General features: G+C 40.4%; 1 protein-coding gene across 3 annotated transcripts; it reads left to right on the top strand.

Moving 5' to 3' along the window:
- The first annotated feature begins 28,033 nt into the window (after positions 1–28,033).
- On the top strand, positions 28,034–135,829 carry MCTP2 (multiple C2 and transmembrane domain containing 2). 3 transcript variants are annotated; one of them, XM_052808485.1, is made up of 23 exons: positions 28,034–28,140; positions 28,842–29,478; positions 34,237–34,299; positions 35,447–35,555; positions 47,226–47,368; positions 48,164–48,240; positions 49,425–49,536; positions 51,514–51,549; positions 60,077–60,241; positions 62,065–62,195; positions 68,885–69,071; positions 69,952–70,045; positions 73,810–73,912; positions 76,306–76,408; positions 85,516–85,617; positions 86,343–86,417; positions 87,218–87,337; positions 110,930–111,052; positions 113,914–113,955; positions 124,964–125,073; positions 127,451–127,560; positions 129,898–129,995; positions 132,283–135,829. In XM_052808485.1, exons 2-23 carry the CDS (start codon positions 29,005–29,007, stop codon positions 132,349–132,351), a joined length of 2,646 nt encoding a protein of 881 aa, XP_052664445.1. In that variant the 5' UTR covers positions 28,034–28,140; positions 28,842–29,004; the 3' UTR covers positions 132,352–135,829. The 3 variants fall into 3 exon arrangements, with proteins under 3 accessions (XP_052664445.1, XP_052664444.1, XP_052664446.1); XM_052808484.1 differs by having other exon boundaries at positions 28,048–28,144; XM_052808486.1 differs by lacking the exons at positions 28,034–28,140; positions 28,842–29,478; positions 34,237–34,299; ... (3 more) ...; positions 49,425–49,536; positions 51,514–51,549 and having other exon boundaries at positions 60,138–60,241; positions 62,130–62,195.
- Positions 135,830–144,179: the final 8,350 nt, after the last annotated feature.

Here is a 144,179-nt window from a genome sequence, read left to right as displayed (position 1 = left end):
TATGAAATAGATCTAGATTGGTCCTAAGGTACCATGAGGGTGTTTTGTGGCACCTGGAATAGCAAGTAAAAGTTGTGGACATCCTTCTGGATTGATCAACTGTAGCAGGGTTGCCTGTGACTGTAAAGCTGAGTCATGATGATCTACCTTCTTTCCTAAACTAAATTTTAAGGTGTTTCCTGGTGGTGCAGACAAGAACTTGTACGTTTTCAGAAAACAAATACCTGTTTCCTCTACCTAATACCTATCCCCTTTCTCCCCGCAGTACCCTATCTAACTTTACAGGTTACTCGCATGTTTTCAAGGTCAGAGACTGGAAGGATTCCCAGTTTGCTCCACTTACACACCACTGTAATTATAACTTCACACTTGGCCTTCAGCGGAATTAAGAGCCTCATCTCTTGGAAAGGAATATGCATAGGAAAACAAATAAAAGCACTTACCAGCTGGTGCCTGGTGAATTACACTGTTTGATATTCAAGGATATTGCGAGTAAGTACTTGATTGGTATTTATGTGGATGTTTGACTGGCACCATTTGACCCTTTCTAGCACTATATTCAGACATATATATGCTAGTGTAGTTTCTGTCTTGCCATGTGAAAAAGATGTTTAAGCTCTCATGATCTTTCCTTTTCCCTCTAGGTACTTGTACTCTTCTTGCCAGCAAATGGTCTGGGTTGGTTCCCCTCTTTCTTGATCCCACAGAATTGCTTTCTTTGGTCCTTTTCTTGTAAAACATAGGTGGAGTCAGTTTACAGCAACAGCTGGCTGCCAGAAATGCCTTGATTGCAGTGTGATTCCAGCAAGGAGATGTGGTGTGATTTGCCTGGCTGCTGTCAGCTCTTAACCTCCTGTGTTACTGCTGGACAACTCTCCCTCTTTCTGTTTATCCCCTCTATCCTCCTCCTCTCCCATCACCCAGCAAGTGGCTTTAAAAATTGTATGTGAAGGTTAAAAGGAAAGAAAGAATGCTTTGGTCTTCTCCTCTTGCTGTAAGAGGTGTCATGTCACAACTTCCTTCACTAGTTGCTAGATCACAGCTTGCAACATGGAAATGCTGATTGTGTTGAAAGAAAGTTTTAAAAGTTAACATGGGGGAATACTTTTTCCCAGAACCATGGGATATTTGGGGCTCTGGTTTCTACTGAACCTGACAAACAATGGAATCATCTTCAGTTGTCTCTAGGATTTAGTAAAAATAAGACACTTTGGTGCTAAGGCTACACTGTGATAGTCTGCATTGCAGGGAGTTAATATGCTTTACAAAGCAAACAGTACAACAGCATACTTGTACTACAGCGTTGAAACTTCTGTATGTTGTCCTCTAATGGTCATGGAGTGAGTTGAGAATTTGTACTTGCCTAAGCAGCAGCAGCACAGCTTTTGTGAAGGGATTGCTGGCAAATTTCTCTTGCCAAATCTGGAAAATGCTTATGTACCTACAAATGTTCAGAGGAGTTAAGAAGCAAGTATTTTTCTACAGAATCCTGGTTTTTGAAGCACCAAATCTCTTCTAATTTGGTCATCTAATCTTTCTCGGATACTAAATTATTTGCATCAATTTGAGATTCATAAAGAAAATGAACAACAAGATGCTTAAGTGATACATGACGTTGGAACATCTTACCATGCGATTTATAGAAATGCCATAAAAGTACATGTATTATGCTAAGCATTAGAAAGCCCTTTAAAATACCCACACTCAACAGGTTGTTTTTCTTTTCCTGTTTTCTTTTGCTGTATCTTAGCTCTAGATATTGAGGATGGTAAGTGTACAGACATAAGAATCTGTTTTGGTAATTCTGTACCATAACCTTTTATTCATATCCCTATGCAAAGCAGAATATGCTTTTATTCCCAACTTATGGATGCTTGCATATCTCTTATCAGCAGTGCTGAAGCAGGATGTATAAAGCACCTGGCTGTCATCTCCGGCTGTTACCTAGAAACATCACACTCAACTTTTAGTGCTCTTTCTCCCCTCTCACCCACCTAGTCCTTGGGTAAATAATTTATATTAAAAACCTTAAGAGTAACCTGTTGGGTTTACTGAGGGGGCAGGGAGCAAGCTCTAAATACTTTTGTGTATATATATTCATTTTGTATGAGCCTCAAACTGCTGAGACAAGAATAAGGCATTTTTTTAAGGCTGCAGTACCATAAATCTCTAGACCGGCACTTGTAGTTTATAGGGGCTGAGTGGCTTTGGTGATCCTCCATAAACAACTCGGACATGTGGAAGATGAATTTTAATGAGTGCTCTCAAAGCTAAGTGCTACCTCTCACTTCTACAGCTCAAATTCACCCATTTTTTTACTTCTGTTATATTGGAGGCTGTTCTGTGCTTTTTTTTTTTCCTAATTATCTATACTCAAGCTGGATTGTCAAACCCAGAGGAAAGGGAATATAGTTGTGTATGCAGAGGTGGGGTTTTCACCTGGCCTTGCTAGAGCAAGGGTTTAAGCTCTCAGTCAGAACACCTGGGCTTTTAAAGAGAAGGGATTAGCATCTTGTGCTCAGGGATTGTTTCATTTACTTTTGCCTGTGCAAAAGGCTTTTGTTTCATGTCCTGTCTGCAAAATGTTCATCCTTGTTCTAGGAAAGGCTCCAAAGTAAATTAGAGCAGCCTCGGGGGCTGTTTTAAATCATAGCAGCTGAGGCCTTACCCCAGCACTTCATGCTCCACCCTGTGCCTCTTCCACCAACACACTCTACAGTAACCTCAGATCTTCACCTTTTCACGGAGAAAACTCTTTGCTTTGGAGCACTAGTAGGTTTTCCTATGCTGGGAAATCATCGTATCTGCTTTACAATAAGCAAAGAGAATGAGAAATGGAGCCCAGTAGCTTTGCTGGAAAATGGGCGTTCATCAGTTACTGTAATTTGGCATTACTGTTTATATTCTGAAGCACATAAACTGATGAAGTAGGAAAAACACAGCTAGAATAATTGCTCCTGGCTATTGTCCTTTCAGATGCAAACTTAACCATTCCTGAAGCTGCTGAGGACAATTTCCCTGAACTTCCAGCATTGTGCAATCAACCATATGCCTTCTCTGGGACTTCCACTTTCCTTAGCTCTGACAAATATCGGTCTCTGACAGAGGCAGGGCAGGGAAATTGATGGATCAGTGGAGTGATCCAGTACCAACAAATCCATAGTTACAAAAATAGGCAGTTATTCTTATAATTTCCTTGCTCTGACACAATTTCCTGCCCTCCTGTTAGGCTGTTCTGAAGATCGCCTGGGTGACAGATCTGCTTTGAAGACTGTCAAACCCCTCTGCGAAGTACTACTCCTGTTAGAAATAGCTGTCTTGAAGAACAATGGCTGGGAGCAGGGTGAGAAGCCCTGCGATGTTAACAGCCTTTGATCACACTTGGCATGTATCCAACCAGTGCCTGCTGTGGGCACTGCTTGTTTTTAACATTTCTGATCATATTGCACTAAAGCAGAGGACCTGTGCTTTGCTTGATGAGTTTTATCATATCTCCTACAGATTTAGTGATCTCCAGCCTTCCTGGAGCAGCTCAGAACAGGAGAGGGACGTGGGGACCACAGAGATGTGCCTATATGAGCTAGTTAGGACATGACTGCAGCAGATGAGGGAGGAAGGTGAACTAGTTTAATTAATAGGGTTCTGCTAGTGCAGTTTATTTTGACAGAAGAGGATTAATGAGATTTCACAGCTGCAGCTCTGCTGACAGATCTGTGTGTGATAATGTCTGGCACAGCGTGGTAGTGAGCAGATGGAATTGGTAACCTCTTTGGCAAGTACAGCTGTCCTTGGCATAGGAAGCATGGTAGCCTTTAATACTCCCATCAAGACCCTTAGGGATCTATGTGCTAATGGCTCTAAGGGTGTATGTCACAGTTGGCCTAGCTTTGCAGACTGGTCACCTTTAGCTTGTCATCATGAAACCTTGTTAAGCTTAGTTATGGTATTTCTGAGCTCACCTTTGGTCACTTCTCGGTCTTAAAAGACTAAATAGTCTATGGGTCAGTGTTTTTTTTTAAGAAAGGAGTCTTTCTATTTGCTTATGGGATGACACTTGGAGAGCATCACTAAGTGAGGGTCTAAGTAGACTTGTGGCCATGTCTACATATAAACAATTGTTCTGGTCCAGGACCCTTAATATTGCATAATTCATTCAACATCTCGAAGTATGTGCAAGACTAATATCCCTCAGAGTCAACAGTTCTAGTTAGTCTGATTAAACAATGTACTGGAAATATGTATTATTAACATGGAGTCTGCTGTGCTCCCAGTTTTAGACTTTGGATTTAGACTTAGTGAGATTTTTGTACTACAGTGAAGTGATAAGTGCTGTAACAAAAAACATTAACAGTAGTAGAAATGAAAGCAAGTAGCTATTTTTCCTCATTCAAGTCAGTTATGAGGAATGTAAACCTTGCTTCTTTGCTATCAATGAACACAGTTGAAAACTCTCTTGTGTTAAAACTTCCTGTATGTGTAACTTTTCCTTCCTTCAGCTATCCCAGATTGTAATTTAGGAGCAAATACCAGTTCCAACAGATGTGGTGCAAGGTGGGAAAGTAATCTCTTGAACGTGCACTTTTTGGAAAATAGGCATAAAGAAAAAATACCTTACTTGGTAGATTCTGGAACAGAGTTCAACTCTTAAATTCATGTCCCTGTTCTGTAGATCCAGGACTTGTCTAGAGCACACTGTATTACTCTTCTAGTTTGTGTTTGCATGCTCTTCCCGTGAGGATCACTTTGTGAGAAAGCCAGGATAATCTGCTTTTAAGAACTCTATACATGAAGGAACAGGGAGAGGATATTCAGGGGAAGTTTTAAAAAAATATAGAAATACTTTTTTTTTTTTTTCATTTTTCCATCCCTGTGTTTCTTTATAACTTACTTGCATTGTTCAGAGTCTCTGTAGCTTATGTTTTCTGTTGCTGGAGTTCATCTTCAAACACTTTAAAGGAACAGAAAGGGAAGAATATGAAGAAAAGCATGGCTCCAAAGAGCAAAGATTCTCTGACTTGAGTAGATGTGTTCAAATCATCACACTGGGGATGTTTCTCAGTGCCATAGGTTACAGGAGAAGTCAATTTGAAGATTTAAAGAGAAGTTAGCTAGGCAAGAGATTGCTGTAGGGTGAAAAAAGATCTTTCTTAGCATGTCGCTGGCCAGAGCCCTTGGCATTCTCTGTCACAGTAAAATTAATATTGTGTCAGTGGTTAAGTTTTAACCTGTATTACCTTTTGGTTTAATGTTTAAAGTTGACAAAGAGGAATACTATGTGCAAAGCAGTTTAGCTGGTGTCAAAGCAAAAGTGGGTTAAATATAGGAGATGCAAACTTGTGGCTCTGGGCTTCTCCTGTGTTTGGAGCTCAGCAGGAGCTGGCGCTTCCTTCCTTTTCCCATGGCAAGATCTCACCATTGCCTGAAGCACCTTCTGAGCAGCTGAAAGGGATAGGGAAGCAGTGAGGCTGCCAGCCTCACCTATTTCAAGGACCAAATGCCTCACTGCAGGGCTGGAAGCTGAAAACTCCAGGGACCCAGTTTTCCCTGTTCAAGAAGTATGAACAGAAAAACGAAACCAAAGTCAGTCACTCATCTTTTCCTTCCCTACCAAACACTTTGGTGTTACGGGAAGGATGAAAATTTCATATTCTATTCCTGACTGTCACTGATTTCCTATCTAACCTTGAGCCAACCATAAAACAAAAACTTAGCTTGTATTAGTAATTTTTATGACAATACTTCTGAGATGTATGAGGATGAATTTATTAATGCTGGTAAATTTCTTGGATATTCTTGGATAGAATTCCTTATTCAACTCCCTGAGCAGGTTTTTGTTCTAGAAGTTGTCAGCTGCTCTCAGGAGCACAGAGATCCACTGCACATCTCTGCACTACTTCTGGGATGAATCAAAAGCTGAATTTTCAAATGTTCTTAAAGTTCATTACTTGCACAAAAACCAGTCCTCTGCACTGCTGCTCAATGAATTGTGTCAGGAAAATGACTACATAGACACTAAATTATAAGGTCTGTCACAAAATGCAGCCTGCTTAAATAGTTTTTAAGAGCTATTAATAAATCCTGAGCGGCTGAAACAATTGTCTTGCATCTTCATTCTTTCTCACCAGGTATAGCTGATCAAAATGTAATCAGTGCTGAATGGCTTGAAATGGTTGAGTTGCACACAAACATGGGCACGTGATTGAAAAAGAAGAGGAAACTTGAGGTTGTGATGGTTTCATTTCTTTGAAGTTTAAGCTCAGGTTTCACTATGCGGCATTTCCGCTGTTCAGACAAAAAATGGTCAGTGACATTTCAGAGAAGAGACTCCAGCTCTAAACAATATATAACATATTTTTAGCCTACAAGGTGAATCATAATGATGTTAAATGGGATAAAAATACGTGTTTTTTCAGGGTAATCTGCTGGAGTTGAAAGTGAGTAGTCAAACCATAACTAATTATCATCATTCATGTCTTAATCCCAGACTGCTGACATGCTTAAATCTCCTAAGGTCTTCACTACATTTATTTGTACAGTTGCACAGAATGACTTGAACCTTGCAGCCACCTTGGTTTGTATTCTGGGAATGGCTTAATGCTCACAGCCCTGGAGAACAAGCAGAGCCTTGGTCCTGCTCTGAATTCTGCCTGTAAACCAGGTACTCAGCTGCAAGGAAAATGAGCTGCATCTTCGAGACCTGTAATTATCTGTGTTGGGGGTCATCAGGACTCCTGGGACCCAATTGTCCAACTTTGGAATAAAAGAAATAAAACACAACACTTAGCTCTTGCAAGAGATTTCACCTTGGGTTTTTGAAAAGCCTTTATCAGTTGCATACCTGAGGGTTTGTACCCTAGGCTAACAAATGTCAAAAGCAATCTATTAAGCAAACTTCTGTAAACAAGTCAGTAAAGTTGGTGGTGAATAGGTGGGTGGAAACAGAATTGCTCAGAATCACGATAAGGGGGTCTTCAAAGCTTCTGGTGGTGTTTCCAGTGAACACCTTCTACCTGTAGGTCAGATAAGAGAAGTGAGGAGCAATCACTCAAATACTTTTTATTTGACTGAGCTCCAAAGACTTGTGTTACTAGATACCCTTTCTCCTGACCTCATAGGCAGGTCTGTGCATGGAAGGACTGTTTTCTTCTGTGATTTGGTCTCCTTATGCCCTGTACCCTCAAGTCTCTTCCTCATAACCCTGAAGATGTGCTGCTGGAAACAGGCTATGCAGAGGGGTGGGCTGGTTACTGATGCTTCACTTGTTGCATCTCTGAAGGGCTGCAGCTGAACCTGTGATTAGGAATGCAGCTAAAAGCAATATCGTAAGCAGCTTCACATTGATCCACATTGGCCAGGTTTTGATAAAGGCTGATGAGGTCATTTTTTTCTTTCAGAAGTCCGACTACAGGGAAAAAAATCAGGGCAAATGAGAAAAGTTGCATTTTTTTCTTTGCTGAGGAGACAGCTTTTCTTTCCCTTATGAGAAAGGGAATGTCCCTTATGACATTCACACAAAAGATGAGTAGGATTTGATAATGTCAGCTGTGGTTCTCAATTATGTATTTTTCTCTTTTCTTCTCTCCAAGGAACTGATAATGCCATACTTAAAATCTAGAAGAACATTTGTGTTCATGAAGGGAAGGTGTACAGTGGTTCTTTGTGAGTATTCCTGGAAAGGTAATAAGGAATCTTGTTTAGATATACACACTTAAATTTTTCCTGTTGAAATGTTTTTGGTTGCTGTGTTTTTAGCTGTGCATTTGTGTTTTGATGGTGTGTTTTACAGTGGAATTTAATTAGTACTTACCTCTTAGTCCCATACTTAATGAGTTAATGTTATAATAATGAATATCTTGGCTCTTGATGGCTTCAGAGTGCATTTGATGCATTCATAAGATATCCTCACATTGGCTCTCCTCATGTTTTACATTGATATTTTGTTGGCCTCACCAGGGTTTTGGTGGTATTTCCAAAGTGTCGTGTCCCCTCCTCTTTTCCCCTCAGCCTGCCAGCGATGTAAAGTTATTCCCCGGAGGATCTGCCTGGTAATGTCCTCCCTTTCTTTTCTTGGTCAGCAGTGAAGTAGCAAAGAGCTTTGACATTCAGCATGCTGTGGCCTCAGATAGCGTCCCACCACTGTCCTCGCAGTGGCTCTCACCAAATTTTGGCTCATTTCTCCCATTGCTTCGCTTTCATTCATGCGGTGAGGATTTTCTTTGCAATTGTTGTGGTCCACTTTAGAAAGTGTGAGGCATGCTTTCGCTTCTGAAAAAAGTCAGTACACAGCAGGGAATGTTTAGTTAGCTGAGAAATGCCTCCAATAAGTCATCAAATTTGAGGTCTGACCATAGCACACGATCTCTCTCCATATTATAGGGGTTTTTTTTCAGACATACTATACCCATATAGTGTAGTAAACTGTCTACAGGAATTGTTAAGGCTTTTTTTTTTTTTTGAATAAGTATAATAAGCACTAGCACTTGTTTAAAAATATGAAGAGTTAACATGAATACTAGTAAATAGGTGTATTGTTTCAAGTATAGGATAAAGAAGGGACAAGCTCTCAATAGTTCTGGTTTCTTGTCTATTTGCTACAATTGGGTGTTCTGGGAAAAAATTTTTTAGATTACTGTGAATATATCAAAGAGAGGAAAGAGGACCGTGAATAGATCAAACAAGGAAAGCATCTACAGGAGCTGAAGAGTAGCAATGAGTCACCATATCCACTGGCCTTCACAGGCACTAGAAACCAGATGTGACTTCTCACTCTGAATATCAAATTGCAGTGGTGTATCTTCAGTGAACAAGCAAAACCAACACTTACAGAACACGTTTTTTTCAGCTCTGTTGGCACCTCCTTAATAATCTTTTTACTCTAGTCCCATCGTTCTGCTATTTTCCCAACATGGCACACAGTGAACGTGTACTGGTTTTCCACCTGTTGCATATGCACTGTTGAAGGAGAAATGTAAGCAGTGACATGGTCCTGGTGGGATAAAACACAAAGGCCAGGTATAGTCCTGGTAACTGGCACGTTCCAAGGCAGCTGCAACAGTTATCACCAAAGACACCTTAATATTTATGCAGAACTTAATACAGTTACATGATGTCCAAGAGAAGAAAATTTCTCAAGCTAATCTTTTTAAGAGTCTGTATTTGGGTAGTCGTGTAAGAGTTATTTGTCTTTTTATCGCCACTAACTCATGGCAAGCTTTTCTCATTTTGATGGATACTGGGTACAAGAATTTAATTTGTGTATCTCTGTCTTCCTCCTGTTGCATCCAAGGAGCACTGTTACATTTTATTTTGGCAGACACACACAAGCTACTTTTTTTGCTACTCCAAAAATCAGCAGCCTTCTTTATTAGAGTGCCCTTGGGCATGTTTACAGTTTTTTCTCTCTTGGCTGTAGTCTTTGACAAAACACGAACAGAACTATTTTTGATACACATTTTGTGCGATCACAGAACTAACAGAAAAGTATTTTAAAGACTATGTTGTTCTTGTTCCAAACTCGCCTAATTATCTGAATCTGATAGCTTTCTTGGTTTAGATGGAAGGGTGACAAAAATATTAGTGGCACAAGTTTTCTTTCTTCTCTGTTTTCAGTTTAGGTGGTTGATTAGTTTTCCATTCTCGGCCAAATTCCCCTTAAATTTTTGATTCCACGAGTTGGGTAGAACTGGCCTGCTCAGCATTTAGCAAAACCTTGGAAAGTTACATGCACTCTAGGAGTAGCTGTGTACTTGATATAATATTGACCACAGTAACTGATGTTCTCATTGAGGCTGTGCTGGAACATTAGGATTCGGCCAATCAAACATGACCTTTAAGTCAGGAGGCAAAATAAAGCTTTGACAATTTTTTTTTCCCCTGATCCTGTAAAATTGTTTACGTGTCCAAGCAATAATCTTACTGATGCGTAGCTCCTTGCTCCTGATCTTGTGGATCCATGTGGGACTGTGCATATATGTGAATTCCTCCTCTCCAGATTTGATTGAAAGAATTGGAGTAATGGCTTTTATAATGTTTTCCCCATGTTTTTATCCAGGGGTTAGTGGAATGATTCTTTGCACTATGATAAACCCTTACCACATGTGCATGACAATTTCTATTTTGCAATGGCATAACATGATTGCACCACCAAGTTTCAGTAGATGATATGAGGTTAGTGTCACTATGCCAGCTATGGTCTTAAATAATGTGCAATTTCTGTTGATGAGAATGATAGGCATGGAACGTAAATAAATTCCATCACTAAGCTTCCCCCGCCCCCCATTGCTCTGCACCTCATATAGTGATACCACACTCAACTGGGGTTAGACATCACAGGCGGGAGTGGTGGTGACGCGTGACGTGTGTGCGACCCAGAGCGCTCCAGAGACGAGCTGGTGTTGAAGGGGCTGCTGGGTAGCGTTTGCCTGTCTGTGTTGTGGCAAACTCATGAAGAAACACGTGTGGGACCTCGTTTCAGCTGCAGATGTGCTAGGTAAGCAAGTCATCTTACCCAATCCTGCCTCAGTTGCCTTGCCTGAAATGCACCGCTGTGGTATTTGGCTCCCTTGTTAGGCACCTGGAGATGCAGCCAAGAAAAATTGTTACGTGGCAGTGCTGCTGTTGATTTTTATTTCCCTTTGCCTGTAGTCATTCCCGGAGTTTCCTTTCCAGCTCCACCCTTGCCCAGGGCTCTCCAGAGGAGTGCTGCCAGCCCCCCCGCCCTCTGCTGCCGGGGCCTCCTTTGGGACAAAACCCTCCGGGCTTTGGATTTGGTCGGGGGATGCCCCGGGGGGGGAGTAGTGGGGGGGGGGGCGGGACGGGACGGGGAGGGGGTAAAGGTCTGGGCGGGGATGCTCCGAGGGAACTGGCCCGGCGCTGGGGCTGGAGGACCGGGGGGGGGTGCTGCTCCGAGGCGGGCTGCCCTGAGGGAACGGTCTGGAGGGGATGCTCGGGCGGTGGGCGGGCTGCGGTAAGCCCCGAAGGTTCCGGGGGAGGCGCCGGCGGCGGCACCGCCCCGGGAGGCGCGCGGTGACAGCCGCACGTGCCCGCCCCGGGACCGCGTTTGCCGACCGAGGGCGGCGGCGGCGGGATCTCCGCGGGCTCGGGCTCGGCCCGGCGGCCAGGTAACCCCGCTGCGCCGGGTGCCCGCCCGCGCTCCGCCGCGGTGCCCCCGGACTTCGCTTCCCCGGGTCGGGATCCCCCCTCGGCTGGCGGGGGCTGCGGCTGGGCTCCTCTTCCCCTAATTACCGCCTGCTTCGGTGCTGAGCACGGCCTGTCGTGTTGCTTGAAATACAGAGCGAATGCACTTTAAAAGAAGAGCCTCGGCCGGTCGTAGGAGTGAGGGGTTTATGTGTTTTGTTCTTTTTTCTTTCCTCGGGAGATTTGGTGGATTTTGCCTGTTCTGTGGCAGCTAAATTGCTATCGCTGTTTGTACTTCCCCAGGTACCCACGAGAGCGAACTTTGTAATGGGAGGCTCGAGGTTAGTCCACGCTTTGCTTTGCTTTCTGTGTATTGCTTTAGTGATGCTGCACGAGATACCTGGACCTTGCGTGAATACTGTTTTTTTTGTTTTTTTTTTTTTATCTCTATGAGAAAATTATGCTGGAAAAATTCTCTCCTTTCCCAGCTAACTTTCAGTGGACTGATTCATCCCTATGTATGCTTGTGTCCTGAAATTGGTTATTGACTTTAGTTAAAGAAATAAGCTGCTTAATAATCCCTAAAATAAAAACAAACAAACAACAAAAAAACCACTCATACAAGTACATCAATGTAGCAAGGTTGCTTTAAGGGTACCTTTGAGGGAAATTTAAGACGTAAGGTATAGTTTAAAAAAAAAAAAAACAAAACAACAAACCAAACCTGTCCATGTGCTCATAATGAGAAATAATGTAACTTTTCAGTGATGTTAGCATAGCACAACTATGGCAACTGGTAAGAGACCAGTTGGTGCCCTTAGTTTTATGACAGTCTGTTGTTCAAAGCATGCTGGAAGCTGAATTACTACTAAGTGGCATTAAGAAAATAGAAATTCTCACCTGGATATTTTTGTATAAATTTTGCATGATTAAGCTGTAGAATTTGTCATATATCTTGTAGTGATTTTGATTCATTCTGTTGAGCAGGTAGATTTAGCTGTTGGGATGAATGGATGTATTTGAGTAATAATAGTAATAATCTTATTTGTTTGATTTCTTGCTGCTGTTCAATACTATCATAAAATAGCTTATCGTAAAGCAAATAGGCTTTCATATGATGTAGTCTGAAGATGGATTCAGTATGTGTAGTTTTGCTTTGGCAGTAGCTGTGTGAAGAACAATTTGAAGAAAACAGTGCAGAGAGGAAATTTTCAATTTTTTTTTCTTAAAAATTTTTGGCACGTTCATTTTTTTTCATAGGGATGGTAAATATTGTGCTGTTAAGAAATGCTTAACTTTGATTATATTAAAGAAGCTACAGAATAGTTTGTAGATGTGTGTATTTAAGGTGTCGATTAAGAAACAAGGGCATGAGGAGGGGCACTGCTGTCATTGGCAGCGGTGGAAGGTGGGTGTCTAAATGGCATGTGGGTTCCTGTAATCATCCCCTCTTTGGTCAGTGCATAAGACCATAACAGAGGGCTAGAAGTGTTGCTTATCATGTCATTTGAGATAATTACTACTATAACTGGCTCAACTTCACTGCAAGTTTTATTTCCCAGTGGCTTTTGCATTTAGTAATATAAGTAGCTGCTTTCTGACTGACTACACTGATGAAATTCCTCTTACTTGAACAGATAATTATTCAAAATGTACCTGCTCAGGCAAGAAATGCTCCTGAAGAGAATAGTGGTTGTGCTTTGAATGTTGAAGTCACTGGGAATTGGGGCTGCCCATGATGAAGCTGGGGCTGGGCTGTGTGTGTGGCTGGGTGGTCTTGGGACAAGGGATAAACCTCACCCCAGAAGCTTCTTGGTTCCTCTCACTGAGATTTCCAGGCAACATTGAGTGTCTGCTGCTGCTGCTTTAGTCTATGTTGTGCTGATGTGCCCACCTCATCTCTAAAACTGATTTCTTATTGATACCTGAAGGTTGCCATGAGGCCTCCACCAGTGGGCATGAAATTTATGCAGGATACCTGTAACAGCTTGTGCTGTCACTTTGTTATGAGAATCTTAGGTTTTATCCCTTTTGGTCACTCACTCCTATAACCATGAACTGATTTTAGTACGGGGCTTTGAATTTCAGCCTCCCATGGTACAGAGAGGTGGGGTCTCCTGTCATCTCCATGCTGGTTGGGGTCCCTCTGCCTGGGCAGCAGCCTGCTGGTGTGGGAGAGAGGGAAGCTTTACCTTAGCAGAGGAGAGCAAAGCATGCTGAATATGCTCTGCATTTCCTCTGTGCCATTTCCATTCTTGAGTGGAAAATTGCTCCTGATTTCCTCAGATTTGGAGGATTTACATTGGCACCCTTCCCACATTCCCGTTTTACTTCCAGTTGTATTTATTAGATAACACACTCGCATAGAAGCTTGTTTATAAGCAAAAGGAATGTTTTTCCTCAAGCTATTCCTACTAAAGTTAAGCAGTTAAATGTTCTTTGGTTTCTGGGGGGGCTGTTTCTCAAGACTAAATTGGTCTTTGCAGGGTCATGAGGCTGTCAGAGACATGAGCACCTCAAACTCTGATTTCAAAGTGAGTATCAGCATAACAGCTGTACCTGAGCGCACCTCTATTTTCTAAGCTGTTGATACTATAAAATCAAATCACAGAAGCAGAGGGGATATTCATATTTAGGCAATTTGTGTGTCGCAATATCAAGGCTTTCTTTCTATATTCCACGTAAGGATTAACTCCCCATTGCCTTCTGCGTGAGGGTCCTAATGGTGACTGAGAATAAGACAAACTGGGCCAAGTCTCCCATGTTTGATTAAATGACTGATCGCCTTATTATATGCCTGGCAATTTCTCCCTTGAAGAAATTAGTTTGGGTGTAACTACAGGTTTACCAGCATTGCCACAGAGTGGGGTGATCACTGTGTGGGCAGACGGTTTTGGTCCAATTTAGGGATCAGTAATAAGGAAGCCTTGTTAATGGAGACTTTGCTTCTGCTACATGTGCTCCATCTTCCCTGGATCTTGGGTATCTTGGGAGTAGTAAGGCACCACGGATGTGCGGTCTGTCTGTTCTGCCCTGAGGATTCCACTTCCTAAAGCAAACTCTGCTTTTGCCACCTGGATTGCAGCACGCCTTGCTGTGCTGGGTAAATACCTGCACGCGTGTAACTTTATTTGTACTGACTCTTCACGTAGCTGCTCCGGACTGATATAAAGGAGGCTCTCGCTATAATTTTTAAAAGTATTTAGGAATTAGTAGTTCTCTTATTTATCAAAAAAATGCAGTCCTTTAAAAAAAGCTGCACAACCAATCTTAGGTGATTTTAAAACCCTTTAACCTGTTCTTTCAACTTAAAAAATATTTGGTTAGTTCCACCTAATGATAAGACTGTGGAAAATAAGATGGTAATTAACTTTTCTTGAAACATTCCTAGATGGTTTTGGATTTTGATTGTTTTGCACTACATCATATATTCAGACAAATCAGTTATCTCAGAAAAAATAAGATTTTTATATGCCTGTTGTGTGTGCCAGTTAAGATGTTTGGATGGTAAAACATTAACTAGGCTCCTTGAACGATCTGTGCTTTTCAATTGAGAGAGGATAATGCAGAAGTGGGCAAAATCCGAGTGATACAGAGTAAACAGAGAACAATTACTCATCATTTCACATAACTCAAGATTTCAGAGGTGAGGATCAATGCGCAAAACTTTTTTTTCTGCGGTACTTTTCAATAAAAGGAGATACCATTTCACACAAGCCCAATTTATCTATGGAGCTCATTACCACAGTGTCTTCCTGTTGCTTAAGATATAAATGAGTTTTAAAAGTTGTTAGGCAAATTAGTAGAGAAGTAGTACATTAGGACTGTTAATCACAAAGATGCAGGTACAATTTCTATATGAACAGCCTGTAAATCACAGATTCCTGGAAACTAGGAGCTTATTTTACAGACAGAATCACTATATAATTTCATGACCTTGTATACTTCCCCTGAGCATCTGCTTTTGGTCAGAGTTAGAGGCAGCTTATTGGGCTAAATCTATACTTGGAGTGATGCAGTTCACTTATATGCTGTATGTGATGAAAATGTGGATTTATTTAAATTTTTTTTTTTTTTTTAAATCACTACTACTTTGTCTAAAACAGTTCCAGGCAGGTGAACATTAGATGTAACTTCAGTTTTCACGCTTAGGGAAAAACTGCAGTAAATAGTGTGGTTAATGCTATATTTTCTTAAGTTTTGATTAACTGGCTATTTGTAACCTTCTGGTAAGAATGCAGACTGATCTGACATTTTCCAAGGCTATGCTACTGCTGCAAAGCTTCGTTGTTTTATCACTTGTGAAATAATTAGATTATTGTGTGAAAGTCTGGGCAATGCTATGATTTCAGGTTTGATTTCTATTTTCTTAACTTTATACTGCTTTTGTTTTTTCTTTGTTATCGTCACATAAGCAGTCTGCTGACCTTTAGGTATTTTTTTTTAACCTTTGTTTTTGACACTTCCAGTGCCTCCTGTTAAACCCTGCAGCAGGGCTGATGGTGACAAATTGTGTGTGTCCGCGCTTTCCCATTGACTTTAGCTGCTGCCTAAGGGAAGCGGACCCTTGAGCTGGGAGTCTTCAAGGCTGTTTATGGAGTTAGAGCTGGAACGTTCCCAGTTTGGTCATGTAGGTGTCCACCCCCGCTGCCACCAGAGAAGACCCTTCTGTGGGTAGGTAGGATGTGTAGCGTGACCACCGTTGGTCTTACAGGAGAGCATCTCGGTAATGCTTTCTGGTGGTCCCTAATTAAAACTAGTTAGCTTGATTGCTTGCTTCTGGTTTCTTGGTTTAGTGTATGGTGAGAGTTGGAAGGAAGTGACCCTGAGGGTGACTTTTCTGCCTGCTGTGGTGGGTGTCTGTTTCATATGTATTTACACAGATGCTCCTTTGCTAGCTTGTTTTCACTTTCCCACAAAAACAACTTGTTAAAATACAAGCAAAATAGTAATGTAGGTTTTGAGATCTTTGTTTTGTTTTGTTGGCCTTTTGGAATGAGGAAAAAAAAAAAAAAGGGATATCTTATTCATATCCTTCCTTTCTGGGAAGTACTTGTACTCTTGACAATTCTTCCTGTTGCCCACTCCTAAGAACTACATTTGTAGTTTGCAAAGTAAATTTTGCTTTACTGGAAACTTTGTTTGGGCAGGCTTCATTGTTTTGGAAATTCTTGGAATTGTATAGCTTTGCTGCCTTAAGATCAGAGATAAGAGCTAATTTGGAAATAAAAGATTACTAGGTCCGTGTACCACCATAAATTAAGATGCAGAAGCAGCTCTGTTGTCTTGTCAAGATTTACAAGTGTGTTCTTTCATTCTTTGCTACTAAATAGATAAGCCCTGGTCTAGAAGTAAGTTCTAGCCAGGATAGGGTGTATAATCCATATTGCTTGATAATCTCTTAATGGAGATGAATGGAAATGAGATGGCCATACTAATTTATTTGAGCAGGCATTCGTCTTTGTTGCCATTGATGTGGAGGTGGCGATGATCTGGAGCTGTCAGCAAGGATGGGGCAGATTCTCTTAGCTCATTATCATGGCTGTGAAATTTATTTTTAAAAGCCTGGCTCATTTGGCTTTGAGAAGGGACTGTGGAGCTCAGTTCTTTGAAATTTTATTGGATACAAGTTCCCCTTAAAGTAAAATCCTATTGAACCTAATGGTTTTGACAATTTCAAATAAAAATATCCAAATTAATAAAGTAACATAACTCAGCTCCTTGTTGCTGCTTCCCTGGGTTTCAAGTGGAATGTTTTTTGCTGTCTTCCCTCATGGGAAACATCTGCAGAACCAAATGGCAAATCATTAATGCTCATTCAATAGCAGGCTTTGTTCCTGGTTTCTTGTACTTGGAAACAATTAACTGTAGAGTTTTGTTTTGTCTTGTTTTTCTTTTTGAATGCAAACATGTAATTCCAGTTATATATTCTAGTGGATTTCATAGAACTCCTGCTATTTGGAATTGATTGTAATTATTTCAGAATATACGCTCCCTTACCAAATTCAGATGGTGGTAATTGTGATAGTACCTTTGTGGTTGGGGTGTGATTTTTTTTTTTTTTTTTTTTTTAATTTAATGTATAAGTGGCTGAATTATGTTTAACTTTGTAAAACTATAATTTAGGACACAAAGCTCATTACTAGCTAGGGGAAGATATTTGAGTTTTGAAATGCAGCCTGTTTCCTCCAGGTCAGGAAGGTTTCTGGTTCCTAACATCCACCAAACAACTTTGAATGCCTCATAGAAACATTTAGCAAAAAATCTGTCCAGCAAAGGAAAGCTGAAGAAGATCAAGCATTCACCTACTTAGGCGCAAAAGTTGTCAGAACCAGAAAACCTCCTAATCTATTTAACTGACAGTGGGCAGTTTGTGTTTCAGGGCACTTGCTGAATTACTGACTCTTTCCATACCTGCTAGACACAGGTAACTGGAATGTAGATAGCTCTTAAATCCCTTAAACATTACTACATCTTAAAAGGTTTTTATTGACACCTGTTGCAAAAAGTTTGGTTTTGAGCTCTAAGTGGTTTTAATCCATGAACAAGTACAGGAGATTGTAGAGTTATGATAGCTGAATTAAAATGCCTTTTAGTTAGCATCCACCAGAACTAAACATCCATGATTAATAAACTCTGCACTTTGTTAATTATGGGCTAAATGGTCATAACTTAGGGACTTAAAACTTAGTTTGAGAATATGTGAATGGGGCATGATTACGACGAGCATAGTGGTCAGTTGGATCTGTTCTGAACTATCCTGCCTGGAGCTATGTATGCATGAAAGGACAATTAAAAACAAAAAAACCCACCCCATTGTGGTAACAGCGTACAAATGAGCAGCCAGTGCAGTTGGGCAGCATGAGAAAGGAGCTGTAGATATGCTTAAGGGAAGGTATTTAAGGTTTAGCAAACTTTACCCCACCCTACCTATGGCAAATTTACCCTGGATGAATCAGGACTAAAGTGTTTTTAAGGACTATGTAATGTGTCTGCAGTTTTTTACAATAAAAGTAGCTTGATTTGCGCAGAAGTTAATGTCTTCGTGGGTCCACCACTTGGATGTAGCATGCCAGGAGCTCTCTGTTTGGACCTAGGATTTGTGTTCTTTAGTCTGATGCAACTGAAATGGGATAAAATCCAGCAAACTCTGGGTCTAAATGGAGAATCTCTTGGATTATACTTAAAATACTTTTATGTTGAGGTTTGGGTGTCTCATGCCAACAGATAAGGTAATCACCCCATTATTTGATGGTGTACAGTGGGGATGAATAAGGCTTTTAAAGGTGCCTGCAAGTTCTGCCATGAATCGCTGGTCCATAACAGCATTCCTCAAAGTGTGGGGTGTTTCCTTCTTCCCTCTTCTCCCAAAACGCATTTAAGGGAGATGCGAATGAGTAATATGTTGTGCTGAAGATGCTGAAGTGAGGCAGGCATTGGGATCGAGCACCACTGTGTGATACACGTGTCAGCCCTGACTTTGGGACAGTAGCTCCAGTGACTGGTTCTGTGCAATGTGGTGATGGCCATACTGGGTGAGATCAAAGGTCCATGTCCCCAGGACCTGATCTCTGACAGTCACTGACAGGGCATGCAGTCAGAACAGTGTAATATCAAAGAAGCCCTTACTTGTGGCCCAGAGAGGACAGAATATTTTGGAAAATTCTGGATTAGAAACAGAAAGCACTGGAGAAAATTGTCCATGACACCAGATCAAGTGACCAGAACACCAGTGTAATGCCAGCGAGCCGAACTCCTACATAAAAGCTGCCTGTAAATACAGTAAGGACAAAGATGTGCAAAATGAAAGCTACAGAGCAGGTTTGTCATATAAACCAAATATCTCAGAATTGCTGAAAGTGAATTTAAAATTCACTTCATCAAGTGCAAGTAGAAGAGGTGTCATCCTAACTCAGCAGTGCCAATATTTCTGTTTTGGGGAGCTTTTCTGATTAGATTACTTCCAGGAATGCACCAGAATTAATAAACCCAGGCTTTTCGATAGAGTTGAGGTTCTCTGAACTTCTGCAGGTAAAATCCTGAGCAGGTCACTTAATATTGTAGCAAATTCTTATATTTTAATTTTTGACCCTTTTATTCAAACTTAAAATAGTTCCTGGAATCATAGTTTCTGGTTTTCTTGATAATGATGTCAGTATTTAGGGGCTTCAGCTTTAGCAAACTGAAACCCCAGGGTTAAGACTTGGGAAGTGCCAAAGTGTAACTGCCAGTGAACACGAGTTAAATTTGTCAACTTTATCTGACTTCTCAATGAGAAAATAATGCTGTAACAAAACCCGGAGACAAGGTGAATATTTCTAGTGCCAGGAGGCTGAAAACTCAAATGGTGTGTGGAAAGATAAACCTCAAAGCTGGTTCTCTTCTGTGAGAAATGACTGGCATTTAGACACGTGCTGGCATGCACTTAGTCTCTACAATTGGAAAAAAAAAGTTTAAAGGAGTCTTGAGGTTTATTCTGCCATTTGCATACTGAACATTTTACTGTCATGACTTCAGGGGAGCAATGCGACTGGTTTTAGTTGTATGTATTGGCTTCTTCATGTTTAAATTACTAAATTATTGTCCAGCATGAAATTTTTTCCCCAGAATCATAGTTATGAATAAGGATGAAGCTCCTTTAGTCCAGGAGAAAGGTATATTGATGCATTTACTTGCTTTTCTGTGTGTAACAGAAACTTGCTAATGCAAGTTTTACCCCGAAGTCAGGCTTTTAAGCAAGAGAAGTTTTCTTGGTATTAGTAACTAGTTTGTATGTATCTCTTTTTGCATTGTTTGTTATCAGACTAGGTGTTTTGCTGCTTAACTTTGTGAAGTTAGCAGTATAACTTACAGCTTACTAGCTAAACTACTGTCATCTGTAAAAGCATAGCTTATTGCTGATTGTTAAAATTTCTCCTAAAATTGCCTTTTTCTCCCCTTTCTGTAGCAGGTATACCATACCCTTATTGCCATTTAGCCAGTACAAAAACATGGCTTTTAAAGATCTTTATTTTCAGTTGTTGTTCCCTAGTAATTATCTGCTCCTGCTTCAGTATTTTTCTGTGTCTTATCTCAGGATCCTTTGTAACTGAATTTTGGAGTAGCTGAGGGTCCATGAAGCCCACTAAAATGTTAAAGTATTTTGAAAAAAATTATGTGGGGGAGCTTTGTGCTAAAGATACTGTGCTTGTAATATGGGTGTAAGTGTGCAATAGTTCTGCATACTCACAGTTGATTTCTTTAAGATTTAGGAAATACTGTGTGTCTTCCAGCAATACTCCCCTAGAAAAACACACCAGTGACAAGGGGTTTTTTGTCTCCCTGTAAATAAACACTTGTTTAGCAGTTACAGCCTGGAGGTCAGAGACAGGTTCATTGTGGCTATGAGTAAGTGCCTTCTGAGGCTAAGGATCTGATGACTGCTTTGAATGCTAAGTATTTGTTTTATTCTTCATTTAAAGTCCCCTGTGCTTCTCCCAGGGTTTCTGTTTCACTTGTGGTTGTGGTCTCTGTCCATCGTCAGTCTGTGTGCTGTTAACTAGGTACAAGTTAGTTGCACTGATGATTGTGTGATAGTGCAGGAGATGGCACTGAAACCCTCAAACATTTGGCTTCACCAGGAGCTTCCTAAGGGCTTTGTATGTGGGTTTTCCAGTCTCCCTTTCAGCTTTCTCAGTGGCAACGCACAACAGCGGGCATATAAGTGCAGTGATTCTCTGTGAGGAGGCTTGTAGTTCTTGCAGAAAATGAGGGCTATTACTGGTGCAATTCCCTTATTCAGTGATGCGCTACAACACACCAACCTCTATTTTCTTTAGGGGCTGTTGCCTTCAGCCTCCTACCTTTGTGAATTAAGAGACTGTAAAAACACTGGCTCATTTTATCTACAGATATACCCAAACAGTGTGGAGATGTTAAATGTGAAAGGGCGCGTAATCTCACAGGTCAATACAGATTCAAAGTAATCTTGACTCTCCTGTGTACCTAACTTTCACCGTGAGCTCTGGCCTCGGCAAGTGCCACGTTGCTGTTGGGAAGAGGAACATGCTGCTGTAGTAAGGAAGCAAAAGGGCAAACTGACAGCTTGCTTAGTGCAGGCTTTTGTCCTGTTCAAGTTAGCATCAGGCTATTTCCATGGATTGAAATTGTTCTGTTTAGGCCAGGTTGGTAAATTGTTGTTTAATAGAGAATCATGCAGATCTTTTAATAGATCTTTCCTCTATTGTCACTGAGTTTTGAAAAGTAGTGTGACAGTAATAGTAGTTATTTAGGGAGCAACACTGGCACATGCACAAGTAATTTGCATATAAACACAGATTTCTTTTATGTAAATATGTGACTTAAGTGCTAGTAAAAGGCAGCGGCTGATTTGGCGTCCAGCGGAAATGAGTCTCTAATTTCCTTCCTACGTTTGTTTTCCCTGAGAGTTATGAAAAGGGATGATCTATTTCTGTGCACCTCTTGTTGTAAAAATACACCTTTTGTTATGAAAGAGGTGAACAAGGGCTTGAAGGAGAGAGTGAGGAGGAAGGAGGCTGCAGGGCTGGATTCCCACCAGAGCTCCTCCGGATGGGCCCTAGCTCCTTCAACACATGGGTCCTGATCTTGTTTGGCTCCTCACGTGAGCCCTAATAAACCTCTAATTTTTCTCTTTATTTTAGAGCTCTCATTATCTCACTTACTCTCTCTTACTCTGCTTGTACCTACGTCTCTCCTTCTTGCTGCTCATAAGCTTTCCCTCTTTCTCTGCAGGTGCCCTGCTCTAGGGCAGGCACCTTTCCCAGGGATCACCCGATGCAATTGGGAACAATGAGGCAAATTAAAAAACAGATATAGTCAATGGTAAAGAAATCTCCCAACTGCTGGTATGATCTCAGCACGTGGCACGGTATCTTCCAAGGGCAGGATCTGTCACTCTAAGATCTTTCTTGGAGTCTAGTTTGACGTGCACATCGTCCCCTGCGGTACAGGGCTGCAGGAAGCAGATCTTCATGCATAGGTGTCCCCGGAGGGATCTGGTGCTCGGCAGGTGTGATTGCACTGTAAAGATCGTATTTGATTGACCAACTTGGTACAGTCCTATGAATTAGATGGAAAAGATTGAAGGGGTCTTCCGGCTTGCACAGGTACAATTACAAGCTACAGTATTTCGAAGGCAGCTGAAAGGGTGGAAGGAATTTGTGAAATATTTTTGTAAAAACACACCCAAACACTTCCTCCTTCATTTCCCCCATATGTACTCATCATTTTTCTTCTGCTTTAGAATAGATAGAAACAAACTGAAAGGAATACTTTTATAAGCTGGAGGCAGGTGCAGGTTTTTTTCAGTAACTTTCACTATCAGATGCTATTTTAAGATGCTTGTAGCAGCTGGTCGTTCTGTTACTTCTCATGGTTACTGTCTGCTCAGAAATGTTGAGAAAAAAGCTCTCCAGATTGTGCAAAAGACTCTCTAAGGAGTTAAAGCATCCCTGTTCCTCTCGTGTGATAAGTGGAGGAAGATGTGTGCTCGTTTCATGTGTTTGTGAAAGATGGAGCTCATCACATTTGAGCCAATTAAAAAACGAAAAGCCAAGTGTGGGATCTAAAAACCCAGGGATCTGTAAAAAACGCCCCCAAAACAACAAACCCAAAACCTTAAAAAAAAAAAAAAAAAAAAAAAAAAAAAGGCTGTCTTAGGGTGCCTGTATTATCTGCATATAATAAACATGCTTTTCTTAAGCTTTGTATTTACCCTAGATAGTATTTGTGATCTTCTGCAAGGACTGTATATTTCTTACAGCTTACATCAAGAAAACAAGGCTGGTTTCTTTTGGTCGTCTTATTTCAATTCAAGCATTGAAGCATACAAAATTGTCTTTTATGAAGCACTTGTACTAGTTTGGTTGACAACAACAGGTCAAGGTTTTATTTTATTTTATATTTAAGTTTAGCATCCCGCTATGCTGTGCAAATGAGTCTGTAACAATAGAGCAATAGAGGAACAGGATCTGTATCAACAGACTGGCATCATTTGAAGCCCTACAGGGAAGCCTAAGCTCAAATGCAATGGCAAGATTTGGAAGCTGGCCAAGACATGACCCTGCTTTTGCAGCAAGTCGGCTATGCAATGGAGATGTTAGCTACACTTCAGCAGTGCGCTCCCTTTGATGCTTGTTAGTACTAAAAATAAGTCTAACACTGATTTCCCCGGGCTAATTAGCCTGTGCAGAATCAGATTGAGATTAGACTTTTTCTGGTGCCTTATGAAACTTAAGTTCAGGTATTTACCATATGCTGTAAGACACAGCTCCAGGAAGAAAAGGCTGTCTTAGTATCTCAGTATTGTGATGTATGCAGCATCTAATTCACTGTCCCTTGTTAGCTTCTGTGATCATACCCAGGGAGGAATGGTCTCAGGCCCACTTAGGTCAGCCTTTTGTTTTGGACTTGTTCTTTCCTCTAAGGAAGGGCAACGCTTGAGGGTGTTGATAATCCAAGGGACGTCCTGTTCCTGGTAAGGTACTCCCTTTTCTTTTAAATGTTTTAGATACCATATATGAGTGTAACTGGTGCTGGGTTTGGAATGCTCCAGGAGAAACTGGTAACTCTGAACAAAGGTTTACTTTATTTGGGGGATATTCTCTTATCTCTGTGGCTGTTGATGCTTACTATAAAGCTACTGCATTTCCAGATAAGGTACTGAAATAAGCCATTGCAAAGAAGGAAGTGTAGGTTTCTTTTTCTAAAGTAATTCCACTCTTAGTAATGATTCTTATTTGACTGTGTTCTAGAAACAGTGATGAGAAAAGCCTGGAGTACTTAGTATGATCTGTTGTAGAAATAACCACCCAGCACATACAGTTGTTATTTAGCCAGCTGAGAGCTGTTTCCCTGATATTTTCCTTTTTCTCCCAGGGGAGGAATGGTTTAATTTATGGCTCTTAGGGCCAGAGGGTGGAATTAATAGCAAAAAGCTAGAAGGGTGTGAAAAGAGGATCCCAGTCCCTTTCCCCCCTGTTCCCTTACCTCCTCTTTGATGTCAGCCTCGTTTCTCAGTGCACTGAATTCAGAAATTGTAAATCTAAAGGGGTTATACTCTTATTATAACTTTCAATAGCCAAATACTATGCTGCATAGCAGAAGTGTAATTAGCTTTGCTTGTAACTTGTACAATGTCTCATGCGTTAGGTTTTCAGCCAGTGAATCTGTGCCAGGCAGGCAGAGATTGGGGTAAATATCCTATGCCAGAACAGCCAGAATCAATAAAGGTTTTACAATGAGGGAGTTTCATTAATTCCTTCCAGTTGGAACCTATGTTAAGATGTATGCAAGCGAGGAACTTCTTCCTAACAGCCTCTAATGCACGTTAGTATTTTCAGCTACGATGGGTTTAAATGTTGGCTAGCATTTAGTTGTAGTTGAAAACATACTGACTGAATCGGCCATTACGAAGATGGATGGCATGCAAACTGACCCAATGTTTTCACCTTAATTGGATAAGCAAATTGAGTACAATGATTACTAGATTTATGAAAGTTGTAATAGCAGTGGTGGTGTGCTCATTTGCATTTTTACCTTCTTGCTGGCTTTGAGGATGCTTCTTGAAAGCATTAGCAGGGAGCGTTTCAGGGGTGCTTCAGTGAGCATTATGCACTTCGGAGTGTGCAGGGAATGGTTACTTAGTGAAGAAAGACAATATATTCCATAACTTCCAATATGTAAATCAATTTGGTTTTGTTTGGCAGTTTAGTTATATTGGGCACTTTCATAATGTTTTCAGAGTGTCTTGCAGTATTTCTCACTTGCGGCTTTTCTGGCTTCCTGACAAGACAGTAAGTGAAGTAGAATTGCAGAATGATTTCTCTAGGCTTTTGATGGCATTTGAAATATCTCTTATAGCCACCTGCTAGAACATCTTAAAAAAAAAAAAAAAATTTAGCTCTAAATATTATAACAAATTAAGGGAGTAAGTAGGGAGTGTTATAGTGAGAGAAACAAAAGCACATAAAAAACCCAAAAAAAATCCCAAGGACCATAATTAGAAGGTGCTTAAGGGAGGATAAAATGCTAGAAATACTTGTTACATCAGTCAGTCGGTGAGCTGTGACCAACTTTTCTGTCACTAATCCTTTCCGTCTTGCCCCAATTGCCCCCCAAAGAGGAAGAGACGGCAAAAGAGAAGGATATAATAAAAATGACAGGTGCAATCAAAAGTGGTCTCTGAAGTAAGAGATTAAACTATACGGATTCTTCTGAGCATCTGAGATTTAGCAGTATATTAAAGAGAAGGCTGAAGAAGATAAGAAAAAAAAAAGTCTTTTTAACCTAATACATAAGAACAAGGAGCCATTCAGTTAAATTAAAAACAACAAAGTTAAAATTGATAACAGGAAAAGTTTCTCTTTGAATGATTACTGTTTGCAGATTTTTGCTACAAAGTGCCAATGATGCAGGGAAAGAATAAAGAGGCCAAGCTTAGACCCAGAATTTGGCAAAGTACCCTTTCCCTGTGGTTGCTTAGGGAGTATTCGGTGATACAGTTGGCACCGAACTTCTGAGTCTGTGGAAGGAAGAGGGGAAAACTTCTGGCCTGTGGAGGATAAGGAGCATATGAACAACGTGTTGGTACCGAGAACACACTTTTTTACAAGCATGGGAGAATTTCTCTCTCTTTAAAATTATGTGTTTCTATTGCTGTTGCTCAGTATGGAAAAGAAAAGCAGGAAAAAATTGATGTAGGAAGAAGGAACAGTTGTGCATGTGAATACATGCTGGTGTGGCGTGGGTGTACCCCAGGAAGCCTGGCACCCCTGGCTCCAGCACTGCGTGGGGGACAGTGTGGTCCACATCCGTGATCTTCCAGTGACCTCTCTGGGGGACAGATTTCTGGTCATCTGGTGCTGATGTGTGTGTTTTCTGCTTGAACTCGGGACGTGAAAAAAGTACCAGTCTGTTGATGGCTGATGTCGGAGTGCATTTGCCCATCAGACTGTATTTACCCTTTTCTCAGATTAGAACAGATTGTGTATTTATTTTTATTTGTATATTATAGCCATCATTTGGATTAATTTGTTTGTAAATACAATATTTATAAAAGGAAAGTTATAGCTGCAGCAGGAGTGTGGGTGTAAAGGTTCAGAGGTGGAGTATGGCCAAACTCCTTAGCAATCCAGGGATGGCTTGTTTCTTCTGTTCTTCTGTGGCCTCAGTTCAGGCAACCCAGTGCTCCCTAGGCAGCAAATATCGCCACCATGTTGCACCAGCATGGGAGCTGGAGTGGAAGCTGCTAGGCAGCAGGCAGCTGGAGCCATCCCTGTTGTCTTAACCAAAACCCAGAAACTTTTCCCCCGTTTTTTTTCTTGTTTTTTTTTTTTTGTTGTTTTTTCCTTCCACCATGGTTCTGCCTGGCTTGAGGAGGACTCTGCTCAATTTGGGGTTAAATGCAAGCAGGACTCAGGTACGGTATGGTCCCTGCGCCATCCTTGCTGAATGGGCATTTCTGTTCAGCAACTGAGGGAATGTAACTGGAAAAAGCATTCAACTGGGGGAAAGTAACTGGAAAAACCTACAGGAACAAGTCTGCTGCTAGGAAACAAAATCTCAAAGCAAACAAAACTGACAGCAGTGGGTCGTGAAAATGAGAGGGGTGGAGAATAACAGGAAGGGAATAGGAAGCAGTAAGAGCCTTGGGAAGTGGATGCTGAGCTGGGTCCTGCCTTTATTTACAATGTCTTTATTTCAGCAGGTTTCTACGCATGTAGGCAAGCAAAGCAGAGAGCACTGGCAGTAGGTGAGTTGTTTAAATGAGTCCCAATAGTGTGTTTCATAACGTGTTTAGCCTAATAATTTCTGTTATTGGCATGTGATGTAACACTACCAAGGAGGCCTGTGGCTGCATTGTCAAGTTTTTATTTAAAGAGGGAAGAACCTAAGTGAAAGCTGTCAGCCAACAAGAACAAATTCAGCCATGTCTCTGGTGAGCTTGCACAGGGTGTCAGGTGCTGCTCCAACACAGGCATCCCTGCAGCTCCAGTCAAATGTGTTAGGGTAGGCATTTATTTCTTTCCTCCTCCCCCCTGTAAATCTGATCATCTTGCTCTTCACCCCAAGTTCAGTGAGAAAAGAAAGCCCTTCCATGCCTTTGTGTGCCTCAAATCTCCCTCTGGGAGGTTCGGAAAATTGTTTTTGCTTCTCAGTGATGCTGTGAAGGAAAAAAATAACCTCAGTTTGTCCATGTGCGCTTTGATACTGGGTCTGACTTCTGGAGGTGAAAATACTGTGTTAAGCTGATATGTCTATACTAGTGTACCTACCTATTTGGGCAAAATTTGTTACTGCCTTGTGAATGCATGTAATGCCATTAAAGCTTATTATGTTTTGTATGGAATATAACGATGCTGATATTAATCATGTATATACCAATATAAATGGGGGGGAGGATTGTGCAGCTTTAGTTACGTAGTAATACAGTTAAAGCATGTCTTGTAGATGCCTGAACACTCTGTAAGTATGGTGGGGTTAGTCATAAAATTATTTAAATAAGTTAAGTAACTGGCTATACAACCTCATTCAAATTATTGAATGTAAGAGTAGATTTCTTTGGAAGGAGACAGTGATTTCTCTATCTGGATTCATCCAACAGTTGTATTTCTATTGCCTGTTCTGGCATTTTCCCTAGTGACCAGGAAAACAGTGGGATAAGTAATTTTTGATCAACTATCCAATTGTTATAACGTAAATACACTGTGAATTTTGGAAGCAGCAGTCCATGTAGTTAACAGTATATATTTCTAAGGATATAGGTATATACTGTAACCTCTGTGTGTGTCTTTGGCACTGTAAAGGAATAAATCTGCAGGTTTCATCAGCTTTTTTCTTAATGAGTTTTGGTGATGATTTGACTATCTCTGCCTCACAGAATAAGGATGGTTGCTCAGCTGTTAACCACGAAAGACGCTGTCCGTGAGGGTATTCCTGTGCACAGAGTTGTCTGTTCGACCGCTCCCTTACGATGCAGATACAGTAGGTGATTTTGCTTTGGCTCTTTTCTTCTTCTCCCTCCCTACTGTATAAATGCTCAATATGAATCAACTCAAAGTCAAGAGTCCACCAGTAGGTTTTCAAAATCTGTAAGTGATCCATCCGTCTATTTTTGTTCTCATTTTCTCTCAGTTGCCTTCTTTATGAGGAAGATTAATTGTGCAGCGGTGACTTTCACTGGCAGTGGGTTAATGCAAGGGAGTGTTTTGGGGTCTCAGCTGGGATTCCTCATGTCCTGTGTGTCCTCTTCAGCCTCAGCCACTTTGTGGAGCTGTTTTTCGTGGTGTTCTTGTCCACTAACACATCATGCAAGAATCCGTATAGTTTAGGAAATAGCCAAAAACCCCTTATATAGGCTGGAAAAGTGTCAGCAGAAATTACAGTGCCAGCTTTGCTAACATTTTTTCATGTGGTAGCATTATCGTGATTTAACTCCCATCAGTAAGTTTTGTACAGAAACAGTTTCAAATTGGATAAATCTCAAATTTTCACAAATCAGGACTTAGCAGAAGAAGAAATATAACGTGTCCTCTTAGCAATCATAAAGTAGTGGGCAGACATTGCATTTAAGTGTAGGATTAAATACTTGTTCCGGCTGTTTTCCTCCTAAATAATCAAACCTACCCACCAGATTGTATTTGGAAGGACTTACTAATGTGGCATGCTTTGTTTTAACCGTTTAGAAAAATGATTGAAAGTTTCAAGATGAGACAACATGAATCATAATCTTCAGCGGCTGTTCACTTTCATGATTGACTTGCCTTCTTCCTACATTCCTTTGAGTCACCCTGGGAATCGCTGAAGCCGTTTCGTGCAGGAGGCATTGCTGAAATTCCCCTTGCAGCAATGGACTTGGATAAACCATCCGTCTGGGGATCCCTGAAGCAGAAAACTAGACCATTCCTGCAGAACCTAAGTGTGAAGAAGACAAAGAAGAGGTCTAGCAAAATGGTAGAGAGGAAGGTCCACTCCTTGGACCGACGCCTCAGCGTTTCGGTGCCTGACATGCTGGAGGTGGAGGCTCTTACGGAAGAAGAAATGACTTATTCGAGTACTCGGGTGTTGTCGAGCTGCTCCCCCAAGAGCTTTTCCAGGTCTGTGGTGTCCCTGAAAAGCAGAAGCGCTTCAGTGAGGCCGGTGGGAGAGGACTGGCCGTGGGCATCGCAGCAGGCGACACGCACGGACGTGACAGTCGCCCACCTGGATTCGCAAGTTGCAGGCAGCCCTGTGTCCCAGCAGAAGAGGAAATCCAGTGATGACCTCTTTGATCTGCTGCAGAGCGCCCACCTGAGCGCTGCTCTGACGGACGAGGGGGTGGAGGTAGGTGGCTTTGGGCATCAGCCAGGCTCGGTGCCTGCCTCAGTCTTGTTGTGTTTCTCCTTAACTGTCTGGGTTATAAAGGGAGGAGGAGGAGGGGGCCCTACTGAAGGAATGAATGGGGGATAAAAATAAGCATGAACCGTACGTGATATACAAATTATTGGAGACTAATTCAGGTAGCCTTTCTGTCAGTCTGGAGCTGCAAAATAACCCTGCTCTGTTTTGTTTTGTTTTGTTTTTTTTTATTTATTCTGGCAAGGTTATAATACTTCAGGTTTTTTGGATTTGTTGGAATTGCTTGCTTAAGTCAAAAGTTGTTGCAGCCCTCTGAACTCTGAAATGTGCTGCTGTGATACATTTGCTGTGGTTATCCTTTTTGGTTAATATAGCTTACCAGGATTGCTATATAGCAAAATCAATGTGCCATCTGCCCACGCAAGACCCAGATGAAGGCAAGAGGTGAAAGATGATGGGTGATGGGAAAGAGTGAGGTGAACTCTGCCTCTACCTGGAATTAACCAAAACAAGCACGTGATGGAGAAGAGTGAACACATAGCATCACGCTCAGGGCTGCCCTTTGGGTTTGCATTGTGATTATTCAGAGGAGGTGCAAACCCAAAATATTTCCTCTGCTTTCCCTGTCTTGTCCCCCTTCTTCCCTCCCCCTCCCCCCCCCCCCCGTGGTCAGTATTTCTGTGGTTAGAAATAATGTCCCATGAACAGGAGGATCAGAGACCAATGGGCTTCAAATCTGACATGAAACAGTAATTCCTGCCTGGCCTGAGCAAAGTGGGGGATACTGTGGAGTTGCACGACGACTTTATAATATAGACAGCAGGTGAAGAGTGTGGCTGCGTGAAACATTTTAGGCAAAATTTGTTTTCTTTACGTTTTGTGGAAGTGTATCTCCTCCTGTTGAGTTTTCACTGGGAAGGTTAGATTTTGAACTTTGTATTGAGGCTTTTTTCCCATTACCTAGTTATTGCAGGTATGGTAGCTGCTTTCCTTAGTCATCTAAGATGCAAAAATGGGAAACATGTTTTGGTTTAAAGTCCTCCTTTGGGAGTGGTGATTTCACAGGTTAATTAACGTTTTTTAACTGCATGTTCAAAATGATGGTTAGTGCTGCTATGGGGAAAATGGTCCTTTCTGATATAAAACTGCTTGTTCTGCATCTCAAAGGTCTGTGTATTCTTATCAAATCGGTGTCAGCTCCTAGTCTGTTGTGATGCAAAATGTCACTGGTGGTTACTGACCATCACTTCCACTTTAGTGTTGCTAAATTGTTAACACATTGGCTTCAACTTACTGGAGTGTACCATTATTCAGAGAAAAATAGCTGAGATGGTATATCACTTTGTTTCTGTGTTTAAACTTTACTCAAAAGTTGCAGCAACTCAGTATAGGGTAGATTGGACATTATGAACATGTCATTATTTTACAAGTTTTTCCATGTTGTTATAATGATAGCAGCAGTTCTTTCCTGCTGTTGTAGACCAAACCCTCTAACATAAAATTTACCATAGCATTACCAAAGTTAATCCTAAATCCTGCCTTGACTTTGGGCAAACAAAGTGCTTTAGGAGGAGGTACCTGTATAGCGATGGAATAGCTTAACTTCAAGTCAAGTTTCCTCCAAACGCACAGTCTGAGTCTGGCTTATGATCTGCAGCATTTATATCTTTCCCAAAATGTGTATTTGTATATGTGCTTGTGTGTCTAAAACCTTTAGTATTTACTTTTATGGCAAATCATCTCACTCCTACCTTCCTTCCTGTAATCTGCCTCCAATTACAACTTTTAAATGCAGAAAGATTTTTTTTTTTTCCTGAAGAATACATAGAAGAGAGTGAAGCAAAAGAGAGCAGAAATAGATAAGGAATACTGAACAAATTTCACTATGTTTAAGTTGAATGTGGTGAAAAACTCAATATTCAGCTTTTCTTGTACTTCATTGAACAGCTACAAAATTTGTACTCTGTGGGCCTCGGATGGGAACAGTTTATTGCAGAGGCTGTTGATCTCCTATTACTGGCTGGGGTTGCTGAGGAGCACAACAATAGTTTGCATCATTCTTTTGTGAGCATCCTTCACTGATCAGTGAGGTAAATCAGAAGGAAGGCAGATCCTGGGAACAAAACAAACTAAAAAAAGCAAAAATATAGGTTGAGCTTCCCCCTCACCCCTGAATTGCTTGTCACATGCCACCTACTCATTTCCTGATTATCTTTGGTCACCCAACATCATGAGATACTTTCCGAGCCTCATGCGTGAGCTCAGTGGGGGCTTGTGGTTTTTACACTCGTCTAAACTCTTGCTACAGAGCTGTCAGTGCTTGGAGCATGCCATCTGCAGTAAAGGCTCTTGCCACAGGTACCATATTTCCATTTGCTAAGAGATTTACTTTATCTGTTCTCTATTGCAGCCCAGCTAGGCAAATTGGAAGGGTGAAGAAACAACTGAAGTTGCACTGAATCCCTCCCTGATTGATTTAGGTTGCAAAGGGCACTGTTAACGCCACTTTTTGCAGTTAGGTTTTGTCTGTGGTCACACGTCATTGCTGAAGTGCTCTAACACCACTTCTTCGTCTTCTTACTAACACCTTGCAGTGAGTCACTGGCAACCCAAAGCCATGTCCCGTTGCTGATGCACTCAGTGCCCTTGTATTTTGAATCACTCTTCTGCAGAAAACAAGAGGAGGTAGAGGTTGGCAGGAGGAACATTTGATTGATTTTTTTTTTATATATATATATTCATATATATACTCTTGTTTGATTTGTTTTTACACAGATACACTTGGGACTGTGACCTTCTTGGTGGATATGGCCGCATTTGTTTAAAGTTCAGAAATGCCACTGTAGTTAGATAAAAATCAACATTTCAGGACGATATTTTCAGCAAGGCTTTTGTCTATATTCAGCAATCTCTTTGCAATTAGCTACCTAGAATAATAGCAATTTACGTTATATGGAGCTAAAATGAAAGAACAAGCTTTTTTATTTAAAATTATAGTCTTTGTTCAAAATCTGTCGATTTATTGCAAGTAAACAAAAAGCAGAATAAAGACCAAATTATAACTTTGAGGGTAATTTTTTTATTATAAATGATATCAAGCTAGCAGAGAGAGTACTTTATTTTAGAATTTCAGTACAGTCCCTTGATTCTGTGTTTATGCCATGTAAAACAAGCTGTAAAGAGAAACCATTATCAGTGCCAATGATGGTGCCTGAAGGAGATTCCTGTGAAGCCAGAGACTACAAGATATACTAGGTTTAATGCACACAAGTGAAATTTTATGCATACTAGTCAGGAAATTCAAAGTTAGGGTTCCCCTAGCAGCTGTAACTCAGCTCTGTTGTGCGAGAAAACTCTTCTGCTGCTCTTTATGATGATAATTTTTCTACTTTTAATGTGTTTTTGCAAGGTGGCCAAGTTACGATTACTGTGGGAACCATAATGTTAAATTTCGTCTGTCATGCAAGTGAAATTTTACTTGCAATGCTGGATTACTGTACTTCCTGATATGTAATATCTGTATTTGGGGGGAGGAGAAGAATTACACAAAAGCATATTTATATTTATTTCAGCATATCAATATCTCTAAGATTTATGATCTTTGGTGCAGGAGCTGGGGTTTTTTTGTTTGTATAGCGCTCCACACAATGCAGCTCTCATCTGAGAGATTTGGATGTTACCACACTGCACATAATAACATTTTCACATGAGGATCGAATTCCACCTTGTGTGCGTTTCTGTAGACTGAGGTTATTTTTAGTATAAATCTTTGTATTTGAATGGGCTGTGATTGCCCTGCATTAGACCAAAAGAGTTGCCTGGGCACATAGGTCCTCTTCAGCTAAAATAATGATCATAGACTGTTGTGGCAGTCAAAATAGCATCAGAGGTGTCTTGACCAATGAATCCCTTCTGTGTGTCCAGATAGTCTAGATGCTGTGCCACCGTAGCCTCAAGTTTTTAGATGAATCAGTATTTAGGAAGAAATGTTGGACTTCCTCTCCTATGCTGGGCATTAGATAAAAAAAAAATCCTTTGAATCTTCCAGTTACTGCAGTAAGTGGGGGGAAGCACATGTCCAACATCTTTTTTTCCCTTTGACCATTTCTTTCTTTTTCCCCTGAGTTTTGGGTTGTTTTTCTTGTTGGTTTTTTGGGTTTTTTTGTTTTTTTTTTTTTTTTTAAAAAACCAAAACTTTTCCTGGACCTTGCCTTTAGGGTGATGAAGAAGAAATTGTAGTCAAGTGAGAGAACAGCCAGCTCTCCAACCCCAGGATATTGCTGCTGCTGCCACTGCTTCACCACTTCTGGCAATTTTTTATTTCATCTTAGCGAGGACACTTGAGATTCAACAAATAAATTTCTGCTCAGGAATAGGGATCATCATTGCAATGCTGACTGATAAGTCACCAGATGCAGTAACCTTCAGGCATCGGGAGAGTTTGGGGGAAGGACCTTCAGTACTGAAAGCACAGGTCCGTACTGGGGAGGAGGAGAATTTATTCCAATAGCTGGAAGCAGGCACTTACTGTTTTAGATTAAACTCAAGAGACTAAGTGCAGTTCCTGTAAAAGAGAAAAAAGAATTGTCTATTTAAATTATGGAGGGGAAGGTTCTATAAGCAGAAGTAAAAGGATTTCACTGGTTACACGTATGTATGAGTACTTTCTTGACTGATACTAGGACTATTTTCTTGATCCCTATATTTAGTGTTGTCTAATTCATTTTATCTTTTTTTTTATAGTACCCATGTGGAGAAATGGATCTAGACTCTTCCATATCATCTCAAATTTTTGATAACCAGATGGTAAGTTCTTTCATTTTAAAACATTTTGAAACTTGATCAGAAGCACAATTTATTTTAGGTTTAGGTTCTTACAAATTTAAACACCCAGTAAAAGAAGCCTTCTATAGATTTCTCCAGTGTGGTGGGTGTTTGTTGGGTTTTTTGTTTGTTTAGTGGTGGTTTTGTGTCTTTGTTGTTGTTTTGGTTTGTGGTTGTTTTTTTTTTTTTTCAGTAGTGCAAAGCAGTTGCTAATTTTTTAAATAGACCCAAGTGTTCTGGATTTTTTTAAAGTATTCTATAATTTCTATGTTGTACTGGTAACTGATGAAAGCATCAGCATAAATACTCAACTAGAAGCCCAGGAACAAACTAGATTAAAGCAAAGGCAGCAAATACCTTAACGTAGCTGTAGGGCTTGACGGACAACAAAACCAGCTTTAGGGCAGCCTGAAAAGGCATTGGCAGTGTTTTGACACATGCTTTTCTCATGTAAAGCATATTTGCCTATTCCGGATGAACTTCTCTACCGTTGCCGCCCCCCGTCCCCCAGTAACGTCTCAAGTGCTGTCCAGAGGCTGTTTTCACTCTGTGCCGGCTGGATGCTGCTGCTGCTGAGGTGTGTAACCCTGGCAGCATCTGTGATGAGCAAAGAATCCTCTTGAGTTTGCTACTGCAAAACCTCACAACTAGCATTGCCCACTGCTGCGTTTCTCTCTTTTAGAACTGTATAAAGAAATGCTGTCCTCTTAGTAGCTATGTGAAATGTGTACTTCCTCATGAGGTCAGCAGATGGGTACAAATAGACTCGATGATCCTTACGGGTCCCTTCCAACTTGAGGCATTCTATGAATACACAAGAAACAGCTAGAAAAAAAAAAATGCAGTAAGTTGGTAGGATTTGGAAAACCTGTGCATGTGTTTGATTAATATTACCACTCATTTTCAGGTGTAGCCCTCCTTGTGTTACCCCTTGCTTTTGTTGACCGTACCTGATGCTGGTAATTAGCTATTTGCATAATGAAACAAAGTCTGGGAAAGAAATCTTCTTTTTTTTTTCTTTCTGTGAAAGATGAGAACTTTGTCTCTGCAAAACTGAGAGAACACCTGCTTCATTCATGGTCCACTTCAGGAGGTGTGCAGCAGTGACCGATTTCTTTGTTCTCCTTAGGCTCTAGAGGAAGCAAACGATTGCTTGAGTGACCTGCCCAGCCCCTTTGCCTACCTGCTGACCATCCACCTGAAGGAAGGCCGGAACCTGGTTATCAGAGATCGCTGTGGTGAGCCCGACCTTTCAGCTGATTTCCTTTAAAATTCACATGGCTCTTCTTTCACTGACTCCAGTCTGGCAGCAGCTGGCTTCTTTTCTTATCACTGATACAGAAACTCATTGACTTGTGTCCCTTGCCCGGGTCAGAGCACTCAACAATTGGGTTTATCCACCTTAGGTACACAGGGGAGGGAGCTGCCCTCTGCTCGCTGCTCCTCGGGTCTGACTGCGCAGCTGCAAAGCACCTCCTTGGCTGGACTTAGCATCTGTACCTATTCTGGAACTGCAGTGTCATTAACCTTGAGAAATTCTATTTGAGCTTAAAAAAAAAAAAAGGCCAAAGAATACTTTGAAATTCATTGAGTAATGGAGCTGCTCTAGGAGTGCTTTTGGGGTTACCTGTAAAGATTTCAATAAAAGGGAAACCAGGGGAGCAGTGCTGTAAGCCAACAATCCCCTCTCTAATCTGGGATGCAATTTAAGGATGACAACATGCAAAAAACGACCCAAACCCTCAAATCCCACCCCCAAATGATGTATCAATTAAATTAGAAAAGATTTGGGGAATTCCTGGAAAAACTGTGTGAAAGTGCCTGCTGTTCACCTGGCTCTTTTTCAGGCTGTTGCAACGGAGTAAAAGTGCTTGTAAGCAGCCAGTTGGTAGTTTCTCTGCTTGCTGCAGAGGGAAGAGCTGTCCTGCCAGAGGCTCTGCAGAGGCTTGTAGGGCTCTGCAGCAGCAGCTGCTTCAGGACTTTCGATCTGAACCTGTCAAAGAGCTCTTCCATATGGCCAACCTTTCTGCATTTTACATTTATTCTTTATTTTGGTTTTTTTTTCTGCATGTGGAAACAGTTCTAATACTTTTGCATTGCAAGTGTATGAGCAATTTCTCTCTTTTGAGATGAAGCCATAGGGTTTATTCGTACAGTTTTAAAGAAAATAAATTTGCACAGCTTGAAGGCCTGTGATGGTTTGCATCTAGAGGGACCTGTATGGATTTAGAAACCTTCTCACTTGGGGTGCTTGTTGTTGGGATTTCTCTTATCTATTATCTCAGTTAACTTTTTCCATGCTAGTTTTTCACATCTTCACCAAACAGTAAATCTTGGCCAAGCGTATGCTTGTTTTTCCTCCCAGCTCCCAGCTTTTGGAAGGAGTGAATGAATACTTAGATTAAGATCTTTACTCTTTAAACAGAAGCATACATTTTCTAACAGTGTAGCAGTTCATCAGATTTACTAGCAAGCTGCACAAGTCAGGACACATCCAGCTGCTTGTATGGAAAAGATGCTATAAATGAGCAATTCCAGTAGAGTAGTATTTCTAAAGAAAGCAAAGCATAGTTTGCTCTAGGCTGTGTTTTGATGCATAAGAAAGCAAATGCTTGTCTTAGTGAAGCATTGGACAACACAATGAAACAACATAAGCAAGGGGGGGAAAAAAAAGCATTTTGATGGGTCTCTTGCTTTGGGGCAAATGACCACTCATTTAGTAAACCAAGTATGTGAGGTGATGCATCATTCAATAAAATTCCTGCTTTTTTTTGCACAGACACTGGGAAGGGGGGAAATAGTGACTTAATGATTATTCTTCAGTCACCATCGTGTTGCAGTGGTAGCTCCTTAAAAAAAAAAAAAAAAAAGGCATGCTGCTGATGCCCTGATGCACATCCTTATAGGTGTCTGCTGTTATACTTGTTACTTAGGATTTTTACATGACACTCAGGCCTAACCTGCAGCCACTGTGCTTTTTGCAATGCACTTTTAAAAGCGGGAAGTTGTCAGCTTTGCTCATCTCGTCAATGTGAGAAAACCTCAGAGAAAACTTGTGGGCTGGAGAATGCAACTTCCCCCTTCTGTCCCCACCACGATGCCGGATACAGCCGCTGCACTGGGGTATACCAGCCTACTCCAAATAATCTGAATATAGGAACATGTTGTCCACAGCCGGCATATCCTGCGAGTCAGACTGTGGCGTGGGCTGAAGACCAAGTTGTCCTCATTCACGTTTTGGGAACAGCAAACCTCTAGAGCTAACCAAGCAGTGCTGCCTGACACAGCCGGGAGAGGGTTTCAGTCCCTCTTCCCCGTGGTTTTCTGTGTGCGACGAGGCACTGGAGCTCTCCAGCGGGTAATGCTGTGTTGCTGGTCCTGTGTTTTATGTGTGCATTGGAGTTGGAAACGTCCTCTGGTCAGCCGTGTGTGAACAACTGCAAAAATGCTCTGCTTAGGTAGCAGTGGTGGCAGAGTGCTGGAGTTCGTAGGTAGCAGTAGCAACGTCCTCCTTTTATTCAGATAAAGTGGTCATACCTAGTAGTAACTTCTTGCCTGGTCATTGATGGAAACTAACTCCAAATACTGTGTGGAGTCTGTTATACATTAAATAACAAAACGTTCACATGAAAAACCACAGACTGAGTGAAGAGTTTCTGCCAGCATCTTTAGCCTAAATCAGGTTTAACATAAGTTTTGTAAATTTTCTAAATTTTAGTATTCAGTTGTTCCAATATCAGCAATTGCTCTGGAAAAAAAGCCTCAAAGCAGTCATCGACCCATCAGTTCACATTTTTTGGGGGGCAAGTTCCGTATCTTCTCAAAGATAAAGAAAACGGCCCTTCGGTGTGCTGTCCTACCCCTTTTCTCCCGCGTGGCCTTTTCCCCCTTCGTTTTCACTTAGCTTTCCGACTAGCTCAGGCCGAAGGGAAGCGAGCCCCCCCAACGTGGGTGGTTGATGCCCTCTCGTGGCGGTTCCCAGCGCTGCCCGCCGCCGGCCGAGCCCCGCGGCCGGGGACCCCCCCCCGCTCCCCGCAGCGCAGCGGTGGGGGGGGGGGCGGCGGTGGTGCCCCGGCCCTCCCCGCTCGGCTACCGGCTTCATCTGCTGCCGGAGGTGCCACGACTTCAGAGCTGGGCCGGGACGCAGCGGCTTTGGTTGTGCGTTTCAGCTCTTCTAGCGGCAGCTTTTAGTGCGAGAAGCGACGAGCAAGGTGCACTTGAAATTCGAGCAAAGGCTCTTGTGCTGGCGTTCGGTCTTTGTTTCTGCCTCCGTTTTGTCCCAATGCAAGAAGTGTATATCTCTGTGTATATAAGTATATAAAAATAAACCGAAGGTGTGTGACAGGAGAAATATTTCCGCCACTGGAGAGAGCCATTGCTGGAAACTCCTGGCTCTACTCAGCAAATTCCCAGGGCTCTCCTTGAATTTAAGCATTATATGCTTAATAACTATTAATTATACTTGGCTGAGTAAAAGTGAGGAGTAGTTCTGCTGATAACTGCAGGCTCTAAAACCAACATGTGACTCTACTTTCCCCCAAACTTTCCAGGCTTTTTAACTCGCTATGTACTGTTCTTTTCAGGATATACATTCCCTTTGGTGTGATTTAAATTCTTCTTCACTTCACCAGATTTTTATTACTCTTTCCCACACCCCCTTCATAATATTATACCTGTTAACTGCTGTTCTTTCCTGATTTCCTCTTCATCTTTTTCCTCTTGCACTGTTTTTGGTCAGTCTGTTGTCTCTCCAGTCCCTGACTTTCTGTAGCTCCTCTCCTTGTACCCGCTCTCTATAGACCAGGTGCAGTGCATCAGCCCGACTGGCTCAGCTGCACGTGCTCCCTGTTGTTGCTTCCTGTAAAGTGCATACATGATGGAGGAAAAAAATCAGAATGGCAGTGTTTCTCTCTCCTTTTTTTTTTTTTCCCCTTCCACAAAAAAAAAACCCCAAACCCAACAAAAAACCTCCATACAGCTGCACCCAATATATGTACTTGAGCCAAGGAAGCAGAGTGCTGTTAGGATCTTGGTTCTGGTGGAAAGTGGAGAGGCTCTGAAAAATCCTTCTCAGGGTCAAAATTGCAGTGTCCCCCCTCTTGGGGGTGCAGGATGGCAGAGGTGTAACCTCTTGGCCATCAGTTTGCTTGGAGTCTGATTTATTTGCTTCTCACTGACGCTTCTTGGGATACAGTCTAACTCAGTCATACATTAGAAACTGCCTGAGCATATGGCAAGGTGAGCTTGGCAAGCACCATTCACGTCACCCGCATGTGTGTTTGGTGCCTAATGTTAGATGGCGCATGGGTCCTCCCGTATTTATAGTTCTTGTAGTTGATGAACCAAACACTGGAGGTTATGGATCTCTGTGTGTATCTACACAGTACCAAAAGTTTGGGTTTTGCATGCTCTTTGTATTACTGTTAATAGATGACATGGTATATTATGGTGATGGTGAGGAGTTTGTGATCTATGTAGTTTTAATACTGTAGTAAGAAAGCAGAAATGCATTTTATTAATTAAAAAAAAAATCTGTGGAGTACTGGTAGGTCTGCAGAAAATAGAGATAATTGTATCTTACTTGGCTTGAAAAAATATTAAGCAATCTTAATCACTAGTGCTGTAACTGTTGTCACTTTGTTGCACCCTTAGTGTTTTTATGGCCTCCTTGAGGCTTTTCTTGTGAAGCTTGCAACTTCCAGCTCCACATGCTTTGAACTGGGAGAGGCTGGAGCCCACTTCTACTTGCTGGTTCACTTTTACAGGGCAGGGTGATACCTGGTGTTCGTTTGAGTCAGTCTAATGAAATCTGAAATATCCTGCTCCCTTATGACTCTGAGATGCTCTGACTGTGCACTTTGCTGCTTGTACGAGTCACCTTTGCACAACAGTGACGCTGTGACACGGAGCCGCGATGCGATGCAAGAGCTGTAAGGAAGTGTTACCTTCCTTGAGCTGACAAACCCAGCTCTACCGCTATAAGAAAAAACCAGAAACTGGGTTTTGAGTGCCTGTAAAGGCGAGAAGCTCCTCCTGTTTCCAAATCCTGTACTTTCAAAGTCTGAGTGTGGTTTTTTTTTTTTTCATCCGTTAAATGGTGCGGTTACAAGAAATGTATTTCTTGGATGTGATGTCAGCTGGTGAGTGGCTGTGGTTGCCGTCTTCCCCCCGCCCCCAGCTGCGTTGCTCCAGTCTGAATTTTGTGTGTGTCTCTTTTCCGCACGGTTTTGTGTTTTCTAGATTTTTACAGGATCTTTGTGCCCTGTCTCTATTTCTTTCAGGTTTCCCTTGTTGTTTCCTGTTGCTGCGCTTTGGTTTTGCCCTCATTTCTTTCCTCTCGTGCTACAGGCAGCAGAACGTGTGAAGGGAGCAGGGTGGGTCGCAGTAGTACAGGATGTACCATCATCTTTCTGGGTCCATCCTGCCTCCCCCATCCAGAGTGTATCATTATCTGCTCTCACACCTAACACCGCCCACTGCCAGAGGGTCCCAGTGGGCTCCTGGAGCTGGCAAAGAGGCGGTGCTGCTCTGCTGCATGGGCAGCTCCTAACATCAGTGCAAGCTGTGCCAAAGCTCAGTCTCCCAAGGGCAAAATAAAATCAAAGAGGACAGAATAACAGGTCCTTTTAACCTCAAGCAGTAACGAATCTGCGGTAGCCCACCACTCATAGCTCCCGGCTGTCTGCTGCCTGAGTCCGTGCTGGTACCAGGGTGCTGGAGGAAGGGATGTGTTTGTGCTGCGCTGGGTGTTTGTCAGCTTAGAGCACGTCCATTGTTTGGAAAGCAAATGCTCAGAGCAATTAGGCTGAATCGCTCCCTGCAAACATGCTGATTAATTTAGTCTTTCTCTGTTTTCAGGGTATCTGCAATTAGATCATTAGTCTTTCAGATTTATTAATTATTGAGATGTATTAGGCAACTTTTCACACTTTTTGAAAGGCGTAATCATGGCTAATTTACAAATGCTAAGAATTTGAATGGTGCTGGGTACTTACTTTGATGTTTTCTGGATCGGGTGTAGCTCTCCATACAAGGGCTTGTGCTGCAAGTGTTTGTCTGTGCCGAGTCCGGTTTCTGGAAGTGCAACGCGTGCGGCTGAAACTTTGCCCTTATACACAGTGATCCCAGTGAGCATCCCTCCTGGACTGGCCATGGGAAATGAATGCACAGGGATAGGAACCTCAGGAAAATAGACTGAGTTAAAACAAAAGCAATTAATCTGTTATATGCATAGCCACCTTTGGTAAATTAATGTTAAACTAAGAACTATAGGGATGCCAGCACAGGAAGAGAATATGTAGGGCCCAGAGAACACTGTATGAGTCTTCTTTTGTAGGCAATTGTAATTTGGGTAGCAGGTTTCTTGAACAGTTTAAGCGCTCTCAGTTGTCAGAGCTGGCTCTTGGGGGGGGCACTTGCCTGCGTTAAGAACTCACACTGCATCTTTCTGAGACCCTTATGAGGAGACTTTATTAGGCCAAAGACTGAGAATACAAGAAGATGCAACTAATCCCACCGAAGGTCCTTAGTGCTGCCTGGTAATATAAATGTGCCTTCTGCCCTGTCCTCGTGCACTCCTGTGCTTTCATACCTGACCCCTGACTGGGAATATGACATTCAATTGGACTAATTTTTGCCATAGGCAAGTCTGTTCTGTGTGTCGTTGTGTCCCTGACATATGTCACATGGTGTTTTGGTAGGGTTTTGTGGTTTTTCTTAGTTCCTTCAGGTTTTTTTAAACACTGTTTCTGAAATGTCTTGCATAGAACATCCTGTATTCACTGCTTTCATTCTATTAATGTTCAGTTCAGGCTTTTCTCCCCTCTCTTTTCCTCATCATCTGTGGGTTTGCATACATTCTTCACAGTTCTCTGGTCTTTTTGGTTTATTGGTTTTTGTTGTGGTGTTTTTTTTTCTGGTTTGTGGGGTCTTTATTTTTTCGCTTATTTATTTTCCCTTGGAACCTATTGGTGATGCTTGTTTCCAAGCAATGTTTCACTTCCATCTGGCCATGTAAAACTAGCTGGGCACAAAACTTCCCCAAATTACCTGAATTTCCTGCCAGCAGAATACTTTTTTTCTGATTTCCGCTTTAAGCCTTGATCTCAGCTATTTCACTACAAGAATATAGTGGTTTTCCACTTAAAAAGAAAAGTGTGTGTTCCATTTTAAAATGTCTTTTATTCCTTGTTGTAAATAGCTCTAGTAATTCTATTTCTAGGAAGACTAAGAAATTTATTTTTTATGTGCATATAAAATAAATCCTTCATTTCCTTCTTCAGATTAAAATTTAGGTTTTTAACCAAAACTTAAGATGGTCGAGGTTATATTTCACACTGTTCTTTGATTTTTTGGGATTTTAAGGCAAGTTGGTAGTAATTTTTATTTATTTATTTATGTAATGAGACTTGTTTCATATGCTACATTTCCAGTAAGTTTACTCCTATAAAATAGTGTGTGGCTTGAAATTATATCGGGTCTTCTGGTTTGGGGTTTTTTTTTAATTATGAAGCAAATGTGTAGTAGTATTAAACAGAGTTGATGTGATGCATCTCTCGGTAGCTGCTAGAGGGCAGCAGTATCCATTTAAAAACACCATTAACAGTTTCTTGGGCTACTAAACGCTCTCTGCTGCTGTCCCAGCAACTTTTGCTCACTGAAGCTTGCTCAGATTCTAGCTGATGTTTGGTCTGCCTGCACTCGTTGCTTTTTAGTGTTAGTGGAAGAAAATAGAAGTAAATAGACATTATGCAAATGAATTCAAGGGAGCATCACTGTTGAGATGCATGTTCTTTCTCTAATGGGAAAACAGGCCCAGCTGATGCAAATTTTTTTTTTTTTTAGAGGTCATCCTTTCTTTTTACTCTTACTGGGTTTGTTGTAGGCTGAGAAGTAGATAATCTTGTTTGTTTTATATATTTTGCCCATATATTTTACTGTGTGGGAACCTTCTTGTCATTGCACACCACTTAAATTAACCTCAAAGCATCACACCTTGCCTTTCCCACCAGAGGAGTATTTTTCTCAGGCTAAATTCTCAGCTGACTTCAAGAATAATCAGTCTCCTTGTGTTACCCCATTGACATTGCTACAGCTGATGTGACAGATGAATAGGTTCAGACCTTGCAGTGCAGAAGAGTCTGGGTGCATGTGCTTAAAAGTTGTTGACTCGGTTGCCTTCACTAGTAAATGGCTGCTAAAAAGCTTTTTTTTTTTTTTTTTTCCCCCCTAAGGGTCTGACTTCTTCAGAAAATTATCAATTTGTCATGTTTAAAGGAAAACTATAAAAAAAATCCTGTTTTAGACTGGTTCATCTCTAAAATCACTAGACACTTTGCTGAAAAGCTATGCTTTTCTGGCTAGTTTGTAGATTGTCTCTAATAAATAGCTTTTAATAGAACCAGACATCTTTCTGCTTTTGAATCTAGAAGGCTTCAAGCACTGAATTCAAATGCAGTTAATAATTTGCAGTGTGTGCTGTTCATCCCATCAGGTGAGGCATGTCCACCTGGCTTATTTCTCATTCCCTGTCTCCTTTTTAAGCTGTTTTCATCACTGGGATGCAATCTGGGGTGTCTTTAAAGAAAAACAGAAATGGACACAATGACCCAGGGGGGTACAGGAGCTTTGTCAACATCACAGGAGCAACTTGGGGGAAGCCTTGAAAGCCCCAAAAGGGGCTGTGGTGCCATATCCAGGCCCATCACTTCTCTCCTGGCCATTCAGGTCCACCCCAGCGAATGCCACCGAGCCCCGGTGCACGCCAGCTCCTGCCGTGGAGGTGAAAGTCCATCTGTTTGTCGGCACGGAGATGTCAGCCCATCATTTGTATGATCTGGGAGCTGCGCTCCTGCGCCGCCGACCCCTTTCCCCTGCCTGCCTAGTTGAGATGTTACCCCTCTGACAGCCAGACAGGCGAGCGCTGCCGAAACCCGCGCCCCTCCACAATTATTTTCCCTAACAATTAACACCGGTACTAACTTGACACCTTTTCCTTGTTTGGCTTTTGTAAACCATCATCCCTTTTTCTATTAATTCCCGGCATTAATATTTTTCTTTCGCGCAAGTGCCGCTGTTCACCCGTGAAACAGTTTGAACATTATGTAGCTGTCAAGATAGCGAGGGATTACCCAGTGTGCCTTGCTGGAGTAAGTGACACCACTGAGGCCCCAGTTTGAGATGTTTATTTTGAGAGTAAGCTGACAAGCATGAAGGCCTGATCCCAGAGTGGCAATCTTATTTAATTAAAGGCCTCTTTTTTTTTTTTTTATAGCTTTTTTCTCCTTACTGTTTTTTATATGTTTTTATATAAATATATATAGTTATAAAAATATATAGATTCCTTTTATATACATATGTATGTTTTAATATATATAAATACACGTACATATATATAAATACATGTAAATATGAAGAAACACATTCTTTTCTCTCTCTCTCTCTCTCTCTCTCTCTCTCTCTGAGAATGATTGCTAAAGCCTGGCTCACATGAGCAGTGCTGGGCAGCCCTTCCCCCTCTTTTATTTTCCTTTACTGTAGAACAACCTGGAAAGCTTTCAGAGCAATTGCAATGCTTATTTAGCTGTAGTCTTCTTGCTTCCCATCGTCAGAGAAAGGCCTTGGAGTTTTGTACTTGCAGATATTGAACTTACTGGCTGTTTGCTTTCTCTGTCTCCTCTTTCTCTCTCTCTCTTTTCAGGTTTTGCCCTTGTTCATGGGTTTTCTGTGCCAAAAGCAGATGAGTTATGGCCATAGACCACCTGCCTCTATCACCCTCTTCACGCTTTCATCAGTTGCTTTCCTTGTCTCAGCCAGTTGCTATTTCATGCACAGAATAGTGGACTTTATTATTACTATTATTGTTATTTTTAATAATGGAGCTTGCTCCTGCTTATCCTGTAAATAAAAGCCAGTTTTGTTTTGGTTTTTTTTTTTCTTTTTAAAGGAGCTAGAAGAAACTAACACCAAAGAGCTCAATGCTGTTATTTCTTAACTTCTGCATCCTCTGAAGGCTACTTTATTGTGGGGCTACGATTTATCTCTGTGTTTCCACTCATTGTGGAAAGTGTGCTGGTTTTAACTTTCTGTTTTATAGAAGAGTATAATCATAATTCAGAGAAGTAGTCTAGGGAAAGGTCTAGTCCTAACCCACTGAAAACAATGAGAAGCTGCCCTCTGACTTCCCTGGCTTTGGATCAGGCCCTTATTATTATTCTCTCTTAGAGGAGAAGGAAAAGAAACTTCTTTTTAAGTTTGCAGCATTTTTCACAAAAAGGGGTTGATTTCAACAATTACTGTTTAGGAAAGGGATCAGCTGCAGGTAGTATTTGAAAAACCAACTGCTGTTTTACTTCTGTGAATGAAACGCCCTTTATGTGCAGAATTGGCCAGGCCAGGGCTCTACAACTCTTCCCTTTTGAATTTAAAACAGAATAAAAACTTTCTATAGCTCTTAGAAATAAGTCAGTATGTCCCAGGAGCACAGTTCTTTACAGTACTACGTAATTCCAAATAGATACTAACGCATAGCTTTTTTTTCTTGAGTCTGTCTTCACATAACACTGATCAGAGCTTTGGATGTTTTAATATGGATTTTTCACATTCTCACTCTTTCACCAAACTACTGACAAGACTGAGTATTGGCCTTATGCTGGGTTATCCTGAATTGCTGTGTGTTTGTCGGCCAGTATCTCAGTGGGAAATGGGGAGGACAGGTTCAGATTATTCCTGAATATGAAGTCTGGTGTAGGAGTCAGTCTTTTCCTGCTGGCAGCCCACACTGCAGGCTGGGGGGCAGCCAGGACCATCACATTAGCCGTTAATCTTCTAATGATATTGAACTGTTAGGAGGGAAGTTTAATTCTAAATATAAGGTATAATACAATATTGAATATGACAGATGAACGGCACCTGGGATCAGTTGATTGTATACACTGCTACACCTCAGTTTTATTCTTTCCCTTATTTGCAGCTTGTGAGATTTTTTTTTTCCCACAAAGTCTGTATGCATTACTAAATCAACCATCTAGTTAAATTCTTCATGTACCTTGTTTCCCTTTTTGTATGGTGCCTTGCGAGGTGGTTGGTGTTAGTGCAGATGCCACTGGTTTAATAACAATAATAAAAAGTTGATTCCCTCTTCTGTTTTCCTTTGACAGCTGCAAGTCTTTCTATTGCTGCCGAGTGGCACGAGCCTCACGCTCTGTCCATGGACATCTGCTCCATAAAAATATGGGACGTTATTGCCATGGCAAATTGTGCCACTTGGATTAAAAAACGTGTTACCTGAATATTGTTTGTTGCCTTTACGGAATCCATTCTGTGTGTGGTTTTTATCCTGAGCTGGTGAATAATGTCAGTATTTTTTCACTGAAACTTCAAATTTGGTTTTAAGTAAATTGGCAAGTGACACCAGTGATGAAATCCTGATGGGTATTTTAGCTATTGTTACTGGTTTCCTTGGAGCTCCTATCCAAGTTTCGACGCTTTTGAGTTTTGGTATTTTTATATACTCACAGTCACAGGATCACATTTTCTTTCTTCCACTGTCTGTGGTGTTAGTTGGCCTGCAAATCGTCCTTCATCCCTGCTTGTGTTTGCTCTTTTCCCAAATTAAAATGTTAACTAAGTTACTAAAGAATAATTAATGCTCTTTAAGAATAACACAGTTTCATCAAGCAAACTATGAAGAATTTTTGTTGCGTGCTTTCAAACAACTTTCTCGTTCTGTCCGATAGATTTCCTGTATGAACTAGCAATTTTTATATAGGTAATTAAGTATATGCTCATATATATAAAATAAGTAATTACCATTCATAATTGTTATTTATTGTTTTATGAAAATATAGTTTTAAGGTTGTGGGGTTACGTGAGGGCATGCTAATCTGTTCTTTTATTAATTATCACAGGTACAAGTGACCCATATGTGAAGTTTAAACTGAATGGGAAAACTCTGTACAAAAGTAAGGTAGTCTACAAGAACCTCAACCCAGTTTGGGATGAAACTGTTGTGCTGCCCGTACAGACCCTCGATCAAAAACTCTGGATCAAGGTAAGTTTTGGGTTTAGATTTTTAAAAGATGTGTCAATATTTTTTTAAGCAATTATTTTTGACTTTAGAAATGTATTGATTTTTATTCACTGTAGCAACGTAACATAAAACACAATCCGGTTTAAGAGTTTCAGCAATTTCAAATTAAAATGCACATATGTCTTTTCCAGATTTTACTCGCATGTTTTGCTTTCCGTCTGCAAAAAACCCAAGTTGAAATAAAACTCCTCGACTGGATATGTTTAAAGCTATGGAGCTAAATTCTGCTCGCTCTTACTGTGCTTGTGCAAATTCAGTGAAGCCAATAACGGTTTCATAAGCACATTTTAAGAGTGTAATTTGGCTGGGTTGAACAGAATTATTACCTGGGATGCAGCCGTGACAAGTAGCAAAGCCTTTTCTCCTTATGAGTAACGTTACAGTTACCAGAACTGCAAGCTACCAGTTGCGAGCACTAATTGCTAAAACATCTGTAGCCAGAAGTACCTGATTTTTGTGCAGTGTTTCATTATGGTATTGCGCAGAGCATAAAGGAACAGGCACAATCCATAGCGATGCACATATCTCTGTTTACATAATATTAAGAAGATACTTTCAAAATCCTGTTTAAATATTTAGTTAAAAATACAAATTAAAGCAGGGAGATGGAAAATTATCCCTGAATTATATCTAAGCTTTGATCTTTCAAACATGGAATTGAACTGAAAGGGCTTAAAATATCTGTTCTTTTATCGGCTGGGATAAAAGTGGCTTATGATGTAAAAATTAGAAATATTTATTTTATTTTGTTACCAGGTGTACGATCGAGATTTAACCTCTTCAGACTTCATGGGTTCGGCATTTGTAGCACTCGCTGAACTTGAACTCAATAGGTAATACGTTTATTTAATCAAAGGTTATTAATGCAGCTTAATTGAGAAACATAAGAAAATAATGAAATGCTTTTGCTCTAGCTTGGAATTTGTCTATTCATGAAAACTTATTTTGATAGAAGGGTGGGGAGCACATTCTAAAAGAAATCGCTCGAGATAAATCCTGTACATGCATGTTTTTATCCGGCATTATGTACCGGATTCAAATCCAACCTGGATGGAGCCCAGTTCAGCAGAAGGCGCCCTTTCCTTTTCATGTCTAGGAATAAGAGTTTCTATATGCGACATTGTTTAGGGAGAGCTACACCAGAATAATTTATGGAGGTGGAAGAAGAAAGGGGGGAGAAGGTTGAGACCCCTTCTTAGCCCCATGTAGCGCGGGGTGCCTCTTTCTGTATGTAATTGGGCTGGGGAGCGGTTTGCCTGGCTGGCTGCGAGCGCCCCGTTTCCAGCCTCCCCCCGCAGCCATCCATCCCCGCGGCAGCTCATCTGGCCCTGATTTAGTGCGGAGGCAAGCCCTGCGCCTTTTGTCTGCTGCTGCTTGGTCTCGATGTGAAGCTGGAAGCCAGGAATTCAACTTTTAGTTCTCTCTGTTATACTCCCTTGCTGTGTGACTTTTTTTTGAGAAAATGAGTTTTCCCTGAGCGGATATATTATAGCTCCCATGGCTGTTGTATCTGAATTTCTAGAAACATTAATGAATTTATCCATGAGATAGTGCCACCAGGTAAATACCAGCATTCCTGTTTTCAGAGAGGGAAGTGAGTCATGGAGGGAGATTAAACGCACACGGAGGTAAGGCAGAATACAGGTCTTGTAAGTCGGATCCCAGCCGTTAATGTTAGAAAATTCACTTGAATGGGTTTCTCTGTCACTCTTCTTCCCTGTGAAGTGGAGGCAGTAGTAACTTAATTCAGTGTGCATCTGCATATGGAGAGTTATGAGTATTAAGCAGTGCTATATAAACACTACGCTGCATTATTAAAACGGGGGTGTATTTTCTTGGAACTAAGAAGGAACACTCCAGATTTCCCGTTTTAACATTTAAACTCAATATTGGGAATTTCAGACAAGAAGCTGAAATTTGCACAGCTCAGCGTGACCTTTAATAACAAACTCGAGTTAACTGGAGTCAATAAATGCATGTCTTTTTTGTGGTTTTTTTTTTTTTTTTTTGCTTGTAGAACTACTGAACAGGTTTTAAAACTGGAAGATCCCAACAGTTTAGAAGATGACATGGGAGTGATTGTATTAAATTTGAGTCTAGCAGTCAAGCAAGGAGAATTCAAGAGAAATGTAAGTGGCTTAGGAAATCAAATTTATAGCTGGAATGTGTGTGTGAGGAGGGGGAAGAGCTGGCATAATCTGATTTACTGGGAAATGCCACCTTTATTTTCATCCTCTGAGACTCAATACTGAAATTAAGATAGATCATAACTTAAAAAAGAGCCCCATATTTAACTGGGTAAAAGTAGACATCTGTAGCTGGATGCCTCTGTCTCATAGGTATGACATGCACTGTGGCAGTGCTCTCTGTGTACCGGGCATGTGGTATCCACCACTGCAACATGCAGGTTGCTGAATTGAATGTATGAACCGTACCTGTTGTGATTGCTATTCCAGAGCATACTATTTTCTGATTTCCACCTAGGAGTTTAACACTTTTTTTTTTAAAAGTTATTCTTTTTTTTCATGACAATGACAAAAAAATCTATTCATGTGAAATCTAAAAGCACAGATTTGATGTTAAGACTTAAACTGCACCAATCCTGTGGAGGAGCATGCTGGCTAAGAAGAAGAGGTTGCTTGTGAAAACCCTGATTTTGCCACTGACAGTTTCTTGACTGAGTTCAATTGAACTTGGCTCCTGATGCTGAAATATGGTACATTTAGTGATGCTAGAAACGCAGAAGAACCTGGGCAGAGACTGGGAACACCACAAGTGAAGCTGATAGTTTTCAAATTTCAGGTCCTGCATGTGGTTTTTTGCTTTTGTTTTCATCATTTAAGATTCCTACTAGTGTTTTACAGTGTGTGGAGCATACCTGTGTGGTGAACTCATCCTGTTCCTGTCCTGCAAGGGGTGGGGAAAAGCCAAGATCAGGCATTTACTGAGCTCTGGTTTTCAAGCCAGTCTAATTTTAAATATGTGTAATAAATATGTAAAGAGAAAATCTTTCTACAAGTCTTCAATGTAGTCTAGTATGAAAGTTGCTGTTTACAGCACTTTATTGAATTATAGGTATGGAATTCCAGTCTGAAGGGGATTTATAGAAGCGTAAATGTTTCAAGGACTTGGAAAGCAAAATAATAAAAAGCTAACGTGGGACGTCTGCCGTTCATTATTTATTTTTCAAACAGTTGCCTTTTGAGTTGTAAAATCTCAATTAATATTAAGATAATTGTAGAGTTATTTCTATCTCAGTATGTGATTATTTAAAAGCTTAATGACAACAGTCAAAACACTGTTGTTGTATGTATATATCTAGAATATGAGATGGCTTCGATCTGGGATGTAAATCCCCCCTCTAACTTGTACAAGAGCATTGTTGGCATGTATGTCAGTGGATTGCAGGAAGGGGGGAAGCAAAGACATAAAGGTTCTTTAGCAAAAAACTAGTTTAGTCAAAGGAACCTCAGGGATTCTTCCGGGATTTTTACGAAGGCATGGGCTAAAGTGGATCTAGCCAGTGAGACAGAAAATACATTGGTTTAATGTAGCAGCTTTTGGTACTCTTGGGTGCTTAGTTAACATTCAGAGTGCAGATGATAGAAGAGTTGGTGCACACTGTAATTTTTTTTAAAGACGATGTTTTAAGCCCTCATATTTCAAATGCAAATTGCTTAGCCATTTCCAGTGGAATCAGAATAGTGAAATGGCTCTGTCCACATTAGCACTTAACAGCAAGATGATTTTTTTTTTTCCTTTTTAAATTAGCTTACTGTGGAACCAGATGGCACCAAAAGTATAAGCCATGTTTCTTACTAATGGTTCTGGGTCTCTTCACTTTTTATTCTTGATTTCTTTTTTTCTAATTTCCTCCTTTTTTTGGTGCAATGCAGGTATTTTGAGTTTGATTGTTATGTTCCATGAGGGAGGGGAGGTAGATGAATGCAGTAATAGATCCAGCCCCTTACTTATTACTAAGCTTTTCTAACACATTTGATAAGCTGCTGTTTGAATTATTTTACTAAACACTTTCTCTGTTTTACTTCTTCTCTTTTTCTTCTCTCTGGGTTCTTTTTGGTACGATGGTGGGGGCTCATGAGTAGAGATGGTCAAGTCGGAGGAAGCGAACCTCATCCAAGGTAATCCATGCTTTTTTTTTCTCTTCAAAAAAAGTCCACTGCCAAAATCTTTGTGCCCTCCTCTGAAACAGAAAGTGTGAAAATATGAAAACTCTGAAGTCTAGATGCAACCTGTCCAAATGCAGTGGCAGCTTTTTTGCCTTTTTTTTTTTAATGTGATGAGAAATTGCTGCTGTTCTCTTATTGTAGGTCCTACTGTAGTGTCTAGTGGCAAGTGACAGTAAGGCCCACTCAGCAAAGAGCTGTAGAAAGAGAGAAAAACTGTCTGTGCTATGGAAATGGGTGTAAATACAACCAAAAAGGAGCTATGGGAGATTTGAATTACTTAAGGATAACCAAAAGGTGGCCAGTAGTCAGTACTGGAGTTGAACATGGCTCTCCTGGTTCCCAGTCTAGTCGTTTAGGTTGCCTCTCCCATTGGGGGAATTTGAGAGGTAGTATTTCTTCTGGTTGTTCCTGTGGGTTTTGAAATTCCTTTTGGTTTTGGGATGGAGACTGAGCAGGAAGTTTTCATTATCAGCAACATAATAGGTTTTCTAAGATTTGTGTGTTGCTACATATCTACATAACTTGCTTCCCTTGGTCTTCTGTAGTGTCCCTGCAGGCTTCCATTACTTTTATATTCCTGTACTGTCCCATTTTTGCATTAGATTTTAACTTGTTTGGGAAACAGACTGTGGCTTTTTATTTGTTCTGTAAAGCTTTAATTTGCTATTGAGTAAATAACAATGATATAGAAACTGCAGGCCCAAGTACCCAGCTTGAGAGCTATACAGTCTAACTTTCTGAAAAACAGAATTTGGCTCGTATGAGAACACGTATGCATCTTGATATTTTCCCTATATAACTATTGGTTTATGCCTAAATAAATTGAATAATTAACCTCCTCTTGTTATATTCATTACAACTGTGGTGTGCTATGCAGAGGAGCCAACCCTCTCAGGTATTGTGGCAGCAAGTATGTTTTTGTCAATAGAAGTACAAAGTACAGCCCTTGGAGCTGGACGGCAGCTCAGCGAGCCCTGCTTCCAGGGATATCGCAGCCCTTCCCACGGCGCTCGGCACGGAGAGCCGCCAGGCATCCCTGAATGCCATATGACAGAAAGTGATGGAATAATTGAAGAGCTCAGCACTTTAGTTTTTAACTAAAGCTCTGGAAATTACTGTGCCCTCAATCAGTGTAGCTTGATCCCCCTTTTTCTCACGCATGCACACACAGCTGTCTCTTGACGCTGGTTGGCTCTGGGTCCTGGGAAAGGGAGCCAGGTTTTTAAACTCTGGTCCTTTTTGTCCAGAATAGCCAATCTTCTGTCTTGGTTGCTGTCACTGGAATTTTTTTTTTTTGCTTGTACACTATATCTCATTGCATTTTAAATAATTTTTTTATGTACAGGTTTTTGGATCTTAAGCCATAAGCCATACTGGCAGGTTGTTCGTGTCTCAAGACTCTGGCTTGTGCCGTAGTGTCTTTTAAAATAAAATTAAGAGATGCTGAAGCATGGTACTGATTTAGAAGTGAAAGTATTGTTTAAAAGAGGAGGGGAAAAAAAAAAAAAGCTGCAACCCTGTGCTCTATTCTGTTCCAGTCACTAGAGGGTAGGAGAGCTTCAGTTCTTCCTAGGGAAGACACAGTTCATGCTCCAGTGTGATCTCTAAAGAAAAGCTCTGTGACCATCCAAAGGCAGTAAAAATATTTCCCAGCATGCACTGGAAAAATCTGACAAAGCAGTATTTCCTAGTTTATTGATTCTGCTACTGCACTAAAACACTAGTACTGTACATCAATAACCATCTTTAGTTAGGAAACTCTGGTCTGTGGAAGCAGTAGTAGCAGTTTGTGGCAGAACATAAAGGCTAGAAAGAAAAATTGTGTGCATGGGGAATATAGGTGTCTAGGGAAGGCACAAGAGGTTATGGAAGAATAGCCACAGAGTATGATGGGGTAGAAAACAATGCTGCTGGACGAGATAAAGACACAGGAATAAGGAGGGCAGGGGAAACGGAGAGAGCTCTGTAACGGATACACAAACTCGTCTCTTTTTTGGCTACTGAGCTGACTGTGGTTGATTGTTGAAGGAGAAAAAGGCCGTATAATTTCCATTTGAACAGCTGAACTGAGACAGATCTAAATTTCAAAATTTCATCACTGTAGGTTTAGGCAAACAAAAGTGTTGTGTGGGGGTTTTGTTTTGGTTTTTTAATTTGAAATAGTTTTCCTGGGTGGTTTTTTTTTTTGTGTGCTGAACTATAGCTGACCTCTATTGTAATATTTAGCTTTTCTTCTACAAATACAGGGAAAATGACTATTTTAAGGATGGACAAAATGAATATAACTTTCACAGCTCTTTTAAATCTGTATTGCCTATATGAAAGAAACCTGGTTATACTCTAATTTGACCATTTTATGTTATCTTAGTGCAGATTTGGCACATCCGTATCGTAAATGAGTCTTTTCACATTAATCACGGGATTCTTGCTGGCTTCCCAAATTCACCCCAAATGGTTAGTACCTTTGTTGAGGGCATAAATACCTGATGCAACTCCATGTCAGACTGGCAAAGAGGTTCACGTGAGCTGTTGTGGATACCGTACACTCTTCACGTGTGTTCTCTGAGCTCCCTTCCTTTTTGAAGAAAAAGCTACATTTCAGACAACAACAAAAACAGCAGCAGTACAAGATCTCCAGTCCAGCTACGGTTGCCTCATGATCGTTACAGATAGTATGTAGGAAGGATTTCAGCAACTGAATATTGTCTTTTAAATCATTTTGGTGCAAGAGCTGTTGAACTGCATGATTTAGCTATCTGTTGATTACACAGTGTATATTTTTTAGTGCTGCTAGAAGGGAATCGTCGCACATTTGGGCGGACTCCCAAGACATGGGTAGCACATCCAGATCCCTCATTTTTCATGGGAGCTGAGAACGGCATTGTCCTCTGTGGGAGCTGACTCCAAGAGCTCAGCTTTCTTCTTTTTCTCATGGAGGGTGGCATTGCAAAAGGAAGAGGATACTGTTAGGCAGTATTAATGCGTGCACTCATATCTGTGTATTGGCAGGCTCTCCCCTCTTTTCTGTTTTTCTTTCTGGGTCTATCTGGGGTGCAGAGGGAGTTGGTAGCTATCTCCGCTGGAGCCCAACATGCTGATGCTCAATAGCCTTGTTTGTCCTGGGTGGCTTGAGTCTCACCCTGAGTGCCCCACACGCTATTTCCAACATTTGTACAGCTGAATAACCTTTAAGTGTTGAACATCTATGAAGCAAATAAGAGGGTTTGCTTGGGGTGGATTGACCTGCAGCAGTTCAGTCCTGAAACAAAAGCGACGCAATTGCCACCTTGATAGCTTAAGCTGATTGAATAAATTGGCTGAAAGGCTGACTGGACCGAAGTGCTCCTCGGCATCTCATCGCAGGGGGAAAATCCCTCACTCCACCATTTTTTTTTTTTTTTTTTTTTTTTTTTTCCCCTGTGTGGGCTGTTAGGTTTCATTTTTGCCTGCCTCATTGTATTTGACTTTCTCCCACAATACCCTGTGGGCAGCGACGCTCTCCAAGCATTTTGCGGAGCGGAGGGACTCAGTTGCCACAGGGTCACGCATTGTGGCGGCAATCTCGTGTCGGTTCACTTGCCTTTCTTGCTGCCCTCTCCTCTTTCCCAAGGGGAGACTGCCTCTGCAAAATGGTTTCCCTGCCTAATGAGGAGAGGTCCAAAGAGTCTTCCTATTTGTGTGTTGTTGTTTTCTCAAATGGCAAATTACGTGGCCCAGTTTTGACGTTGACCTCTTCACAGGGATTGCAGCAGGCTTTCTGTTGTCCTGTCTCATCCTTTTAAATGAAAGATGTGAGAGATGGGCTCGCTTCACACTTGGCCACCTCGCCATGTCATTTAAATGTACAATTTTTCTGCATCTCTTTATTGCTTCAAAAACAAGTTTGAACTTGGGGCATGTAAGTATGTGTCAGGAAAAGAGACAGATTTGAAAGCAGCCCTGATGCACCAGAGGGGATTTGCTGGGTGCCTATAGAGGGAGATTATATACAAATGGTGTTATCAGGGAGACTCGAGCTCCTAAAGAATTTTGTGAAGCTGGGTCAATGAGCTGGTTCTTTCCCCTCCAAAGCTCTGTCATTTTTGCTTGTCTCCTGTATTTGGCTCTGTGAAGGCAGAATATGGCCCACCTCATTCTTGTCCAGCTTTCTTCTTTAAACCAGAACCAGAAAGTAATAAAGAATTGAAAGTTGGCGTGAGAAGCTTTTATATTAATTTTGAAACCAGAAACCAGACTCTGAAAATGGTATTGTGAGCACTGATTTTTAATTTTTCTGTTCAGAGACATGGGATGTTTTCTGGGCAAATGTTCTTTTGAAGCAGCAGGGAGAAGAACCATCTTCTGTTCTTCATGTGGCAGGGTCCTGCTCTATGACCAGGCCATACTTTTGCTTCAGAGAAGATTACTCATTACTTACCTGATGCTGCCCAGTCCCTAAATCTGCAGTAAACATGGGCTCTTAAACATTAAAAGCATCTAGTTTGTTTTTAAGAGTAAAGCTTTCTGGATATTCTTGTGCGTATTGTTTTCTTTCTGGCTGGCTTGTTTGAGGGATGCTTTTTGTTCAAGTTGTTATCCATTTTACAGCAGTGAATGGTTCATGAAGGTAGCCTTTGTGGTATCACTGGTTATTTGCGCCCAGAGCCCAGCCAAAATCAGAGCTCTATCTGGAGATAAGCCCTCGAATTCTGGTCTCAAGGCTATCTTGATTTCAGAAGCGACTGGGGAGCAGGAAGGAATAAGCAAACTTGTCCAATGTCTCGTGCCTGGGACTTGTGCCAACTTCCATCATAAAGCATGTGTTTCCGAATTTCCAGCCCTAGAGCTTCAGCCAATTTTTCTGTACCTCTGCAAGGCACCTTTACTTTGGTCTGGGATGTAGCCAGAGTGTGAGCTGGCTGACTGCAGAGAGTTTACAAGAAAATATAGCAGGAGAGGCCTGAAGGACCTGGCGTCCAGTCTGGGAGCACAGCTCGAAAGAGCTGGGGTTCAGCAGCAGGAGGAGTGAAGTACCCAAGTGCAGAGGCATCCATAGCCTGGGAGGTAACAGGGAAAGGGAAGAGCTGAATAGATGAAAACACTTTAAAATTGTCACCGATTAAGCAGTTATGTCCTTTTCTGGCCAGTATAGGCAGGGGCTTTGACTTTTCTGCTCTCATTGTGAAGGCAGGTTAGTGTAGAGATGGCTGGAGGGAGGAAGGTTTAGGGTGTTTTTTTCAGTGCTTGTTTTGCCCCCGAGTAACTTTGTTGGACTAATCACTGCACTTCTCTGTGCTCTGCTTTGTAATAGTTTTGCCAGCTCAGAGGGAAGCTGTGAACTTTAATCAATTAACTCTGTGTAAATCAGTTTGAAACAAGTAGGTGTGGGGTATCAGAGAGGAGGTAAGACTTTGAAAATAAATAATGCAATATCATTTTCTTGTCACCTGGGAGGCATTTTTCCATAGTTCAGTCTTCCGTAGGCAACACTAAAGTTGACTCGTTGATGGTCCAGGTCTGTGGCTCTACCACACATCTGGGTTTCCCCAGTTGTGTTTCCTTCCAGAAACTGAGTGGAATCTGAGACACTGCCTGTTTGGCTGGGATTTCCATCAAGGTGGTCAGAGGAACAGCCTGCCAAATACCTGGGGAGGCTGGAGAGGTGGCTGCAGAGCATGCACAGAGTGATTCTTTGGTGTGCGTGTAGATGATACGAGGCACAAGAGATGTGCCAGACCTGCTGAGCACACACTGTGGGAACGACCTGGGCACGTCCAGGAAATCCAAAGCATTCTTAAAGTGATGGGCTGTCTTGCAGGGATACGAGGCAAGCGGCCTTCCTGGGCTCCGTGCTGCTCCGTTTGTAGAGAGGCTTGTGAAGGTGGCAGACCTGGGTTGGGGGAGGTAGGAAGCAGACTGCAGTCATCAAGCCTGTGTCGAGGTGCTGCAGATCAGCACTATGCCCTAAACCAGTTGCAAATGTTTTGGCTTCTTTGTCCAGCGTGATGCTCTAAAGTGATGCTAGATCTCGTCCAGAAAGTAGCCAGGTCCTGTTAGCTGGAGACCAACATACGCCTCTTCTGAGATGAGCACAGAGCACTTTTGCAGCTGCGCAGCCATGCGGAAAGGGGGTGCATGAGGCCATTTGTTAGAGGCCACCTGCTTTGGAAGGTCAGAGCTGATGCATTGCAATGTGCTCTAGTAATTCTGAGCTGCAGGCGCTGATTTTTCCCGGGACCGTGTGGAACCCAGGCTGGTTTAGGTACCTCCCAACAGTCCTTTGAACTGTCAAGTCAGTGGCTAAAAGGGTGGGGTTATGCATGCTACAGAACTTGGGTAGGAAGGCCCCCAACACTGAGTGACTCCCTAAAATTCTGGCCTGGTTAAAAAATGAAAAGAATCTAAATTTGATTTGAAAACTGAGTGATAACAACTGTCTTTGGTGTTCAGCCTGGAAGCTTTGAAGGGAACTGGATGCTTTATTTTTAAAAGAAATTGTAACACGGATAATAAACTTTGTCTGTTTTTTTTTTGTGTGAACTAACATCAAATACATCTTCCTCCTCTGAGGAAGGAGCTGGGGGGGGGAGGGAAAATCCTTGGTCCTAAAGCAGCAAGTACATCACATCAAACATGACTATGTTAAATACTAAAATGTTCAAAGTACAACCGAGATAGATAAAGGCTTTGATGGGAAGTGGATATTTCCCAGGGACATTACAAGCAATAATCCAGATGTTATGGTGTAATGCAACGAGTGTCCATGGATAGATGGGGAGCTCAAGCCAAGCAGCGCCTGCTGTAGGCCTTAGCCCTCCACTCCCATGCTGTTATGCCATATGGAAGCAATCTCCAGGCCCCCTTAATAGCCAGCTTTGGATTCCATTTTCACAGGGCTCATAGAGCTAAGTGGAGCTGTTTTATGGACAAGTTAGATAGAAGCCTTTCCAAGATAAACATCCAATTTGAAATTAGGACATACCAAGCTGCAAAATTATTTTAGGGCATATTTCATGGAAGCACTGCCATTTTTCTAAGGCGATTGCCAGACTGTAGAATGCCCTTTGATCCCTTGTGGACATTACTCCCTCTTTTATAAAAAGGATTTTGAAATAGTTGCAGTGTTTAGGGAGGAATATATCTGCCGGGACTTTGAAGTATGTCCATGGGAACAGTCATGCTTTAGCTTTTTGGCCTAAAAGACGAACTTTAAAAAAAAAAAAAAAAAAAAAAAAAAAAGAAATTACATTGCAGCTGGATTTATGAATCAAAATCTCGTTTTCTTTTTAAAGGTAGGAATTTTTAACCAGTGTGCCAGGAAAGCCAAACGGGGTGTTTAAATAGAGGTATATTAATATGCTTGTGGGATTCAAAGAGTTAGGTATTTTAACCAGTAAAAAGTGAGTAAAAAATTTGTGAGTTCACCACCCATGATTTAAGAATTTTGTTGCTGGGTAATCGATCCATAAAAAGTAATCTTCAGACATCAGGTGCTTTTGCAATCGTTTTATTTAGCAACAACATTTCTTACTTGCTTTTAAAGCTAACACGTCCTGTTTTAAAGTGACTTGTGAAATTTTCTCCTCCGTCTTGCTCCCACCTGTATATGACATGATTGAAGCTCTGAAGTGTGGCGAGTTAAAAGTTGCTTCACGAGAATAAAATATGGCAGGATTTTTACTGCGAGAAGAAAAGTATAGCCTTGAGTTTTAATGTTTCCAGCTCACTACCCCCAAATAAAGACCTATTTAATCATCCTCTGTCCAATAAAATATTGCCAGTTAGCAAACTGTTAGCGCAGCCGTGCTGTGTAGGATGAAGCTGCAAAGGTAACAAATGTGGCTACCAGGTAACCATAACTCCAGATAAAGAGCCCAGTGGTGTCAGTGTTTTTTCAGCAGGCATCAGTATTTTTGATTCGTGAGCTCAGTTTCTGGAAGCAGGAGCTCCAGAGGCAGGAGGCGAAGAGCTAATGCGGATGACGGGCGGTTGAGTGATTGAGGAGGTGGAAGATGCATGTTCAGCCTTTCACCTGGCCATAGACTATATGATTGTGGGCTGTCTCCCCAGAAAGGACAGACCTGCGTTTTATGGACGTAGCTGGAAACGTGTAAGAGTTTACTTTAGTTTCTCCCCTCTTCCACCTCTCCTCCCCATCGCTCTCCTGTGTCTTTCCCTGAGCCAAGGTGACAGATTGCTCTCAATGATCGAGGTCTGCTCTTGCCAAAGCTCAGCTAGGTTAGCTGAAGTCGACTTCTCTGGGGGTTTAAGCTAACCCTGCTGATTTTGCTCTGATGCTGAACACTGTCCCTTCCTGGGGCCAGCCGTAGTACAGTAGAGGCAGAAAATCCATAGCATCCTACTGCCTTCCGTTCTCTGCTTATTCCTAGGGGATCATGGTACCTCTCTCACTTCTGGTGCCTTCATATCACAGTTAGTTTGGGCATAAAAATGTGGGTTTGTGTGTATAAATGTTTTGTGTCACTGACTTGCTTTTCAGTCGAGTTTCATGCGGAGCGTGCAACTCTCCGACTCTTTGCGCAAGAACCAGTTGTGGAACGGGCTGGTCACCATCACACTCTTGGAGGGGAAGAACATCCCCGGAGGGGGCTTGGCAGAGATTTTTATTCTCCTCAAACTGGGAGATCAAAGATACAAGAGTAAGGTAAGTATTAAGGATTTCCTTAAGTTTGCTGAAGCCAATAAGGTAGTTGCTGTTTCTTTTACTGGTTTTGCTACCTCAGATGGAACTATTCTTGAATCTCTTTTATATAAGTGAGATCAAAATTAGGAGACCAGATCAGGGACACTAACATTTTACTAATATGTTTTACATGCCAATATAGAAATAGGAAGCTAGGAATATTGTGTGTATCTGTTATTGTGCATTTAACATACTCATCATATTGATGAATGTTTGACATTAATATGAAATGAAATAAAGCTACATGCATCATGTGTGTTGTTCTCTGCCAATACAGAAGTTAGGTTTGTAATGTTAGATATTCTGGAAAAGCAGATATGAAATGGTTCCCAGTGCAGGGGATTTTTTTTATTTTTATATCTTTAAAGCAGCTTTCTTGAAAAATTTTACCTATAACAGGAAAAAAAGAACAAAACCAAAACACACAGAATATTCCATGGTTTTGATTTGAATTTTTATTCTTCTAGGCTGTGTTTACCTGTATCCAGTACTGTTTCATGGGAATCTGAGAAATGAATGGGGTTCCCAAAGATACACATTTCATCTCCAAAGTCTAATAAGGAGAGGGGCTATAATTAACATAATATTCTGTTGAGAAAATAAGAGTTCTGCATGTCATGAACTGGAATTGCGGAGGGAGGAGGAGAAGGAAATAAACCAACCCCCTCCTGTACAAAATGTACAGAGCAAGTTCACAGAACATGATGTTCAGATGTAGGCGCATCTGAAACCTGCACTCTGTCCCCCACATTGGACCTCAAACCAAGGTCATCGTATGTTTTTATTTAGAAAAGCAGTTTTGAAAAATAACAAATGGGTTAGTTATTTTAAAATAAATATGCATTATTCCAGTTAAGATCCCTTTTCATGTTTCTCTCTAATGGTCCATAGCCTGTGTCACAAATCTGCAAGACTGCACTGTTTACAGTGACAGAAAATTAAAAAGTTTAAAATGGGGAGTCAAATGCAATGCTGTCTGCAGTGAGTTAATTGCTTAGTATTTCCTTCTGGGGTCCAGCAAAGGCTGGGGACTGCTGCTTTTACACCCTAAGACAACTTCAAATTAGCATTACTTCACGTTCTTTCCTGGAATTTATTCAACTTACGAAGTACAATCTCTTATGGTCCAGAAAAGCAGACAAGGTGGGAAGAATCTCAGTCATGGTCCAGCTAATCCTATCTCCTGTTCTCTCAGCGGCCATGCCGGTATTGATGGTGGGTAGTGTAGTGTGATATGAATTGCAAGTGATTTAAGTCCCAATCTAGTGAATACTCAGAGTAACCCGAACACATGAACAATCTCACTGAACTCGGACAATTTAGAGATACCAAATTAACTGGATGTTAACAGTTTTAAGGCTGCTCCTTCTTTGACTATATCTCAATATAGAAGGGTAAAAAATAATGGTTTGGGTTCCTTAATTCAAACCCGTTTGCAGGTGATTGCCCTAAAAAGGTTTATTCTTGATGTCTTCCACTGTGTGATGTTGAATGATGTCCACTGTCCACTGAAAGTGGAGCTGGTGGATCCGCCTTGCATGTCAGAATTTCTCCAGCCATTCATTCATGTCACACTTGCATATTTGTCGTTACTGGGAGAGAGGAAAGAGTTTTTAGGGAAGATGAGGCTATGCATGATGGCCTGGGGAGCTGTGGTTGGAAAGACCTTAGTACCTGAATGCCCTAATATCCGTCCTTGTTCTTGTAGAAGAATTAGTATGTGCTTTACTGTGGAAATAAGTACCGTTTAAGAAAAGTAAATATTATAACTGCATGTTTTCTAGACACTGTGTAAGAGTGCAAATCCTCAGTGGAGGGAACAGTTTGATTTTCACTACTTCTCTGACAGGAAGGATATGTTGGACATTGAGGTCTGGAGAAAGGATAACAAAAAGCATGAGGAGCTTTTGGGAATGTAAGTTGGTTTGGGTTTTTTTTTTTGGGCGGGGGGGTAAGTACAGAAAATAATGTGATTTTTATTACTATTTTTTTAAATTGATCAATTTATTTTCATTACAAGCGTCATACTACATGTTTCTTTATTCTGGTCATGTCCAGTTACCTCTGTAAGGGTATGTTTATTAAAACCTATTAACGGGTAATTGACAAGCCACAACCTGAAAGCAGACACCTAAGCTGACTCTGCACATGCTGACTGTAAAATCCAAAGTACTGCGGGAGCTCGGTGGCAGCCGTTTCTGGGAGAGCCGGTAGCAGCAAGGAGGCCGTATTTGTCTGCATTTGCACGGTGGTATTGCTCCAGATTCTGTTGTGCTCTGCAGGGCTGATTTGTGGCTTCAGGCTGGTGCCAGCTCAGGGATCTCTGTGCTCCTTTTGAAAGTTGCACTGGTGTCCCTTTTTTCTGTTTGCACTTTGGTGTGTTCTTGTAGCCTTGTTTACATAAGGGTCCTGTTACCTGCATTTGCTTTCTTTGGGTAATCTCTTCCCCATTGCCACAGAAGACTGATCTCTCTGAGTTTGGTGCCCCACGCTATTGCACAAGCTCATGTTGTTTAAGGCATCATTTTCAGGGGCAGCCTCACAGGTGATTTACCCATCTTCTGACTGACTGGATTTTGTCCCACTGCATTATTCCATTATAGCTTCAAATTCTTGAGTAATGATCTTATGCCACGTTAGCAGATGAGACTTTTTGTGGGATAGCAGTCAACCTTTTTTTTTTAACGGGAATAGAGTATTGTTCCTACTCTTATGTCCTGCTCTTTCCCTTCCACTCCATTTTATTTTGTACAGTATTAGTACAGTCTTGGTTTCCTAGTAGTAACTGTATCTTCTTCCTTCTTTTGGCTTGCAGCATTGTCATCTAGACCCATCTCCCCAAACTGCATCTGCATAGCTGGCTACATGCAGCAGCACCAAGAACCATTTAGTTTACTGGAGCACTTCTTGGGTCTGCCCGTGCTTATCTGCTTGCAGGATCGGTGCCACAACCTCTAAATTCTTAGGGGCAGGCATCCTGTCTGCAGTTGTTTGCTGTTCTCACCTGGCGAGGGTTTCACAACTTGCTGACTAAATAACAGTAACTAGTAAGAACATTTTCTTACTTTAAGCATTCAAATAGTTTGAAACTATTCACTGAAAAGAACAATGCCCTTTGGCTCTACAAATATTTGTGGTTTTGCAGAGCAGGAAATGCTTTCTGGCTGAATGCTGTTGCTCATCACATGGAGAAGTGGCTGAAGATGAATCTGTTCCTTCCATTCTCACAGTTACTTTTATTACTTCTGATATTCTATTTAGAGTTAAGGAATGTAGCAGTGTGCGGCTTGCCCCTGTTCAGTGTCCCTGATGCTAGAGCAATTCTTCCTTAGGTTTTTTCCCCCTCTCTTTTTTTTTTTTTTTTTTTCCCTACTGATTTCTGGCAGGTGATGTTCAGTGTGGCAAGAATTATCAGCAAAGTGCTTATTCTGTTATTAAAGATTTCAGTACTGGGAAAGCCTGCGTGTGTTAGATTTACCTTAAAGTTATTTCTGCTCTCTATGTGGAGAGAAAAATATTGCTGTTGTTGCCTTAAGCACAGCAAACTTGCTGTAGCATCAAAACAGGAGAAAATTATACTAGATTTTAAAGAGCGATTGCAAGAATAGGTAAACACCAAATGCATAATAACAAGTCTTGTTTTTACAGTGTAGAAACTTTTGACACCCAATAAATAATATTTTATGAAGGGTTCAAATGTAGTCTAATCTGGAAAAGGATTCTGTAGGAAAAACAGCATTATGAGGTGCCATGTTTATTGTCTCCATGACTTCCAAGTTGAGTTTTGAGATTTCTGGATTTCATAACATCATTCATTGCAAGAAAGATCCTTTCGTAAAATGTTTGTGGGTTATTTTCAGTCATTACACATAGTAGTACACCCCAGTTGCCCTCAAATAATTTGCACGGTTTAAAGGAAAAGGCAAAATTTGCTGGATCTGAATTATAATTCTGTGGCCTATTTGTGGATAGAGTTAGGATTCATTCTGCTCCCCTTAAGGCTGTCTAGGTTGAACTGTGTTGGTTAGACCTTTATATATATATAAAAATATATATATTTAATATTTAAATAAAGCTGAGGAGATACACAAGGTGGAGTCATGTCTGATAATCCAGACCGCTGATCTTTTGTGGAATAAAGACTTCTGTTAATTCCTTTAGACCCAGGTTTTCATGTAGGATGGATGCCTTAAGCCCCTGGAACATGGCTCTTCTCCCAGGCATAATTTGGTTTCAAGGTAAAATATTGTTCTTGAAATAGGACCTGAAGTGCCTGTGGAGACTATGGAACATGTAGAATAAGAAATGTGTTGGACCTCTGGTACTAAACACTAACACCTGGGTCATTTGTCTGCTGCTGAATTAGCAAGGAAACATTTGGTGCAATTTCATGTCACCCTTCTGTTATCATGAAACAAACCCTCACTGTCAGTACACATCGCAAGCTAAATTATTACATTCAGCCTACCTGCGTTCTCCTTAGATTTTCAACTGGGTCCAATTTCTCTTCCTCGCTTAAAATACTGCAGCCTTGAGTGGTTCAGCTGCCAGGGTCTGACACTGAGGGGTGGCTGCTGTGTTTTGGTGCTGGATGAAATAATACCTCTATTTAGTCTGCACAGAACTGTTAGTAACATTTATTGAGTGCTTTTCGTGTCCTTTGGGATAAGAGGTATGCTATAAACAGGAGACTATGTTAATGTATATTAATAAACAAAGGTGTTAATGTGTGCAGAATTTGTCCAGGCAGAGTTAAATTGTTTATGCTAGGTTGCTAGAGAGTGTTTCTGCATTAAGGGATATATTTTGAAAAAGATGCTGCAGAATGTTGGAGGTTTTTTCTTCACATATTTACCTCAAGAAAGAGGTTTTACAAAAAATTGTTAGACTTAAGACCATGAGCTATGAGATTGGAGTGCATCCAATATCTTTATGATGAATGCCTCCAGGAAACAGTGTCTTTGCAACAAGAAACAATCCTTATTTTAAAGGCCATGCTGTTGGAATGGAGCGGTAAAATCTACTATGACTGCATCCAAATATTTCATTTAAATTTCACCAAGTTATAGGAAGCATCAGACAACCAAAATTTATCTGTAGAATAAGTCAGAATAAGACCTTATTAATTGTCTCCCTAACACCTGTGGCATTTGAAATTCCTTTTCAAATATTAATCATAGAAGCATCTTACTGTATACTGCGATAATGATTCTGACCTCTTGTAAAGGGCTTTCAAGAATTCTGCAGGGGGAAAAAATGGCAATGTTGTGTGCAGATTTTTTTTATATGTATTTGTATATATTTGAGGATACTTATAATTTGATGAACTGTGGATTGGGTAATAAAATACAACTCCACAACTACTGGTAGGAGGCTAAGCTCAGCACCTTTTAGTGAAATTTTAACATTTGATTCCCTGATAAAGTTAAATAATTTAACCCTAAATTTACTGTGTAGTGTATTTCTCTGCAAAATGAATTAAAAAGAGGGGGGGGGAAGTTTGGCAGCTAAAGATGAGGGCTGTGAGTCAAAAGAACAGTCTTAAATGAAAACTAAAGCTGTTGTGGTGTAATTCTCTACAGGACTAGAGGTTAATATAGAGGTGTAGACCTCAGTATTGATCAGGAGGAGGAAGGAAAGCATTTAATTAATTGTGGTTAAAAAAAAAAAAGATACATTTGTGTGCACGATACATTCTTAACTTATAGAACTGTATCTCCTGTAGATCACCATATAGCCATGTGTGTGACAGATTGTACCTGAATTTAATATGTAATGTAACAAACGATGACAACAAGCAGAGCTATCCTATTCTGAGATAGGATTACAATGTTGAGAATTTAACTCAGGAGGTCATTTGCATCACCTAAAATACACATAATCTGAAAGTTTTGTCCTTTGCATTCAGATCAGGCAACTTTTGAGCAAAAAGTGGATTGCCTCCATTAGTTTTATACTGTGCCCATCATGATAGTCTCTTACCACTTTCCTGTGAAATAATTATCTGTAATAAGGTTTTGCAGATAGAAAGCTGAGAAAGAAGGAAAGGAAGAGTTTGTTTCAGGAGGATGGAGGAAGTAGTTTGGAAATCATTAGACTCATTTTAATAGTGTAGAAGCGTTTGTGTGGAAACTGCTGAATTTATATAGTAAATTGAATGTCTAATTGTTTTACCAAGCTGCATTCTTTGCAATCTGATCAATTATGTTGTATAACCTAAATGAAACAGATTGTCTTTTTTTCTTAAGCCTTTTGCCATTTACAAGTGCAAATGTGGATTTTCCTTTCAGTTCCTCAAAAGAAAATACAGAGGCATACCATCACCTTGAGTGAACACAGATGTTTTAAGGAAGTTAGTTTGCACGGAAATCAGACATGATTTGAGGAAGAAATGCTTATACTCCACCTCCTGCTGTTTTCCCCTCCACATGTGCATCCCTCCTACCCCCACGCCCTTATACTCAATCTTTTCTTTGACCTTTGGCTAATCAAATTCTTTTAATAAGAGAAACAATTCCAATTTGCCAAAACAAGCTAGAATTATATTTAGCTTTGCCTTTGAGATACAAGAGATTTCTGAGGTTATCTGTTGGTGGGAGATGCACCCTTGTCCGAAAGAGTTGTCGTTTCTCTCTCACCCCATGGAAAGTTCTTAACATAAAAAAGCAAATGCAGCTTTTTCCCAGTTGTGGACTGTGTTGAGTGGGTGGTGTATGAAATGCTGATGTGGGAGACGTGGCCGCTATTGCCAGCTGAACTACAGACCAGCTGGGTGACCCTGAGTTTTCCCCTCTCCTTTCTTCAGATTCTTCATCTGTAAAAAAAAATAAACTCCAAGATAACGATACATCCCCCCTTTTGCACTGATACCTAAAGTATCAGTAAAACTCTGCAGTTGCAGAGAAGCAACTGTGTTAATGCAGCCAAGGTGATGTTGACCTCCAGTGTGGAAGTGATAAGGTCTTTTTCTCAAATGTTTGCCTTTTTTGTTGTTTTGTTTTCCTTTCTGCTGTAACTTCTCTTGTCATATCTTTCTGAAGAGTCTAGGCGTAGCAATGAGCTTTAAATGCGACCTCTCACACTTGGAAATTGTGTTGAGAGGCAGCCTATGCACCAAACAGTGTCGGTACTCTTCCTGGTTTATTTTCTTTCTCTTTCAAAGCACATGAAAGCAGTTAATAAGAGTAAACTTGCAACCTGTTGTACGTTCAGTGTGGTGAATAGCAAAGAGCACACTTAAGGCAAAGTCATCCCCATTGATTGTGGTCAGAAGAATCTTACAAAGAGCTGTGTTTTAATACACGGAGCTACTGGATGACTTACAAACTCATTAGAGCAATGACTTTTACTTCATAACATAGCTTCTTGGTTTTTCAGGCTGAAATGTTTTGGGATTTTTTTTTTTTTTTACCCCCCTTAGCATTCACAGAAAATAGGCTGTTAAGAAGCGGAAAGCATGCAATTTATAGCAGATGGGTATAAACTGCTCCAGCTCTACTACTGGAATGGGATCAATCAGGAACACTACATGCACCATTTACCCAGAAGAAACCCACCTGGGGGAACCCTGTGGAATTTTAGCCTATTAAGACAACACCTTAACAAGTTTAGTTTAAATAAAAACTTGTCGGCAGGCAGTAAGCGGAGCGAAAGCTCTCACTCTCCATCATCCGCTTGCAGTCCCTTTGAGAAATGTGACTCCCCTTGCACTGTGGCAACAAAGCTTCTCCTTCCTTATTTTTGTTTTTTCCTTTTTTATCTGTAACTTTTGTTCAGCCTGTTCTTAAAAGCCAAGCCCCATGGAGGTTCAAAAATGTTCCACTCCATTTACTGGACTTCTAAATAGAAGGCATTTAGCCGAGCCAAGTGATTAGGCTTTCTGTTGCATTTAACCGCTCCCTTCGCATATAACTGGCTGTCTAGTGATCTCTCTCTGCTTTAGCCCATACTCATCACTTATTATTGTGTCTTTATGAATGTTTTTTCTTTTTGCCTCCTTATTTTTATTTAGGGGGAAGTATCAGGTTAATGTTACATATTATGTGCAGGGGTTGGAGGGGACTTTTAAGACAATCCTTCCCTTTGGGAAATATAACAGTACACTGAAAATGTAGCTCTAGTAAGGCTTGTAAAAGAGATTGGGGCATACAGTATAATGTAGCATAAAATGGAGTATGTGACTTTAAAGAAACTAATCTATTTTAGGCTAATGTTTTAAATTTTGTGTTTGCCCCTTTTCTTTTCCCCCAGGTGAAATAAAATTGTGTTTCAAATCCATCACAAAACACCAGGGGATTTTAGAGAGGAAGTGAGGCAGGCCAGAGTTAAGTTTTCCTACTGTACTTGCAGCCCAAACCTTTTACCTCTGCTTACCAGTAGGTGAACCAGAAAGCAAAACTTGACAGTTAAGTGCAACACAAATTGGTTAATTGGTTTCCCATGTTTAATTTTAAGATGCTTTTTTTTTTTGCACTCTTTCCATCCTGAACAAGCATTAAGTTTTGGTGCTTGCTTGCTACTGAAATCAATACAAATGTTGCTTTATTTTTTTTTTTTTTTCCCCCAGCTCCTTTTTCTTATTAACCGTTGGCAATGTCATTCTAGGTGCCAAGTTGACATTACTGCCCTGCCGATGAAGCAGACCAATTGCTTAGAGCTGCCTCTGGAAAAACGTTCAGGGTCCCTGCTAATGTTGATTGCAGTTGCTCCGTGTACAGGAGTGTCTATCTCTGATCTGTGTGTGTGTCCTTTGGGAGACCCCAGTGAACGGCAACAGATTTCACAGCGCTATGTGAGTTTGCTTTTTTTTTTTCTTCTTTTTTTTCTCCTTTAGTTTTGAAAGTAGTCAAAATTGGGGGGGGGGTTGGGAATTGTCGAGTCATAATAACAGGTCTCCTACCAGAGAAAACTATTACACGGAATAGTTATTATGCTTAGAATGACAAGGAGATTGGCAGGGCAGATAGACCCAAGTAATTTGGCTGCTTGTATTTGTTGAGTTTTAAACTAATATTTTTCCTTGCAAACTTGAATTGTATTAAGAGATTATCATGGAGAATGAGACACACTGGGTATCACAGGGAGATCATAGTATACTTAGCTTTTTTTCCTCCTTTGGGGAGGATATGTTCTGGACTTTCAACTATTGGAAGATAAAGCCATATGATGGCTTCCACACCTCAATCCTCAAGAGCTGGGCAAGAAGGAATAGGTGTATCTCTGAAATGGGGTGCGAGACTGAACGTGAGGAATTTGAACCATGTAAGTTGAAGCTTTGGAGGACAGGTTCCTCAGTCCTGATTGAGTGTGCTGCCTTCCTGACCCATGCTGCTTCTCCAGGTCTACCTATGTCCCATTTTCTGTTTTAATTGGCAGATGATACTTGAATAAACATGCAGGGCTCCTTCGAACCTCCACCATAACGTTAACATGTAACTTATGTGAATGGAGAATTTCCTTAGGAGCAGGTAGCATGTGATGTCGTGAACCTCAGGGTCATGATGCAGTGAGACTGGGATAGTGGACATGTATTTATGGGTTTATCAGCTGCTGAACTGAAACACCGCAGAAATAGCAATGGATATAAAAATGTAAGTCATTTAGTAGTTCGATAATTTCTGTTTCTTACTGAATTACAAACAAAATATATCTTTATGCTTTCTTCTTTGCAGTGTATAAAGAATTCCTTTTGGGACATAAAGGACATTGGCTTCTTACAAGTTAAAGTTTTAAAGGCAGTGGACCTGTTGGCAGCAGATTTTGCAGGTATTTTAGTTCTATTTTGCAGCATATGATGCTATAATATATCGTGAGTGCTACTTAGACTTTGCGCAGTACTGTCTGTTGATCAAGGAAAAGTAAATCTTCCCATCATTTCTCTAGCGGTGAAACCTGCCTCAGGAAACTGAGATACTAAATGGTTTTGACTCCCAAAAGTATGTGGGAAGGTCCAGTGGATGGAGATCTGATTTCCTCTTTGGATCTGAGTGGCGTGACTGATAACTTAACACTTGGCATGGTGTACTGTTGTATTTTCCAGCAGGAATATGTAAAATAAGAGTCGATATAAAGCGATGGTGCCTGCAAAGCAGCCTCTCCATCTTTTATCCAGTGCCTTGTGAGTTTGTGAGCAGGACTGAAAGATTTTGGGGGTGTCTGACCTGGTGCTGAGTGGATGGGCTTGGGTGGTGCTGCAGCTTTCACCCGAAAGAGAAAGCTTGCTGGCGATGGGGATGTGAGTGCGATGGTTTCTTTTACGTCTTGTTTTAGGCTTCAATTTGGGATGATCTTTTTGGCACTCTTACTCCAAGAAAAGGATGGATTTTCCACTGAGCTGTACCTCAAATTGTGCTTGGTCCTGAAGCAATGAACACTAACACCTTTTAAAAATACAACTTTATATTGTTTCTCCAGGGAAGGTCTAGCGAATTGATACTTCTCTGTAGCGACTGCCTGGATATTATTATTTTTATTATGATTTTCTCCAGGATTCTGGAGACCTTTTAATTCCTCTCTGTATCTTGCATCAGCTCATAATTCAGACATAGCATTGTGTGTTTTGTATTTGCTGACATAGTAATTTTTTAAGATAACTTGTTGATAAAGGCAGGAAAGATGGTAGAGAGAAAACACTTTTGCCCCATTCCCTTGTATTCATGAAGATATTGTAACATAAGAGAATGTTGCACCTAAAGTAAGGACTAAAGGAGAAAGCCCAAGATTAATCATGATACTATTTCATTTTCAATTCACTGCTTAACCCTGCAGTGGGAGAAAAGGTCACTGCAGAGAGCAGTACTTTAAAGAACTGAAGAACTTAGTTTGAAAACAAACAAAAAACCTGCCAATCATGAAAGGTAGCTTGTACAGAAATGCATTTCTAAATTGACATGATGCATACATCTATATGGAATTAGGAGTGTAACTGCACCTTACTAACAAATTTAATAAGTAGTGTACAACAGCAAAGCAGAACTTTTGGCAAACGGCAGGGCTAGGGCTATCTAGAAATATGTGAGGTTTTAACATAGCGTCCAGGGAAAGAGCTGAGCCTGGAAGGTTATTTACCCTTTGAAAAACTTCATGCTAATGCAGTTGCATCAGTGATGGATTTGGTCCCCTTTCCCTCAATACTTAAACAGGAGCGTGTGGGTGGATAATGAACATTGGAAGAGACGCAGGTTCTTGATTCTGCAATTCAAAGACTTTTCATAGAGTATGTGACACACATTCCTTGTGCATAGCACAGAATGAAATTCTGCTTAAGTAAAAGGTTACTCAGTCTGTCATTATATTCAAAATAACCCAGGCTTTGAGCCTGATTCATGAAGCAAATGACAAATTGTTTTTCAATGGCAGTGCTGAAAATATCCTAGTATTATGCTGTAATAGACCCACCAAATTGCAAAAGGATGCAGCCATTTTAGGTAAAAATAGCATAATTTCTGATCGTGAAATGAGAGACATAAAGATTAATTATCTGTTCTGAGCCATTCATAAATGATTAGTGCAGCAATTATGGGCTTCCATAATAGAGCCCTCCTAGAGCAGTGCCATATTTCCTGCATTGCCAGGGAGACTGCTCAGATTTATTGTTATTGATAAAAGTAAATTCGAAGTCCAGCTAAAAATCTGATAAAGGCAAAATTGCAGAGACAATAAGAGGTACAAAGATTTCCAAGGGTTAATAGAGGAGCAGTATGAGCAGGTAGCATTCCCTCTTTGTCCTGTCCCGTAGAAGTCATGAGTCTTGCGTGGGTGAACTTCTGCAGACCAGTTATCTGATGACAAGTGTAATGCCAACTTATACCATAGTAAAGATTGGATTTTGGTGTGATTGGGATTTCTCTTGTCAGTCGATTATATGTTGGCATTACAGATTTTAATTGCAAGTTTTTAGCCTACTATAATAATAGCTATCAGAAAACAACATAGTATCTGCTTTGGTTTTGAACAGTGTTTTGAAAATCCATATTTTACCACTTGACATAAATTTTAGGCTAGTTTCCATACAGCTATATCAAATATGTAGAAGCTCTTCAGCCACAACTAGCCCAGTTTGAGCCTTCCGTACTTTTATATTCCTAGATAATAGTATTGTTGATGTGAAAATGACTTTTTCTGCTTTGTTGGATGTTTTCTGTGTACGCATGAGAGTTCTCCTCAAACACTGCATTTGCTCACTGACCAAAAAATAGCATTCGGAATACCAAATTAAACAGTGGGATTGTTTTTGGCATATACCAGTTTGCATTTCAAGCAGTTCTCTGAAAAGCTACGTGCATTTTCCACACTTATCAGGGAATGGGCATGTAAGCTCAAAAGGAGAAGACAAATACATTCCAGTAAAATGGTCTTTAAACTTCACCAATATTGACTAGTTAATACCCACTGTTTACATACTGAAAAGATTCCTGTTTAGTTTATAAACTTCTCAGAGTAAGAACCTTAAGAGCTCTGCATTAATAATACCAAAAATAAGAATTAAGAAAAAGACAGCTTTTGCTTAAATATCTTGTTTGTCTGCTATGTAAATCCCTGCATTGCTGACATATTTAGTTGCCTACATAAAAGTTAGGCTGGAGTGTCTGTGACTGAGTTGTACATGAACACTGAAGATGAGATTAAATCAGATATTGAGCCAGACATGCTGATAAAGGCTATTCCGTTCACAATGGAAACTGCTGAGCTGCAATAAGTTGTGAAAGCTACAAATTCATGTAATGCGAGTTATCAAAAAAAATACATTAGCAAACATGTCTTCGCCATGATAGGTTCCATGCTGACATCCTTCTTTTGAGAGCAGATTTGGGGGGGGGAGTGGGGTGGTTGTTTTTTAGTTTGTGGGTTGGGGTTTTTTGTTTTGTTTTTTTGGGGGGTTGTTTTGTTTGCTTTAAGTACGATACCTGGTTCATGCATGGATTCTCCAGTTGATGTTGGGTTTTGTTTAAACTGTGGCACTGTGTAGGGTCTTCATAGCTTCAAGGACTTGCTCACGTGGAACTAATTGAAGAAATGCTGCTGATACAGACAGTGCCATACTTCCCTTCTCATGGTGCGGCTACTTAATCCTGTAATCAACTGAAGAAGACCACAGGCTCTAAGCAGAAGATAAAATAGAGAGCTGTAACTGCAGCACTGATGCTTACCTGGGTCAGAATGATGGTACTGTTTTCATGTTGTCTGAGTAACTGTCAACATGAGCAGATTTTTCTTGCTATAAAGACTTACAGATGATTCACTGTAAGTCTCGGATTTCAGGTATTAGAGTGAAGCTACCTGAACGAGTTGTAAGGTAAGTGTTAGAGTTTCCAGAACTGAAGATGCATCGGAGATATTGTTTATTTAGCAAATCATTCCAACAGAACAAGGCAATTTGCAGTTGTCTTAATGGGTCTAATTTTATTTGACTGATCACTTCCTCAGCCCTACTGCAAAGAAAGAGTGTGCATGCTAAATACAATAACTGGTCCACTTAATTTTTTTCTTCTCCTTTTTTTTTTTTTTTGATCTATCTGATCTTTCTCTAGGTAAAAGTGATCCTTTCTGTGTATTAGAGCTGGGAAACGACAGTCTTCAAACACACACCGTTTACAAGAACCTCAATCCAGAGTGGAACAAAGTTTTCACATTGTAAGTGGATTGCTTTTGAAAACATGCTGCAACACCAAATAGTTAGAAGCTTAACTATAAAAGCTATCGACTTTGGGAAAATACAAAGGTCAAGTTTAAGATATGTCATTTTTTCATAGTCAGAGAGGATGTTGGAGAAATATCAAATATAACTCAATTAAAGCCTTTTGCCTTTTACTAGTTCTTGCATGGAGTTTATTAATAGAAGTCATTAAAAGAAAAATTATAGTGATATTTATAGGAAGAATCATGACTAGACATAATGGAGTCATAGCTGGATCCAAGAGATAATATAACAGAAAGTAGAGACCAGATACTCATGCCTACATTTTCCGTAATTTAAAATAAAATGTTTCATTGAGCCATGGTAGAATCCTTGTTTAATTTGTAAGTAAGCAGAAAATTAGAGCTCATGTTGTTCCTGGTATATCTTCTGAATTTAAACTAGTCAAACATAGATTATCCCAAAAGAGAAGCTTAAATTTTTATGCAAGTCAAAGTAATCTTTTTTTTTTGGTGACTTTATTAATAACAAAAGTGATCATTTAGGTATTTCTTTTAGGCAGCACAATTTTTTAGTCTTGCTTTATGCTGACAAAAATATTTTTGTGAATATAACTGAGTTAAATGTCTCCAAGACTGTAGGCAGTCTGTGGCAAGAAGGCAACTGTGAGGGCTAGCAATGGAGCATTTATGACATTTGCACCTGTCTACTGGAAGAACAGTTTGAGAATGAAGGATTCTTGCAAAAGCAACATTCATAAATAGTGGGCTGAATGCGAACACAATAAAAAGTATCTGATCTCTTTGATAGAAGTACCTTGCCAGATTTCTGTTTAATTCATAGGTGCAGCTGAATGCATGTCTCTTGGAGTCCTTTCCCTTACTTTGTCTGTTCTCAAGAAGCTTCCACACATCACTGTTTATTCTGAGATTCTGCCAGCAGATGAGCCTTGTCGGATGTTCAGCCAACAAAATAAATCTAATAAGAATCCAAAATTATTTTATTTAAAAAGAAAGTTTGTGTCTCTATTTCCTGTGGGTCTCAGAAATGTCTGCTATGGACTTTCTTTAACTTTGTTATTGCTTTTGCGTGGCTAGTCCAAGCACCAAATCTGCAGAGCCAGTCAGGCTCTTGCTTCTGTCCTTAGATTTTTGGTCATTTTTAAAATTTCCAATTAAGCACCTTAAAAGCTATTGATGATTTAGATTTATTTTGGAGCAGAGTAGACAGTTTTGAGTGGATGAATCCATTTCAGCTGGAGTGTTCAATACCATCAGAGAGCCCTTCCCATCATATTCAGATTTTCTGCAACACACTTATCTCTCTGTGTCACTGTGGGGTTTTAATATTTTATACCACTGGTAGTTATATCATATGGAAAATGATAATGGCTTGGAGAGGAATATGGAAGTATGGTTGCAGAACTGGCAGGTTTCAATGTATATTAAAGCCATAATGTCTTGAAAACAGTGCATTTCATGGTGGTTTGGGTGCCACTGGGTCACATCACAGAACATGCTACAGCTGCTAGCTGCAGAAACAACCCAGGTGGCTTTTAGGTTCAGGCTCTGGTATGTGAGGAGCAACTCCATGTTGCAGGCAGAGGGTCTGGGAGCAGGACTGCTCTGAAACACCCTTCTTTTGGGCACAACGGCTGCACTTAGTTAACTGACAAACCCACTGTACCATGTACCTCTTTCTTTAACTCTTGCACATGGAAAAAGGAAAAGAGGAGATAATGAATGCAAGTCATAAGTCATCTCCACTTACCCATGCTTTTGCAGGCACGCAGATATAACTTTTCTCAAATGAGACTCTGATTTATTAATGATCTGATAAATACTTAGCATCAAGTGCCTGCTGCCACATCAGTAGAGAATTTACACTGAATGGAACAAAAATATTGTACATTTGGCCTTCAATTAGGGTTGATAGGTCTGGGGGGTTTTTTTTTTTTAAGTAATTGATTTGTTAGTACCTTAAAAAGGAGATAATTGTTCAAGTCAGATGAAGTTACATAAGTTTTGTTTCCTGGATTATTTCTTTAATGTCCTGAAGCCTGGTTTTGAATTCAGCCCTTGACCTCTCCCAGTCACCAGCTTGCTCTGTTGGACAGCTGAGTTTTACCCTGTTTGCGTCATCAATGCACAAAAAATGTCACCGTTTGGTAGTTTTCTTCACCTAGTTATGGGACTGAAACGTGAGGGGAAAGCATGGGGAATACCCATCATTTGATTCATTTTTGGGGGGATTTAATTAAATGCTAGTTTTATGCTCCAAGGTAATAGAAACTTAATTAGTAAAACAGTGTTCTCGGATCTTTGTGGAGGAGACTGAGTGCATGTGTATCGAATATTATTTTTTTATGCGTCTGCACTTTTTGTTCCAGTCCTGTTAAAGATATTCATGATGTTCTGGAAGTGACAGTGTTTGATGAAGATGGAGATAAACCCCCTGATTTTCTTGGAAAAGTTGCCATCCCTTTGCTGTCTGTAAGTTACCTTTGCCACATATATCATTCAAACATTGATGGTTTTGCTGGGAACGAGTTGCATTTCTTTTCTCCATAGCACAAACCAACACAGATTTAGAGATAAAACAGGTTTTGTGATCTATATATGCCTTAGTTGGCAGTGTTTATAGTTCTCCTTAGTGTAACGAACATTGCCAACCCATTTTAGTACAAATTTGGTTGATTGGAAAGAAAATTGCAGAAGTGTCTGTACTTCATCAGTACTATATGCCATGTAGGTCTGAAAACATAATTGAGTTCTGTATGTTTCAACATCATCTTCTGAAGGTAACATTTTAAGCATGTCTTTGTTCTGTCTTGCTTTTTACTCCAGGAAAGTAATCGCACATCACAGTAGGATTGACTAGAGATAGCTGTTGTTATTGGCACAGCTGAATAAAATTACCTAAAAGGGGGTGGCTTTTGTTCTGTAAACAAATATGTGAAGAGTCAGCGCTACCATGAGAGTATAAAATCAAAACTGGAAACAAAGCAAGCTCAGGGGAAAGTGGTTGCTCTGGAGATTAAGGAGAGTTGAAGCTTTTTCAGAAATGGCCAAAAAAGGCCAAGTTAAAGAGAGGGGAACATAAAAGGGTCATTAAAAGACATTAATAGAGAAATGGGGGAAAAGCAGCTTTGTGTTTGGTGAGACTGATTTAATTTTGGAACAAGGCTGGTAATAATAGAGTGAATAAACCAGATCAAGAGGATGTAAACAGCTCCATGTGTATGTGCAATATCACAGAAGATTCTGGTAACTTTTGCAGTAACATTTGGGAAGAACTTTCTAGGCTGTGACTTTTAATGAATCAATTAGTAGATGGAGCTTGAAACATCCAGCATTTTGTGCTCATGTCAGTCAAGTCGTGTAAGCACGTGTAACTGGAAGCATGGGGGTTTCCTTGAGTTTTAAGGCACTGATGTTTTGCAGTAGGTTCCCTATGCAGAGGAGAGGGTGTGACAGGTATTTATGCAGTGAGTACTGTGTTGAGCCCTGTACAAACATTCATGCTTGCAATATATAAGGTGATTCAAGCGATACATGCAGTAGTGAGATGCTTTTGGTAATGCACAGTGTGATGCTGTGGGTAATAGCACTCTCGAATAGGCAGACAGTGAATCCTGATTGAGATTATAGAGTACAAAATTGCAGTATTGTTTTGAAACATCCCTGTGAAAGCATATTCACCTCCTCAGAAAGGCTGGCACACATCTTTTTAAGGCAAGAGTTTGAATTTTAGAGGTGGGCTGCTGCAGGAAAGGCAGTATTGCAATAACGGGTTAGTGGGGCTCTGTCCTAGCAGAGACTGGAGAAACGGGAGGTTTCTAGAGGGAAAGCAAAGGTCCCATCTGATCAAAGCAGGCCATATAAGCCCCAGAGAGTCAGCATAGTTTAGGGACCAATCAAGATCAGAGAGGGTAACTGCAAATATTCAATGTTTCCAAATAAATAATGAACTGCCCAGAAAATTCTTGAACTGGCTTAGAGGATATGATCCCAACCTAAGGAATGCTTTATAGTGGTAAAGTAATAGGCCAATGTGCTCCAGTTTTGTTGTTATTGTATCTAAACAAGTGTATTTCTTGTGTACGTGAACTAAAAGCAATGTGGCTTCTGAATCTCTTCATGAAAGTGTGTTTGTTTTCATCCACCGTGTGCTCTTTCCAAGTTATACTAGAGTACAGAACAGGGGAACCCCTGCAATTTGGGGATATAAAGAGCCTAAGCTAGAGAAGCTGAGGAGTAAATACTGAGCTCTTGGGTGCCCCACACACTGTCTTGTGCTTTACAATCCTCTTCCTTCCATGGCTTGGACTGCAAGTTCTTTTTAAGGCTGGGAATATTTTAGATTGTTTGTCTATTTTAGTGGCTTGAGTTGTCAATATCTCCAGGTTTAGAACAATATTAGAGTCAGCTGGGCATGGAGGATGATTTGATGTTTACAGGGAGGAAAAAACCTCTAACATCTTTTATTCCATTTTTGATCACTTTGTTAATTTTTCCCCAAGTCCTCGTATCTCTGATGTTACTGGAAGAGAGTGGCTGGAGCAGCTGCTCTCCTGCAGATCCAGTGCTTGCCAAATGGTCTGTATGATCGGCAGCAGGCTGTGTGGGCTCACAGTGAGAAGATGTTAGATTTGGATTTTCTGTTGATTTTATAGGCATTTGTCAAGTATCCCTTAGGAAGCGTGTAACAAGGCAGAGGAGGGGAGTGCATGTGTGTGGTAATGTCCAAGCTATTCAGCGTAGGCTTTTTGTCCAAGGTTTGAGACAAAAAAATAAAATAAAAATTGTTTATGCTTTCTCTTGCCAACTGATCTTCTTCCTTCCCGTCCAAACTTCTCTGCCTCCTATTTCAGTCAAATCTAGTGTAAATATATTCATCTCTGCTTCTGATTAAAAAACATTTTGCACCTATTAACTTAGTCTGCTCAGACAGAGAACTGCAATTTTCTAAGCTCTTTTTCTCGAAATGGGAATTTCGATGTATGTTGTCATTTTGACTATAAATTTGAATGTATCCTTTGAAACATTTAGATAAATATGCTGAAAGAGAACAATAGCTAAAGACTCAAGGAAACCTCGCAAATAATATAGGTTTAATTTCTCTAGGTAATCAGGCCTAATATTTGCCTTGCATTAAATTATCTTTTGAAAATAGAAATGCATTTGCCATATTTTTTTTTTTCCTGTTAAAAGTGCACAAGTTTGACTTGTGAGCTGTCAGCGCATGAAGTAAGTCTACTTCAGGAATTGTTCATGGATGACTAGATTCTTTTCTTGATGAAAAATTGCCTTGAATAAAGTATATGTTGGAGGGATATGAAATGTTTAATTAACTTGACAACAAGTTTTGGTTTAAATGTGTTCAGGAGTCTTACACTGGTGTTTTGCAAACATGCATACACCTTCATCATCACATTAACATTAACACACTAATAACCTTACTGCACAAAAAATTCAGAGATGGTGAAGTTACTTATGCTTTACAGTCATCCTTGACTGTGATCTAGGCTTGTTGCAGGCACCAAATAAGAAACAAAAAATTGGGCAGTATGAGAAGAGTTTTAAATTGTCAGATGATGAATAAAGCTGAAAACTTCATGTTCTTTTGATAGGTATGGAGAAGCAATATTGGATGAATACACAATTTGCTTTTTCTCATACAGCTCTATTAATAATGCACTGTAGAGGCATTGATTCTGATAGCATTACACTGAATTTGGAATTTTCTTTACTGATAGGTAGGTGGGGGACAGAGGAAGAGAAGTGGTTATTTGCTTGCATTTTATCTTTAGCTTTTCCATGTTAATCAACCCATTGTATATTTTTTTGTTTTCCTTGTGCCCTTCTTTTCATCAAACTGCTGTCCTCCTCTAAAGTACGTATGAGAGACCTCATATCAAATACAGCTCTGGTCAGCCACATTCACAGAAGTGGAATTTAAACTGGAAAAGACATAGAGTAGTGCTACCAGGATATTCAGCAAAATGGATCACTCTCTTGCCAGAGGTGACCCGTAGAGTCTGGCTTGCCTAACCTTTGGGCTGAGAGAGAGATTGCCTTCTCAGAGCCTGGGGAATGAAAGGGAAGACCATGTACACCACTGAACAGAGCAGGCTTTTGTGCTAGAAACTGAAGAAGATCCTGGGGAATGGAGAATTAGGGCAAAAACTTCATTGCTTCAAGAAAGGATTTTGATAGGTTTAGAAGTTTTGTAGGTTTGGGGGGACTTGAACTAATTATCAAAGAAGTCCTTTCCATCTCTGTGTTCCTTTGTGCCCTAGATCTTACTAAAAGCAACCGTGTTTCTCTTTGTGAGGGTCTGCCTTTTTTGTTTTGCTTCAAGAGACTCCTGTCTCCTAGAAGGCTGCAAGTTATTAGAGACATGGGAGCATATAGTGTGCTTCAATGAATTTGAAAGCAGAGTATATCAAATATCCTCTTGTAGAAAGACCTTTGAGTGAAGTTGTATCGCAGAATGGAATGGTTTTTATCTGCTGAATTATCAGCTCAGAGTAGACTTCAGCTGCACCCTTTTTTCAGCAAACAGGAAGAGGTCTGTGAAATATTTTCAAGTGCCAAGCAAGGTCGGTAGCCAATGATACACTGAAAACAAGTAGTATGCCTTTCGCAAGCTTAATTATCTAAAACATGGCCTGGATTCAGAGAGCAGACACCTGACGATTGCAATTACTTAGCACTTGACCATAAGTGCGCAGCCTTTTCCAGGAGAAAGCTTCAGAGCTTGAGAAAAATGAAAATGCTGCATTTATGCAATAGAGGCAGCTGTGAAGTGGATAGTCTGTTATGACTTTTATCCCTATCATGAACCGGAAATTTTGGAATGGGGAAAAAACCCTACATCTCTTCCAGAAAAAATGACACCTTGTTTCTGAAATTAAGTTCTCCCTTGACCATGCACTACTCACTGAAACAGTATCAACAGGAACGTTTTTTCTCCAGTACCACCTAGGATCCTTGTGCTCCCAGGATTTTCAGCTCCTCCTCAGACTTTGTGGAAGCCCTCATGTGGCTGCTTGCTGTCTTTCACACCATCAGCTCCATATCTATTTGGTCTCTGGATATCAATCCTCTGCCAAGACCCCAAATTTCCATTCTACTTTGGATCCCACAGAAGGTTGTTAAAAGTGAAATGTTTGGGGCAAAGAGTTTTGGGATGAATGAATGGGCATTTTGTACAAAATCGAATCAAGGTATATTGTAAGACTGGGGAGAAACAAAAAACCCTCTATATTCATGTCCAGGTGGATCAAACATGTGGCTTGCTTTCATCTTTTCCTGGGGAAATATGTCCTTTGATAAGGGTAGGTGTGTGTCTATTACAAGACAGCTTTATGTTATTCAGGGCAAATGGTATGACATTGTGCATCAGCAATGAGCTCAAGCAGGAATATCAGAGGTCCCAAATGCTTTAGATGAATTACCCTTGGAGAGTAGCCATTACCCTTTCCACACGTCACGGGTGTTGATGTACAGAGGTTTAACCCAGTGTTCTTCTGTCAGGTCATCAATATATGACATTGAATCTGCATCAAAGCTGGATAGAGAGTGAAGTTTTCTTAAAATCAATGTAAAAAAAAAGCCACTAAACCATATTTCTTTGAGACAAGAGCAATGAAAAAACACCCTTTGCTGCGTAAGGGTCCTGTCTTCCCTGTGTTTTGTGTCATATCAATCTCTGCTTTTGCTATTTCATTAAAATTCCCAAGCAGTCAGAAGGTTGTTGCTTAATAGATTTAGCATTGGCTGGCTACATCAATACTGTGTTTAGTCACATTTGTTTTACTGGGGACATCTGTGGGAAGAGTTTAGCAAATATATTCATTCATTTGAAAGGAAGCCGGTGCACTTTGGGCCTTGACTGTATGGTGGTCTCAGGTACCTGAACATTTCCTTCAGCTAAAGCACTGCCAGAAGTTGCTTCTGTATGAAGTGCCTCTGTAGGTCCAAATACTTAATGCACAAAGAATTTTAGCTTTTCTTCCAACTGTTAAATTCGTTTGCATCATCCTGTTTGGAGAAGGGACTGTGGTATAGAATATATGAATTGTTTAGTGAAAATACTGATACTGGTATTTTGTCTTTCTGTGTTGATTCAGAACAGGGAAATGTCCCAAATATCAGCAATTCCTGTAGGATGAAAATCTTGACTTTTTTTCAGAAGTTTTTTCATGGTGACCTTGCAAAGTGAAGCGTGTTGGTGGGGTAGTCACAACTGTCCTCATGTTAATCACATGGTTATAGACAGTCTTGGTTGGTGACTGAGCTCCAGTATGTTGTATGCTATTAAGAAGCATTCAGAGAGTGCAGGCAGAGAGCGCAGTATTCAGCGTGGATATAAAACATCATCAATAAAGGAATAATATTGATTATCTCTTCAAGGACCTTACCCGGAGGTATTTTCATGTTTAATTTGAATTTTCCTTTCCTTCCCTTTTCCCATAAGTAGATGTAAACATTCATAGGAAAGATAACCTATTTTAGACACAACTACCAGGAATATGCATTGAATGAAATCCGTGTGAGATCATCAGGTATATAGCAAAAGGTGTTTGGGTGATAGAAGAAATCTGATCTTTCTGACACTGATGTTCATCCTAGGACCCCAGCCCTGGCTGCTCACCTTTTCCACAGCTGGGGAGAGCATTTAAGCAGTCTTTGCGAACAGCAGAGACTGGGGAAAAGTACTCAGAGAGGAGAAAGAAATAGATCCAAAATGAAATTAATATGACTGGCTGTCTCTTGAGGTTGAGAGGAGATGTTGAACAGAATCTGAACTCTGGCCCAAGAACAGTGTGCAATGAAACCATAGAGTATTAAAAGCTATTTTGTGTGTTTTCTTCTGGGCACAGTTGAGACATGCCACCGATCTAATCTCTATGCCGTCATGGGTGTTAGAATTACCCTACACCTTTTGTTGAACCACACTGGCTTAGCACGTTGCCAAATCTGTAAGAGAGACTTTTGTTTGACATTTTGGTTGTTTTTTTTTTTTTTCTTTTTATCCAAATGAAAATGCAATGGAGACATGCCATTTCATAGCCAGTTCTCTCTTGTGCTTTTTTTTCCTCTGAAGAAGGTCAAAAGCTAGGATATCAGTATGAATGTTTAGTCTTAGGCTGAGTTATAATTGCACATCTTTTACCAGACAAGTCAAACACTTAGAATTAAAGATGCCACGTGAAGCTGATTATACAACTGTATTTGCACTGCATTACTTTCTGCCCTGTTCAATTTTAGAATAGCAGCAACAACAATAATGACACCATTTTAAAAAGTTTCCAAGGAACAAACCACCCCTATTTCCAAATGCAGAGATGGAAGTTATTTGTTGCTGATTTGAAACTTACTGTGCAAACACACCTGCAGACACACCCAAAATATTTGATTCAGCTCCAGCCCTTAAAACGATGAGTCCTTTCCCCAAAGTCAGAAGCATTTTTTGAGTGCAGAATAACATATCAGACTCAGACCTTCTCAGAAGTGATAGCGTTTCTTTTCCTTTTTCTGTCAATTTAGCAGCATGTGTTGTTTTTTTCCTTGTTGGTTATGCTCTCGAAATATGTAAGCAAGAAGTATATCCCAAGGAATATAAAGAGAACTTCCTGCTAGTTGTTGCTCCTAGGGTAATAGGATGAAATGTTATGGGAAACATATATAACTGGGATACATGGAAATTCAGCCCACAAATTAATAATTATGGAGAATCCAGAATTATGATATTGTGATATCTATTGGACACCTCCATCTCTGCAGACACATTGGGAGCAACATACCTTCTATCCTGTTGCAGGAGAGTCCATGAATCAAAGCTCAGTGTAAACCTCCTACGGGTGACAGCCCCTTGGACTAAAGGGATAACAGCTTCAAACCAAGTGCTTCTGGCCCTGTATCTCTACCATCAGTAAATCCATTTTTCGCTTAGTTTGGAAAATTGAACAAAATCTTTAACTTCCAAATAAATTTTGCTTTGTTTTCATTCAGTAGCTTTTAAAACTAATTTTTGCCCTTGCTTTGTGTGTGTGTGAGGGGGAACCAAACAGATGAAATAGCAGAATCCTTTATGATGGGACCACAATACTTTATGTGGCAGTTGGCCTGAGGACCTTCTGATGCCAGTCCAGTTGGCCCTAGAAGAGGGGCTAGCCACTTTAGCAGCTCCTCTGTTTTGGGGCTGCAGGTTATCTGAGCCTGCTGGTCTGCAAAACAGGGTTTTTTTGTGATCACTTTAGTGCAGTGCCCATTATTGTTATTTATTGTTATTAAATAAATTCTATATGTGCCTGTGTAACACCTAGCATCCTGTTAAGCAAAGCTTTGGATGAGAACACAGTTAAAAGCTGGAGTTCCTGGTCGGACACCACTGAAAATGCAAAGCTGGTCCTTGTAAGAGCCCTCTTCCCTTTCAACCATTAGCCAGAAAACCCATATACCCTTTGGTGAGCTATTTGGTACAGAAAGGGTAGAGCAACATTGGGAAGGAGAGTCACCTTTCCCTTGTCTTGTGAAATCACTGGGTTCCCATATGCCTCCCCCCGCCCCCCCCTACCCATTTCTACCATGGTATATGTGAGTGCCTCTTCTAACCGCCAGAGCAGCAATAGCCGTTTTAAATATGGTTGCAATTTCATGCCCCCAAATTTCCTCTGTTATCTTTAATCTTTGATCATTACAGTCCCTGAACGTAGCCTTTTGGTAAGCTGCAGTTTTTTATGTTACTGCTGTTTAGAATTAACTGGTCTGCTTCCTAAAAAGCCAAATGTTTAATCAATACATATCCTACTGTGTATAATAAATACATTTCTGCCATCACTTTTTGAAGAGAGAATGCTTTTCATTTGAGCCAAATAGTTTACAAAATGGTGAGGGAGGGTTTTTTTGTTGGTGTGTTTTTTTTTTTTTTTTTAATAGACGTTAAATGCGATAGGGCCAACCGGTGGATTAGAGCATAGAAATGGTATTGAAATTCAGGGGTGGGGTGGGGGGAGAAGTCTTTTACATGAATTAGTTAATTTTGAACATTTGTTACATTAGCATTCGCTCCACTTAAGCTGATTAATTTCTTTGGATTGTGTTTGTTTCCTGGGTAATAATTTGACAACCTTGCAATAAACTAAGCGTTAAGAAGTGGGTTCGTGTACTGGAGTGTGCAATAGGTAGGTAGGCTGTTGTTTGTGGCTTTTTTCCTGAACTTTGGAAGAAAAATCCCATTTTAAACCTGTAATAACGGAGGCTGATTACTTCCCATCAACTCACTGGCTTCCAGGGCAGAATTTTCAGACTGGTTATTGCATGCACTGCTCTACTATAAAGTACAAGGTCTGTAAATTAAAGTTGGACCATAAGAGATTTAATCTGCAATTTTATAGGTCTCTAATCCAATGGTCATTTTGTATTTCAGGCTCCAAGTATATTATTAGGGTTTGGGGAGGGTTTTTTTTTTTTGTGCTTGCAATTTATTTATTTATTTGTTTGTAGTGTCTTTAAATTATATTGTGAATTACAGCTGGGAAAATATTGATGCTTTTTCTCCCCCCCCCCCCCCCCCCCCCCCCCGGTAGATTAGAAACGGTAAACAAAGTTGTTACACACTGAAGAATAAAGACTTGGAACGTGCTTCAAAAGGAGTAATTTACTTGGAGCTGGATGTCCTATTTAATCCTGTAAGTTGAAATATTTTCTCTTTGCTTATCACTGGTGTAAGAAATGCGTGAATCTGCAAGGACAAGGGTGGGGGATGATGCTTTTAAAACCAAGAGCCAAGCAGGAAAAGTCCTGACCCAGTTGCATCTGGCAGTGGAGGGGTGTTTCACACCGTGGGTGAAGAAGTACTGGAATATCAGAGCTCTGCAATGGCCGTTCCAGGTCGATGGGACAACGCAAGAGCATTTTTGGACTGCCAGGTGACCACAAGAGCCTTAGGAAGGAGGTGCGAATCACTGGGTGCCATGGCTTCATTTGCAACAGCCAAAAAAGGGGCTTAATATTTAGATTATTATACAGTACTTTTAACACCTACTTCCGCCCCAAAAAGCTGACCCACAATGTTCTCTTCCCAGGGTGTTGACAGGAAAATTAATGAGCCGTGGACAAGGTGCACTTAGTTTTTAGGTGGTTGAGTCAGTCTCAATTGTTTATGCCCTACAGCCTTTTACCGAGTTAAATCCTATTTATTAAGGCCATTATGGGCTGCACTGCAGCTCTGGTCTTGCTGGAGTGAGTCCAGCCTTGCCCAATTTAACTCATCCATATTTTTCCTACCAGCTCCTCCTGAGCCATGTAGAAGCTGAAAAGAGTGAAAGATCCTGAAATTCTAAATCAACCTGAAATAATGTACTTAAAACTACATGACATCTTTTTAAAATTTTATTTATTTTTTTTATTTTAGGTAAAAGCAAGTATTAGAACATTCAAGCCCAGAGAAAAGCGCTTCACTGAGGAGAACCGCAAATTTTCTAAAAAGGTGAAAATTGTGTCTGGGCTAAGCTCTTGCGTTTGTTTTGGAAAGATTTGAATTGCTGTACCATGGTTGCAAGAACAAAACCTATTTATGCATAAAATGCCAAACATGTAAATTCTGTGTATTTCTGTATGTATTAAAAGGTTTGTTTGTGTTAACACGAAATTGCTTTCTGATCTAGTTTGCATCAGTAGTTCTGCTTTGTGCTTCAGAGTGGGGAAAATGATAGCTGTGGATGTTGCACAGTTCGCAGCACCTAAAGCTCCACAAGAGCCTTATTCCCTTCTTTGGGAAGGAAGAAACCAGGTCTACATTAGTTATTTTAAAAGTCCATAGGACTTTAGAACAATGGCCATTATCCCTTTTTTAAGTAAAAGTGCCCTCTAATAAGGCTAAAATTTCCTATTTATTTCTACGGACTAATCCAAAACATGTAGAGAAGAGGTTCAGTGTTTTGATTACATTCTCTCTGGCCCTTTTCCTGAGACATTGCTATACTCTGAGAATTGAAGGGGAATAGAGGTAGGTTTGTGTTACTGTTTTATTTAGCTTTGGCATCAAGATGTGCTTTTTTTTTTTAAATTTTTTTTTCTAAGAGATGAGGAAAATCTGGAAGGTTTGGGTGTAATCAGAAAGCAGATAGGAGCTGGAGTGTGTCTCTGAAATAGAGGCTTTATTTCTAATATGTGCCCTGGCATGCATTTGTAGCTTAAATTATCCCTGTTTCTGAAGCAATAGTAGGATATTAGAGTGTTTGATTAAACTCCTCTTCTCCTCCCCTCCTCCCACTCAATATTTATCAGATCTTATCAAGAAATGTTGATCGCGTGAAAAAAATCACCATGGCAATATGGAATACAATACAATTCCTTCGGAGCTGCTTTCTCTGGGAGTCCACAGTAAAGAGCGTGATAGCATTTGTGGTAAGTGGATTTCTTCTTTTATTGCATGAGGCTAAGTGATAGAAGATCTTGAGTGTTACCGTGCCTTCCTCTCCACTGGCGTAAAGCCCTTTATCGTTTGCTGTTATTGGTATTTTGTAGCTGCAGGTCTGTGGGTTTCAAGGCAGCTTGGGCCACAATGGGCCTGATAAGGAATGGAAATTAGACCTTCAGATACAGCCTTTCTTTGCTCGGTGCAGAGGTGTTCACCAATCTGTACTGAGCACTGAGGATGCCCATGTCCATGATGGGTGATGCCACCCTGTAAAGGCTGTGACTGTGATGACTCTGAATTTTTTTTTTTTTTTTTAATTTTACAAATCATGGCACCTGGGTTGTAGGAAAGGAGGGAGGTGGTGGCCAAGGGGGTGATGCAGGGAGATGTCTTTGATTTGGGTGATGCGGTGAGCTTATGGGTCTTGTCCCTTCCATCTTCCATTGCAATATAAGGATGCACTTTGCTGCAGGTTATCAATGCCTGCTATGCCTATGTCCTTATGGCACGTGAGCAGCTCTGCTGACATCGCCTGTTGCAAATCTATTTTCTTGATGGTAATATGTTGCTTTAAAAAAAAAAAAAAAAAAGGAAAAGGCTTGTCAGTGAGTTCTGCTGCGCTCTGCGAACAAAAAGCCAAGTTCTCCACCTGCCTGTCCCACTTTTCAGCTCTCTCCTTTTTCCTCTTGGTAGTAAACACCCCATTTGCAGTTTTCTCATAATCCACTCAAGCACAAAAAGGTTTTGCCTGCTTTTTATTCTGCGGTGTGACATTTTCTTCATGCTTGAAATGTTTGGCATGCCATTAAAGGTTGCAAAATCCTTTTGTGGTGGTCCAGCATGCAGAAAGAAAGTTTTTGAGTTGAGTGTTTATTAAGCAAAATAACAGCCACATCTCCAAGATTTCTCCCCCTTTTACTGTCTGTGAATTACAAGTCACTTAAAGGTTCTTTTGAGGAAAACACTTCAGTGTATTTGCTACAGATGAGTAAAGTGGACCATCCCTGACTGAAAGAAGCTCCAGAGCAAAGACAGAGGAGCTGTCTTTCACCCTGCAGGTTAGAGGGATGACTAGCACGTAAGAGTGGGTAGGATGGGAGGGTCTTTTCTCTGTATTTTTTTTTTCTTCCTGTTGCTTGAAGCTTATTTAGATCATATCTAAAGTTAATGGTTCAAGAGCTGGTGGAGAGCAGAGCAGCCGGTACTTTGCGGAAGCAGCTATGGCTGTGCAAGGGAGCTGTACGGTTGTGCACAAGGGAATTGGATGGTCAGGCACACTGGGGCTGGAAAAGGGGGGACATATGTAAAATCCCAGTGCCAATGTCCTACTGTCACTATTCAGCAAGAATCTAGGCATGTGCTTCAAAGATTTGCTCTTAAGAGAGTTTGCACCAAAGTACTTGTGAAGTTGCAGCTGTAAAGTTCAGTTTTCTAGACTTAGGAAAAGTTTGGAAGTGCTGGAGAGGCAGAAAAATAAGAAGGTGGGAAAGTGTGTCTGCAGAAAAAGGAATTGATTCCTAGTGAAAAGGAGAGTGAGCACAAAGGTAGAAGGTTACAAGTTACAGATTATTAACATCTCTGCAGGATACCATACTATCCTGGTTTCCTGACAGAAAGCGGGTAGTGGGAAAGGAATAAAAATACATGACTCCAAGAACAATTAGAGCAGGTGTTTCTTCTACAAACCAAAATTTAAGTCGATCTGATTTTTTCCACATGGAAATAATTCATCTCTGGCACTTAAAATGAAGTGCTAATTCTGTATCTTTTGCTATTTCCAATGTGTGTATTCATAGTAAAAAAACCCCAAAATATGCACGCAGTGTGGTATGTGCAGCATCCCTCCCTGCCCCAATCTGTATGTGAAATGTGCTCTCAGCAGGTTACATAAAAGGTGTATCAAATATCGCATTTTTAAAGTCATCATTCCCCAGCAAACAACATCTAAATATATCTTCAGTACATGGCTTTGAATCAGTTTAGCCTGTACCATATTTGTCCTTACTGATGACTTGTGACTGACAGTGGACACTAGAGGCGAGGAAGATGCACAAAACTTCTCACCCATTTTTCATGTGGGTTCGTGAAACTGTGGCTGGTAACTTAAGTGCCAGCCAGGCCCTCAAACCATAAAATGCCTTTTTTTTTTTTTTTTTTTTTTTTTTTTCCTCTCACAGACGTTGTCCCTTGAGCCACTGGCAATAACTGTTGTGACTATATTCTACACATTTCACATACCTTCACTGCTTTAATGCCAGAGATTGGGTGGTCCCTTAGGACCCCCCTCCCCTGTTGTATTGCCCTTGGTTTCCCTCTACAGGTAGCCCATGCACCTTCCTTCAAGGGGGAATAAAGGGAGGGAGGAGGATGAAGACAAGCAGACAGTATAATCATGTGAACCTTCTTTTCTTGAGCAGTCAGACAAAACCCACCGCCAGACAGAAGAAAGTATTTGTAAGAGATCATCAGAGCATGGCAATGGGCGGGGACATGGTATCTTACACCTTCCTGTTTTAGTCTTCATTACAGCGCACCTCCCTCCCCATTAGTGCTGATAGCTCGCGTGTGTGACGAGGACATTAGCTGCTACTTCTGGGTGCATGAGAGAAAGAGAGGGACAGACAAAGAGGGAGGAAACAGAGGACAGCACAGGCAGGACACAAGTGAATGAGAAAAATGCTATCACCATGTTTTCTCATTTATAAGATACATCATCCCAAGCTAAATTTCTTTATTAGTTTGTAATGGTGAGAGGAGATAAGCCAAGAACTCGTGAGTAGATTAGGTTTTTTGTGCTATAAAAATGAAACCATATTTTTCATCAGCATTCTGCGATTTTAATCTGACGATTTTTAATCTGTGTTAATTGTATAGGCACAGATGACACTGATCGGGCCTGCTCAGGCACAAGTAAAATCAGAAATTTTTCAGGTTTAGAGGTTCTGGAAAGAGGGTTGAAAGGGAGATGAGGTGAAAAGCAAAATTTCACTTTTGGTGATGTTTGCCCTGAGCACAAAGGGTTTGGTGCAAATTGTGTTACACAAGTTCTAGAAAAAACATCCTGGGTCAGAGGAAAGAGTCACACGTAGGTTTTCTGGGTTCTTTATAGTGTACATTTCATCGTTGGTCTGGTGTGAAGAACAGACACACATGTTTGTGCGTGCCTGGGAATATCAGGAATATTTCCACATGTGGAAAATGTTGCCTGTAGAGTTAATAGTGTTCATATACCAGGAGAGATCTTAAAAGAATTTGTCCATGTGTTCTCCTCTGTCAGTTCAGGATTTGGGGGATTTGTAGATATTTAATACTAAAAAGATGTTCAAGCATTCTACTCAGTTTAATTTTGATATCATTATCTCTGTATTCAACCCGATATGTTACATTTTGTCTGAAACATGCCTCTCAGATACCCAGAGACATAGTCTAGTACATCCCTGTATGGTTCTGCTCACACACCTGACACTCTTTATATCCTACCCTGGACAATTTGCTCCCAGTTTCCTGGGTGAATGTTGAGTTTTTAGCCTGGTCCTTACGGCTCCTTCCTCTTGTCACACCTTTCTCCATTGAGACGTCACTTCCACGCTGTGTTACTGATGTCCAAAAAAGCTGGAGCTGCGTGGTGAAATGTGCCTAGGGGAATGTCTGCTCACAAGTCATCTTGTATATCTGTGTGATTGTAAGCTGTTTGTTTTTCCCACTCCTGCACACGAAAACTTGTGTTCTTATCTTTCCGATGCACTTTTAAACCGAAATTCTGGTCCTTCCTTCTGCGTGCAAACACTCCCTGCCTGCTCTGCTCCGCTCCCCCTTCTTCGCTGGTTGTGGAAGTTAAGTCCATAATAACTGAATCATTCTTACTGTACAATATGTATTTTAAAAATATTTTAAAAGTTAATTTTAGTCACAGAATGATTTTCGTCAGGAATTATGCATCATTGCACATTGTGCTTGTGATTTCATACAACATAATTACACCTTCTATTGACAGTTTTCTCTGCATTAATGGTAATTATGTCATTTAATGAAATTACAGTAATTGCATTAAAAAAAAACTATAATCTGGTGCAAATTAAAAGGATATATTGACTCGAATTCTTACTATCATATTTTTTTTTTAAAGTTTGCATGATAGTTGCAAGAGACATTGACAGGATCAGGCAAACGATGGGAAACCAGCCACCATAGCACCTCCAGCGTGACTGGTGGTGCTCGCTGCTGATTTGCTTCAGGGTCCCTGCACACTCACCCATGCCAGCATACTTCATTTTTACTGGCAGCCTGTCCCACTATATCAGGTTTAGGTTTCTTGCTAATCAAGGCTGCTGCCGGGGTGGGTACAGGTGGGAGCTATTTTTCAGGCTCAGCCCTAGCTGGCAGCCTGGGCCAGCCAGACAATGAATGCAGCATGCACAGGCAGTATTTATTTATTTTGCAGTGACATTGCAGTGTGTCTGATAATTATTTTATGATGGGTTAGCACCGGGAGGAAAGGAAGGAGTATGTGGTGATGCAGCATAATGTGTTGGAAATGTGGAGTGTCTGGTCAAACTGACTGCAGTTGTTTAATGGTGGGCAGCTGGGAAAATGACAGGCATGGGATCATTTTGGAGCAGTTTGGGCTTCCCAAAAAGCCAGCTGATGCAAGAGTAGGGAAGCCCTGGGATTTCTGGATACCCAGCAGAGCTGCTTGGGGTTGTGGATGCAGCAGAAAACCCAAACTTAAGCTTTTGAGCTCCTTGCTGCAGAGGTGAGATTTTGGCACCCATCTCCATTAGGATCTCCAAAGCTTTTTAAATCCAGAGAGAGCTGGAGGATGCCCTGTTTTTTTGGTGCTGGCCTCTTGAGATGTGGAAACTGGAAGCCTGAGGAGTCATAGGGCAAGCTGGGTGAGGCTGCATGAATGTGCGTTACTGTGCCAGTTTGCTTCAGTCTAATCTGGGACAGCAGCAGAGAGATAGTTTAGACTCTGCAGCCCTTGAACTTCTGGGCATCTCTGCCGAGTGTGCCATTTAATGTGCTGCCACTTAAGCTTGGGATATGCGAGCTGGATCTGAGCCCAGTTAAACTCATCTCATAGAGAAGACACCAACCATCTTATTAGACACGAATGATTTTCAATCGCTGTTGAGCTGGGCTATATTTATACTGATGACCTACAGGCAAAAGGCTATTAGCTTGTTGACGGTGTACTCTAAAATTGCTAATTGTGTATCAGTAAGAGGGAATGTTCTTTTCCTTCAGGAAAGATGCTTCTTAACTCAAAAGCTAAGCCTTCTGGAGTTTACTTGGGGTAGATCTTTCATTCTGCATGTGGACAAGTGTCTCCTGCATGTTACGGTTAGACTTTCCCAAGGAAAACACAAAATGTTCTAGTCCTGTTTGTACTAAGCATAATTCAATGCTGGATATGACAATATATGGGTAAAACATCCAATTTAACTCATGCATTGTTTTGCAACACAGTAATTTTTAAATTTTTTTTTTTTTTTTTTGATGCGAGGAGACTTTATAGATCAATAAAGGGAAATTCTTGGGACAAAAGTTTAAGGGGGAACATAAGGAATCTATGGAGAAGGGAGACCAGTAACAGCTATGAAATCTGAACAGCTTAGGATAGAGACTGAGTCAACAAGCATCTCTTGGACCTCTGGCCAACCAAGTAGAGATAGAGGTTAATTTTAACTGAGACTTTGCTCGTGGCTTACCAGTAGATGGTAATAATTTGCTCTTCTGTAGGGTGGGGAAGGAAGATGTGCTCTCACGTGAGCTTCCCTAAAATCTTTCTTATTTTCCTCATGAATTGTCCACTAATTTTGAACAAGCAGTTCCCTGATATAAAGCACAAACCACCCTGCCATGACTACATGTGTAACTGATGAGAAGGATATAGTCTCCCCCCCCCCCCCTTTTTTTTTCCCCAATCATCATAGCTGAAGACGAAATATAAATCATTGTTCCCAAACTATTCGGGAACAGCATTAAAGTAATAGTAGATTAAAATGTCTCCACATTAAAAAGCTAAATAAAATGAATAGATGTAATCCTAAAGAGAGAAGAATGAGTATTCTTCAAACACTGAATAGGGAACTTGGAAAAAGAAAAAGCCTTAAAAAAAAAAAAGAAAAGTATTAATGCAAAAGAGATGGTCTTTACTTCTGCTTTACTGTAGAGCTTTTGCTAAGGGCTTTTCTCAGCCTATTTGCAGCTTGTGTTTGCTACAGTTTTGAAGAAGCAGTCGGCAAAGGGACAAATAAGGAAGCTGAAAAATAACACTCTGGTACAAAAATTTGTTCATATTTAAGGCTAGAGCTAGTGCTGGAGGAGCAGTGAAAGGCAGGGTTTCAGGAATTTGACCTTGTAAGTAATTCTTCAGAGCCCCTAACATTTCCTCCCCTCTTTCCCTCTGTAAATCCCTGGCAAGGGCACATCTTTAAAATTATTGTCTCAAACTCCAGTGAAAAGGCTGGATCAGAGGTATGTTTTTATTTCAAGCTATTATGTCCCAGTAAAAGCATTTTGCTAATGACGGAGGAAACGTTTACATCCTGCTTCCTCCACGCTGCTCATGGCAGTGCCTGTGAAAATTCACCATTTGTGCATGCAAAGCTGTTAAGAGCACGTTACCTGACACATGCAAGTAACTGCTCAGATGAGAAACAGGCTTCTCTAGACAATTAAAGGTGGTGGTTTTACCCTTCTCCCAGCAATTTTTACATTTCCAGTATTATTCTTCTGTGGTTGAGGGGAATATGATTTAAGCTTGAGATCCCAGGCTTTGCTTTGCTGCAGCAGTTAAAATTCCTGGAATAGCAACAGTGATATTGATGATGCTGAGAGACACACAGCAAAGTAAACACATGTTATTTCCAGCTCTTTCAAAAATGCAAGAACAAACAAGGACAAAGTTAATAGGGAAATAACCACTTAGAAGCTTGACAACACGATAAACAAGATTTAAAAAGCAAAGTTTGAAGCTTTGGAGTCGGGGTGAGATGGAGCTGAGCAGAGACCAGTACAAATATCCCTTTTAACTTTGAAAAGGATACATGGTCTTATGTTTCCAGCTCAGGGGTTTTGGGGATTTGCTTTTTACCAGTGAAATGTTCCAAAATAAAAACAAAACTATAGTTTGCATCTGAGAAGTAATACTCATTTCCTATGGGCCTGCTTAACAAGGCACTTACCCTATGTAGAGAGTCCCTTGCTTTTGGGGTTGGGGACCTTCCTCTTAAATTAAGTCTATGCTGTGCTCATATTTTTGAGCAATAGTAGTGCTTTCTGTGCCATGTACTCAAAACTTGCATGCATCACATAGAAATGATTCTCTCAGCCCTGGTAATGAGAGAGACCTAAATCACTGCCTCTCACTCTTTAATTGCATTATGTTGTTTTTAGTTGATGATAAAGCTTTTTAATGCCTTGGTTGTGTTAAACTCTATAGTCAAAGTATTCAGGTAAAAGCCCAGTCCTGCCAGAGGATAAGCCTCTGTACAGCTGGTCAGCAGGAATGTGTATGCAGGCATCCAGTAGAGAATTAAGGCAATGAGAAAGATGTTCAGCTTTATTATAGTATATAGATGTAGCCCTAGAAGGTGCCTGTGTTAAGATACATGTATCTATCTAGCTATCTGTCTGTCTCCAGAACTGGATTAGAAATACCTAGTTTTTGTCTGTTTGGCTATCTAACGACAGCCCACAAAACCAAGCCCAAATGTGCAAACATTTTATCTAATTAAAAAAAAAAAAAAAAAAAGGGCTCTTTATAGCTAAAACCTGAGCTAAATGCATCCACAAACAGTTCCGACTGCCTTTCTGCTCGAGTTGTGACCTGTTGGAGAACTCTGCTCGGCGCTTGCATTTCCAGCTAATTTGATATTGCCTTTTTTTTTTGTGGTTGAAGCTTTGTCATTTGTTTCGAAGCTGTCATTTTTATTAGTCTCCCTGGCTGATCTTTTTGGGCTCTCGTCAGGTGGTGTATGTTCTCCATTGTCTGCCTGGTCTTGGCAAGCTGTAGGTCCTTTTATTGCCATATGACGTGGGCGTGCTTGCAGCAGTAGCCTGTAATTATACCCACCACAGGTGACAGTTACAAGAGAGCTTTGGTAATAATTTTAGCTGCCTGATCTGATGTTTATGAAGAGCGAACCCTCTTTGTGGTCTGGCTGGAGTTTGCTATATTGTTTTGTACTTTAGCTATTTGATTTATGAAGCCCTTTTTTTTTTTTTTTTTTTTTTTTTTCCCCCTAATATATAATGTCTTGAGTCTTTTGGTGTTCTGAAGTTTTGTAAGAGATTATTGTTGATCTTAAGCCGACTTGTACATTTTCTATTTATTTATGCATATCTTGTATTTATTTTGCTTTGTCTGGCAGAGTAAAATTATGCTCTTGCCTGTTGCTGGTTTTATTTGTATATTTAACATTGCTGAACTCCTGTTTCGAACCACTCGTTATCAGATATGCTGTGTTCTCCTAGCCGTGGGACTAATCACAGATTAGCATTTAATTATGTTTTTTTTTTTAATTTTTTACTATTATTTAACTGTTTTGTAAAAGGTCAAATACACTATCCATGAAGGCAGCGCTGGTTCCTTTACTCTCAGTGGAACTGCAAAACTTGAATATTCCAAAGGTGAATTTAGCTCGTGATTCTTACTGTTACCTTTATAAACCTACATCCTGATGTTAAGAATTTGCCACAAAAAATGTGGAAAAGACTGAGGTGCACACTGCCTGAAAGCTGGCTTTCTTCTTGTGGTGTCTTTCTCTGCAGTTTTAGATTCTTTAGAGGAACTTCAGACTAAATGTCTTGAGCATCTTCTGAATTTGTGAGAAAGCAGTAAGTTGTAATTCTTATCAATTGACTGGTAGGTTGAAAAGCAAGAGGAATTTATTTGTAACCATTTGCTAGCTTATCTGGTCATAAAGAGACAATATTCCATATCATGATCCAGTCATTTTTATTTTCCCAATTTGCCTGTTGTCTTTCCTGAAAGTTCACTTTATTCATAGATTAGAAATTGCATAAACAAAGATGAAATTAGTATTCTAAATTTAATGAATGCTGCATCTGTGTGAGACTCATTAAACAGGAGTGTGAGAGAGAAGCTACTTACCCACCATTACTGGAAATACCACAGTTTGAGAAGCTTATGGGTAAAATTCCCAAAGATTGGCATGGATTTGCACTATGCAAGCTGTATGGAAAAAGGCATACAGCTCAGCCAAAAAAAAAAAAAAAGGTAGGAAACCCATGGTATCTGTTATGAAAAAGGTATGTATTAGGAAGTGAAATTGTCATTAAAAGTAAAAATTCTTCTACTTACTTAGTGTGCTCTTTTTTCCCCAGAACCCTAGGTGTATTGATTTTCTTTCAGTCAGGATATGCTTGGTTTTGTCTCATTATTCACATTACTTTGACCTGGCACCTCTTAGAAAGTACCTTAGAGCACTTAGTTTTACAGGAAGATTGTAGATGTTGACTATTATCTCCCTTGTCATTGGTAGAGCAACCCTAGCAGTATTTTGTGTTTTTTTTCCTCCTTTTTTTTTTTTTTTTTCAATTTCTAAAAAGGCAAATCCCTTATTTTTAACATAGATGTAATCTTAGAACAGTGCATTCCCTTGAAATATAGAGGAAGTTGTCATTGTTTTTGTTTTTTTCTAAAATAAGGGAATAAGCAGTGACATGTCTGTAGGTGGTTTAAAGCACTGTAACTCCATTAACTTCGGCAAGCCTATGTTATTTAACATCAGTTAAAAAAAATCTCCATCCTCATTTTAGGGCAAGTCCTGAGTAGGAGTAGCAGGTTTCCTGAAAAGGAGGAAAATCCTGTAGGTGGCGATGGACCCTCACGAATGAGCCAGCCCTGGCATTCAGGCTTTTGTCAGATTTTTCTGGCAGGTTTTCTTTCTCTTGCTTGAACTATTTTATTTTTAATTTAATTCACCCGTTCTCTCAGTGCTAATCTAACACTAGTTGCAGAAATCTTGACAACTGGAAGAAATTTCCTATTTGAAGGTAATGCAACATTTTGGTTTTATGATGGAGACAGATGCACCTTGAGGGGTTTCTCTTACAGCATTCTACTTCTTGTGTTTTTTTTTTTCCTGTGTGTGTTTTTTTGTTTTTTGTTTTTTTTTTTAAATAAGAAAGAGTTGGATCCTTTACAAGATCTGAAATAAAAGGGGATTAATATAGAAGCTACAGAGCAAATACATTCGTTTTCAAGCCTGCTCTCTTTTACTTTTCTTCACTAGCAAGTAAGATGTGCTTTGTTAGAGCTTAGTCTTAAGCAACCAGGAAGTTCTGGGGTTGTTTAAGGATAGCAATAATAATAAAAATGCCCTAAATCAGGATACATTCCTTCCCTTTTTTTTTTTTTTTTTTATTTAAGCATTCATTAGGAAATAAACCTGGAGCAATGGGATGACTGCAAAGTCCCAGAAATCTGATTTTAAAATAATCTGTACTATTAATTATTAATTAACTTGACTACTGCTACAGTAAGGATTACACTGGTACCAATACCATCAACAGAGTTTTGATCGCTTCCCCTATGACTTCATGAAAATTATATCTATTAGTCTTAATTGTGACATCCACACTGTAGTCAAGCTAAGCTTGGTTTCAGGTGCGTTTTTTTGCTTTAATTAAAAGCAGTGCTGTGATTTTGAGAAGCATTAATAAATATGTAAAACATGTAGTGTTTTGTACTAGTCTAATATGCTGATTTATTTTAGCCTCAACATTATCCATGTAAAGTCAGCATGTTTACTGAAAGATGAGTGTCATATGTGAGCAAAAGTCTCCACTAAAACAGCCTTATCTACTCTGCTAGCTCAGGTTCAGAACTTTCTACTTGCTTTTTGGGAGTAGTCACCGTCTTCTGTACTTTCCTTCAGCTTTCATCTTTTAATGGAAGAGAGGAGCTGCACAGCTCTGTATCAAAGCCAATTGTCAACTTTCATTAGCTGTAGTCTATTGTTTGTTCAGATTAGAAATAACTGCATTACACTTTGACTTTGAAGGCTTGTTTGTTTTTAAATATACTAGGTATATGTGACCTTTTTGTCATCTGTGATGTACTTGGCTTGACAAATTTGAGATACACATTTAAACAGCAGCAAAAACTATTTGTAATGCAGGCACTTCACAAAAGGCACTTTTTGTAGGTCTGGAAAAGTAAAACAAAATCCTGCAGCTAATACAAAGTATAGAATACAAAGTACAGTACACAATTAATAGATTCATATAAAGTATTGTTAGCTAGTGCTGTACTTCAAATACATTGCATAGGGGGAAAAAACCCACACTGCTTAGTGAGAATGCAGCACCCATTATTTAGCAGTGGGTGGGAATCCAGTTAGCTGGTCTTAAAACCCCATTATGCATTGTCCGTATGAGAACTGTTCAGATGTGGCCTCTGTCAAAACATCATAGCAAGGAAGTCTAATTCCATTAAAAAAAATGTGCTAAGCAAATTTTCTTAAAATGTTTAGAATATTAAATGAGAAATGCATAATTGATAACAATGATATTAGCAGGGGTTTTTGGTTTTTTGTTTTGTTTTGGTTTTTTTTTACTGCACGTGCCCATCAGGAATTAGATGATGACTTGTTCTAGCAGTTAAGAAAACTTCCCCAGATACTTCCGTGTACACATTTGGGAAAATTGCTTGCAATGATATATTTCAATTTCCTTAATAAACTGGACCTGTCTTCCTAATTCCCTCTCCCTCAAGTCCCTCTAAGGGGGTTAAGAAATGAAATATTTTGAAATTATTATTAGACAACAGTTTCTATGAATAAAAAACTAATCTGTGCTTTTTTAAAAATAGATTTATATTCCAAAGCTGGGAAATAAACAGTGGCGGTAGAAAGGAAATATGAGATTAATAAAAATGAAGACATTTTGCAGAGCTACTCTGGCTTGTTTTAATTTTTTTTTTTTTTTTTTTTTTTTCCCCTGGGAGGTAGTACTTCTGTAGCAGCATGCATTGCAATGGCTTTCCTGCTTTGTATTTTCAAAGTTGTATGAATACTAGCAGAGTTAGCGGTCCTTTAGTGCCCAACGAATACTGTCTTACACACTGATACCTATAGTAATGCATACAGAGTGACTATGAGATCAAATGCTCTGGTTAAAAAGCCTTAGGGAAGCATTATGTGTCTGAGGTCTGATCTATTGTCTGGGAGGTCGGAGAGTGTTAATGCACTCTGCGAAGATTAGACTCCCTCTCTAATTGCTCCAACACTTCCTTAAAGGATTTAAACAGTCAGGAAAGGTGATGCTCCTTGTCAATTTTTGTCTTCTGACAGCCATTGAAGTTTATCTGTCTTTCCGCGGAGACCACTAGATCATGTAAACCAGGCAATGTCAAAAGCATGAACCCTGAATTAGGACTGAGAGCAATGAATGCCATTATTTTACAACTACATTATTTCAGCTTTTAAATACTTTAAGGGTTGGTGACCAGATCGCTCTTATGTGCCATGCCATTTACATTTGGTGGTGGGAACTCCCAAAGTCCCATGAAAAGTTTAACTTGCTGAGTTTGATGAAAAGTCACCCTTTTAATTCTGAAGTGGATCACATTATTGTCTGCATCCCTTATAGCACGGCTGGTGTGTCCCCACCTCATCTCTGTGGTACTGAGCCAGTGCACGTAACAGGCACTGCTGTTGGATGTCGTACTGCTTATTTATCTAAGGGCAGCGCTAAGTCTGAGCTACTGTGAGGCACTCTTTGCTATTTACCCCCAAATTTTCCTTTCCCTCACTAAGTCTGACAAGGATTTGATTTCCCTTGGTTCACAGAGCCTAAATCATGGATAAAAAAATGACTCAGAAATCTGGTAAAGCTTATGCAGGAAAGTTGTGTTTTTTTTTTTTTTTTTTTTTTATGCTGCTTAACCAGCATATCCACACTGACAAGTACCTGACCCCCGTCACTGGTTTTACGAAGCAAAATAGAAATTTGTCCAATGGATCAGAACCAGATTGTTATTGTGTAATCTAGCTATTTGAAAATCAGTCTGAAGCACCAAATAGTTTTGTTGCTGGTTTAGAAGACTAATCTGTTGTAGTGACTTACGTTTGCAAAGGATGCTTCCTTTGCTTGGAAAAGCACTTTAAGAGCAAGAGATGAAAAAGGTGAATGTTATTGAGAAAGGAGAGGCACAGTTCAACCCTGAGAGAATTTGGAAGACTTAATGTTTCTGCAACAAGGCCATGGTATCCTAACGTTGACAGTAGGGTAACATTATTGTAATAAGAGTGGAATTTGACCCATCTTTTTAAAAATGACCATTCCTGTTTCACAAACAGATGTGAGTGTGCCCTGTTTCCCTGCAGCTCATGCACCACAACCGGTCCTGCCGAACAGAGAACTGTCCTGTAGTTATTTTTTCTGGTGGATCAGAAGCTTTTTAATCTGAGATAGTGTCTGTGTTTTTGCTAGTCTTGCAGCATCTAAGTGTTGTTGGTGTATACAATCCATTTCACACATATAAATGTATAAATATGACCTATATAAATATACATATATTTAATGGCCCTTTTCTAGACTCTGAGCAGATGACTAATACAGCTGTTCAAAGCAGAAAAGGAATTTTTTTCTTTTTTTTTTCTTTTTTTTTTTTCCTTTAAAAAAAGCCCTCTTGGCTCTGAATCGGAAATTGAGGAGCAGAATTCATCAAGTGTATTCTGATCGTTCTCACGTGGGTAGTTCCTCCTTCCCTTCCTGCATAGCATGTTCCTTTGCACTGTTGCTATATTACATGAAATGTTTCATCTGTATATAAAAATTAAAAATTCAAACAAAAATCTGGCCCACATGAAGAACAGGCCCTTTGGGCATATGGTTCATTATGCATATTCGTTTAATTACTAAAACACTTGGGATGTCTCTACTGCCCTTGCTTTCAACTTGTAAAGTTGGATCTGTTCTGCAGCACAGAATATGTTGAACAGGCATGTGTCATAAAGGACTTCAGTTTTTCCTACTTAAAACTCTATATAATGTTCTTGGCTGGATTGTTAGAATTTACTGAATATTAGTTCAATCCACTGCATCAAAACAGCAGTTTGGGATCTCTTTTTCCTTAACACCTTCCCTAACCCCCAAAAGGCAAGGTTTACAGTGGTTAGTTCAGAGCTGTGTTTAGTATCAAAGTAATGTGAGACTAAGGATTTAGATTTCAGGCACATTCCCACAAAGCACCTAAAGTTGCATGTTGAAGCTGTATAACTTTTATTAGCTAAGAAGGGATTGCTGTGATAGTGTGACTTTAATTGATTTTCAGGGCAAACAGGTGGTGATGGTTTAGGCATCCCCTAGTCTCCTGCCATTCCTAATTTGGAGCTGCACATATAATAGCTTTATTAAAATAAACAATCTTCTGGCTTTAGTTTTACCCGAACAGCTGCCTGAAATTGCGAGAGTCTTGCAACTTTTTTTTTAGGTTGTTCTGTATTTTGGAAAGCAAGATGCTATAGGTCTGCTAGTGGAAAATCTCTATTACATAGTCATGCTGTCAATACTTAGGATTTTTTTGTGTTGCTGCTGTTGTAGCTAGCTGACAATAGTAACATATTTATGGTACAATTACAGCGAGTCTCCCAGTCATCTTCATGCATTTGTTCTGTAATGCAGCAATTTTGTCACACTGCAGATTATGAACCTGCTGAAATTGTGTTTAAGTGTGTTGTAATCACTCTCACTGTTCTTGGTGTCCACTGTGTGTGTCAGGTGTGGGGAGGGCTGGGGTTCAATTGCGATTTTTGCTCTCCTCTTGACTGTGGGAAATGGGTCTCGGGCAGATAAAGAGACCTTCTGGGCTCCGGCACAGGGCTCTGGTAGGGAATCCCATGTACAGCGTAAGGAAAGAGAATAATCTGAAATTCTTTGCCTGAAAGGATGTCATCTTACTGCTTTATATGCGCTTCATAGGTGTTTTTAGATTTCTGGTTTTGTGATCTGGGTTCACTGGGATTTTTTTAATTTTAAATTTTTTTAGTTTAATTTTTTTGCCCCTTCTGCTCTGTTTTAGTCTGGAAACATTTCTTTAGGACCGGAGGTTTTGGAAAAGGGTGTACCAGACAGTTTTGCAGCATTAGTGTGTACAAGCATCTATTTCTCATTTTGGTGGGTTTACTGCAACCTGATTTTTAATTTTTTTTTTTTCATGCCATAGCTAGAGACTGCCAGGAAAGTAACCTTATGTACGATCCTCCTGCCACCGAATACTGAATTAAGTCTAATCAAACATACTTGCTTTATTAGAGAGCCCGTTTTCCTTTACTCATTCAGCTTTAATATACACTATGAACATGAAGGAGGAAGTCATTAAAGTAGTTTAAACATATCGTTTATGCCTCCCATTTGCTACCAATTGTAACCCTCTGTTGAGAGCCCAAAGTTAAAGAACACTTCCACCAAATAGTCTTTCTACTCGCTGTACAATTACGTCACCATCTGACCCTCACTGCTACTGTTTCTCACAATGTTAACAAATATGTCTCCAAAGTAAGTGGACATTTATCAGCTTAGCCAATGATAAATTTTATCATGACCCTTTTAAGGTGTTCACCTTATCCAGAATAAATAAAATTAACCTACATTTTTGCCTCCTTTTAAATAGCACAGATATTTTTTTCTGACACTTTTTGGAAGAATTATTTACTATAAGATCAGGCTTTTAACTTGCATAATGCCTGCCTTCCCTGCAAATAGATCATAACTTTCTGTATGAGAGTAATTCCAAAACTACGACCCTGCTGATAAACAAACCAAAACATTAGAGATAAAAATGACCATTTAATTTAGCTGCGATATAAAACAACAGATTTTTAAAATTTTTTTTGGCATGCCACCCCCCCTTTGTTTTAGGATCTTCCCCCATTGCCTTTGTCTGTGATAGTTACCCCTTTAGAAATAACATGCAGATTTATTCCCCTGACCTACTCCCAGCAGATTACCCCAAAAGATAGAAAACTGTTGTAATATTTTTTTTCCCTGTTTTTTCAATTTTAAGCTTTATTGCTTGAGGGTCTTAACTGTATTTTACTTGGCACAGGAAATGTAAAATATGTTAGATAAAAACATGAGGGAAAAATTAGACCAGTCAGCATGCCAGCAAACAGCTATTTCTTCAGTGTCTGCAGCCTAAAAGGATTTGAAATCTTTTACCCTAAAACTGTTGTACGTACATAAATATAGAACCCAAAACTTGTGGTGTTGTAGTTGGTTTTGTTTTGATTAACCTCTTTTGGGGTTAGGGATAAAGAAGTAGCAGCCACAAGAAAACTGTATAGAGGCACCCCATTAGATGTGCGGTGGGCTGTTAGGCTTTGGGGTCTGAACGTATGTGTGTTAAAGGACAAAGACGACAACCCCAGACACACACCCTTTTGGGTTAAAAATTATCATCCACACGGACCAATTTGACAGTCTTCCAATAGCTGGAATGCAATGTATAAATCTTAACTTAATATAAACTTAACAGGCCATAACTTCAGTGAAATAAACTTGAACCAAGAGGCTCTTCCCTGACCCCTCGTTAAAGAAAGATCTCTAAGGATCTTGGTTTTAATTTCCTAGGCTGGCTAATCTCATTAATGTAACCAAAATAATCAAAATAAAGGAAAACCCTCACTTTTTACTTAGTTTGATTTTATTTTCTTGTTTATCTCTTTCTGATTCCAGACATTGTTATGAATAAAGAATAGATCCATTGAACATGTTAATGACAAAAGTAATTCAGGATCAGAGTGCAGATGTTTTGTAAGTGTTTGCAGTCTTAAGCGTAGCATCCCATCCTTCCCTGATGAAGTTGCCGATGACAGTGTCCCAAGAGGATGGGGCAGAACAGACTGTAATATTGTCAACTTTTCTGATTTCGCTATTACTTTTGCAGAATGACATGCTTTTTCTTACAGCACCATTTCTTAGAGTCCTGTGATTGCACATGAATCACAGCTTTCATTTAAAACACAAATGAGTTTCTACTCCCTAGCAGCAGCAAAGAAAATGAGATCCCCCTGAAGAGTCTAAACCAGTGATAAAAAGGCCTTAACACATATTGACTTAAACAGTATGAGATTTTTTGTATGTTCTTCAGGGATTTTTTTGTTGATTGTTTTATGTCTTATTTTGTTGGGAGTGGGGGACATTGGGGTTTTTTTTTTCTTTTGAACATTCAGACTGGCGTTAAAATTGTGGCCCTGATGACCACAGTCCCTATTCTTTGAAGGCTTTATTCTATCACTCCTTTTCCTTGTTGCATCCTCACAAGTAATGTAAATTGTCAAGCACAGGTTGGGTGTCTCAGGTTTTTCCCCCCCTTAACCTCACCCTGGGCCACTTTCTCAGCAAGCTGCAGCTGGGACACGTGGGTATGGCAGCAGGACATGGCTTTGCAGCTGTGTCATTTAGCCTACACAGACAACTGAGGCAACTGAGGTGGGTAAACCTGGCCACATTTTTTCTGTTACCCAAAGCATCTTCTGAAAAAAAATCAGGTAGATCTACATGGTAGCAAATTGTACAAACATATCCTTTATTCCTATTTGTCAATTCTGTGCTGTCATGTGTGTAATACAGACTGAGTTATTTTGGGGCACAATTTGATGTTTTGCTTCGGCTTTGGGGTGTTTAGATGGATTTTTTCAGTGTGTCTGTTTTTAGAGTCCAATTGTATTTGCACTTGCAACAGATCACTTGTGTAGAAGAGCTAAGCTTTTTGCCTGTGATACGCCCTTAAAAAAATTAGTAAGTTGTACGCTGTTTTGTGGAGCAATGCAGAGATAATTTGTAATGTGGCATAAATATTTAAAGACCTCTATTCCTTCAGGTCATTTTTGATTTTGGTCATCACCGTTCAATACAATGCACGTTTCATACTGCTGTTGAGATGCTCTGTGTTCTTTTGCTGGGGACACGAAAAAGCAAATTGAATCTAAAGTAAATGGGTTTCTTCTGACAGTGCTGGTTTATTTAAGTATAATTTCTCTTCCTGCCACATTTTTTGTTACTGCATCGCAATGAGGGAGCAACTCTGCTCACAGCCGACCCCTCCTTGAGCTCCAGCTTGGTGGTTATGAAGTGGCACAGGAGCACTCTCAGCTGGCCATGGCACGGTGAAAGAGCATCATATGGATGCGGGAAGGAGAGTATTAGTAAGAGCCGTTATGGAATGCATCTATGGAAGAGGATCTGTTCTTAAAAAAGAAAAAAAAAATCTTAGGACGAGGGCCTTTAGTGGGAAATAAGTACTACGTGACTGCCTCAACCTTTATTTGCCATGCCCTGAGGTGGGGCTGTATTAGACTAATTTCCATAATTTTAATAGGCTTCTTTTTTTAATATTCTCACTAGTCCAATGCACAAGCCAGCCCAAGAGCGCAAGCCTTGTTACTGCACTCACATCAGGCTGAGCCCACATCATGTACCCTGATTTTTGTTAGTGTGGGCTCAGCACTGCCGTGTTCATGCATCCATATTGCCCGTATCTGGAAGAGATGCCTCCGTTTATACAGATATATATACACATATGCACAAATGTACTGCTCTATGTGAGTGTGTTCATTCTCTCCTCTACTCTTTTACTCTCCCTTTCTAAGGGCAGGAATAAGTATCTGTCAGAAATAATTTGTTGTCGACAGGCTTATTGCCTCCAAGGGATTCGAGTGCCCTTTTGGGGAGCCGGTATCTTACATTATTGGCTAATATCCTGTATTTTGTTTGGGGCAGAGGGACTGAAAGCTTTAAAAAAATGCTAGAGAGTTTGTCCCTGAATATATAGCTGCAGAAATTTCTTCTTTTTTATAGAGTCCATTTGTGCATACATGGCAACTCGAGACTACATAACCCAGAGATAAGTTAAAAATACGTAATTCCTCTCCCCTGTAAATAAAGGGGAGCACATCTTTGTGTCTCAGATCAAAATCAGTGTTTTGGTTTAGTGCAAAACATGGACATTCACAGCAGTATCAGCTCAGGTTTTTCTCCTGGCTTCGTGAATTGCACGGACCGTCCTTATAAATTGCAAGGAAACTTTTGACGAAGCTGTTAGTAGTTTAGAGTTTGGTTAAATTGTGTGTGGTTTTGAAGCTTGGAGTTTCAAATAATATTTTTCACAGCTCCGCTGATGAGGCATTTCATTAGCATTGGAGCCTACACTGGCTGAGAAAATAACCTTTTACCGTAGGTTCCTTGCATGCATTTAATCTCCTTTCACTTTTATTTTTTCCATCTGATGGACTGTATCTCTTTGCTTCTCCCATCACTGTTGTTTTCCAGGAATTATTCTGTCACACAACACAGTGTCTTTTACTTCTCCACAAAGACTTAGCAGGTGAAAAAGAGCCTGCTTTTTAGTGTTAAAAAAATTATAATTACTGCGTAGAAAAATTACACAGAAAATCCTAGGTTTCTAAACCTCTTAAAACTGTTCTATCCCATGACTGTGGGTTTGCTGGTGACAAATGTTTTATGGGCATACTTTAGTAGACACCCGTCTAAAATCTGTTCTTAATAGTCAGATCCTAAATTGGAACCAGAGGGGCAGAAAAACCAGATTTGAAACGTGTTTCTAAGGGTTTGTTTTTACTTTCAGTTGAGACTGCCTTCTCTCATCTTTTGTACTGCTGTCAAAAGGGCCACTCTCATGGTTGTTCAAACTCCATGCTTCTTGACAGGAACAGTTGGACCCCTCTTCAATGATTTTTCAGATGAAACGGCTTCCAAACCTCCAGAGCTTTAACTTGTAGTTATTAGGCCCTTTGAAATAGCAACACATTAATCAGCTGAAATCAAGTGGTCCTTTCTCCAAGGCTGTGATATTGCCATTCTCTTCTAGGTAGAACTCTAGTCTAAATATTAGTTTCAAGAGATCTTTTTTTTTTTTCTTTTTTTTCCCTCTAGACATGTCTATCCCATTTCTGTTTCTATTTTGATCATTGTTTTATAATGCTGTGAATTAAATTGCTCAGTTCTATAATAGGCTTTTATACTCTCAAATTGCATTAAAAGAAGTAATGCAGAAAGCTAGCTCCCACTTGTTTGACTTTTATTTTAGAAGTTGGCTACTGTCCTTTTAACTTCTCTCATGCACAGTATGAAGCCCAGTAGAAAAGGTATCAATGATGTAATGGATTATGTCTGACAGAACTTGGTCTAATGATGATGTGAAACATCAAAAAAAGTATGGTTTCTGTCCCTAACTTCTGTGTTATTGAGCAAGTGATCTGAACATGTTAATGACTTCCCTTACCAGTCTATGTATTAGGCAAAAGACAGACTGGGGATTACAAGAAATCAGAAGGATATTGTTCCTTGCAATAGCCATTATATACATGCGCAGCTGAACCATTCTCGAGTTGTGGCAAAAAGTATTGCTAAGAAAATAATTTGGGGGGGTAATGCAGGAGCTTCTCCCAGGCATTAGGTGTCACTGGGGAGAAAATAAAAATATGCATGATTTGAGAACCTTGTAATTTGAGGAGTGGGTGTCTATATCACAGGGCTGCTGATGCTGTAGTCAGTGTCAGGGACCTGCATGAGAGTTGATAAAATAGGACATGGGCCTGTTTGGGAACTGCTTTGAAAACTGGTGCTGCAGAACTACTCAAAAGGCTGTTAGAATGCAGAAATATTTCTATTTGCTTTATAAACACCCTCTGAACTTTTATTATGTACTGTATATTCACAGCAATCATTTCCCATACCTCCAAGGCTAAATAATTTCTGAATAGCTAAATCAATTTGTCTTGTGTCTGCATTGTGTCACAGTAATGAAAGTTCCCTTTACTGCGGCTGTAGCTGTAAAGCAAGTCTTAAGGAGATGTGGGAGCTCTATCAAAGCATCTCTGCCTGAGTTATAACTCAGCAACTGATTAATCAGTCAGCATTAGAAAGGAAGCGACAGTATGCCTCAGCTATCAATTGAGACTACAGTGAGATTTTGTAATTAAGTTTTAAGTTTTATTTAAGGTCTGAAACTTAATGATACACAAAATGTACTGTTGGATCTAAAATCACCAAGGTCTTGATTTTGTATCTTGCCTAAATGACCTGTGATTGCAAGGTTGTATTATACTTGCAACTGAGCAGTGTGATGTTCATATAGGATGGTGACAGATGCACTAAAATTGGTTCAAGTCCTGCAATTGAATGAATGAAGAGAGGTTCTTCAAGAGCTTCATTGACTCCTGTAGGACTTTGCCTAGCTGACTGCTGGTGGAGTCTTTTTGCTGTGTTAAGAGAAGAATGGGTTTGCTAATACCCCAGGGAGATGATGTAAATGCAACCTCCTCCAACAGGCTGAAGCAAATGTTTTAAATTAATACCTGGCAGTATGAACTTCCATGAAGGAGTTTACATAAGGATCAGATGTATATTTATATGTGTGTGTCTGTTTTTATCTATCTATATATAACTGAGATAGATACCCATACAGATATCTACAATAACAGGTCCTTGTTCTTTAGAGTGACATTCGAGGTAGGATGGAAGCTGGTATCCCCTTCACTTTGTCTTACAAAGCAAGTAGAGATTCATCCAAGGGAGTTGGATTAGCTTCAGAGGAACTTGTTCAGCTTAGAACTTTTCATTTATGGAAGACTTTTTAGCTTGGAATATCATAGTTTTTGAAGTCTTCATTAACCAAAGCCATGCAAGACTCCTGTAAGACAGATCAAGTACCATACCTTCTTGGCCAGGATTCTTGTGTTTCTGCTACCTTGCTTACATATGAAATGTGACTGTTGGAATCATTATCACTTCTAATTTTTTAGTATGTTGAAAAGCAGGATCAAAAAGAAAAAAAAAAAATGAAACCCAAATCCTATGCTGCAAATCAATAGTATGGGGATATATTGTCTGGAGGTCAGCCCACTTTATAAATGAATATATCTCAAAGATTATTTTACTGGCCTACAAATGCCAAGAACAGGATAACAGTCTAATTCCTTGCATAGCAACAGCTAACATAAAATCACGTTCACTCTAGAAAATGCAACTGCTGTTTGGGCAGGGTTATGGATACAGTCATTTTTTCTTGGTTTATGTTTGGCCCCTGGTAGATATTAACTGGCCATTTGTCTGATGTCAGACAAGCCTTTTTGTTTAAAAGTTACAACAGCTGCTGTTTTGTAGGGGTATAAATTCTCACCCCACTAAATGCAGTGGGAAGTGCTTCTTTGGTACAGTGTGGTTAGACTTTCAGGTCCATAACACAAAATACATTGCCATAAATATCCCATTTTGTAAGTGCCAGCTTTGCCTTTATATGTAGCGTCTGACGGGCCAAGAATGAAGGGAGGTAGAGATTTAGCTTTCTGATCACCCATAGAGTTTTCCCTTTGTTGCAGTTTGAGGTATATTAACTGGATCTGACTCATTTTCACCTACCTGTATTATTCTAAAAACATGATTTTTATTTCTGATCATTCCAGGTTTCTTTGGGGGAAGAAAAATCAGATAAATGTGTTTGTGCCTTGTCTTTAAAGGAGATTGTTTAAAATAGCTTCAAGTTACTACCAGCATTAGGCAGTTCTCCTGGAAACACTATGTGTGAGTAGAAAAGGAAATGGGATCACAACATGCATTTTATGGCAGTTCTGGATTTAGTTTATTAACTTTGCGTTGCCAACCACTCCAAGTTTGCAGTCCGTTCAGGTATCATTGGTACTTGTAAGATAGGGCTGCAGTTTGGCTTGGTATAATTTTTTTAAAAAATCCTAAGTAATTTTTAAATCCCCATCACATTAGTTACGTGATTTACCAATCCAGTTTGCCTAACAGAACTTCAAAATTTGGCTTCTGGTTTTGCTATTAGTAGATTTTGTCAGATACCACTCCAAACACATGAACTCATACCGTTTCTGGGCAGAAAGACTCCAAGCAGCCAGTGAAATCAGAATATGCTGTGCTAAAAAATGGCGAGGTTGTGAGATTGGAGTCTAGGCTTACTGGATCCCTTTCCAAAATAATGCAGCACATGCAATCTAGAGCCTTGCCTCCTGGAAGGTGATGCTCCTTTCCCTGTGCTGCTGTGCTGAGAACATAGGTGGATTAACGGTGAAGATGCATTTGCTGATCATCCCCTGTGGAGTGACAAGGGAGCTGGATGGCTCCTGTTGCACAAGAAGAAGAAACTCTCCTCTAGCTGTGTGAAAGACCCTCTGGAAATTAGGGTTTGATGAAGTGGAGCAGGTTTACCTCTTAAGTGGGTCTGTTATACACTAGCATTAAGGACAAAAGGCTTTCAGGCTTGAGGGGGTCCCAAGAAGGAGTGAATAAAGCCTTCGGACTAACCTTATGTTGTGGCCTTGTACTTCACCAGAAATAGAGGAGGAGAAGCTAACAAATGGCAGCCTAATGGATTCCAACAGAATAGAAAGAGAGCATGCTTTGCGAGCAGATTTTCTTTGCCAAAAAAAATAACATGAATGAGGTTAACAGAGATTCAAGGATGAATGTACATAGGGATAATGACTGAGAGGCCTTCTTAAATATCTTTCTCTTTAAACACTTGTATGTATTCCCTTCTGCTGCTTTTTTTCTCCCAGGTATTTGTGGTCACCGTCTGGAGCGTGGAACTGTACATGGTGCCCCTGGCTCTGCTGGTGCTTTTTGCATACAACTTCTCCCTCGTCACAACAGGGAAGGTCAACAACACCCAAGATGCCCAGGCAAGTAAAGTGGCAGTAATGTTTCTGGCAGCCCCAGCTTGAATTTGCCCTTGAGCAAAATGTCATGCATTTTAATGGTATTAAGCTAGTTGTGTAGCTAAACAGCATTTTTATTTTGAAGTTACTGAGAAGAAACCTCAACCCTCTCAATTTTCATGATTCAATTCAAGCAATAAACCATTCAGAGTAGTAGGAGAAGATGACAAGAGTGTGTAGGAGGGGGATTTCACTTACTAAATAACTACAAAGGTTTGTAACTAAATTAAATTAAGAAAGACTTACAAAGTGACAAGTTCCTAAAACCCATGCCCCTACTGCTCTTAGACTTTGCATCACACTGATGATTCACGATTTGCAGAACAGGAAAGTCAATAGAAGCTGAAAGAGAAGTTAGTTGTTTTTAAACCTTGTCCTGTGATCCGAGACTTTAAGACGCCCTTATTCATCCCCCCCACGCCTCACTTTTAAATGACAAATGCTTTTTTTATTTTTTCCACGGAAATGTAGCCTTCAGTTTTTTAACTCGGAAAAGATTTAAATATAAAAATAATAAGAACGTGTGTGGCAAAGTGCTACTGTTGGGGTATGAAATGCTGTTTGATGTTGCCCGCTGTCTTTACTTACATAACAACGGTAATTACAGTTAGAAATGAGAGCAAATTCATGGATGTCCATAATACTCTGCTTTTAAACGTGTAATAAGCACAGTAATGAAATACAGGCTGAATTATAGCTTCCTTCTAAATTTTGATAAAAAGACAATTGACATTTGTACTCATGAAGAATACCTTTACCCAAACAAATCAAGTGGATTCCATACAAAGAAATAATATCCTAGAATGAAAAAGGTCAATAGCTGGTTTATTAGTTTTAGCAAGAAAAGCTGCTCCTAGTTCAGTTTTCGTCTGTTCCCAAGTGGAAGGATTGTTTAAAAATACGGAAAGTTGCATTATCCAGACTAGGACATAGACTTGATTTGAAAGCAAATGGTAAAAGAAATGCTTTTCTCCAATTTCATGCAAGTCCAGAATAATGTAAAAAGATATTCTGTGTCTTCAGTGACTACTTTATTTCATCAAGAAAATGAGAACTTCTCATGTGAGAGAATCCCAGGCAAACAGATGTTTTTGTTTTTAATGCAAAAGGTGGTATAAAATAGTAACTTACCCAGGAAAAAATACACAGAGAATACCTTTCAGCACCCATCACTCATCCTGTCATGAATTTGTTGCATGGTCAAGTGAGGGGAGTCTCACATAAGTCAGCAAAACTGAGCAGTACATCATTTAAGTGGATACTACAGAAATGCTATATCTGAAAATACAGGTTAATTGTAGTAATACTGAAGAAAGATCCATCAGAAAGTTGGCCCTTTTCCTGATATGCAAACTGTAAGCAATGCGATGCTGTGAAATTCAGGGGTGCATTTTGCATAAGCAAAGTTACACATCTGCCTAAGTGCTTTGCAGGATTGGGATCATATGGAACAAGTAGTCAAAATGCCTTTAATATTACCTGATTTCTTTTTTATGTGTGTCTATGATTCTAACCATCTGTAGGTCAAAAATAGACAATCAGGTGCTACCCCTAGTCACATCTGTCCTGCATATGAGAAAAGGTTTTCTTCAAAATACCGATGCTTTTTACACAGTCATTTATTTATTTTTTGCTTCTTCAGACCTTGGCTGCGCATGCACTTTGGTTTTTCTGTGCCAGCATGCACTTTTCGTGTATATAGAGGAATGCGAGCAACAGTCTTTGCAAAAGTGGACCCCAGATTCTCTCTGATTTCTGTGCTATAAAATGGAAATAACAGTATTAACCTTGTACGCATGATCCAGTTGCCAAGAGGCTAAATTCGTGAATATTGGCAAAATGGTTTATGATTTACAGATGGGGAGCTTCTATAGAAATGTAAACCACAATCAGTGTTAATTCAGCTGCTCAGGGTATTCCAGAGAGCCAAAGAGTAAATGTGGGTATCTGAGCTCTCAGTATCTTCTGCATACTAGATGCAACTACTTTTTGGGGGGGGAAGAACCCAAGAAAAAAAAACAACAACCCTAAAACAAAACAACAACACCCACCCCCAAAACCCAAATCCAAAACATCTTTTGATTGTGAGTCTTCACATTCTTTGCATGTTTGCTGTACTTAAACTTGTAGTACACTGATTCAAATGTACCTATTAAGCAACCAAGAAAAACTTGGAGGACCCTGTTAAAGGCTCGGCTTATTAAATACCTGAATTGAAAGCAAAGTGCTCCTAATTTCAAGCTTTAGCCAAGTCTTTTGTTTTCTCCCCTACCTGTCAGCATAGCAGTTAAAGGGAGCAAATAATGCTGCATAGAAATCCGACTGTGATTTGTGAGATTGATTACGTTCATACTAATGTATTTTCTGAAGTCTAATGTTTCAGTAATGGCCCTAAAGGGAGGGAACAGTCATTCTAGCAGTGAGGATGGAACAAGTTGAGTATAGAGTCCTCAGCCTTGACATACCGGCTGGTTCATTTGTCAGACTAAGAACAAAGCTGTTTACAGACAGTAAAAGTCAGCAATGAATTTGAAAGCTTGTTGCCTTCAAACTACTGGACACAGCCACTAATGCTTTATTTAGACTTAAAAATTGTATAGGGTATTGCATGCTTTGTTCAGGATATTACAAAAAAAAAAAAAAAAGTCCCTGAATACAAAGCGTTATTTCTGAAAGGTGAAAGTGGTAGGTTTTTTGATGACTTGCAATAGAAGTGGGAGAAAACTGTATAATGAAACGTTGTGGGAGTATCAGAAGCTTTTGAATATTGGCTGTCACTGAAAAATAAGCTTAGTGTTTTGTAATATGGACATCTGCTTTTGCAGGAGCTTATGGGCTTGGATGAAGATGAGGATGAAGATGATAAGGTAAGTATGTCTCGCAATTGTGTTAGCTAGAATCAGAAGGAACGTAGGAGAGCAAAACCCCACCAACCTATCTCCATGAGATCTTCATTATCTGTATTAACTGGGAAAACAATTGTTACCAGTTTGCTGATTGGCAAATTTGAAAGTATGAAAAGATTGGTTTATGTAACATTCCATAGTGGTGTTACCTACGCGAGAATTCTGAACATTAATGCAATCTGAGCAGTCCCCAGTTAGTGCTTAAAATCATAACAGGCACATGGTCATGTATGTGCATTTATAGGTATGTGTATGGGTGGATGAGGTGCAAAGACATGCATGAGTATGTAAAATCCTCCATCACTTCCATTTTGAGTGTTGGATGACATTCTGTACTAATGGCTTTCCCCAAATGATTTGGTATTTCCATTTATGTAGGCCAGAACTGGTGTGATTTGTGGAGGACTGGGTAGAATTTTCTCAACATTTCTTTCAGAGCCTGGGAAAAAAATAGTTTTAGTTCATCGGCTGAAATGTAGAAAGAATTGGAATTGGCAAGGCCTGTTTTTTTATTTTTATTGGAGCATACTTACTCATTCTTCTCACTATGAAAAATTCATTACATTTTTTTTTTTCCAAGTTTATCAAACCAGTGACAAATGATAAAAGGATTAGAGGGCATGACATCTGAAGAAAGATTAAGAGAACTTAATGTATACAGCTTGAAAAAACATAAGTAAGTGAAGGAGGATCTGATAATCTATAAATACTTAAAAGCTAAAAGGTGAGGAATTATTTAACGAGCAACAGCATGCAAAGGAACATTAGCTGTTAGGAAGAAAATGTTCACAAGGCAATGTGAAACTTTCAAATTGCATGCGAAGTTAATAAGACTCTTCTTGAATATTCTATGTTTTAAGATTGTTACAGTGAAATTGTTGATCATTGAGAAGTAAATCAATACCACAGTTAGCAAGTGCACCTTAACTCTTCTCAGTCACAGACACTAGAATTGAAGCTCAGCAGACTAATTGATGGGAATAGTTATTTAAATTTAACTTGCTCTTCTGCGGTGGTTGTATTTTAATGAGTAACCAGAAATCTGTCAAAGTTATAAAGTGAATTTTAGACAATCTAGTTGAAGATGATCAGAGGGCCGGAGCACCTCTCCTATGAGGACAGGCTGAGAGAGTTGGGGTTGTTCAGCCTGGAGAAGAGAAGGCTCTGGTGAGACCTTATAGCAGCCTTCTGGTACCTAAAGGGGGGCTGCAGGGAAGCCAGAGAGGGACTTTTTACAAGGGCATATAGTGATAGAACAAAGGGTAATGGTTTTAAACTGAAAGAGGGCAGATTTAGATTAGATATATGGAAGAAATTCTTTACTGTGAGGGTGGTGAGGCACTGGAACAGGTTGCCCAGAGAAGTTGTGGATGCCCCATCCCTGGAAGTGTTCGATCAATGTTGGATGGGGCTTTAAGCAACCTGGTCTAGTGGAAGGTGTCCCTGCCCATGGCAGGGGGATTGGAGCTAGGTGATCTTTAAGGTCCCTTCCAACCCAAACCATTCTATGATCCTATGAATTACAGGTTTCTTGCAACACACAATAATTGTTTAAATGTTCTCATTTATAATTCACTCTTTGCATCGTAAAATTGGTCAACTAAGTGGACCAATGTCTGGAATTCATCAGAAATTGCTAAATGGAAGTTGCATCTTTTTCAAAGGAATAGTGTGTATCTCTAGAAGTCTGTAATTTCTATTTTGTGGGTACCCGAGGCTAGACATATGTAAACATTGACCCTGCATCTTATTCGTGTGATCCCTAAAGGTGCAACTTATTCGCTGGAACCAATCCCATTTACTTTCTTGGTTTTTAATAGTCGTCTTTTTCATTTGCAAGTGCTGAGGTGGAAAAAAAAAGTAGAAATGTATTAAATAGGTATTTAATCCTCTGTTTCCTGTGCTGTGCAACAGATTCATTGCTGCAAAGCCAAAATATTCTAGGTTACATTTACCCTAGATTTAACCACAGCGACTTTGGTTCTCTCTATAAATACAGCTGGGTCACTTAACTATGGATCTAACCACTGCATTTTTGCCACACACTTACCCTGCCAACCCCCTCACCTAAACAACTTCACTGTCATTCTCTTTCGTGGTTTCGTTTAACTAATTATGCAGGTTTGTGAAAACTCTTGAGAGTCAATGTTGAGCTGCTGATGATTTGGCCCTACCATTTTGTAACCAGCGTTGCCTCTATCTCCATTTCATGCATGCACAGTGACTCTTTGAAATGGAGAGCTGGTAGTATTGGCTAAAGCTACTCACAGTAGACAACTCCAGTAGGCTTTCTCATCAAGGTAACACTTTATATCCCAACATTTCAGCAATAATAATTCATAACTTTTATTAATTCATATACTAGTGTTATGGGCCTATGGAATTCTGACACAGAATTACCAGAAGAGAGAATTGCCAGCCACTACATGTGTCCCATGTCAAGTGCTGTGCAGCATTGCTTTAATGTCTTTGTCCTGTCCTGAGTATATAACCTTTGCGTCAGTGATGGACTATGCTTGCATTCTGATGACTTGCATCTTTAAGTACATTAGGTTATTCTAAGTGACTTTTCCAAGTCTGAGGGTGGCCAATGCTCTCTAGGGAGTGTAAGAAAAATGTAATTTTATGACATTATCTCATGCCAATGTCAACATTTAAACAGACAACTATACTTTAAAAAGAAGCCTCTGTATTTTTTTTTTTCCCCTCCCTAATACAAGAGCTCCTAAAGTCAAAATCTGCTAGTTGGGTTGTGGTATACGAGGTCACCGTTTCTGCTTCCTATCATCATGCTGTATCAAAAGACTTGCACACATAGCCTTTCTGGGTTCTGCTGCATGTCAGACATAACAGACCATGCTTCTGGGAATTGTAACACGCCCTCTAAGAGATGAACTGTTTACAAATTATAAATACACAGACACTTAGTTCAAAAACCCAAGAGCAGATTAACTCCCTCCACCTAAACTATCTGTCTTAAATGACAGGGCTTAATTGCCAGCTCCCCCTTTCTTTTCCCCTCTCCCCTCCCCAAATACCAGCATGGAGGACTGTAAAAGATAAGAGAGCTCTGTCCCTTTGGCACAATTTGTTCAGTGGATGAATGCCTTCTCGGATTTGTGCCATCTTGGACATGGAGTTCAGGCTGCATCGTGTCAGCTCTGGGGTCTGTCAGGCTGTCTGAATAAGGATTGTTTTAAAATTACATCACCAAAATATCTTTTGCCTGTCAGTAAAGGTATAGACAAGTTACATGCAGCTCAGTGTAAGTTGTCTGATTGTTGACCACTTCTATTTATTTTACTTTTTTTTTTTTCTTTTCTTTTTTGACAATGACTGTAGAGCTTCAAGAGCAGGCAGTTATCCTGTTGAATGAGTGTATCATAGCACCCGGCTGGAAAGAGTCTTGGAGTCTTCTCATGATCTTATGTTGTCTGGATAAAAGATTGCATCTCTTCCAAAACAGACAAAACTGAAATTACGACTATTGCCAGGTCTGGTGACTGATTCAAAAGAAAATCAGAGGCAAAACTAAATCAACAATTCCTGCTTTTTTTTTTTTCCTTTGAGGGTTTGTATCCGGTGGTGAGCCAGCATAGCCCTGCTTGGCTAGTGGGATGCAATAGGGAAGGATCAGATGACACTGTGGCTTTAAGCCAAATTATTTGGCAACTTCCAAGAAATGTTTAGTATCGCATGCATTGGAAAAAAGAAAAGTGGGAAAAAATCCCCAAAGAAGAAAAATCCAATGTTTCTAATGTAGGAAATTCTATGTCAAAAATAGGTACCAAAAATATACAAAGTTTCATGAACACAATTCAGAAAGACTCCAGCTGAACAAATTAAAGTCAAATTCATCCAGTAGCAAACAGCTGACATTTTCCATTTGAGTTAGATTCAGCATGTGGAAACCTTCCGTATGGATCTTATTTGTACGGGTGGATTACGATGAAAATTGCATTAATTTTCTCCACAGTAAAGGTCAATAATTGAAACATGAACCAAGAGTCTATTGTGTAAGATGCTATATCCCCATACTTAGGAAAGGTCATTCAAGACAATATCATCTCATTGTTTTCTTCCCTAGAAGTATAAATAATTTCATTAGTTTTTCTTTTTCTCTTCAATACAACAATTGCAATATAATATTTCAACATCTCCCATTAAGATTGCTGAAGAGAAATGATGGTAAAGACTTGAAAATACCCCATGATACACGGGGTAAGTTCAGACTAAAAAGGAGCACCCACCTTCTCCACAAAATTATGGGCAAGATCGTGTCCTAAAAAACCCCACAAGGTGTATGTTTGTGTAGACGTGGACTCCCTTAAATTGCTGTTCTTCCTTCAGTTGGCTCTTTATAGCTTCTCTCTTACTGCTTCCTAATGAGCACAGACCATGAATACGTTAGTGATGGAGAAGCCTAAGGGACAGATTCTGCTACTTACCTGAGCTATGCTCAGTGCAAAGCTGGAGGGTGGGACACTTCTAAGCACACATAAGCGTCTGGTCTTGCAACCGTCTTGACTAAAGTGTAATACAAGTTTCCAGGTATTGCTTAAGACACAATTATAGTTTCTGTAAGTTTTCTCCAAGCTTCTTATTAACCTAATCGACTTCTGGTTAAGACACAGTGCAGGGGGTGCTCTGGTTGTGCTTTGCTCTTTGCTTGGGAGCTTCCTGTGTACAAGAAACAGGAAGATATATGGTCTGTTATTTCTTATTTACACCGCAGCATTGTTTAGTACTGCTTTTATCCATAGGCATCCCATAAATTGGCACAATCCTTGCTTCAGCGTCATGACCCATGCATTTGTAGTTTTAGGAGGGATGGGAGAGAGGAGTTGAAAGGAAGGACTTGCAGAGGACTTTTAAATATACTGGGGACTGTGGTATGGCTCTCCTTACATAGAAACCTTAGCAGCCTTATGGCAACCTAAAATTCTCCCTCTTGCCCTGGAGGTAGGTAAGCCAACACTGTAACTTTTCTAAATCTCTGGAGAAATATTAAGTAGCACTAGGCAGGTCACTGGGCCGAGCACATAAACCTCAGGGAGTTCTTGTCCCTTAAAAATTCCAACTATTTAAAATGTTGTTAAAATTTATTTTGAATTGGTCTGATATGTGAATAGGTCTTTCTCCTGTACCCCAAATTGCTAAAGATCATTACCTAGATTATAGATGATGATCCAGTAGTTTAAGTCTAATCACCATGCGATTGTTCTTAGGTCTCGTGTATTTCCAGGAGAAAGCACTTATTTTGACCGAAGTTGTTTTCTTTCCCCTTCCCTTTTTTAAATGAAAGATGACAGATGACTTTTTATCTCCATTCAGGCTTCTCTCTTGTTGCTTCTTACGCACATGTTTCTTACCTGAATGGTGTTTTATTCTGTTGTGACTACCAGTATTACTTTAAAACTTGTAGCAATACCACCAGACTTTGGGTTACTTTACATGTCTATGAAAACGTGAGCAAGTACAGAAAATGCCCCTTAAACACCCTGCATTTCACGCCTGTGCAGAGAGAAAGCTACAGAGTTATGGCCTAAGCCTCTCCACGTAACTGTTTCTTGGCTTGGGCGTAGGAGACTTTTGCCGGTCCTCTGCACAGATGAAATTCGTCTAATGTAAGCAAAGAAAATGTAAGCATTGCTGAACAAGGCATGAAGTGGTCATCTTCTGCCTTTTAGCCAGTGTTGCCCCAGCCTTAGCTGTAGGATGACGTGCCATTGCTTTTAAAATGTGTCCTTTTAAGGCCGATGGTGCTCTCCTTCATATCAGTCTGAAGTGATTCTGTTGGCTCTGGTGGAATTATTCCAGATTTCACACCTTTTTAACTGAGAGCATAAATTGACCTGTATGTGTTGCATTTCCTCTATTTGGTAATTATTTCAAGTACACTCAGATTCGCTAAATTTCCACAGCCAGGCAGGCACATTTGCAGCATGGTGTTAATAAACAAAAAAATCCTGTGATGCACAGTTTCAGGACTGCACGAGGCAATTGCTCAGAGTTTGGCAGCCATCCTCTCTGGGTACCCGTCCTCCTGGAAGTGCTGAGAAGCCCTCCTTGACACGCAGCAGACATTGCAGCACAGGGCAAGACGGTGACTCAGCAAGGCAGATTGCTGGGTTCGTTTCAGCCGCCTTTGGCTCCCACCGAAGGCAGGATCCAGTTCAAGGTTGCTGTGGTGACTATTTTCAAAGCTCTGCCTGGAATTCATTTTAGCTACCAAGAGACTGTCTGTCACTCCATGGCTACCACCTCCCACAAGAGCTTCATTCTGCTGCTAGACTGAAGCTGTTAGTGAAGTGTTCCCTGCAGACAATAGAGGCCAGTGGTCTGCTGTTTATACCCAATAAAATCTTTTTGATTTCAGAAGTTCTTCATCTACAAGTATTTTGGCCTTAAGATATTGTTTGGCACAGGTTTTGCTGGACACCGGTAAGGTCAGAGTTTTGTAGCCTAGCGCAGAGCAAGCTGCAAGTTAAATCCCACTTTGGCTAGGTTTGCTTTTCTCTAAATAACTACAGCATGGGTTTTTTTGTAAAAAAAACCCCAGAATAATAGTGGAGCAAAAAGGCATGCATGCCTGAGCTTTTTTCCTTTCTTTCTTCTTTCCATCAATCTTTTTTGTTGCTAATACACTGTGGAATTCATATCCGGTACATGGGATAAATCCTGGTAAAACGTTATCCTAATGTGCTGGTAGCAGCAGTGGCATAATGAGATAGCTACTGTAAAAAAGCTAATCTTGAAAGTTAGGCCAGCCCAGGGCTAGGCAGACTAACTCTTTGAATTCCTGAAGATATTCAAGATTTTCATTCCTGCCTTAGTTGTCTGAATCCTGTTTTCTTCTTCCTTTTGCATTAATCCCTATTTATTTTTTTCTCCTCCCCTTTTCCTCATCCTTGCCCCCAAGTGTTCCTCAAGTTAATATATTAAGTTTCCCTTGGCATGCCAAAAATCTGCTGATGAATACCACTTGTTTGAAAGTCGCATTCAAGATTTCTTTTTGTGCGAGTGTTTTATATGAAATCCAAGTGAGCAAGTATTTAGAACTTGCTTGTGGCTTCAAGCCTAAGTTTTTAGTTGTGTGCATACGATATTTGCAGTATGCATCAGAAATAGACTTAGCGGACAACATTGGAGTGTTGCTTGGTGGTTTGGATGTATCCAGAAGAAAAATATCTGAAGGATAGATTTAAAAAATAGGGAACAGCTTTTTGTAAAGATGAAAACTATTAATCTTTGAAACAAATGTTCACAAGAAGTTAGAAGATCTCCACCATCCAAGTTTTCAATTCAGTAGCGGATGCTTTGCTAGAGCACAAGCAGAAACTAGCGTTATTTTGTCTTTGTTGCAGAGCAGACAGTTGATAATTTTTGCCTTCAGTCTCTTCCTCCATAGCTCTTATGATTTTCCCTTGCAAGCCCAGCTCTGACAATTGTCGCTCACTCATCGTGAATCGCCATGTTAATGCTGGAAACGTCCTCTCCTGGCCTGCCCCATATTTCACACACTTTTAAAGTCTTTGGCATTGGAAGTACCTCAGTTTTGTGGTTGTATGACAGTTTCTTTTGCAACTGTCCCTGAATGTCTGGGAGCAGCATAACATTGTAGGGAAGGGAAAGAAGATCACAGAGCTATAGTAACCCTTTGAGTGCATTTACATATCCTGTTTATTAACTGTTACATATTTCAGAAATAGAAAAATCTAGAAGCACCTTTCATTCAGTACAGCAGAGATTTGGTGTCTTCCTTTACAAATTTAAGCTGAAGTACGTAAGCTGGATGCAAAAGACTTAATTTCTGAATTTGCTGGGTGTTGTTTTTTGTTTTATTTTTTTTTTCTTCCCATGACATGCTTAATCTTTTGTAAGACCCCTTCTGTGGTTTTTGTTCAGGCAATTAATGTAGAAATGAAGGTTTCTTAAATCAGGGTATGCAAGGAAGATTTGTAGTAACACACTGATTATATAATTAATTCTCAGTTGTAAACTCATTTTGAGGGAGTTAATTCTTTCCCAGAGGCTGAAGACTAGTTTTGGTCCACCCACAGTGCTGTAATCAGCTAAGAAATAAAGAAGACAAAGGCTTGAAGGAATGGAAGTTTCACGACTGGTTTTAGGAGAAAAATGCCAGAAACAGGCAGGATGTTTTATTTTTAATTCAAGCCAAAGCTTCTGAACTGTGATTTTTGAACCATGGGTATCTAAATCCTGTTTTCAAGCAGCATAATATATTGAGTCTAAAAGAAATCAGAAAGGTATGATACCTGAGGAGGATGGAGAAAAATTACCTGTGTGGTGGGACCTTGCACAGATGGGAAAGTGTGTTTAGTGGAAGATGTATTTAAGACTACTTTTTACATCTTCCACAAATATGGCAACATTCAAATATAGCTTTCTGTATGACAGTTGCCCATTTACTAATAAATACGGACCAGTGACTGTCATCTTGATGGACCATGAACTCTCTTACTGCTTCTGACAGTGTTTTGTGAGGTACTGACTTCAGAAAGCATAAACACTCCAAAACCTAAATAATTTGGAAAATCCTGATTGTTGTCCTTCATTTGTCTGCTTCTTTCTTGCTTAACCAGTGACCTAATCATCCTGTAGATGTTTAGACTGCAGGTTTCCAGAACAAAACACTAATAACAAAGAAAAGGCATTGACAAATTTCCAGGATTTTCAAATGATTCTGCACACATATTGCAGTGCATACTGCAAGAGCAGTTGCTAGCCTATTTTACTCTCTAATAACTGATTTCCTTTACAAGGCTTTCTAATCCCAGTCTGTCTCTGCCTTTTCCTTGGTTGGGCATATTTTGTATTATAAGTTGAAAACACCATTGTCTAGGGGTGATTTTAGTATGCATGCTAGATAACAATATGCATGCAATTGTCGTTATATCCTAGGAACTGGTAGTTTCTGTTTTATTTTCTTAGTCTGGTTAGTGGCTGCAGCAGAAGTTATGTTGTATTGGATAAACTGCATTATAACCACATTTCTAAGCTCAATCGAAGACGTGTAAATGAAGTCAGCATGATGCAGATAGAGCTGACAGATGATTTTCCTTGCAGGTCTGGGTAGCAAGAGTAGGCTTGCCCTGGAATATCACTTTATCTAAAGTGGTTTCTTGACCCCTCTGTCCGAATTTGGATGGAATGAAATTCCCACTGGCTGGTTCTCTATGAACTGCTCCCCAGCTATCTACTTCCAAGTTTGGTGCAAAAAAGCCAACTATGGCTAAGGGACCATTGCACCATTCTAGTGAGTGAACAGTTAAATATAATCTTAATGTGTCATTTACATTCGAGCCTAACAAGGTTATAACTGGAGTTGTGTGAAAATGACTTTTTGGTGCTATTTTCACATAAACTGACTATTTATTTATTTATTTTGTTCTGGGGTTATTTCACACCCCAAGGGTTTCATTTTTGTTGGTTGTTTTATTAATGTAAAAATACTCATTTTCACACCCAAATGTGTGATTATTTAAAATGCTGCTTCTATTCATTGTGCACTCACTTGCAACCTAAAGGCAAATATTCAAATGACTGGAGCTTGATAACTCCATGGTGGTTTTGGCTGGCTTTTTAAACTCAAAAATTACTGTGAAGAGAAATGGGCAGTAAGTAATACAGAGGGTTACAAGGTCTGTACTGTCATGTCTGCATCTCAGCATCCAAGGATGGTTCATATGTTATTCCAGCACACAACGATGTAGTGCAGTGCCTTGTCTTAGATGCATGCAAACCCTCTCACAGCACAGTAATACCAAAAGGCTGTAGCAATGAGCCTTCACCTCTCTGGCCCAGTGTGACTTTAAGTAGCCTCTGACCCTCTCTCCTGCATGGAAGAATAATGTGGGTTCACAACACAGAAGCAGAATTGCAGCAGTGTTGATCCGAGTGTCTCTGGCCCTTGCTTACTCCCACCCACCCTCTTCCCTGCCCCGGCTGCTGAGGACCGCAGAGAACATGGATGCAATGTGCATTTTACCAGCATCTCCCCTCTCTGGGCACTGGCTGGTTAAAACACAACTTAAAATGTCTTTTTTCTAAATTGGGCTGATTTTGGAGAGTCTAAATGTGATGTAAAATCAGTGTCCAGGGCTCTGTATTTTGTAATAAGTGAATGTTTTGCTGATTTCTTGCTAGAATATCTACAACCACACCAATTTGCATGCCTGTATGTGTGTTAGATTGCTGGCAAAGAAATGCTGAATGCTGATAATTGTATACTGATTTCCAAGGCTGATTTAAGTCATTTTGATTTTTAATTCATTCTGTGCTTCCTTTTTATTTCTGCACATGTGTAGTAATGTCCTGTAATGTTGTTGCCTAAAATAAGCAGTAAGAAATGAAGTTGTGAGATGGCTGTTGTAAAAGGAAAATGACATTTCTTCCTTTGATTCTTTTTTTTTTTCCCAGTAAAAGAATAGGTCTCTGTATACAAAATGTTCAAAAAAATGTTGCATTCACTATCTTGCTGCTAATTTATATACAGAAAACAGCATGGCTGTTGGGAGCTTACAAATCTCAGAAAAGTGACATTCAGAAGTTCTGTACAAGAATATTCTTGTTCTTGAGAAGCACTGAGCACCCAGCACTCTCCTGCAGGTCAGCTGGACTCAGGGGTGCTCAGCGTCTCTTCTGGTTTGGCATGCAGCTGGGTTCTTCAGTGAAAGCCTGGTTTGAGATCCTGCAGTCGATTTGTGTTAGAAGATGTAGAAACCTCTGCCCATGTGCTGAGGAAAAGTAAGAAAATACAGGGAACTGTATGCCTTCATGTTAACTGTATGTGGTAAACCCAGGGGGTGTGTTCTTTCCTTCCTTCATTGATAATACCTGAGTTCATGGATGCATCAGCAGTAGTGGGAATCTTACTTTCTTCACATGAACATGTTAACAAATACTGAACGTATAAAAAGTTTTGGTTTTCCTTTTTTTCTGTTAGGAATCTGAGAAAAAGGGTTTAATTGATAGAATCCACATGGTCCAAGAGATCATCATAGCTGTTCAAAGCATCCTAGAAGAAATAGCATCATTTGGAGAGAGGATTAAAAAGTAAGTGATAATTTTTTCTTGCTTAGCCATGATTTGCAGTGAAGCAGAGCCAGGAGGAGGATTAAGGTGGTGAGAATTTCTTCTGTGAAATGTGAAAAATGGCTGCAAGGTGCAGCAGGAGAGCCTAGCCAGTTCTACCACTGTTCCTTCTTCTCATGGAGTCCTTTACTCCACAAATCTTTCCAAAGTATAGAGAAGGGGAGAAGCCATGTGCTCTGCTGATGTAGCTCTCACATTCACCCATTTGCCCAGATTTCTGGTCTTGTCTGTCTGTGATGGGGTAGGGAGTCATGATGCCACACAAGGGAAAATACTGCTTGAAGATGCGGGCACAGAAGTATTTCCTTTAATTTCCTTCATAGAAAGTAGGTAGGAATTGATGGTTGGTGTTGCCTTTCCCATGCCCTCCCTGCCCTGGCCTGGTTACGGGGGTTACCAATCACTTATTTCCCTGCCCAACGCATTGATGGTCTCTCTTTACCATTTTGAGCTGTCTGCTTCCTGCTGGTGCTATGAGGAAGCCCGGAGGGGGGGTTCCGGGTCTGTTTGCAAGGGGAGGCAGATAGGGTATTCCTGACCTTACAAAAGAGAGAGGTGAAGAGCCTAAAAAAAAAATTCCCCACACAAACACAACAAACTTTTATAACCCAATCTGTATTGGAGCTTAATTGACCCACATTGTTTTCTGTTTTGAACACAAAGTGATGGTTTGTGGTCAAACCACTCTACTGAGGAGCTGGGTTCAAGCTAAAAATACAGCAAACGCATGTGCTGTGGTTCCATGCCGGACACCCCAGCTGGGGTGGAAGTGGCCCAAAGATGTATTCCAGTCTATGAACAGGGCACTGTTCTGCCCAGCTGCATGGCAGGAAGACTCAGAGCGCTTAAACACTATTAATTCTTGTATTCATTTTGGTAACAATGGTCTTAAAGAACACTTTGAGTATTAATGTGGATGCCCGATGTAATTTCAGAAGAATTCCATTGTAACTCAACAGTGATGTACCATTAAAAAATTGCCACCAAAGTTTTTCTGTAAGTGACAGACTGAATTGTGCTACAGTTTCCGTCTGTCACTCTAGTTATACAATCATAGGGAGTTTTAATAGTTTAATTGAATTGAGCTGTTTTGCTATTTTTTTTTTACTTTAACTTAAGCTACGTTGATTGATAATGATGGGTCCTCTCCCACCTATCCTTACTTAATATTTAATACATTTATTGAAGCTTAAAAATAATTCTTTTAGCATCCTATTAATTTTATCTGTCAAGGGAAGTTCATCTTATTTTATAGCCTGATAAGTGGTCTGCATTGATTCTCTTCTTCCTACTCCCCGTCATCATGATGTGATGAAGTTAGCAGGCAGATTGTATGAAACAGAGATGCCCAGATCCGTAAATCCACCTACGAACTAATTGGCGTTCCTGTAGGCCATGTATCTCAATGTTTGGTGCATGCTGTAGAGATGTATCTTACAAGGGCACAGGGGGACAAAGTAGCTTCAAAGGTGTGTTAGCAATAGCTACTCACCTTAAGTCCATCGTGGGCTTACAGATGAGTGGTCTGAGTGAAAGAAAGTCCTGTTTTGTGCTACAGTGCTGCAAAAGTCTGAATGACCGTGTTGACTGAGCCTCTTGAGAGTGCTCCCCTTGCAAGGTTGGTAGTCGGCAGCAGCTTGGACTGCTGCTAGCACACTCTAGCTTACCCAAGACAGCCTCCTATATACAATATAGTAAGGAATTGTTGAAAATGTAATGAAATAAAAGCAGATCTATTAATAATGAGGGAATTATATAGAATGTTAATCCCTAATAGTATACAAAGAAATGACTTTAACTGCTCTTTTAAGGTTTAGCATCAGTTGTAATTAATCCATTCCAAGTTGTTGGTGGGGTTGAGTCTGGCTACCTGCCACATTTGAGTTGTGCACTGATGACACATCCCATGTCATCTCCACTGTGGCCCAGTGGAGCCAGCTCAGATGGCTTGCACCTGCGGCACGGCCTCGTCTCCAGATCAGATAATCTGCCCATGAATAATGGAGAGCTGACCGGTGAGCAGAGATGTGTAACAAGTGTGACACGTATAAGAAGAAACAAAAACAACTTGCTACATGCCTAACAACTTCAGTGAGTTCCCCAGAGACCATCTTCTCTTTTCTTTATCGTGATACCTGCTTCTTGGATATCTCCCTTAATCCGTTATAGCATTTTGATGCAGGAATCTGCTTATCCACCTTCCAAAGGGTCTGCAATTTACAGTGCATTTGAATGCAGTGAGCGCTGCAAAGAGGTCATGAAATTATTATTGGGTAGCAGAGTACAAGCAGTGTCCAAGAACAGAAACAATGAGAAAGATTATTGTTTTTCTTTACAGCACATTCAACTGGACGGTGCCTTTCCTCTCTGTCTTGGCCTGCCTGGTCCTGGCAGCAGCAACAGTCATTTTGTATTTTATACCACTGCGGTACATTGTTTTAATCTGGGGTAAGTACTCCACTGTGTCTCATTTGCATACTATAAATACAATATATATCTACAGAATAAAATCAAACAAGCTTTAAACTACCTGTTACACAGACAATCAAGTACTGTTCCTTAGAGGTGAATAAATATGCTATGAACTTTTTAAAATTACCGTTCCCCCTCCACCCCCTGCCAGGTGATCCAGTGATCTGCTTTTCTTCGGGTTCTTTATAAGTTTCCAACAGCAACACAAGAAAAGCATTAGCCTAGAAAAGCTACTTTCAATATTATCATTCTGCAGGAGAGTAATTAACTTCCTGGTTCTGGAGCCCCCCCGGCTGGGAAATCGTAAGGAGTGGGCAAGAAGTGTTTGAAGAGCTGGACCATGGGGGCCTGGACCCCAGGAACCTTTTGGGTCTTAACTCCCCTGCAATCAGGAGGAGCAGTGTGCCCAGTACCCCATGGTCTAACAGGAGGCACTGACCATCTCTGTGTCCCGGCTCAGAAAGTATTCATATCAAGGTGCATCATGAAGTAAAAGAGGAGCTTTTAAAAATGAAGTTTCCTGGTGGTATTATGAAGAAGAGTAAGATGGTCTTTCACAAAAGGAGATGGCATTCTAGCTGCTGAAGACTTAATCTCAAAATGGCCTTCTATCTTATTTAGGGCGATAGCTTTTATCTCAGCCTTGAGGTACAATGGCTGAGAACAGAGTGCAGGTAATCCTCACAAAACCATTGAAGCTCAGCCCCGGTGTGGCTCTGGGCTGTAGGGACCCCTGTCACCCTTCCAGGGCTGAGCCAGCTGCTGCTGTCTTGGTTCTCCTGCATGCAGAAAACAGAGGGAATGAGAAGGTGGCAGTACAAAAAGCCACTCTTGGGCAAAAAAATAAATGAAATAAAGGATTAAATCAAACAAAAGAAAGGGCAAAAGGGAAGGAGAGAAATTGCTAGGAGTAAAAAGTTCAGTAACAAAATATTGCTGTTCTTATATGGAAGACATGGTGAGTACATGAAAACTATACATCTGTTCAACATCATCTAGACTGACAGGGCCTTCAAATATGATACATGTTAAACAACTACCCTGTGGCAAGGCCTCAAAAGACCTTATGGTATTTTCTGTTTTTTAAAAATCAGGTACACAGAAAACTGTGTTGGCATTTTGCTACAAGTATATGGCTTAAAAGCTGAATCTCAGATGTGAATCAGGTACATTTCAGAGAGAGGAGAAGGCTGGAGCAGCCATCACATTTGAAATTGCTTTCAGGGCAACTACTGTGAGATTTTGGACAGGGGCATGATGGAATTGAATGCTGTATTATGATCCTTAGAGGCAACCAACATTTGAATTTTTTTGCTGTTCTTTAAAATGGGTTAGCTGATTTTCTTCAGCTAATGAAGATCTTCTCTACACCTTCTACTACACCTTTACATAGCCACACTACTAGTTGCTGTTTCTCAGTGGGAAAGTGGTGGCAACAGGGTGTTAAGTGGCTGCAGTGGCACAAGGTGAGGGCTGGGAAGGGTGCTCAGGTCTCTCGCTTTCTCATTCCGGTCCATGCAATAGAGATGGTGCTGGCTGAGGGCTGCTCATCACTCCCTTTCCTCAAAGGGAGGAGAAGAGAAGACCTCATGAACTCCACAATAATATGAACATTACGTTCCCATGGATCTTCTGTCCAGACTAGGGACCACCTCTGACAGCTGAAGTACAACTAAGTCCACAGAGATGGGGAGCACTGTTGCTGCAGTTAATAAGCCAAATTATTCATCCTAAGATCAAAACAAAGTAAACCTTGTGATAAGTTTTTACAGTTTCCCACAGCATCATAATATGGCCAACTTGTCAAATCTGGTTCAGCAAAGAAGGATAAGCTATGAGACATGATGGGGAAAGGAAGCTTTCATTTTCAGGAGAAATAGAAGGAAAAAAGCCTTTATCCTGCCCAATTATTTTCTGAGCCTTCCAGTTCCCTGGGCAAGACGAGAGGGAATGTCTTTGGTCATGTAGGATAGCAGATTTAACAGCAGTCTCGGCTGCAAATTTGTGTATTCTCCCCACAATATCCCCCAGAATGAATGCATGCTGCAATCTCTTTTTGCCATGTTGTTGACAACAGGTGATCCCTGAAGTAGAGAAATACTTTTATAAATAATGCCCTCTACTTCCTCCAGGAGACACTTGTGAATGATTCCACATGACAGGGAACGTGCGCATGGCTTTGAGTCCGAGGCACTGTTTTCACACTAATTTTTACTTGTGAATTCCTCTTTCCTTTTTCACCTTGCCTGAACAATTTAGGGAGGGAATAGAAAAGGGTTGTATTATTTTGTTTGCATTTCTTTTTTTTCCTAGGCATAAATAAATTTACTAAGAAGCTTAGAAATCCCTATGCCATTGACAATAATGAGATACTAGATTTCCTCTCCAGGGTACCATCTGATGTTCAAAAGGTACGTAATGAATGACCACTGCCAACCGAGGCAACAAGCGGCACTGAGAGCGCCTGGGTGCTCTGCTTGGGGAATATGATGCCAGTGCACTTTTGAATAACGGAGATAAGGAATCAGGGAAAATCCACAAAGCGGGGGGAGGTGTTAGAAGAGAGGGGAGCCAAAATCCTTTGTCAGAGGGATAAAATGATTGCAGAAAAATTATCCTGAAAAGACCTACTTAAAAATTATCTGGAAAATCGCCCAGCGTGGTTACTGAACTATGGTTTCTGTCACCTTTCTGCTCCGGTATTTGTGCCGAGGGAGGGGAAAATAGTCTCTTTGATAGAGATAACCATCCAAAAGGATTTGCTGTATTCTCCCTTTTCTCAAGATGAAGGGGGAAGGGGGCATTATTTCCATGACTTTGTGCTTGCTGTGGTTTTTTTCACATCAGCTGTCCCTCAAAATTCTTCCTCTCCACCCACCTTGAGCTCCGGGCCTCCCTTGGACAATGATCTGCTCATGTTTTTCTTTAAAGAAAGCCTTGAGATGTGTATAAAATACTCTGCGGTTGATCAGATTAATCTTCTACCATTATGGAATTATAACTTTTAATCTAACCAGAATCTATTCTCCCTCAATTTCAGTCAAGTCTTGTCTCTTCTCCTATTTCTTTTAAACACCACCACTGTCTTCAGTAATCTTGCCTATCTTCCTGGAAATTATTTGAACAATAAGTCCTTTAGAATGTCAAGATCTGTTTATTTCTCTTGGAGGAAGGAAAATAGTCTTGCTGGGTAAAGAAGCCACACAATATAAAGGATTCTTTCTTTTGTTTTAATCAACTGGAATCTGCGTCCTCATGTCCTGATCCCGATGCCCTGGATCCCACTGACATTGTACCTTCCTCTGTGAATCATGGTCCTTTCACAGTGAGGTGCTGCTCACTGTGAATAAGAGGATCACAATCTCTCCTATAGTGATTTTACTCTGTTGGAGACAGAAAAATAATTGCCCACATGCAGTGTCGAGGCATCTGGTAGAAAGAAGGTTGAAAAAGGCTTCTGGTGACATTTATCTCAAGAGGCCACCAGATTGGTTGGTGGCAGCCCTAATAACTTGAGAGAAATCTCGCCATAGACTGGTGGGAGGAAAAAAGCTAAACAGAAATGATCATAGAGACATTAAGCTTTAGTGTATTTTTATTTTTTGTCATTGCTTTTGTAGAGCACGCTGGACTTGCAGTGATGGTTTGCATATGCCCTTTTAGTGTTTATGTTTAAAGATAAGCTGCTTTTCTTTTTATGCTTTATTTAACATTTACATTTATAACATTTCCTTGAGTGGCTTCTATCATTTTGGGATCCTTTGAGCTCTCCAAGGAAAATGATAACCATTTTCTATGGGAGGAATGATAAAAACTCCTAGGATGGGAGAAGCCCTCTCAGGGTTTTCCACTAGCGCTAAAAATAGGGAGCTATGTGACAGCCACACGCTCTAGTGAAGTCATCCATGGCAGCTCCAAAGCCCCTCTGTCTGCTTCATTTTACATGCTATCAATGCATCATCATTTCACTGTGTTACTGCAATGAGTTAGAAATTACCTCTGTCTGTACATTAGCCATTTACAACCCACATGTGTTGGACAAAAGACAGTGGAGGAGTGAAGAAGATGGCACGTTCAGCAGAAGTTTCCCCATGATTTCAGTGGGAATACTTTTCTGTAGCACAACAGACAATTTGGAGATTACACCATCCTTGTCAGTTTATCACACATGTTTTAACCATTATATTGTATATGAAATTGCTTTGAAAGGTGGAGGCAGCTTTGTCCAGGTTCTATTTGGGAAAATATTTTCCTTTTTTGAAATGATTAAATATGTCAGCCTCCCAAGGTCTGTGTATGGTTTTGACAACTGTCATCTTACTGTGTATTGGGATCCACTTGAATTGAAACTCCTGAGAGAAGTTTATTAAACTTATAGGTTAATGCCAGAAAGATAAGAAAAACAACTCCCAAACCAAAACAAACCCAAAAGATCTAGCCTACATTGCTGAAATCAGGTAGAACCCCATGTATCTCATTAGAAAAAATCTGCTTTTAATATTTTCGTTTCAAGAAATGATGCATGACTTCTCAAATCCTTCCTGCAATTAATCCCCCATGTTCCTGTGTTTAGAAAATGATTCATTACTTTTGAACCTTCCTTAGTTTCCCTTGGTTCGTCCTTGGGGAGCCGTTAACACACACTGTAGTGAGCTAGAGTTACCTAACTGCAAACGTCATGTCTATTTGTTTTTACAGGTGCAACGTGCTGAATTGAAACCATACAGCAGCTCTAGTCCCATTAGGAAGAAGCGGAGTGCACTTTAGGATGCAGCGTGATTTCAGAATGCAGCATCTCCTCCGTACCTGCTATAAGAGCACATGTACTTCCCTCCTCCCCTTCTTCTTGCTTCGGAACAACACTATAATCACTGCCACAGACTTTTTTTCTTGTTTTCTTTTTTTTTTTTTAAGACCTGGTTTTTGATAAACACCTATCTCGGGTTGTCTTTTTTGGGTTGTCTTTTTGGCATGGAGTTGTAGCCCAAAAAAAAGTAAGGTGGAACGTATGAACTAGTGTGTGGGGTGGGAAGAGAATGGGAGAGGATGATGCAACTGCATCTATTTTTTTTCTTCTTTTTTTTTTCTCCCCCTTCGATTGTAGAGGCAGGGCTGGATGTGGCAGCACTCCCTGTTTTATGTAGGAAGAGATAATTCCGCTTAGTGTAGCAGATCAGCTGAGCTGATGTGAGGAGGTGCTCTGAACCAGTTTTTAACATATCCAACAGATTTACATTAAGATATGAAAGCTATTCTTTTCTGAGTTAAATCACTGTGCCTAGAAAGGTTTAAGCTCTGAATTAACGAGTCTTTGATACCCATCTTCTGTTCAAGCAGTGTACATTTTAAAAAGTTTTTTATCATAATTAGCAGAAAGAGCTGGGAGCTCCAACAGTATCTCAATATTTCATCCAGCACTTGTGGGTTTTTCTTTTTCCTTTTTTTTTTTTCCTTCTTTTTTTAAAGCCCACCCTGTAGTTAACTCTTTGGATACTGGAATCATTGGAGATCCATTGCTGGCAATGGATGCATGAGAACCTTCTGCTGTGAAAGGATTAAGAGACCATAGAAAAGTCTAACTCACTGACCTGAAAAGACTCTTTTGACTTGCCTTTTATAATTCCATCTCATCAGATATTTTCAGCATAGCTGTTTTTTTCCTGTCTAAATCCAGAGGGGTCAACACTACAGATCTAAGAGAAAAAACACTTTATAGCCTTAAAGAAACAAGTGCTTGTGCAGAGAGAGAGCACAGTGCCCAAAGATGTGGTTGTGCAATAGTGTGCAGGCTTTGGTCCACCCCGATGTCTTGTTGGAGTCTTTCCTAGTGGCTCACAAGGAGAGGATCAGAAAGTGAAGTCATATGGAAACTGAGCAATGAAGAGACAGAAGAAAGGACCCCATTTTCTATTCTGAGGAGAATGTGATTTCTTGCTTGCTTACCAATCTTTTAGCTATTGTGCTTTTGCTTTTATATAATTCAGATAACCAGCATTATTCATGTTGTTTGGGGAAACTGAAACACAGAATCATATGTAAATCCTACTTAATTTTGATAAGAGTGTAGCCCTTGGTCCTTTAGGTGCTGTAGGACGTTGTGGGGAGCGACTTGCCACCACAAGACATCATTGGTAGCACAAGAGCTGGAGTCGCTTCTTGTGATTCCCAGGCAGGGGTTACCACATCCCCTGGGGTAGTTCACAGTACAGAGAAATAGAGAATCCCAAGAGATGGGTTTCTTTTTAACAAAAGATGACTTTGGAAGTCATCTAATTAAAGGTAAAATGGGTAAAACCTTGCTTATGGATCAGCAATCCAAATGGAGTCACGCCATGTGGTTCAGTAATGCAAACTTGTGGGCCAGTTGCATGAATTTGAAGGAGGAAAACTAACACCAGAGTATATTCCACTGGATTATTAGCCAGATTCAGTGATTTTTCAAGAAGTTTATTTTTCAAAGTAACAAGCCCCACTGTGCCTTTGAATAAGGAGAGGCACATTTTCATAGACTTGATTGGATAAAGAATGTATTTTGCTCATGCAAAGCTGTGTGTAGCTGCAAATGGAAAGATAGAAAAAAGATTATCCTGGTTTAAAAAGCCATAAAAATGCCGTTTTGTGTGCATGTGTGCTTGTGTACCCATGCGTATACAGAGTTGGGTATAAAGAAAAGTACGTGTATAATGTATTTATAGGCGAGTGTGTGTGGGAAAATGGGTGAATATACAGATTTAAAAACCTTGAAAATGTTTATGAAAAATGCCAAAGATTCTAAAGCTTATCATCTTGCGTCTGTTCTTCTTCATTTTGTATCTTTCCCGGCATGTCTCTCTGGCTGAGCCAGATCTCTGCATGATTTGATTTACTTCAAGTTAATGAAGCCGGTTGGAAAGAGCCTTGTAGAAATTACAAAATCTCCAGTAAATCTCCTTCTTGCACATACAATAGATGTCCACGGACCCCTTTTGTTAAACCAGTTTCTCAATCTTCTGTGTAAACAATGCCTCATTGTCTTGCTTTAAACTATCATCTGGTTTATCATACTGTAGTCTTGTCATTTTGTAAGGACCAAAGTCAGGCATATTTAAGCAGGCATGTGAGATCTGATCATTGATTTGAGCGAAAACATTCAACTCCAGGAAAAATTGTTTGTTTATTCAGAAGTTGGGACTGATACTTTAATAGCTTTTTTTTCTCCCTATAGATTTTTCCATGTGGAACTGATTTCTGTTAAGGTGTTCAGGAGACAGGGTGATGTCTTTTTTTTTTTTTAGTGCAGATATGTTGTGTTACAGAATAATTTGTATTAGATTGTTATGCTGGAGACATACCAAATGAAGGGGTTTGGATGGTCCAGTACCTATATATGTTGTAATGAGCTGCTTGTTTTGATAAATGCTGTTTGAAATGCAATAAACATTTGAGGTTAAGCTGATGCTTTCTAATTTATCTGGATTAGGAGATATGTTTCCCATTCTTCGCAAAATGTTTACTGTGCAATAATATTTAGTATCTGACTAGTTAAGCAAGTACATCACTTGACGGTGCAGTGTAACAACCCATGCCGGAGGTTGCTTGAAATGGAGACTGTGCTGCAGGAGATGAGGTGAAGCCTTACCCCATCTGCTTACAACTATTTAGTGGGATTTCCTAGGCCTTACTTAAAGGAAAGGAGGGTTATGTGCATTTATGGCATACTCCAGTAATCAAAATCTTTATTCAGATTTTTCATTTGATTCTTAAAGCAAGATTATTAGTTGAATCATATCTCTGTGTGTCCATTTGCCCATGCAAATTATCAGTTTTTACATTGTTGATCTGTTCAATGTATAGCATGGAAATTATAAACTTAAATTTTTAATTTAAGGTAGTAATTTCAGTGCAGCAATATGTACATTTGCAGTCTAAAGTTTCTAAGACCAGAAGGCATTCAGAAATTTAAATCTAACTATGGGTCTTCTGGCTTACAAAATCACGGCGATATCGGAATATGACTAAACATGTCCACTAACTGTACAGTGTGAAAATAACTGGATTTGACATATATGTGCAAATGCAGTATGTACTCATGTTTGCCCAAACATGAGCTGCTGCTAAAGGTTGGTTTCTTGAATAATCATGAATAGGACTGAGGATTCAGCTCCCCTATGGATCACTGTCAGTAAAACTCAGTCACTGAATGCACCTTATGGAAAGCAAGCAAGCAAGCAAACAACCGAATAAAGCAAAGTTGGTGGAAATGTCACGCACTTCGTCTTTTTTTCTGCTTGCAAAGCTCTGATTTTAACCTTCAGCTGCAGCTGTTCTTCCCTCTGCTTCCCCCTCAGCTCTCTCCCCAGCCACCCACAGAGCAGTGGAGAGCTCAGGCTCTGCCCTGCTGACCTGGGGCTCCCACCGCAGAGCACTGCCCAGCGGACCAGCCACCCTGCACCCCTTTGCGTGGGAAAGGGAAAGGGCTTGCCCCCTAGAAATTAGACTGGCTGCTGCTAATTCACTGTCTGGGGTAAGAGTACGAGCAACTCCCTGAATTGGGCTGTCCCACTAGAAAACAGAGACTTGCCGTTTAATTTCCTGTACTCTACATGGGGCTACATTTTATTTTATTTTTTTAATTTGGAGGGCCTGATCCTGCAGGCTTTACCACAAGTGGAACTGGAGTTATTTTCCCATCAGATGTGTAGGTTCACACCAGGAAGGAATTTGTCTGCTCTGATGCGTTAAGAAGAAATCGACAAAATACATTCTAATCAAACCTTAACCTTTAGATTCTCTATCCTTTAAACTAAGCTGATAGACTGTTTGGGAAATGTTAGCTTTGACTTTAGAGACTGGCACGTGTTAGAAGCGAATCCTGTTCTGACTTAATATTGTACGTGTATTTTATCTGTAAAGCTACATGTGTCAGGGCCCTGGTGCATCTACCCCCTCAAATCACACAGAGACATGATAAGAATGTCTGCTCTTTAGCATCCTTAAAGTTAGCGACTTGGAAGGAAGCTGATATACTACAAATGATTGTTAATCTGCTGTATTGCAGATGGAGTGTTTTAATCGTTCTCAAATTGGGGTAAGTTAAGCCAGGTGAAATTCCATCAGTTTTTGGACAAAGTATCTGCCTGACAGTTTATCAGTGGGGAAGACCCTCAGCAGCAACTGTAATTATATTGTTCAAGGAATATGTGAGCAAAAGTTATGTTTATGATTAATGTAAATATTCACAAGCATTTAGAAATAATGTTGAAGCGAAAAAACAGCCTCTTGAGATTATAGTATTTTCAATCTACTTTTCTGTGTGATGCTTTGACTTAAAACAGTGCAGCATTTCAAGAGAATTTAGAAGGTCATTTTGTTTTGAATAAAAGATGTGCTTTTCTGACATGAATCATGAAACTGAGCATGGGAAAGCAGGAGGTGGCATTCAGGTCTTGGTGTTTGCAACAGCAGCAGCACCTGGGCGGGCATGAGTTCAAGTTCTCAGTGTGGCTTTAACCTGAGGGCTGGTGATTCTTGTTAAATTTTACGTGAAGGAACATTGCCAATCGGTTCCTGCGTGTTGGATTGAACACCTGCAATTTCCCTCTTGGCTGAACAAGATGATATGCCTCGTACAGGGAAAGAAAGTAAGAGCTGGAAGACATGCTGGTGTAAACTTCATTTGTGCTGATGTCCTAGTGCAACCAGCCATCTAACCTCTTGAGGACTTCCTTGCAGAAGGAAGGTAGGACAGGCTCATAGGCGGGGCACATACATCTGGTTCTGGGTCTTCCAGGGCCAGCCATGGTCAGATTTAGATGGGCAACAGATTGTGCCTCATGCCAGTGATCATTGGCTGCTAGAATGGCTCCATGAAGCCATGTGCTCATCTAGCACATTTAAAGAGTGGCCTTCAGTCCATGAAGGAAGGATAAGGCACTGGGCTTTGGTGATTTGAGGGGTAGATGGATGGGTATAAGTAGGGACCCTGTGCTAGGGACTGCTTCCCCAGGGAACCTAGGGACTACTTAGCTAGGGATTTCTTCTCTACACCTGATTTGTTGTAATCAAATTTCTAGCAGAAGAACGAAGAATCTTTCTGCTCTTGATCTCTGCATTTGTGGTAAGTTACTTTTATGATGGGAAGACTATTAAATGTCATCTATCAACTGGAGATGATAAAACCTAAAGACTTGGGCCTTACACTTCCAAATGCATCGTCAGCCTGGATTCTCCTTCAGTCCCAAAGGGATGTGGGGATAAAATGATGTTGGATCCAAAATCCTTCAGGGAAGTGAAAAGTCTGCTCACCAGTATTGTTACAGTGACTTCAAACATGCTGGCAAATACTTCAGTTGCACGCTCAATAGGGGTAAGTGAATAAAAGGGGGTTTGTCTTAGTGAGACTACCCTTTATTGCTACTGTGGGTACTTTTTTTTTTTTTTTTAAGGAAATCACCTGAAAGAGAAGCAACCCAAAATGCGTTATTTTTATTTCTTGAGCAAACATTGCTACTTCTGTTCTAGCTACTGTATGTGAAAGATGGCATTTGACTGATCTTTGATCTCACTATCATGTAGGGCAACTGCTTCTAAGGGCCTGAGTCTGTGCATAGCAAAACTACATGTTATTCTCTTGCTCAGTACTGCTGCCTCCCAGAGTAGAAAAAATATCTTGTCTTCCTTTTCAAGTGGAGATGCACAGTGGAAAGAGCATATGTTCCTACAGACAAAAAAAGACTGTTCGTTTCATTGACTTGTGTGCTAAATTTTGCTTTGATCATGGCTGGCTGATTTCTCCCTCCACCTTCTGTCTGCGTGTGGTCAGCTCACTCCACAGAGTGAGTATCTGGAACCACACAGCACCTGCAACCTTAGAAGAAGGGGTGGGGAGGGGGTGAAGTCTCCCTCCATCTCTGGCAATAGATGACTTTACTGAAAGTCAATGCCATTCCCTTGCATTTATCACTGCCATTCTTGCTCTGCATATTTTTGGTATTCGCCATGCATTGTTAGCAGTGATTGTCATGTAATTAAATCACTGCTCATCACAAGAGCCTATTTTTATGCTGAGATAAGCATCAGAAGTCTGCTGCAGCGTCCCCCAGATCAATAAAGATGTTCCCTGTAGGATTACAAATAGTCTGGGGTTGTACAGGGCACTAGAATTAATTAGGAATGATTTCTCTTTTTCTTTCTTCTTTCAATACATTTTTAATTGTTTATCCATTTTCGATGGGCTTGTTTTTAACTCTACTGTGATGGCCCAGATGCTTCTGTTCAGACCTTTCGAGTATGAGGATATCAATTTGGGCAATATCATTTGCTGTAAGCAGTCACTATTACCATCATCTTTCCATAGCCATGTGTGACTATTGCTTCAAAATATGTTTCTGAGTGAGATATTTGCATCTCAGGCTTTGCGCTTGAGATTACGGTTAAATAGGTTTATTAAGTGCTTGAACTTGGAGATCTAAATGCAATGCGTAACCTTCAGGTGCTATCCTGAAGATTTTGGCATTTTGATTGGAAGACCAGAGGGCAAGTGGAGAAACTTGAGCCATTTACTGAGGAAGCATTTGCCCAAGGTTGCAGAGCCAGTCTGTGGCAGCAAAAGGACTAGCACCCTGGATTATTTTGGTTTAGACTTTCCTAGTCTCAGCTGTCCAATTTCCTTTGCCTTTACATTTTCTTCTACTAACGTGCCAAACTGGTTTTATCATCTTCCATGGGGCATTGATCCAGCATCAGGATCTGCTGTTTCTCCCTGCCTGCTGACCTGTCCTCCCAATAGGGAAAGCCAGGATTAGCAGCAGCCTTGTGTCAGCATCCTGCCAAGAGAAGTGTGTGCAGACCCCAGGAAAGCCCCTCGAGTCCCGTTGTTTGCTGTAGAGGTAAAAGTTGTAATGGGTCATGAAGGATAGGTTTCTTCAAAAGAGTTCTTTAAAAAAAGGCTAATCAGAACAAAGTCAATTACGCTGCTCCCAGACAGACACCTTGAACTAGAAGCACAGTGTTGAAATTATATAGGATTGACTGGGTATACAAATAGAAGCTGTGGCCTATGTAGGACACTGTATGGCGAGACAGAAGTTTCTGGAGTTTCTAAAACCAGAGTGGTGATCCATGAACCTATGAGGCATAGGGAAGGTGAAGGTCTTCATTTTCACTGCCCTTCAGTCAAATGGCTGAGTGCCATGCTCTTCTGCTCCAGCATAATCAAAAATGGAAGTGGCTTCTTCAGCTGTGCTGGGGAGGGAGTGTTTGCTCTCTCAAAGGCTCAGGGAAAGGGTAACTTACTTTTAGGGAAGAGAAGCAGTGTCAGGATTCCTGTAGGGAAATATAGCCACTCCTCTGCATGGAAAAGAAATGAACAGTTCAGAGTTTTGTACTTGCATTGCTGTACTAAATTGTTGTTCTTCATGAGCTGCACTTGAAGTGCACTGATACCAAATGTGTGCTGAGCTCAAAAGCTTTGGATCAGTCTGGCTACCTCTATGAAAGGGATAAACAGTGGCCAAATTTGCTGCTGATAAACTAGGTGCACCTAATGCAGAGTGGATAGTGATGCCCTGGAGGAGCTTTCCTTAATGTAACATGGTGCTCCTTGGAAAGGATTCTTCTAATTGGGTCATGCCCACTGCCAAATGAGGGAGGAGCAGCAAATGTTGCTGTAAGCAGCTCTCATCTGATCGTGCATGCTCTGTGTTCACACCAGCTTGGAGAAGAGGGCTGGATCTCATGCTGTGCTCTCAGTCAGTCTGTTCACTTTATTGCTTCATGGTGGTGAAGATGAACTGGCCCTCAGTTAGTGGCCAGCCCTGCTGACATTATGCCAGGGTACTCTCAGTTTCTGAAGAACAGAAAAACTTTGCCTTGATTCAGTGGGCAGCAGCTGTGTTTCAAGAAGCACAAGGATCCTCAAGAGCTCCAAGCTGGTGCAAAGATACTACTTCAGGTGTAGCTTCACCCAAAGGCAGTATAGGACAGCCCATGCCCAGATGTGCTGCAGCTGAGATGAAATACTTTAATTTGGACCCATCAAGATCCAAGGCCACGTGAACTTTCTGCCTGCCTTCCACTTGCATCACAAACCAGCAGAACATAACGTCTCTGTTGGTAGGGGGGTTTGGGGAGCACAAAACTCAGCAAATACCCCTGCCACCCCAAGTAGCCTGGTGTTATGAAGGCAAGCTTTGCATGGCGTGGGCAGAGGCAGTAGCTGTTCAACTCCTGCCAAAATCTGACTGTGCCCAGAGCGTGATGCGATACAGGCTCCCGTCAGCCAGACAAAACTGATCTGCCCAGGATTTGCATGTGTCAGCACAGGAGAAGAGCTGGCAACCCCTGAACACCTCTAGGTTAAAAGCTTGCTGTGAACCCTTTGAATGAGCCTCTTCTCATATGATCACCTAGGAGGGAGCTCCCACACAGCTCACGCTGCAAAAGTGGCGTGTTTTCTCCTCCACTGCAGCATTGTGCGCTCTTAGTAGAAAGGACAGTATCTTTCTTGCTTGTGCCAGCAGAGCCCTGGCGATTTCAGCATTTGGTCCTGGCCTAACCCTGTGCGACAAAATTCAAGCTTGCTGCTTTTCCAGTTGTCAACTCCTTCCTTCCTGGGAAGGGACTCTGAGGGATTTTGTTTGTCCCTCAAAGCTCTGCAGAGCTGCTGCTCACCAGAGGCAGCACCCAGGGTGCAGCGTACAAACATGCTCGGAAAGGGAGGAGTCTGGGGACGAGTGGGGTTTCTGCAATTTTTCTATTGCACATGCATAATGTTAGGCTTCTTTACAGGGAATTTCTTTCCAAATAGTTATTTTCCATTTTCTCATGTGTTCAGTCTTTTCCATCATCACAGTGTGACTTGGATTAAGATAACTCAGAACAGGAGACTCCCTCTATAAAATATATGCTTGCACCAGAAATTTTTACAAGAAATAATTCTTCCCATTGCCAGCTCTTAAGGTCAGTTTGCGTGCCATCAGCCTTCCCTTTTTTTTTTTTTTTTTTTTTTTTTTTTTTTTTTAGTAGTAGTAGTAGAGTTCAAGTGTGTATGAGAGAAATTTAACCTTATTACACACGTTGGTTGACTGCAGTTTTTGGGGAATGGTTGGCATTCATGCTACATCAAAATGCATGATGTTATGGAAAACTGGACTACTTAACCAAAGGGGGAAGTACACTGAGATTTTCAGTGGGCAGTTGCCTTAAATTTAGTGGGCACCATCCCAGCCCTGCTGAAGGCAGTGCAACTCTCCCATTGTTCTGAAATTAGCCCTGGACAGCATTGCTGGGTAGTCACCTCCGTGGCAGTTGCATGGTTGCCTCATAGATAATTTGCAAATTATCCATGAACCATGTGTACAAATGTGTCTGGTATGGTGCTAATTTACTGGCAAGGTCTGGGTACGCAGATCCAACATGCTGCTCAGGGGGAGCTTCAGCCATGCCCAGCAGCTGGTTTAGAGGTTTGATTTCTATGGAGTGTGTCAGGGTTATCCAACGGATGGGCTCAGCCTCCCCTTCACATGTGTTTAGAGATCTCCAGTCAGGCCAGGATTTGCCAGATGACCACGGTGGGGAAGGCATCAGAAATATTTCCATAAAAATAACCCCTCCACACCCCCAAAAATTTATCTAGTTTGTGCATGGGTGTTACAAAACCCTTGCTCAGGGCTACAGGACGTGGCTGGACATTATCTGTCCTGTGTTCCGACGAGGTTTATTTTAGGGTGGTCAGAAAGGAAATCCCAGTGTAGAGGTGGGTGGAACATTTTCATTGAACTGATGTGAAAAAGAAAAATACCTGGCCATTTGGAAGGATCTGAACTCTTAGCGTAAGGCTCTTGGAGATGGATGAATGGTCAGAGGGGAGGTGATGGGGGGTTCAAAGGTCCTACAGCATAACTCATCACTGTGAGAAGTCCCTATCTCACAGTGAAAGTAGAACAACTGGCTGGCAGCAGCATGACCCGTAGCAGTCAATTCATCAGAAGGATTTCCCTTCTGAATATGCAGATGTGTGCACAATTATTTTACCTATCTTCACAAACACTGTCTGTGTCCCTGCACGCTTAAATAAATCTTGGCGCTGTCCCTTTCAGAAGGCTTTTCAGGTTCAGCCTCGTTGCCTGCATCCTGCATAGTTTTGTTTAGCAGAGTCCTTGCAAACAGCCCGTCTCCTCTTCCCTTTCCGCTTCCCCTTCCTCCTCCTCCCATCCCACTGCAATCACTGCTGCCCAGACCCATCCTTCACTCGCAGAAAACTGATTTCTGTTTATGGAGCAGCTGGCAGCAGCAATGCTTGAGCACTGAGTGATGACTAAGAAACAAGCCCACTTTTCCCTTAGCTGTCAGGAGCTTTTAGAAATAACACCCTCCTCTGAGGAAGTCAGAATAGCAACAGGAAAATAAGTAAAACCTATTATAAAACAGTTGTCCAAGAACTTAGGCACGGCGCGGGGTAGAGATCAATATGCTGTGAAGGTTAAATCTATTTTCACACTGTGTTCTATTTCACAGTTTAATGGTGTTTTAATGTGTCTGTCACTGAGCCCCCTTCATGTTATGCAGGTAGAGCCTTTACAAAGGAGAAATAAGGTTGGCTTTACAAGCTTCGCAGTAACATCTTATTTACCAGCTGAGATCTGACGCTTTCATCTCTGGAGATATGCCAGGGTTTGACTATTTTATTTTATTTTATTTTTTAGAAGACATAATGTGGTGTTGCAGTTACAATAATTTTTAGATGGCTTTTGGGGAATGCCTGTAGGGACGGGAGCAGCAGGAGCATGTGTGTGCCTGTGTAGAAGGGACAGAAATATCTACTGCTGTTTGTACAAGCTGAGTACATGAGGGATATGCAGAATTCCCGAGTTTGAGTTTGCATCCTGTCCAAAATGGTATATTTGAAGGCATTAGCTTGAACTCAGCTGACGCTGGGATGTTGCATTGGGCTTGGGGAGAGCATGGACGACAGGCCAGTGGACAGAGGAGTGACCACAGCTCAGAGAAAAGGTGCTGAGAGAGGGTGGGGTAGAAGGAAAGCCGATTTCAGTATGTGCCAGTGGACAAGGTGAAAGGGGAGAGAGGTAGAGGGAGCAAAAGCAAAGAAAGAGGTGTGGTGAAAAACCCAGGGTATGTGCAGTGCTAAAGCACACATACAGGCCTGTCCTCAGTGTTTGGGATGAAGCAGGTTACATCTCCGTAGCTCAGCTCACACCCTTTGCTTAGAAGACAAAGAAGGAAAAAACCCTGTTCTGCTTTAATTATCTTCCTTGAGCTTCAGTCAGGGAAGGGAGAGGCTAGGATACCCTAGTCAAAAGGTACTGCTGGTTCAGGGCTTCAGATGTGTAACTGGGTGTGCAAATGCCACGTGTTGGTATTTGCTGACCTGCTTGGTGAGGATGCTTTGACAAACCTCCCACTGCCTGCGGCTGAGCCAGCACCTGGACACAGCCTCTGGTCATTTACGTCTCCGTGCAGTGAGCCGGGGCTATGCACAGCTATATTTTCTCACACTGACGAGGCTGGGTAAGCCACAGTTGAGTAGCTCCTCTGGTTTTGCCACGAGTGAATGTGAGTGCCTGTGTTATCCGGAGGGACTTGTTCCAGACGTCCTC

This window comes from Harpia harpyja, chromosome 14 (genome assembly GCF_026419915.1).
Source record: "Harpia harpyja isolate bHarHar1 chromosome 14, bHarHar1 primary haplotype, whole genome shotgun sequence".
Classification (NCBI taxonomy): domain Eukaryota; kingdom Metazoa; phylum Chordata; class Aves; order Accipitriformes; family Accipitridae; genus Harpia; species Harpia harpyja.
The sequence above is the reverse complement of the archived record's forward strand: the minus strand, read 5'-3'. Positions and strand labels throughout refer to the sequence as shown.

What these genes read in the sequence shown, in the direction of transcription:
- MCTP2 (XM_052808485.1), top strand. Translation starts at nt 29,005, where the DNA reads ATGGACTTGGATAAACCATCCGTCTGGGGATCCCTGAAGCAGAAAACT. An exon ending in AAATTTTTGATAACCAGATG is followed by an intron (nt 34,300 to 35,446) that starts GTAAGTTCTTTC and finishes TGTTCTCCTTAG; the next exon opens with GCTCTAGAGGAAGCAAACGA. An exon ending in TGGATGTCCTATTTAATCCT is followed by an intron (nt 85,618 to 86,342) that starts GTAAGTTGAAAT and finishes TTTTTATTTTAG; the next exon opens with GTAAAAGCAAGTATTAGAAC.